The 144,179-nt window shown below is 39.2% G+C and overlaps 5 protein-coding genes and 1 long non-coding RNA gene across 8 annotated transcripts in view; 4 read left to right on the forward strand and 2 right to left on the reverse strand.

The window, feature by feature from the left end:
• The window catches only part of tjp1a (tight junction protein 1a), a 297,836-nt gene extending 281,054 nt beyond the window's left edge, over positions 1–16,782 (reverse strand). Inside the window, exon 1 of the mRNA XM_051920451.1 lies at positions 16,673–16,782. Within this exon, the coding sequence (XP_051776411.1) occupies positions 16,673–16,767 (95 nt within the window). The 5' untranslated portion in view covers positions 16,768–16,782. The remainder of the gene's footprint in view (positions 1–16,672) is intronic.
• A 33,041-nt stretch (positions 16,783–49,823) lies between these two features.
• Positions 49,824–54,123, forward strand: LOC127526129 (uncharacterized). The gene is made up of 3 exons (XR_007933748.1): positions 49,824–49,898; positions 52,674–52,755; positions 53,847–54,123. It is a non-coding gene; the product is annotated as an uncharacterized LOC127526129 (long non-coding RNA).
• A 1,719-nt stretch (positions 54,124–55,842) lies between these two features.
• On the forward strand, positions 55,843–60,417 carry terb2 (telomere repeat binding bouquet formation protein 2). Its single transcript, XM_051920471.1, has 4 exons — positions 55,843–55,944; positions 56,581–56,669; positions 57,922–57,998; positions 59,948–60,417. Exons 1-4 carry the CDS (start codon positions 55,862–55,864, stop codon positions 59,984–59,986), a joined length of 288 nt encoding a protein of 95 aa, XP_051776431.1. The 5' UTR covers positions 55,843–55,861; the 3' UTR covers positions 59,987–60,417.
• A 506-nt stretch (positions 60,418–60,923) lies between these two features.
• On the reverse strand, positions 60,924–103,560 carry si:dkey-1h4.4 (leucine-rich repeat protein SHOC-2). Of its 3 annotated transcripts, none has more exons than XM_051920470.1 (6): positions 103,450–103,560; positions 93,570–93,759; positions 88,003–88,423; positions 80,956–81,095; positions 65,016–65,096; positions 60,924–62,375 (listed from the first exon to the last, which is right to left on the reverse strand). In XM_051920470.1, exons 1-5 carry the CDS (start codon positions 103,539–103,541, stop codon positions 65,028–65,030), a joined length of 912 nt encoding a protein of 303 aa, XP_051776430.1. In that variant the 5' UTR covers positions 103,542–103,560; the 3' UTR covers positions 60,924–62,375; positions 65,016–65,027. The 3 variants fall into 3 exon arrangements, with proteins under 3 accessions (XP_051776430.1, XP_051776429.1, XP_028679520.1); XM_051920469.1 differs by having other exon boundaries at positions 60,924–62,379; XM_028823687.2 differs by lacking the exon at positions 60,924–62,375 and having other exon boundaries at positions 64,699–65,096; positions 103,443–103,533.
• Positions 103,561–104,950: 1,390 nt separating this feature from the next.
• On the forward strand, positions 104,951–117,800 carry LOC114668066 (zinc finger protein 716-like). The gene is made up of 2 exons (XM_028823683.2): positions 104,951–105,392; positions 112,484–117,800. Exons 1-2 carry the CDS (start codon positions 105,269–105,271, stop codon positions 113,587–113,589), a joined length of 1,230 nt encoding a protein of 409 aa, XP_028679516.2. The 5' UTR covers positions 104,951–105,268; the 3' UTR covers positions 113,590–117,800.
• A 14,716-nt stretch (positions 117,801–132,516) lies between these two features.
• LOC114668065 (uncharacterized) overlaps positions 132,517–144,179 on the forward strand; it is a 24,131-nt gene continuing 12,468 nt past the window's right edge. The window contains exons 1-2 of the mRNA XM_028823682.2: positions 132,517–132,823; positions 141,994–144,179. The exon at positions 141,994–144,179 is cut by the window's right edge and continues 12,468 nt beyond it. Coding sequence (XP_028679515.2) covers positions 132,523–132,823; positions 141,994–144,179 — 2,487 coding nt within the window. The 5' untranslated portion in view covers positions 132,517–132,522. The remainder of the gene's footprint in view (positions 132,824–141,993) is intronic.

Below are 144,179 nucleotides of genomic sequence, written 5' to 3' on the forward strand. Positions count from 1 at the left end.
AACGTCTGGAGGCATTCAGTGCCCTACTTCTACTAGAAAGAGAACAAATAAGCAAATAATCTCTGTTACATTTATTGTTTTATTTTAACTTCAGTTTTCCAAACCTTATCATTTTATTATTAACATATATACAGAGTATGCCTGGTTGACCAGAGGCTGCTAAGGAAGAAAGAGGTACCAGAACAGCACAGAATAAGGGTATCATAGCCTTAAAAGAATAAGGAAAAACAATGGATAACAGGAATTCATATCTACAGTCTACAGACCAGTACAGAAATAAGGACATTATTAGAGATTATAAGCCATGTAACTCTAGTGGATGTCCCAGAAGTAATTTAATTGGGTACAGCAGAGAAAATGAGGGATGGACCATGACAGCTAGGCAAGAAGCCAGCAAACCTACATGAAAAAGGGTAACAAAACTCATGTGCATGTAGAATTTCCGGCCAAGCAGGATTACATGTGAAAGTGATAAATAAATCAGGCCTTCCGAATTTACGTACTATGGCCATGGCATCCTGATAGTTTTGTTGCATGTATCTTGGACTTCCTGGAAATGTGGACGGTAATATGATCATTTTGCCTACACGTACGTTGTTATTTTCAGTGTTTGCTTGCTGAAGCCTGAAGTCTGAAGTCTGATAGTCCTTTGTATTGTTCCACGCGCAGATCTTGTTGATGTAATCTGACATAGTTGAGACGTGCGCCCTCTGTTTTAACATACGCATCTACAACGTACTGTTGGAATAGTTTGCCACTTGAGTGCAAAATACTAAATGTATTCCTCGTTGAGTAAGTCTTATTCGCTTGGCGGTTCTTTTATCTGGAACATGTTGTAAATCTTTGTGCCAGCCAATGTCTCCGTAAGGGAATAAAAGTGGGTAAACCATAGGATCGCAATTCATTTTGAGCGTGGAAATCTGTTTACAGGAGTTGCCTGTGGGATAGATGCAAATGTCCCTTTCAGCAGGCGGTTCACCATCTTCTCCGACGAAAATCGCTGTAACATCGGTGTGACATGTCGGGGCATTATATCGTCATAAATCCTGCCTAGGGTTTTCCTTGAAAACCATTTGTACAGATGCTGTTGGATTGGACTGAGCGATTACATGCATGTGTTTGTATGATTTAGCGAAGGGGTTGATGGTTCTGAGCATGGAGTCTAGCTGGAGAAGTAAATTTTCACTGCATGCAGTTTGCTTTATTTTGTAAGCGTACTTCAGTAGCTTGCGCTGTGTCAAAAACATACAACTGTCCATATCCTGAAGAGGTAGAAGTGTTAGCGTATAGTGGAGAGATTTGGTGATAAATTTGCCCGTGTATTTTAAAACAGTATGGTCCGTGGCCAGGAGGTTGAGTTATCTGTGCACCCATGGAAGCAAACGCTAGAGAAGAGTTGTATTCTCGAATGTGTTCACGATAATTTTTAGCTTCTGATGTTTGCTGTGTAACAAGCTGTTGTAAAGACACAGGTGGCTCCCGCAAAGGTGGTAAAGCTACTTTACCGTTGTGGCAGCACCTCAAGTACTTGTTGGATGTATTACGCTCAGCAGGCCAGTATAGTGCATGATATGGAAGAGGACGAATAGGAATCGAGAAATGCCGTGTCGGCTGTGTGTGGGCGGGACCGGTTTTGAAGTGGAAGCAGGACGAACCAGAAGAGAAATATATATAAGAGATAATAATTTGAGATTTTTCCATGCATATTTGGGTATTGCTTATTGTTGTTTAATGTTGGACCCTATTGAAGTCCATTACATGAGGACTTTTGTTATCTCTGTTCATGAAAACAAACGGATAAAAATTTTTCTAGGCCACTACTACAAACAAAACCAAGTAAGTAGTACCTTTAAGGTTTTGTATAGCACTGAACCTATGTTGAAGAATCTAAATTTTAGTTGGGAGTGGATGCATCTAGTGGTGGTGTAGCTGCAGTTTTGTCATAATGCTCACGAGATACATACAGGGAAATTACATCCCTGCACATATACAGTCTCTAAAAAACACTTTCAGGCAGAACAAAAATATCCATCCATCCATCCATTTTCCAACCCGCTGAATCCGAACACAGGGTCACCGGGGTCTGCTGGAGCCAATCCCAGCTAACACAGGGCACAAGGCAGGAACCAATCCTGGGCAGGGTGCCAACCCACCGCAGGACACACACAAACACACCCACACACCAAGCACACACTAGGGCCAATTTAGAATCACCAATCCACCTAACCTGCATGTCTTTGGACTGTGGGAGGAAACCCACGCAGACACGGGGAGAGCATGCAAACTCCATGCAGGGAGGACCCGGGAAGCGAACCCAGGTCTCCCAACTGCGAGGCAGCAGCGCTACCCACTGCGCCACCGTGCCGCCGAACAAAAATATGATGAAGGTAATTACTGGGTTTTAGCCATCAAAGTGGCCTTGGAAGAGTGGAATTATTGGTTATATTGTGGCACATGTGAACATTCTATACATGTTTGGACACAGCCAAATTCACAAAAGACGGTTCACCTAAGCAGATTATGTGCATAGACAAAGCAGTGACCAGAATTCAGTTAGAAAGATGAAAATGTTTAAGAACTAAATCTTTCTCAAAGGATTTCCTTTATTTTTCAACAAAGTTCAGAGTCTTTTCTGTTCATGTGGCATGAAGGAGTTGGGGTAGTGACACCGTAAGCGACGAGCAGGGCCTACCATGGCAAAGTTGAGTCACACACGGCTTTAGCTGGAAGAAATTCTATTAATATGTTTTCACTTTACAAAGCCACCAGAGGGCAGTATATTATAACGTCACAAGGGAACCGGGGGAAACACAGTTTGGCCCTCAGCAGTAGAAATCTATGGTGAGCAGTATGCGCAAAGGCCAGTGCTGCTACCTGGTGCCCCAGAGGTATTTTGTTGGGATGACTAGAAGTAAATTTTCACTGTGATTTAAAAGGTCTACATCCCCTTTGTCAGGAGAGCTGGAAAATGGAAGGCAGCTGGTGCCCTTTCCCGTCAGTTGGAGGTTACTGAATCAGAGTGTGAGTTTGAACCAGTCCCTGTTGAAAGAAATAGCAGTAGAGTATGTTTTAGAATCAGTTGTTATTAAAGATTTGGTGTTAAAAGCTTTTGAAAAAATCTTTTTCCCAAAGGGGATTCATTAAAGTTTATTTGTTATTTGTCCCTGATGCTGTATGTTGATTTGGAGCAACGATTCATTACTTTCAGACCATCTGGGAAGTTTTGTAATCACATAAATTTATTTTGATGTACTTTTGGTGGTCCTCAATTCACCTAGATTTAGAAAATTATGTTAAGCAATATGAAATATGCATTAGAGTGAAGTCTTTGAATTGTAGTCAACTGGGATGTATACCACCTCTACCACCTTCGAACTGCCCATGGCAACACATTACCATGGAATTTATACAGGATCTATTATCCTCTCAACATTTTACTACAATTTTGATGATGGTACAGGTTAGGTAAGCTTAAAAAGGCAGTTAATTGTATCCATTTGAAAAACCTTTCCTCTGCTCAAGAATTAGAAAGAATATGTTTAATACTGTTGTTTTCCATTTGCATGGTCATTCTATATCCATAGGTTCTCTTCTGATAATTGCCTCTAATTTATTTCTTACTTCTAGTGAAGCGTTTGTTCAAAACTAGGAATTAAATCTAGTTTGACATCCAGTTACCATCCTGAGGCTAATGGACATACTGAAGAGTGTTAATGGGGAAGTAGAGCAAGATTCACAGTGTGGGGGATCATGTGAAGCTTCATGATGTTGGTTGCTTTAGTCTCTGTAATCCTGCACCTACTAAAACACTCTTACTAATCCCACATCTATTCCTTGCAAAGAACAATCGATTTACTTTGGAAACAATATCAATGCAACCATATAAACTAACTTAACTGAGCTGAAGCCACCAGCATCAAGGAATAACAGTCCCATGGACTCTCATGTTTTTCACCATGACTTGGGCATAAATGCCCCCCTGTTGAAATCGGGCACCCACAAAATGAAAAAAATGACAAAGAAGACCAAATGCAAATCTCAAAAGTTTCAGGTTTACCAGAATATGTGACTAGCTGTGCAAGATATTCAATTAAGAGTTTATCCTGAAGATTAGCATCTAAGTAAATTGGTCCCTGTAAAATAATTAGTCCATTTGGACTTATTTACAAAGATAAAATCTTAAAATCTGTCTGACTTTAAAATTTAAATTTTGGACACTAAGGACTTCATTTCAGTCCTCAGAATGCAACTTGTTTGTTTGTTCTCTAATCACACACACACACACACAAAAAAAAAATTTTCATGAAATTTAGCATTTAGGTTGCAGTTAGTTCAGTTTAAAATACAGGCTATATGGCATTTCAAAAATGTAAGGGGTTGTAATGTGGGGGCAACCTAAAAACTATGTATTATTCCAAAACATCATTAAGATCAGTCAATCTTAATGAAATTGTGTATGTATAATAAAACTGATTTGAGGTTAAAATCTAGGCTACATGGCATTTCAAAAACTTCATCAGAAATAGTTGTAGTAATGGCAGGGACAAAAAATGCATCATTCCAAAATGGCTACGTCAAAGACTATGAAATTTAGCATGGATATTATTTTAAGGCTGTTCAAAAAGTTTGAGAAACATGGTTACACTGGGGTGTTGCAAAAATCAAAAACATGCCAAAAAGGTTCAGCCGGTGGTATGAATTTGGCATATTGTTTAGATCTGGCACTACTTATAGTGAAGGCAGCATTCCACTTCTGTGATTCAATGGAAATGATGCTGTGGGGTTGTGTTATAATGGGGGCCAAGAGAAAAACTGCATATCACTCAAAAAAGTCTATGTCTACTTTCATCAAATTACATATTTGCATTATTGTTCATCCATCCATCCATTATCCAACCCGCTGAATCCGAACACAGGGTCACGGGGGTCTGCTGGAGCCAATCCCAGCCAACACAGGGCACAAGGCAGGAACCAATCCCAGGCAGGGTGCCAACCCACCGCAGCATTATTGTTCACACAATTTAAAATATAAGGTGTCATAAAGCAAAGGACAAAACCACAAAAAACATGTATTACTCCAAAACAGCTGAGTGGACGTTCATTACATTTTGCGCATATATTACAGTTAACCCAGGTTAACATATAAAGCTTATGGAGTTTCAAAAATTTCGTTATGAATACGGGGTCAACAGAGAAAAGAAAAAAGAAAAAACTTAGTTTTGACCAGCTTACATGTCACATCAATTATTTCATTATGTAACAAACCTTCTAGTTTATTAATGTAGGATTAAACATATATTTGTGAAACCACAGAAAACCAAGAAATACAAAGAAGTAGGATTCCAGGTTCTAACCAAGCAAGGAGTTCCTGCAATCACAGATTCCAATCATATGCAAAAAAGCAAATTCATGATTCATGCAGAGGTTAGACTCAGAGTGATTGTTGATGTTAGGGTGAGTTTTGAATTTTGGTCTGTGATTTACATAGTTTTGTGATTCTGGCACCACAAAATAACAAAAACAGGTGAGGCCTTAAACAGACCCTCAAAAAACAGGCCGGAAACCTCACTGGCCAGCCACAATGTAGGCTACACCCAGGCAAGCATGACTCTAAGCGACTTTGAGGCTATAAACCAAAATAGGCCCCAAAATGATGAACAAGCCTCGAAGTTCAAAAATCACAAAAGAGTCTCAAAATTCTCAAAATACAGTATGGCTAACAAGAAGAAGAACAGTAAAAACTCTGACTTGTAAAGGGACAAGTCTCCAAGAATCTTTATAAATGAGGATATTTATTCAAAAGGGAAAGAATACAAAAAAAAGGTCAAAAGAGCAAAAGAGTTGGTTGAAAGGTGATCCTAACGTTAATAAGTCTTCAAAATTCAAACTACGCGCAATCCAATAAACACTAGCAAAACATTCATGAAACCAGTAAATCCAGAGAACATAAAGAGCAAAAAACATGAAACCACCTTCACCAAAGCACATTTGAGTGATTCACAAGCAAATGTGATTCCCAGCATGCCTTTATGGGCTGGGGGAAGTAGTTTAGTGGTGAGGTAAGGGTGTGCCCTGGGGAACATCTCACAAATACAAAAAACATTAAAGAATATAACTGCACACATAGAAATTAAATTAACATACAATACATAATTAAACGAATAATAGAGATAAATAACAATAATAAGATAAAGTATAGAACTATAAATGAAAAAAGATGTAAAAAAAGAAATTTACACATAAGCCAGGGAAGGAAAAATGGATTAAATATAACATATAGGATTTCACTTTCAGCTCTGACACATTGTCACTATTGAATTATTTGTATAAAAACAGCCTGTATTAAAGCTACAGTACATTAAATGAAGAAAGATTAAGTGATAATCAGGGCCTTTTACCAGGGTACAGATCCCTGAATCTTATGTCCAACAAATACAATAACGGAAATTAATATACTCCTATACATGGTTTAATAAAAACATTTGATTGCTGCAAGATGAACATGGCTGGATACATTAGATGCCAATTAAAATACACTGAAACATTTTACTGCTTTTTAAAACCACCTGAATAGAAAACATAATATGAAAGAATGGGAAAATAGCAAATTGAAGGCCCCCACTATCAAGTATAACCTTGATTACATGAAAGCTGCTATGCCTAACAGCTTCCTCTAGCACAAAACTTGTTTCTAAATATAGTAAACATAATGCCTGTCAGCTTCACTCTCATCTACCAAATTGGAACTCAGGGAAAAAGCATTACATTTTGACTAAACTTGCAAATATTCCGATTTATTTATATATAAAAAATACTAAGTAAAAAGAGAAGCTTTATTATAAAATACATACAGCTCCTCAAAAATGTTTAGAATATACTTTACAGGAAGTCTAAAAATTAGTCACACTTTATTACATAAATAAATAGCTAGAATGTTGAAAGTAGCTTTTAATAAGATTCACACAATCTAAATAATGTGCTTATACAAAACATACACATGTAACATTAAGAAAATAATTAAACAAAATTCTACATTGGCATTATACCAAAGACCAGATCAAAGTCACCAAACTTAACAAAAAGTGCAATTAAGTTCAGCATTGTGACTCTTCTAAATAAACTAATCTAAGCAATGTCACAGGGTTAAACATCTTGCATTAGCTAAGATAGTACCTGGATATACAGTATATTGCAACAATTAAAAAATAACACTTATGGATTTCTTAAACATAACGCGGTACTAAGTACTAAGTAATACTAAGTAATAAATCCTAATATCAAATGACCTGAACTGTATAACTTCTTTAAATTCAAATTGCTCAACTCCATCACCAATAACTGTCTTGTTTCAGAAAGAGTCCCCTTCCGTTTATATTTCTATTCCTTCTCTTTTTCATTCATTTTTCAGTTTGAATCATTTATTATGATTATTTCTGTCAATACTGTTCTGTTTATTTATTATTTAGTTGTTATGTTTCATGTATTTTTATTTTTATTATGTTTACAATTGTTTATGTACTCTTACTTTAAATGTCTTTATATTCCCTGTGTTTTGGAGGTGGACCACCAAGAGGCAGGACCACCCTTTGCATCACTACTAGGCTACTAGGGACTGTCCCCAGCCCCTTAAAACGAAAGCTGGGAGATGGAATCCATTGAGGTTCATTAAATGTGCTTTGGTGGAGTTAGGATTACTGTTTGTGAGTATTAATATTTTCTTTTGATTTTCTGCTTTTCTTTATTAATTTTGCTTCTATTTTACAATTATGATTTAGAGTATTATTTTGGGACTTGTTTGTTTCTGGAGTGGCTATCTGGCAACTCCTTTTGTGTCTTTTTTGCTCTTTTGAGCATTTTATTATATTGTATTTTATTCCTCCTTTTATAAAGATTCTTTACTTGCTTATCTCTTTAGAAGCTCGAAGTTTAAAGTAATCCCCTCTGTTGTGTGACATTTTGTTTATATTTTGGAACTTTACATATATATTTTAGAATTTTTGAAGCCTAAGCCCATTTGGCCCTGTACAGGCCAGTCAAGTAGCCATTCAGACATCTGGGAATTAACCTTTTCTGGATAGGCTAGTTTGGATTCTGGCAATATTTTGGAAGCCTCACACCACTTTAGCCATTTCATGTGCTGCACACATAACAATAACAGAATGGGGAGACAGCTGGAAGAAAAGAATGCTAAAAATTAGTTTAACCCACAAACATGGAAAGCGGACAGAATCTTGAAATAATTTGGGAAAGCAAGTGTAAACGAAAATAGTCTAACTTTCTTGATAATTATATATGGGTTGCTGTACCTTTAAGTCAAGGCTTTAGGTTAAAACCCAAAAGCAGTTGTCCTGTTTATATTGTATGGGCTTACAGTATACATATACTGCACATACTGTATATATTTCTGTAAATACACTACTGGTCAAAATCTTCACAACATTCCCATTTTTCAGGTTTTTATTGAAAGGTAAGCAGTTCAGCGAATAACATGAAATGCTGCAAAAGTAAATGTTAAACTACCAGATATAAAAAGAAAGTTTAGGTTAACAAAAACTGAAAAATAACACAATGTATATAAACAGACCTTTTTCATGGTACAACTGATGGGTTAACAACTTACAGCTTTTCTGCAGCAATGAAAGTTAATTAATCCTTGAAAGTTGATGCAAACAAGTTCTAGAGATGTCCAAACTTTTGTTGATTACTTCCAAATCTTCAGTCTGTATAAATATATGTTTGTGTCTTGCTTTTGTCTTTACTTTTTTACATTTTGTTATGTTACAGCTTAATGCTAAAGTCATTTTAACTCATTGGTCCCCACATCAATATCCTAAATGAGAAAGCAAAACTTTCACTTTTGGATTTTATGAATTTTTCTGAATTTATTAACAATAAAACATTGAACTATCACATTGAGACAAGTATTCAAACCCTTTGCTATGACACTTGAAATTTTGCTCTTGTACATCCCATTCTATTTTATCATTGTAGAGAGGTTTCTACACCTTGTTTAAAACCCAGCTGTGGTCAATTCAATTGATTAGACTGATTAGCAAAGGCACACATATGTCTATATAAGGTCCCACAGTTGACTATGTGTCTCAAGCAAAAACCAAGCCAATGAGGTTGAAGGAATATGCTCTTGAGTTTAAAGAAAGGACTGTGTCAAGGCACAGATCTGGGTAAGGCCCCAAAAATGCCTGCAGCATTAGTGGTTTCCAAAGACACAGTGGCCTTCATAATTCTTACATGGAACAAATTTGGAACAATCACAACTCTTCTTAGAGTCGGCTGCCTGACCAAACTGAGTAATTGGAGGAGAAGGCCCATGGTAATACAGGTGACCAGGGACTCAATGGTCACTCAGGCTGAGCTTCATGAAACCACCTCTGCAACATTGAATTAGTATGGACTTTAAGGCAGAGTGGCCACATTATACATGAAAGCCCTCTTGCAGTTTGCAAAAAGACACCTAAACAACTCTCAGATGATGATAAACAAGATTCTCTGGTCAGATGAAACCAAGACTGAACCGTTTGGACAAAGTTCATAGAGTCACATCTGGAGGAAACCCAACATCACTCATCATCCATGCAATACCATTCCAGAAATGAAACACGGTAGTGACAGCATCATGCTGTGGGGTTGTTTTTCAGCAGCAGTGACTGGGAGACTAGATAGAAAGCCAAACACAGCAAAATACTGTCATATCCTTAATAAAAGTCTGGACCTCAGACTTGGCCAAAGAGTCACCTGCAAACAGGACAACGACCCTAAGCACAAAATAAAAGCAACACAGTAGTGGCTTAGGGTTAACTGTGAATATTCTTGAATGGCCCAGCCAGAATCCAAACTTGAACCCAATTGAACATCTCAGGAGAGTCCTGAAAATAGCTGTGCACTGGCAATTTCTGTCCAACCTGACTGAGATTGAGAGCATCTGCAGAGAAGACAATCCCATCCCATTGGCACATAATCCCCAAATCCAGGTGTGTGAAGCTTATCTCATCATACTCAAGACATCACTGCCAAGGGAGCTTCAAGAAAGTACTGAGTAAAAGGTCTGAATACTTATGTAAATGTGATATTTTAGTTTTTTATTTTGTATATTTTATTCTGGGGTACTGAGTGTTGCTTAATAAGGGTAAAATTTAAAGATAATTTATAATAAAATGAAACAATAAATTGGGTTTTGCTTTGCAAGTTACTAAGCATTTTTGATTCTGCTTCTGCACTCCAAACTGTATAGTATAATTAATTAAAACAGTCTACAATATCATATGCTGGGATTCCAGCTTGCAAAATAAGTTTTTGTATCAGTGGGTGAATATCAGAGACTGAATTTGAATTAAAGTATTCACTGAGACCTTAATCCGAAAAAATATGGAACACTTCACTGCTATTTATTCAGCCTTTATATGTACAAAGTGCTTACAGGAAAACAATTATACTCAGCTCAGTTCTTCTGTTTTTGCACATATTAAAATATGAGAAATGGACAGTTAATGAAAACTTATAACCTCCAGGAACCATGTAATCTCTGTCACAAATCATTCTGTAAATCTGACCTAGAGCAAGACATTGTCACACAACATCAAAACACTGATGCTTACACCAGTAGATTACACAAATAGAAATTATGTTTGTCTTTTTCAAATGGGAAAGATAAAGAATAATTTTACAGTCAGCCAAGACTAAAATGTACCATGTATTTTACAAGAGAACATCCATCTTCCACAACTCTATAAACATATTTAAGAAATACCTAGGTGAGCCATGTCGAGTTAGAATCAGAAATTTTAAGGAACATATACAGTACTTGGTGGATCAATTAAAATACATTCCTATGGCACCAAGTAACTTGACTTGAGATGATGCAAAAGCACATAATGCCACATTTTATTCTGAGCATGTTTGAGCACATACAGTGGTGTGAAAAACTATTTGCCCCCTTCCTGATTTCTTATTCTTTTGCATGTTTGTCACACAAAATGTTTCTGATCATCAAACACATTTAACCATTAGTCAAATATAACACAAGTAAACACAAAATGCAGTTTCTAAATGGTGGTTTTTATTATTTAAGGATAAAAAAAAATCCAAACCTACATGGCCCTGTGTGAAAAAGTAATTGCCCCCTGAACCTAATAACTGGTTGGGCCACCCTTAGCAGCAATAACTGCAATCAAGCGTTTGCGATAACTTGCAATGAGTCTTTTACAGCGCTCTGGAGGAATTTTGGCCCACTCATCTTTGCAAAATTGTTGTAATTCAGCTTTATTTGAGGGTTTTCTAGCATGAACCGCCTTTGTAAGGTCATGCCATAGCATCTCAATTGGATTCAGGTCAGGACTTTGACTAGGCCACTCCAAAGTCTTCATTTTGTTTTTCTTCAGCCATTCAGAGGTGGATTTGCTGGTGTGTTTTGGGTCATTGTCCTGTTGCAGCACCCAAGATCGCTTCAGCTTGAGTTGACGAACAGATGGACGGACATTCTCCTTCAGGATTTTTTGGTAGACAGTAGAATTCATGGTTCCATCTATCACAGCAAGCCTTCCAGGTCCTGAAGCAGCAAAACAACCCCAGACCATCACACTACCACCACCATATTTTACTGTTGGTATGATGTTCTTTTTCTGAAATGCTGTGTTCCTTTTACGCCAGATGTAACGGGACATTTGCCTTCCAAAAAGTTCAACTTTTGACTCATCAGTCCACAAGGTATTTTCCCAAAAGTCTTGGCAATCATTGAGATGTTTCTTAGCAAAATTGAGACGAGCCCTAATGTTCTTTTTGCTTAACAGTGGTTTGCGTCTTGGAAATCTGCCATGCAGGCCGTTTTTGCCCAGTCTCTTTCTTATGGTGGAGTCGTGAACACTGACCTTAATTGAGGCAAGTGAGGCCTGCAGTTCTTTAGACGTTGTCCTGGGGTCTTTTGTGATCTCTCGGATGAGTCGTCTCTGCGCTCTTGGGGTAATTTTGGTCGGCCGGCCATTCCTGGGAAGGTTCACCACTGTTCCATGTTTTTGACATTTGTGGATAATGGCTCTCACTGTGGTTCACTGGAGTCCCAAAGCTTTAGAAATGGCTTTATAACCTTTACCAGACTGATAGATCTCAATTACTTCTGTTCTCATTTGTTCCTGAATTTCTTTGGATCTTGGCATGATGTCTAGCTTTTGAGGTGCTTTTGGTCTACTTCTCTGTGTCAGGCAGCTCCTATTTAAGTGATTTCTTGATTGAAACAGGTGTGGCAGTAATCAGGCCTGGGGGTGGCTACGGAAATTGAACTCAGGTGTGATACACCACAGTTAGGTTATTTTTTAACAAGGGGGAAATTACTTTTTCACACAGGGCCATGTAGATTTGGATTTTTTTTCTCCCTAAATAATAAACACCATCATTTAAAAACTGCATTTTGTGTTTACTTGTGTTATATTTGACTAATGGTTAAATGTGTTTGATGATCAGAAACATTTTGTGTGACAAACATGCAAAAGAATAAGAAATCAGGAAGGGGGCAAATAGTTTTTCACACCACTGTATACTTTACGGCAAGAAAAAGGGACCTGAGTTGCCTCGAAAGCTTCCATATTGTAATCTTTTTAGTTAGCCAATAAAAGGTGTCATTTTGTTGACTTCTCACTACATTCATACTGGCTAACAAGGTACAACACCCTAGTACTACAGAAATGTAGATAAAACTTTTATTTTCTTTTGTCACAGGAGGCTGGGGGACAGACCCAGCCGGGAAGCCTGAAAGGACCGGAAGGTGGCTTATACGTCCCCCAGGCCACAAGGGGGCAACCGCCCTGGATTTTGAGGAGACCATGGGAAAGGAGCAAGGAGGCTGAAGGCCATTGGGGCCCATGGCCACCGCCAGGGGGCGCCCTGAGACTCATGGAGTCTGGGAAACAGGCACTTCCGCCACACCTGGGAAGGTGGAGGAAGATCCTTCCAGGGACGCCCTGAGTACAAGGGCAGCACTTCCGCCACACCGGGAAGTGCTGCCAGAAGACTATCATCAGGCACCTGGAGCACATCCGGGTGAGAATAAAAGGGGCCGCCTCCCTACAATCAGGAAGCTAGAGTCGGGAGTGGGAGCAGGACAAAGCTCCCGTGAAGAGAGGAAAGGCGGCCCACAGACTGAGAGAGAAAGGCCCATATTAGGGGTGTTTGGTGCAGGAGCACTGTGTGCTGTGTGGGAGTTTGAGAAAATAAACGTGTGCTTTTATAAAGACGTGGTCTTTGTCTGATGGTGCTCGGACCGGTTCTCACACTTTATATTAATTTTAACCTCTCTACTTGAATTGCTTGATCACACAGATATCAAACGGTGTATCAGGTATTCCAATGTTATAATGTCACAGCTGTACACTCTCATAACTTTAAAAGAAAATAATATTTTATAGTGTTTTGGGATTATTTAGAACAACAAATGCATTAGCTACATAGTCAAATTTCTTGAACTGTCTGGCATTTTATTTCTTTACAATTTAATGCACCTACAGTATGTGCGTTGTTCATTAATGTGTTATTTGGATGTTACAGGGCCTGGCCCTATCTGTCCCATCATACAATGTGGACTTGCTCTTTCTGAATGTTATAAATGAGAGTGAAGATAGTTAGGGCTCAACCTAACATACAATGCCTCCCATATATTAACAGCTTTGGGCAACTTTTACCATTAGCGATTAGCTTGTGAACAGAGGTATTTGTTAGTTATACAATCAGTGGAGCTGTAGATTTATAGTTTTGAGCTTCATTCTTTGTTCAAACATTAAGTCAATTGTGTCTTACCAGTGTAGCCTAAGTCTCTGCTGGGAGGGTCTCAGATCTTGCAAATGTCTTCATATTTTGTACTACTGTATTGTGATTTGAATCTGCATCTATTTTCCATTTATGTCCCTGTCTACTAATTTTACCTCTTAATATTTAGTTCTAAATTTGATTTTCAGCCATGATTCTGCCCTCATCTTGACATTTTTATTTAAAGCTTATTCCTCCTTACAGAGTAGGTTATTTACTGTACCTCTTCTTCTTCTTCTTTTGGCTGCTCCCATTAGGGGTCACCACAGCAGATCATCTATTTCCATATCTTCCTGTCCTCTGCACCTAGCTCCATTACACCCACCACCTTCATGTCCTCTCTCACCAAATCCATAAACCTTCCATTAGCTCTTCCTCTCTTCCTCTTACCTGGCAGCTCCATCCCTAACATCCTCTGCTAACTCTCCCCCCTTACCAGTCATACTGCCAACATTCAAAGTTCCTTCTCTCATTTCCACTCTCTGATTTTTTTTTTAATTTTGGACTTTGGTAGCCTATGTAAAATATTACATAAAAGTACAGGGATTTGTAATGAAACCTTTTTTAACAACCATGCTTAACTTTGCGCTGGTGCTCATGAATTATTCCTGTCTTGTGCCCAAAACCTCCTGGGATAGGCTTCAGATTCCCTGAGACCTTGCTATATGCATGGCTAACTCTTTAAAAACATGTAAACACACAGGTAAAACATGCATGAAGAAAGGCATTTAGTATTATAACTCACAAAAATGTGGTGCAAAAGGTCATTGTTGATATTTATATGATAGGATCAGGCACTGTCACTTAGAAATGAGAATTCATCATTAACACTGACAGCCAGTGATCTAAAAACTACATCTGGTGTTCTTCAATACTTTCTCATGGCTATAGTTGCAGTGATGTCACTTTGTATCACCATTTGAAACTATAATGACAAACCAACTTACAGAAAGTTAATGACTTTACTGTGCAAGTTTGTCAGGAGCCTTGGGTAACCAGCGAATGTTGCATGTAGCTACAAAGTCCAGCATCCCTCAAGAGTGCTGTCAACACCAGCATAATGATGCCTCCCAGGTTTTTATATGACATGGCCCATACACTGCACAGTGAAATGGGTTTAATATACATTTCAAAAATGGATTTTAATTTGTATATTCCTGTCAGCTTTTACAATTTCTGTCACAGATTTTTCCCTCAGTATGCTAAGCTGTGTCCTATCAACTAAGAAACAGTTTAAATGATAAGTATTGTATGATTAATGGTAGACATTTATTTCCTAGGAGTTGTAAATGTAAACAACACAGCCAACTGCATAGTTTCTTACTTTTGAACAGTTATACTCCAGTTTTTTCATTTAAAATTGTATTACACTATAAACTTTTTTCATCCTCGAATTTATACTGCATGCTTATCTCTCCTACAATGTTAAATAAAAGGTGCTGCAACTGTTCAGCATTACATAATATCATATAACTTTTGCAAACCATTTTAATAAAATTCATAGAATCTGGGGGACTTGATCTACATCGCCATCCTGATTTATTAATTCAGGATTCTCAGGTTTATTTTTGTGGTGCTCTTTGCTTTACATTCACAATTACAAGCTTCTCTTTCAATTGAAGGGGCATTTGCTGAATATGATATATTGGATGTAGTTTTTTCTTTCCAGTTAAAAATACATGTTTAATATTCATTGCTTTTATGGTTGTTTTTACTTACTAGGGTATTGTTTTTAGGTGGTTTCAAGAGAAAGAAGAAAGCAGAATATATCACATACATTAAGGGCAAAGGGTGGCAGTGTGTAGAAGATGACTAAAAAATGAACAGTTTAGTAGGTACCAGTGCTAAAGTTTTACAAGGGAGACAGTGTTCATTCACATATGACATTGACAGAAGGAGCTGAAGAAGTGACATTGAGAGGGAAGAGGAACTCGAACACCTCGAATGCCTGTAGCATACATACATCCACCTGAACATATAAACTTCGTACAGAAGACACATCAACCATAAATCAAACCAAGGTTCAAGAGTTGTGAAGTGGCAATGCTAACAGCTATATTTTTATCTACTTTGTGATATATCCATCAGAAGAAGGGAAGAAAAAAGTAAAGTTAAAAAAAGAAAGAAGAAAACTTGGAATTGCAGAATGAGATATTTCTTCTTGCTGTTATTTAATGAGTCAGATAATTGAAGCATCCCTTTCTGTTTGCTAAGGTGTCTCTCCTTCTTACTTCCACACAGCAAGAAAACATTCTGTCACAATTAATACATTTAGGTCACCAATGGTACTATGCTGCCATCTTGCAACTCCTGCTAATATTACAGATTGTTCTTAAGAAGTAAAAAAAAAATATATATTTTGCTTATTTTCTGAACCTTTGTTACCAGATGCAAACACCATCTTGTTTCATGTCTATTAAGATTTCTATGCTGAAGGGAATATTCCTACCTTTCTCCAGCAATATAAGGTAGTGGTTTCATAGCTTTTCAAGAATCTCATCCAGTTCTTCTTAAATGTACTTCTGTTTTGAAAATAGCAGAGGCTCTGACAAACATAACCTGACATGGTACTGGTCCTGCATATCTAACATCTTTTGTACCTTCCTCTAAGCTCAAGAATGATATAGTGAATTCCAGCTTGTTCACAACATAGATTTCAGGTAATATAAAGCAAAAAAAAACTTATTAGTATACACTATAGAGCATTATTTCCAAGTAATTATAATAAGTACCCAGAAAAGGTAGTTAAGCTAAAACATGTTCCTTACTTAAACTGAAAACTATAGCTGAAAAGTGAGTGTTGTGTTTTGTAGGCCTCTTTAACACATTTGAATCAGCATGCCTAGTTTTTAATGAATATTACCTGTCACTGGTGCAAAACTCTGTCAGTGATGTAAGAAGAGGCTGAACCTCATTTTGATCCTTCAATGGTATATCAGGTTTGTTATGAGGAACCATCTGCACTTCAGTCTTGCTATTTTTAATGGATGTTTTTTTTCATCCTGGTAGGTTGATCTGGACCCCGTAACCAAAATAAAAGAAAAAAAAAAGTTACTTACATATATTGCAGAAACACTAATCTAATTACTGCAAAACATTGATTCATGATCTTATGTGCGTTTAACAATGGACTTTTCAAACTTCAAACATCTGCCGCAAATTTTCACACAAACTAAGATCCTAAAGCACCATAATCTTAGTATACTGCACATTTTAATTATGCATCACATATTTACATTCTCTGGAATGCAGGGTGATGTGATTTATTGAGGTAAACTGGGATAAATGCAGAAAACAGCAAGATACTTGCATAAAGAAGTGTGATTTATTACTCTTGAATTACTTGTAACATAAAAAGATAAGAACTTTGACATACGAGAGAAGATTATTCAATCCATCAAGATTGTTTGTTTAGCCAATATCTAACTTGTCTTAAAATCTCACCCAGAGCCTTTTTAAAAGATTTCAAGGTTTCTGCCTCAACTATATGACTTGGTAGTTTGTTCAAGATTCCCACAACTGTGGGTAAAGAAGTATGTACATGTTGGCTTCAGTCATAAATGTACATGCAATAAATTTCCATCAATGTTCTTTACTATGTTTTTCACTGTCTATCTTTGTGGTGTCATTAATCACTGATGGTATCATCCCCTTTTTCTTCCACAGCCCTGAGAAATCTCCCACTGAGGGCAAATGACTCTGAACTTCCACTATTAAACCAAGGTGCTCCCCGCATGTGTTGACTCATTCTGGAGAAAGCATACTGAGGAATGGAGTTCCCACCCGAGTACTGACCTGTATAAGAGAATGTGAATCCTCTCGTTTATTCCTTATTTAGAAATGTGTTTTTGTTTGACATTATTTGACACTGACTGCTTGTTTATTTTGGGCATTTTAAATATTAAAAGGGTTGAGCCGGTTGGAGCCCCAACATTTCCTCTGTGATCAATGTGTTCCCTTGGTCAACAACACTAGATTTTGAAGATATGCATTACTTCCCCACACAGCCCTCACGATGACCGGAAATCAAATCATGTGATCTCAGCAATCCAACCCTACTTAAGATGGAATTGCACCTATGTGTACTTGTACTTTTAAGGTGATTAGTTTTCAACTATGATTTTTGGATAACGTTTTGGGCTTTGTTTTAACCTTGTGGGGTTTCACCTCAGCTTATTTTTGGCTTTCAATTTTCTTTTCATCTCCTGGTCCATCATTTTGACCTTTTGCCTGCCATTTTTCTATCCAGGCAGAACACTGGACAGTTTCTAACATACAACCTAACCATGTATTGACCTTTTCAATTGCTTCTACACATTAACTAAAACAATAAGAATAAGAATCAATGTAAATCAACCGATCTGGTATTTTTTAATTAAGATTAATTTTGTCTGCAACGTAACACATTTCCTGTATTATATTGCATTTTTTCCAAACATTTGCCAAACTTTGAAAATTGTCCAAGTCTATTAAATAGACTTTCCTTCCTCCTCAGTAACAGCTATCTCTCCAATTTTAGTATCATCTGAAAATTTCACAGGTTTACTAATTACATTATGATCAGTGCCATGAATTTAAGTGTAAAAATGTCTGTTCAAAAAAGTCAAACAAATTGCTTTTGGCAGAAGACCCATGTCATCTCTTATTTAATATATTATTTTTATATAAATTGTTTTACAATTTATGATTATATTTTGCATAATTGTGCATGGGATAGAAGTATGGCATATTGGACTGTAATTACTAGGATGCAATTTGTCTATCTTCTTGTGGATTGGAATCCCAGTTTACAAAGTTTTACTATATCAAGTAATTCTCCCATTTGAAGTTACTGTCAGAATATGATCAATAAAGGTTTATATATGCTGTACATCATCTCTAATTTCTGTCAACATTACTGACACAATTAATATCATTAGGTCTGCAGGTTTTATTAGTCTTCATTTAAAGCCATCTATGTAAATAAGATGATATTCACTTGCCAGAGAAACAGCAAGTTTCTTGTAATGCAATAGACATAATATTTCACTTATCTGTACCTTCTATCAAACATATTTGATGGATATGTTATTTTAAATACACTATTGGCTTCTATACGGGCATACAGATTTTGCACAAATAGTTTGAGTCATTATGAACTAAATAACTGATTAAACTATAAAGATGCTCCATGTAAGGATCCTTGCCAAGTTGTGATGTTCGTCTCATGGGGAATCAATTACTAATATGAATGCAGATGTGAATGTACACTTGATAACTCAATTCCCCCACCAAATAACACCATTTCACCAAGGGCCCATCCAAAATGGCACAAATTCTTGCCATCCCTTGTCCTTCTGCATACAGCTTAGCAAGTGGAGTCCTGACAGGAAGTGGAGTTACTGAGGATTGCGCACCCTCACTATCACTAATATCAATAACTCCTTTGCACAGGCTCTTGCTTCCATCCATGTACCTCATCCTTTTTCCTATATCAAGGTCCTACACTAAGGAGCTGCAGATCTTCACTAACCAGAATCTCCACATGGTAGCCAGGGTCATGGTCTATCATGTGGTGTGTATATTAACTATCTTGTATTGAAGTGAGTCCTAGACTCCCTTCCATAAGCATTTCTGCTTCCTAGAAGTGTTCTACATCCACTGCTCCAGAAGATCCTGGACATCACTAGGGAAGACAGGATCCCACATACTGAAATTAAGAAATGCTGCTCATCGACCAACATTGAGGCCACGCTGCTCAGCCAGGTCTTCTGCTGGAACAGGCACCTTATCCACAAGGCTCAGCTTCCCCGGATGGGTCAAAGAAATACTAGAAGGACCACTTAAAGTGTTCTCTCGGGGCCTGTTCCATTACACATAAGCAGCCTTAGACACTGGGGGGTCATAAGCTTTGGAGACGGACCATCATAGGAGTTCGTCACTTTGAACAACAACGGACCTATCAACAAGACATCTCTATCAAAGCCAATCCACTGTGCCTGGTGGGAACATCCCCTGCCCAATGTGCCCCGGATCTGCTGTTCACGAATTGGGCTGCTCTCCCACCTGCATACACACAGGAAGGGGAGTGTCAGAGATGGACACAAATAATGGACAGTGTCATCATTGTATCAACAGACATCCATGAATGACTGCCTGTACCTCTAATTATACATTCAAGTGAAGGACAATTTCAAAGTTGTATTTACAGAACTAATATATGTCATGAATTTCTATATGCCATACTTTAAATTATATCCCCCCCCCATTTTTCTTTCACATTTAAGACTTTCACATCTTAAGACATTAAATGTGGCAATTTTACTTGTGAGCAAACAATAACATTAAAATTGCATCATTCTGGCTCAGTACTTTTTGAACTATGTCTTGTAGAGACAGTAAGAGGTTATGCTGGATAAATCTCTTTAAAGATGTGCACATAATGACATGTGCAGTATTTGTCAATCTGTAGTTACAATATTACTCTAGCTATATCAGGTTAGTTAAGGAATGGTGAAAGGCAACAATTTTAAAGCACTGTCTCAGATTTATGGTGGAATTAAGGTTAGGAGTACAGTATCTCAAAGACATCTACATTCTTCCTTATAGTCATTTCATAGTTGCTCTTCCAGTGTTCTTTGCATAACTGTACTGTTGACAGACCAGCTTTTACCTCTCATTTCATTGATCTGCCTCAGAAACAAATGTTTTATCTAGTGTTTACTATTGTTGCTTTCCATTTAGTTTGACAAAAACTTCCAGTGGCTGCTGCAAAAAAGCATCAAAACCCTCATTTTTTATTGTATGACAGAACGACTAGACTGATGCATTACATTCACATTAAAGTTTCAGTGTAGTTTATCAAACATTCCACAACATACCTGAAAGATCCTCCAAGTGACATTTTTTAAACTTTTTATGGTAAGGATATCATTTTTTTCAGCTTGAGTTCCTTAATGTCTCTCTACTATAAAAACATCACTGACACCTTTATCTTATTTAGAGTTACAAATGGTATTGCATTAAACTTCTAAAAGATGTTTCTTTGCTCTTCAAATAAATACTTTTAGAGGAAAAGTGACCAATTCTTCTTAAGCATAACCATATCTAAAGGCTTCTTTTATAACCAGTTATTTAATTAAAATTCTTGTGATTACAGGAACCATGCATTCAATTATATTTACTGCTTCAATGTTCACATTATCATTCTGCTATGTCAAAAATCCCTCCCAGTATACAGTGCATCCAGAAAGTATTCACAGCGCATAACTTTTTCCACATTTTGTTATGTTACAGCCTTATTCCAAAATGGGTTAAATTCATTTTTTTCCTCAGAATTCTACACATAACACCCCATAATGACAACGTGAAAAAAGTTTACTTGAGATTTTTGCAAATTTGTTAAAAATAAAAAAACTGAGAAAGCACATGTACATAAGTATTCACAGCCTTTGCCATGAAGCTCAAAATTGAGCTCAGGTGCATCCTGTTTCCCCTGATCATCCTTGAGATGTTTCTGCAGCTTAATTGGAGTCCACCTGTGGTAAATTCAGTTGACTGGACATGAGTTGTAAAGGCACACACCTGTCTATATAAGGTCCCACAGTTGACAGTTCATATCAGAGCACAAACCAAGCATGAAGTCAAAAGAATTGTCTGTAGACCTCAGAGACAGGATTGTCTCGAGGCACAAATCTGGGGAAGGTTACAGAAAAATTTCTGCTGCTTTGAAGGTCCCAATGAGCACAGTGGCCTCCATCATCCGTAAGTGGAAGAAGTTCGAAACCACCAGGACTCTTCCTAGAGCTGGCCGGCCATCTAAACTGAGCGATCGGGGGAGAAGGGCCTTAGTCAGGGAGGTGACCAAGAACCCGATGGTCACTCTGTCAGAGCTCCAGAAGTCCTCTGTGGAGAGAGGAGAACCTTCCAGAAGGACAACCATCTCTGCAGCAATCCACCAATCAGGCCTGTATGGTAGAGTGGCCAGACGGAAGCCACTCCTTAGTAAAAGGCACATGGCAGCCCGCCTGGAGTTTGCAAAAGGCACCTGAAGGACTCTCAGACTATGAGAAAGAAAATTCTCTGGTCTGATGAGACAAAGATTGAACTCTTTGGTGTGAATGCCAGGCGTCACGTTTGGAGGAAACCAGGCACCGCTCATCACCAGGCCAATACCATCCCTACAGTGAAACATGGTGGTGGCAGTATCACGCTGTGGGGATGTTTTTTAGCGGCAGGAACTGGGAGACTAGTCAGGATAAAGGGAAAGATGACTGCAGCAATGTACAGAGACATCTTGGATGAAAACCTGCTCCAGAGCGCTCTTGACCTCAGATTGGGGCGACGGTTCATCTCTCAGCAGGACAACGACCCTAAGCACACAGCCAAGATATCAAAGGAGTGGCTTCAGGACAACTCTGTGAATGTCCTTGAGTGGCCCAGCTAGAGTCCAGACTTGAATCCGATTGAACATCTCTGGAGAGATCTTAAAATGGCTGTGCACCGACGCTTCCCATCCAACCTGATGGAGCTTGAGAGGTGCTGCAAACAGGAATGGGCGAAACTGGCCAAGGATAGGTGTGCCAAACTTGTGGCATCATATTCAAAAAGACTTGAGGCTGTAATTGCTGCCAAAGGTGCATCGACAAAGTATTGAGCAAAGGCTGTGAATACTTATGTTCATGTGATTTCTCAGTTTTTTTTATTTTTAATAAATTTGCAAAAACCTCAAGTAAACTTTTTTTACGTTGTCATTATGGGGTGTTGTGTGTAGAATTCTGAGGATAAAAATGAATTTAATCCATTTTGGAAAAAAGCTGTAACATAACAAAATGTGGAAAAAGTGATGCGCTGTGAATACTTTCCAGATGCACTGTATATGTATCTTTTCTGAGAAAATCAAGAACACTTTTTGTAAACCGGGGAAAAATGGAAATCATTAATCCCATAATATAATTTCTTCTTTTTTTTTCTAAATAGTTTAATAGAGGAAGTATTTAATGGTAAAATACACCAATACGAAGTCAGCTGTTTACTGGATAGTGCCTGCCTACTTTGTTATTTATGCTTTATTGTTATTGTTGACAGATTAAAAAAGAAACAATTTGGAATTCTTCAAGAAATACTTAAAATTAAGAGAGAAAAGACCTGATACTATTACAATAGCTAACATTCTGCAGTGCTGCTGACAACACAGAAGGGAATTACCAAGTTAGCTAACAGACATAACTATACATAGTAGTCAAACTGAGCAAACTGTGACTCTTACAAATGAGGCATTTCAAAATAAAAATTATATAATGCAATACATTTATACTCAATAATTGTGGTAATTCACTAAATACATTATGGACATTGTTTTTTAATTCTAAAGCCTACAAAAAAAAATCAACCCTAATTTAAATGAAAGTTTAACTGTTTTATTGACCTAATCTATGCATAATAATCTGCATTAGCTAAAATCCCTTTGCCTTTTCAGATACTGAAGCAGGTCAAATACTGTTAATGTCTGTTTAGCACAATGTTTGGCACAAGGACAATAAATATAATTTTTTTAGATCTGATTTATTGATTTCTTTATTCCTGTCCTTCCAATATATAGTATACATTGTCTACAATCAACTAAAAAGTACTGTACATGTACAGTAAGTTGTTCAGCAGAAATAGGAAAAACACTAAAAATTCTGATTGTACTGTCAAAAAATTAATCTCTATTTAAAGAGAAGACACTAGACTGTATTCAGCACACCCAGATATTTTCAAATACTAAACAGAAATGTTTTTCAAATTCATCATTTTAAAAAGAACAATAAATATAAATTAATATTTTCAAATTGATCCCAAAGAAATAAGAATAAAACATTTTTCTGGTTGCCAGCATAGTTAATAAATTGCCTAATCAGTCACATGATGCTTTACAAAGCATATAAAACTACAATTTAAAATTAGATATCTAGGGATTAAAGCAAGAAAAAACCTATGAGCCTGGAAACATTACATTAGGGGTTATTGCAAAAAGAAAAGAACTGCAACAAAGACTTTTGATTGAATCAAGAATAATAAAATGAAGTAATGGAAGTGACTGCAAAATAAATTATTTTGGATTATAAATAAAATCCTGCAGCAATTCATAGGCAGTCTTTTTCAAAGTATTATCTCTTTTCTGAAGAGAAAGTATATTTCACTCCTCCGACAGCTTTTTACACTATTTACTGAGTAGCTGAGTTATGGTTAGTGACAGGTCATTAACTGAGTCAATAAATACTTTTTGGTTGCATACCTGGTCTGCAACAGATGCAGTGGCAGCTGTTGTGGCTGTTACTCTTGTCAGTGATGATGTACATTGGAAAATACAAATAGCTGTCCTATGCATTTCATCCGTATCATTCCATTAACAGTACCTTTTTCCCAGTTTTGCCATACTATAGATTCTTACAACACATAGTGCAGAAACCTTAGATATACAACAGACGCAAGCAGGAGGTTTGTTTATTTTGTAACACCAACTGCCAAGACATTGTCCTCCACTCCTTCATCCCTTCCCATAACCAAGCTCACCAGTATTTTTTAACATTCTGTTATACGATACAGTACTTGCATCTTCCCCACATTGAAAGATAAGTTTAGTATTTTTGAAGTTGAAATGATTTTTTCACATGGTAGATCCTGTTTTAAACTAGAAGAACAGATGCTGCATTTTTTTAATTTATAAAATATGCTTCATATAAGATAGCAATTTCCCTTGGCAAATTAATGAATAATATAATTGTAAAAAAAATCATTTTGACTTGAGAAAACAGAACTTTGCCTTTAACCAACTTCAATTACGACTGGAGATGAGAATTTAGATCATGCTTTAACCAGAGCCAGGATGAAGACCAACAGAACCTCTACAAGAAAAATACAGAGTCAATAACCAAAATGAAAAATGAGATCCTGAATGCCACTGAGGAAGATAAAAATCCAATACCTGTAGGCCACAATACAAAAATTAAATGGTAAGACAGCATGTGTCATAGAACTTATAACACAAGGCAATGGTCTAGCAATGCCCTGTCCTATTGTTGATCTTTTTTATTTACTCAATAACCCACTCCTTAAGCTGACTGAACTGTAACTGACATTAACAAGCACACTTGAAAAGGAGATGGACCTGACATCTTGTAATCTTCTGACCAATACCTCAGCCACATCAGCAGTGTTTCATACAATATTATATTAATGTACTGACAATTTTTTTATCCTTACTTTATCATTATCAACATGATGAGGTAATTGTAGCAACACTGAGCTGAGTTGTCCAGACCATGATATCTTCACTAATTTCTTCCATGAGGGAATCCCAAACATTACTAGATCAGCTAAGGCACTGTCTGGAAGAGGCAAGCTTAGGGTAACCTAACTATATTCCTAAACCACCTCAACAAGCTCCTTCTCATCTATACAGGTTACAGATGTTTTACTGCTCAGCTTCACAACCTATCAAGGACAGTGAGCATAGAAACACCATGATTAGGAGCTCTACTTCTGCCACTTGTACTCATGGTCTCATTTTTTCAGTCACTACTCTAAGCATGTAACCATAGATGAAAATGTAGAAATACATGTAGAGCTACTGCTGAATCAACAACTTTGTCTGAAGACTTTGTTTCTGCTTCACCTTCATAGTCCAACATTAATTCTGTGAAACCTCTGAAGTTGCAACATGTTGCAGGTCCACCTCACACTTCCAACTTCCCTCATTTGTGAATAAGAACACAAAGTACTTGCACTCTTCCATCTGAGGAAACTGTTCACTCTTTATCTAAAGTTAACAAGCCAGTTTTTACTGTGGAAGAGATCACTAACCTCAAATTTAAAGGTGTTGATTCTCATCCTAGCCATGCCACTCTCAGCTGTTTCAGTGTGCACCAAAGGTCACAATCTGAAGAGATAATATTATCCACAAACAGCAGGAATGCAATCCCTAGATTCCCAACTAGTTACTTTTCAATTCTTGACTGTGCAATGATATCCCATACCATCTTTAATATCCATGAAAATCATAAACAGGAAAAGTGACAAGATGTACATTTGACAGAGTTCAGAGCCCATTCTGAACAGTAAGTATGCAAACACAACATTCACTCCACAAATACAAACACCGAATGGGATATAGCAGCAACCATACTCTTGAAGCACTTTATACAAGATCCTATGGAGTACACAATCATAAGCTTTTTCCAAATCTGCAAAACACACATAGACAGGATTTTCAAATTCCCATAAGTTCTCAAAAATCTCAGCATGGATAAAGAGTTGGTCAACTGTTACCTGGCCAGGACTGAACCAACACTGTTCCATATGTATCTAATGTTCAGATGGAGCCTCTGTTCCAGCATCCCAGCACATACTTTCCCAGAGAGTATGAGAAGCCTGAGCCCTTAATAAATAGAATATAAACACTTGTTCTGCTTTTTAAAAACAGGGACTACAACTCAACTTCCCACTTCCCATACCATTTTGAAGAGACATATTGTCCAAAAAAGCCTTCATAAAATCTAGTACTTTAACATCTCATCCACAATTACAGCCTTTGAACTATGGAGCTTTTCAATCACTGCAGCACCCTCACCAACAGAGATGACAGCAATGTCACACGATGTTTCTGGTACTGCCTCTACCAAAAAAGGGTGAATCAACAAGCTTTAGTAGTTCTTCAAAGTTAACCCAGCCATGGAGGGATGCATAGACTAGTGTAATTTTCTGTGCCAGTCCCAAGCCCGGATAAATGGGGAGGGTTACGTCAGGAAGGGCATCCAGCATAAATTCTGCCAGATCAATATGCAGAAAACAACAAAGATTTCCATACCAGATTGGTTGAGGCCGGGATTAACAAACGCCGCAACAAGTACTGTTAGCCAACATGGTGCTGGTGGAAATTGGTGTATTGTTGGCCAAAGAAGGAGACAAAGAGGGGGGAGACATGTCCGGAGGCAGGAGTAGAGGAGGAAGGTAAAGAGAGTGGAAGTGAGGGTAGGAACTTTGAATGTTGAAGTATGACTGGTAAAGGGAAAGAGTTAGTGGATATGATGGGGAGAAGGAAGGTTGATATATTGTACGTGCAAGAGACCAGATGGAATTGGAGTAACGCCAGGTGTATTGAGAGGTGAGTGCAAATTATACTACCAAGGTGTGGATGGGAGGATATATGGGGGTGAAAAAGTATGTCAAGAGTGCTTTGGAGATGAAAAGAGTGTCAGACAGAGTGATGATTATGTAAATTGAAGGTATGATGATGAATGTTGTTAGTGCATACTCCCCACAAGTTGGGTGTGCAATGGATGAGAAAGAAGATTTCTGGAGTGAGTTGAAGTGGTGGAGAGTGTACCCAAGGGGGAGAGAGTGGTGATTGGAGCAGATTTCAATGAACATGTTGGGGATGGGAACAGAGGGGATCAGGAGGTGATGGGTAGGTATGTTGTCAAGGAGAGAAATTCAGAAGGACGGATGATAGTGGATTTTGAGAAAATAATGAACATGGCTGTGGCAAATATGTATTTTAAGAAGAGGGAGAAACAGAGGTAAACGTACAAGAGTGGTGGAAGATGCACACAGGTGGATTACATCCTATGCGGTAGAGTCAGTCTGAAGGGGACTGGAGACTGCAAAGTGGTGGCAGGGAAAAGCCTATTTAGGCAGCATAGGATGGTAGTCTGTAGGATGACATTGGAGATCAAGAAGAGGAAGACTATAAGGTGGAGTTCAAGGAGGAGATCAGACAGGCACTGGGTGGAAGTGAAGAGTTACTAGACAGCTGGGCAGCTACAACAGAAGTGGTAAGGAAAACAGCTAAAAGGGTGCTTGGTGTGACATCTGGACAAAGGATGGAGAATAAGGAACCTGTTGGTAGAATGTGGAAGTACAGGAGATATACAGAGGAAGAGACTGGTGAAGAAGAAGTGGGATAATCAGAGAGATGAAGAAAGTAGACAAGAGTACAATGAGATGAGGCATATACTGAAGTGAGAGGTGGTGAAGGCTAAAGTTAAGGTGTATGATGAGGTGTGTGAGACGGTGATCACTAAAGAGGGAGAAAAGGATCTGTACTGATTGTCTAGGCAGAGGGGTCAAGCTGGGAAAAATGAGCAGCAAGTTATGATGCTAAATGATGGAAACATACTCACAAGCGAGGAGAGTGTGTTGAATAGATGGAAAGAGTACTTTGAGAAGTTAATGAATGAAGAGAATGACAGAGACAGAAGGTTAGATGATATGAAGATATGCTGGGAAAGAGCACTACAGTACCGATGTTTACACTGAGGGTGTTGATGGAAAAGTATAGAAAAGGCCAGGAGTTACATTGTGTCTTTGAGGACTTGGAGAAAGCATATAAAAGGATACCTATTGAGGAATTTTGGTATTGTATGAGGAAGTTGGGAGTGGCAGAGAAATATGTAAGAATGGTACAGGATATGTACGAGGGAAGCGTGACAGTGGTGGTCTGTAGTAGGAGTGACAGATGCATTCAAGGTGGAGGTGGGATTACACCAGGGATCAGCTCTGAGCCCTTTCATATTTGCTATGGTGATATACAGGTTGACAGACAAGATTAGACAGGAGTCCCCTTGGACTATGATGTTTGCTGATAACACTGTGATCTGTAATGAGAGTAGGGAGCAGGTTGAGGAGACCCTGGAGAGGTGGAGATATGCCTTAGTGAGGAGAGGAATGAAGATCAGTAGGACCAAAACAGAATGCATGTGTGTGAATGAGATGGAGGTCATAGGAATGGTGAGGATGCAGGGAGTGAAGCTGGCAAAGGTGGCTGAGTTTAAATACTTGGGATCAACAGTATAGAGTAACAGGAAGTGTGGTAAGAGGTGAAGAAGAGAGTGCAGGCAGGGTGAAGTGGAGTAGAGAAAAGTGCCAGAAGTGATTTGTGACAGACGGGTACCAGCAAGAGTGAAAGGGAAGGTTTACAAGACGGTAGTAAGACCAGCCATGTTATATGGGTTGGAGGCGGTAGCACTAACAAAAAAACAGGAGACAGAGCTGGAGGTGGCAGAGTTAAAGATGGTAAGATTTGCATTGGGTGTGATGAGGATGGACAGGATTAGAAATGAGTACATTAGAAGGTCAGCTCAGGTTGGACAGTTCAGAGACAAAGCCAAAGAGGGAAGATTGCATTGTTTTGGACATGTGCAAAGGAGAGATGCTGGATATATTGGGAGAAGGATGCTAAGGATAGATCTGCTAGGCATGAGGTAGGCCTAAGAGGAGAGTAATGGATGTGGCGAGAGAAAACATGCAGGTGGTGGGTGTGACATAGCAAGATGCAGAGTACCAGAAAATATGGAAACAGATGATCTGCTGTGGCGACACCTAATGGGAGCAGCCAAAAGATGAAGAAGTAGAAGTAGTTCCTCAAAGTTCTCCTAATTCCTGTGAACAATTCCCCACCCTTGCGAAGAAAAGCCTGAGTAATGCCCCATTCTGCCCTTCCAGAGTCATTCAGTGCTTTGAAAGGGCCGCTTTTGGGCTGTCTGAAAGTTATTCTACATGGTCACTATAAACTCTGAATTCCATTGCCAAATGTAATTTCTGCAATTTATGCTCTTCTCACTTTTAAATCAGAAAGAGGCTATTTGTCCACATTTCTTAAAAAAGGCATTCATTAAATTGTCAAACACAAATAATTTGTGGGCATGCTTAAAACACAAAAATTCTGATGGTTTGCTCCATGGATTCCCTTTACTTCTTTGTTGTCAGATTCACTATGAGCACCCATGCACATTTTTTTAATGTCCAATTGTACTTTTGTTATTTATTGTTTAGTAGTAAAAACTTGTAGCATTTTACTTATTAATAGGCAGCCTTTTGCCTTTTGAATTAAAAAAATTACACCTTTACTAATGCAAACAAAGTACTTTATACTTATACTGTGTTATATAGTGAGGAAATACAATGTTTAAATAAAAAGTGTGCTCTTTGTTTCAATACAAAAATTACACTTTTGCAAATTAAACTGGATTTAGACCATTTGTTTAAACAAAAAAAATCAAATGAAGCAGGCCCTTCACTTACAACAATCGAATTGTTAAAACAATTTTATAAAAAGGCAATAACAGCAATTCCCTTTTAGTCACCTTCAAAATACTTGCCTTGAGATGCAATAAACCTGTCCCAACACTTCTTATATTCCTGGAAACATTTCCTGTGCTCATCTTTTTTCACTGTGTCTGGAGCCTCCTGCATTTTTTTCTTGGATTTCTAACACAGTAGCAAATTGCCTTCCCTTGCATTTCAACTTTAATTTCAGGAACAATAAGCATGTCACAGTGAATAAGATCCGATGAATACAGAAGATGTGAAGCAACAACCATATTATTTTTGATCAAAAAATTTTTGTGCTGGCTTGGTTAAGCATTGTATGCAGATGAAGTGTCACATTGCGTGAGCCTCTGCTCCAGACATTTTCATCCTGATGTTAACCCACAGACGCCTCAGCAGTTCAGTATGATGTTGCTGATTAACACTCTGTTCATACAGACACTCTTTATTAACAAGTCTATTAATATAAAAAAAATGCGATCATCACTGTTTTGATGTTCAATGACCAGATGTTTTTTTCAACTTTTAGAAAAAAAAAATTGACGAAGTCATCGCACAATTGTAGCATAAACATCAGAAATATGCGTCTCGATCAGCTTAGAATACTCCCAAGTATATATAAGCACGAGTGGCAGAAAAAAGGCTCAGAAAGAAACAGAAAAGACAGCTAAAGCTTCATCCAAGCTTAAACAAGCCTCAAGTTCAAGTTCAAGGTACGGCCTTTCAGAGACTGACCTGAAACAGTCAGGCGAAAGTACAAATCTCCCATGACCTGACACTGCAGCATCAAACTCCAGCTGAGAGCGAAAGTGCGAGTGGGTTGGGTCAGGAGAACTTGTCGATTCCAGAAGGCTCATTGAAACTGAAAATAGCCTTACTTTCCATGCTGACTACCCACCGTAAGTCAGCAGCACCAACTCCAACTGGGCTTGCTACTTCATCCGATGAGCACAGAGAAGACTCAAGTGAACAGTCTGAGCTGAAGGTAACGATCGTTGCAATTACCATTGTTATTGCAATAACTACCACACTCGGAGGGGACATAAATTAGGTAAGGAGCAATATAAAGAAATTTACAAAGGATATAAGGAAAGATACACAGGACATAAAACTGGCAAATGAGAAGCAAATTCAGGATATTAAAGACTTGGAGAAACGTTTAAGTAAACACTTTGAGGAAACCTTTAAAGGTATGCTAGAAAAATTGATGAAAAAATACAGGAAAATGAAAGTACGTTTGAAAATAAATTTAGAGCACTTGGTGCTCAGCTTGAAGACGTTAAGCAAATGTTCACAACTCGTATTGAAATAGTTGAAAGACTGGCCTCCGCCACTGACATAAAAGCAACAGCTACAAAATCCGAATTCAAAGTGCTTAGAGACAGACTAGTTGCACTGGAAGATGAATATAGAAGAAATAATATCAGAATTGAAGGTGTCCCTGAAATTCGTGAAAGCCCAAACCCAATGAAATTCCTCGCTGAATCTATTCTCTCAAATAATTGGAGACTACTTTAAATCAGACACTGGGATATCAGCGACTTACCAAATACATGGATCAAATGCCTCAAAACCTAGAGGCTTCCTTATACATTCAACGAATTACAATCTAAACTAAATCTGATGTCGCTTCTCAGACTGAAACGATATTATATTTGAAAATAACCGCATTCGCATTTTCCCTGATTTTTCACCTTCAACAGCTGCTAAACATGCCGCATTTTACAGAATTAAACTGCTTGTGAGCAGCCAAAATCAGATACAGCTTCTTGTATCCTGTTAAACTGAGAGTGGATATTCAATGCAAGTTATACATTTTTAGTTCCCCAGATAAACCAGAGAAAAAGGTAAAAAATTAGATCCCGAGACCTTTTAAAATATGATCATGAGTCACATCTTGTCCTGGCAAAGCAAAGAAGATTTCACCTGCAATTTGGCCTATCTGCAACGAATCTTTTGCCATAATTATACATTCTATTTCCTTCCCTTCTACTTTAACATTGTAATTACAATTATAATTATACTTATATGTGTATGTGTGTATGTATATATATGCATACCTTTTCTTTACTTCCCCCCAAATGGGCCTGTTTAAAATCACACCTTTTGTTTATTGTATACTGCTCAAAAAAATGAAAAGAACACTTTTTATCAGAGTATAGCATCAAGTGAATGAAAATTCTGGGATGTTGATCTGATCAGTTAAATAGCAGAGGGGGTTGTTAATCAGTTTCAGCTCCTTTGGTGTTAATGAAATTAACAACAGGTGCACTAGAGGGGCAACAATGAGATGACCCCCAAAACAGAAATGGTTTAACAGGTGGAGGCCACTGACATTTTTCCCTCCTCATCTTTTCTGACTGTTTTTTCACTAGTTTTGCACAACCTACAGAGGTTGCAAAGGTAGTCCAACTTCTCAGAGCAGGTCCACCCTGAGCACATGTGACAGACGTGAAAGAGTCTAGAGAAGCAATGGAGAACATTATGCTGCCTGTAACATCATTCAGCATGACCGGTTTGGTGGTGGGTCAGTGATGGTCTGGGGAGGCATATCCATGGAGGGATGCACAGAGCTCTACAGGCTAGACAACGGCACCTTGACTGCCATTAGGTATCGGGATGAAATCCTTGGACACACTGTCAGACCCTACACTGGTGCAGTGGGTCCTAGGTTCCTCCTGGTGCAGGACAATGCCTGGCCTCATGTGGCGAGAGTATGCAGGCAGTTCTTGGAGGATGAAGGAATTGATACCATTGACTGGCCCCCAAACTCACCTGACCTAAATCCAATAGAACACCTCTGGGACATCCAACGCCACCAGGTTGCACCTCAGACTGTCCAGGAGCTCAGTGATGCCCTGGTCCAGATCTGGGAGTAGATCCCCAGGACACTATCTGTAGTCTCATTAGGAGCATGCCCCGACATTGTCAGGCATGCATACAAGCAGGTGTGGGCCATACAAACTACTGAGTACGATTTTGAGTTGCTACAACGAAATTTCGGTAAAATTGACTAGCCTGCTGCATCATTTTTTCACTTTGATTTTCAGAGTGTCTTTGAATTCAGCCCTCTGTAGGCTGATCATTTTAATTTCCATCAAACAATGTGGCATCCTTTTGTTCCTAACACATTACCCAGTCCATATCAATATAGATATCAAGCATGATTTTTTCCCATTGAGATCTGATGTGTTTTCAAAGTGTTCCTTATATTTTTTTCAGCAGTTTATTAGAATTGAACTATCATAATCATATGTTATCTGCTTCTCCATGGGTACTGTTTAACATCATTAGAACATTAGAATACTCTAGACGAGAACAGGCCATTCAGCCCAACAAAGCTTGCTAGTTCTATCCATTTATTTCTTCCAAAAAAACATTAAGTTGAGTACCCTGGGTTTGTTCTTTCAGGACTGTTCAAAATTATATTCTATGTTTATAGTATTTGGACTGTATTGCCAATAGATATCTCTACTTTCCTCCTTCTACACCGCTGCTTGAGGGCTTGTTTTGTTCTGGACATGCTCTGTTTCTAGACATGTCAGAGAACTGGGACTTCATGAAGTGTGGTCTAGCCTCACTTGGGGAGGCAAAATGGGGTGTGTGGGGCGTCTGGGGGAGAAGAGAAAGAGAGCAAGCTATTTATGATCTGTTTTTTTTATCCCCACAATTTTAAGTGCCAACACAACAATAGGCTTCATAGCCATAACTCCTGGCAATATTGGAACTTATTACTGGAACAATATTGGAAAAGGTTAAAGCTATCATATGTAATAATGTACTACCTTAATTTAAGACTATAAAATGACAACAAACATTCAGAAGCAATCTCGCTATAAACAAACTGTGAACTTTGTGATTTGTAATTTCAAAGGTCTCAATCATGAATTAAAGAGGAAGAAAGCATTGTCTCACTTAATAGGTCTAAACACCAAGACAGTATTTTTACAGGAGACTCACTTAATCAGCAAGGATCAGTTTTGGTTGCAAAGAGATTGGACTGGCCAAATATTCTATTTCAGCTACACAAAGAACACTAGAGGTGTGGGAATCTTAATTCATAGAACAATTTCATTTGCAGTACCAAATGTTGTATCTGATCCTGAAAGGTGATATGTGATGGTGATGGGTCATTTATTTAATCATAAAATGATTTTGATAAGTATCAACTCACCCAATGTGGATGATAGTGACTTCATCCAAAACATATTTGCATCCATTCCTATCCTGAACACTCATACAATTATAATGGCTTTAATTGTGTTTTAAATTCAGACTTGGATAGGTCTTCAACTACAGGGGTGATAACATGCAATACTGCAGAAATCACACAGTTTTTAACAGATCATAACTTATTAGAACCATGGAGATTTCTAAATCAGTACTTAAGAGTATATTCCTTTTTCTCACCAATACATCGTTACTCAAGAATTGATTATTTCTTTATAGATAACAATTTCTTGCCCACAATCAAATCTTGCAAGTACAACGCTATTGTAATCTCCGACTATGCTCCTCTGATCATGAAGCTCAAATCACTATGTCCCACATACTCATCTCGCAGCTGGCGTCTTAACCCCCTTTTATTACGAGAACTGTTTTGGGCATGTACCAAATTAATATTCTGGACAAAAATTTTTAAATGCCTATCAGACAGCCTTCGTGTCACAATCACCCCTAATCCATTAAAAGCTGTGTTTGGTATACTCCCAGATGGGCTTAAACTGGAGAAAGACAAACAAACTATAATTAACTATAATTGACTTATCTTGCTCAGCTGGAAGAGCCCTAGCCCACCTTTTTTAAGTCAGTGGGTAACTGATGTAATACAGTATACTATTTGAAATTGGAAAAAATCTAATTCTCACATAGAGGACCCGTTAAAACTTTTTTAAAACCTGTCAGGATCTAATCAATAACATTTTAGACTAAACATTTATATTGGGGAGAAGGACTTCTTTCCCTCTTTATTATTCTCAAGGTTTTACTCTGGCTGTTGGCCTTCCTCTCTTTCTCATGGAAGGGGGTTGAATTGAATTTAGTTTTGTTAAGTTTGACTTGATTGTATGGAACATTACATTTTTTAACAAAATCTAATAAAAGACAAAAAAAGGAACATTGCCACTTGGCAAACTGACTAATAAGACTGTAGGCATACTATACTTAGCAGCACAGTTCACAACTACACCCTACTAGAGGGTATTGACTGATCTGGTATTTATAAGGGCTGTATTTTTTGTATTACTTGCATTTTTGTGTTATACAGGTGCTGGTCATAAAATTAGAATATCATGACAAAGTTGATTTATTTCAGTAATTCCATTCAAAAAGTGAAACTTGTATATTAGATTAATTCATTACATACAGACTGATGTATTTCAACTGTTTATTTCTTTTAATGTTGATGATTATAACTGACAACTAATGAAAGTCCCAAATTCAGTATCTCGGAAAATTAGAATATTGTGAAAAGGTTCAATATTGAAGACACCTGGTGCCACACTCTAATTAGCTAATTAACTCAAAACACCTGCAAAAGCCTTTAAATGGTCTCTCAGGGTTCTGTAGGCTACACAATCATGTATCAGTATGCTGCTGCTGAAGAATGTGAATTTCCCATTGGGATTAATAAAGTATCTATCTATCTATCTATCTATCTATCTATCTATCTATCTATCTATCTATCTATCTATCTATCTATCTATCTATCTATCTATCTATCTAAGACTGCTGATCTGACAGTTGTCCAAAAGACGACCATTGACACCTTGCACAAGGAAGGCAAGACACAAAAGGCCATTGCTAAAGAGGCTGGCTGTTCACAGATGTAATGTCCAAGCACATTAATAGAGAGGCGAAGGGAAGGACAAGATGTGGTAGAAAAAAGTGTACAAGCAATAGGGATAACCACACCCTGGAGAGGATTGTGAAACAAAACCCATTGAAAAATGTGGGGGAGATTCACAAAGAGTGGACTGCAGCTGGAGTCAGTGCTTCAAGAACCACCACGCACAGACGTATGCAAGACATGAGTTTCAGCTGTCGCATTCCTTGTGTCAAGCCACTCTTGAACAAGAGACAGCGTCAGAAGCGTCTCACCTGCTGAGTGGTCCAAAGTTATGTTCTCTTATGAAAGTAAATTTTGCATTTCCTTTGGAAATCAAGGTCCCAGAGTCTGGAGGAAGAGAAGAGAGGCACAGAATCCACATTGCTTGAGGTCCAGTGTAAAGTTTCCACAGTCAGTGATGGTTTGGGGTGCCATGTCATCTGCTGGTGTTGGTCCATTGTGTTTTCTGGGGTCCAAGGTCAACGCAGCCGTCTACCAGGACGTTTAAAGCACTTCATGATTCCTGCTGCTGACGAACTTTATGGAGATGCAGATTTCATTTTCCAACAGGACCTGGCACCTACACACAGTGCCAAAGCTACCAGTACCTGGTTTAAGGACCATGGTATCCCTGTTCTTGATTGGCCAGCAAACTCGCCTGACCTTAACCCCATAGAAAATCTATGGGGTATTGTGAAGAGGAAGATGCAATACGCCAGACCCAACAATTCAGAAGAGCTGAAGGCCACTATCAGAGCAACATGGGCTCTCATAACACCTGAGCAGTGCCACAGACTGATCAACTCCATGCCACGCCGCATTGCTGCAGTAATCCAGGCCAAAGGAGCCCCAACTAAATATTGAGTGCTGTACGTGCTCATACTTTTCATGTTCATACCTTTCAGTTGGCCAACATTTCTAAAAATCCTTTTTTTGCATTGGTCTTAATTGATATTCTAATTTTCTGAGATACTGAATTTGGGACTTTCATTAGTTGTCAGTTATAATCATCAACATTAAAAGAAATAAACATTTGAAATACATCAGTCTGTGTGTAATGAATTAATCTAATATACAAGTTTCACTTTTTGAATGGAATTACTGAAATAAATCAACTTTGTCATCCATCCATCCATCCATTTTCCAACCCGCTGAATCCGAACACAGGGTCACGGGGGTCTGCTGGAGCCAATCCCAGCCAACACAGGGCACAAGGCAGGAAACAATCCTGGGCAGGGTGCCAACCCACTGCAGGACACACACAAACACACCCACACACCAGGGCCAATTTAGAATCGCCAATCCACCTAACCTGCATGTCTTTGGACTGTGGGAGGAAACCGGAGTGCCCGGAGGAAACCCACGCAGACACGGGGAGAACATGCAAACTCCACGCAGGGAGGACCCCGGAATCGAACCCAGGTCCCCAGGTGTCCCCAACTGCGAGGCAGCAGCGCTACTCACTGCGCCACCGTGCCGCCCACTTTGTCATGATATTCTAATTTTATGACCAGCACCTGTATATGTGCATATTGATTTATTCTTATTTACTACTTTCATTTACTTACTGCGGCAGTGACATTTATGTCCTATGAAGTCAGTAGATAGATTGGGAGAGCATGGGGGGTCATGAAGTTGCTGGAAAGAGATGTGGCGCTCCCGCTATTTGCAAAAGGACGAAGGTCCAAGTCTTTAGAATTCTGGCGCTACCTGTCTTGCTATATGGTTGCGAGACATGGGCGCTATCCAGTGACCTGAGACAAAGACTGGACTCCTTCGGTACTATGTCTCTTTGAAGAATCCTTGGGTACCTCTCGTTTTACTTTGTGTCGAATGAGTGGTTGCTCAATGAGTCCCAAATGAGGCACATTACCTGCATTGTGAGGAAGCATCCCTTACAGTATTATGGCCATGTGGTGCAATTCCTCGAGGGTGATCCAGCTTGCAGGAACTACATTGCTGAGGACCTGAGTGGGTGGACCAGGCCAAGGGGATGCCCACGTAACACCTGGCTGCGGAAGATAGGGGGTCATTTTTGGAGGGTGGGACTGAACCACGTGTCTACCTGGGGGATTGCCAACTAGGATCCCAAGCTGTTTCATCATGTGGTGGGTGCGGCAACACGCTGTACCAGTGCATGCTCCCCAACCTGACCTGACTATTTTCACTATGTCATTTACTCATTCCTATTTTTATATATTTCTAATTTGTTTTGCTCTTTTCTTGCAACTTTTTCTTTAACATCTTGTAAAGCACTTTGATTTGCATTCTTTGTATAAAAATGTGCTATATAAATAAATGTTGTTGTTGTTGTTGGAGAGCAGGAACAGCTTGTTGTTTCCACAAACAGAACGGAACACATACTGACAGATGTGTGTTCCTTCCAAAGTTCCCCTGTTTGGAGTCTCCAGCATTCTATACTCAGTTCAGAAGCATTTATATACCTCTGGGCAAATCAGTATGAAATTAAGTATGGCCAGAGATTCTTAACTGCTGCCTGCTTCTTTTAACCTTTTGGCACCTTACCACGGTGTACACCTTACCCTGTAGCAACAGTGGGTTGTACTGGGCCCAGGTTCCCCTAGGTCTGAGGCCAATAACACAGTTATAAACTAAGAGAGTACAATGGGGTTCTGCTAGTTAAGGATAACACTGAAAGTAAAGTAGAATATAGTACATAAATGCTACTTCTGGAGCCTTTTATATACTAGAACTGGTACTGCACTGCAGTCAGTAAGTATTTTTGCATATTTATTTTAACAAAGTGATTTAAACATTGAGAAATAACACCCACTTTTGAGGTAATAAAGGCCATACAACCTGCTGGGAATAAGTTAAGAAATACAGAAGTTTTCGATTTAAGGTAATACTCACTGACCATGGCACTGTAGTGTGGCAACATGTTACATGTTGATCAGCATATACCAGTAAGAATCTCATTGTACTCTGTACATGTGAAAATACTGACCCTATAATTTATGGCATTTCTAAAGTGACAGGGACATGGCATTTGCATACCTGTTTACTTATTTCATGCAATAACTGTGCAATGATATGATACTTAAATGATATTTAAAAATAGTGTCACAATTCTGATAATTACCCACTCTAATCTGAGCTAAAATCAAGCATATACAGAAAGAAATTGGGCCTATTTAAAGTACTTTTCTGCCCTCAGAGGAATCAGACTATTCCAGCATCAAACTACACGACTTTGAATCGGAAAGCTTGTCACACTTAACAACGTAGTCGCTGGATCCCATTGCCTTGAGGATTTCAGATTACATAATTAAGAATTGCAGGGGAATTAAACAAATTATATACCTCCCTCAGGATTTTTCAGTACAGTATCAAATTTCAAAAGTATTGTGGGCTCGCCACACTTTGACAGCCAATTAACACGCTGCCTGACATTACAATTTGCTTTATGAATGTTTGCCAGGTATGGTGAGTTCAGCCACAGTCTTCATCCACCTTTTTCCATTTTGTCAAGATACCACAAGCACACCTTTCTACTGTTTGCAACACTTAAAAACTTCTTTTTTCTTCTTGCACTCACACTGTATGAATATATTTTCATTTAGGGACTCTTTAGTTGTGAACTCTTGAATGCTTAACAGCCCACATCTATGATTTAAAACAAAATTAACTCTATATCTCTGTCAGTGTCACACTACTGTATATGACTGCCCATCACAGGCTGCAGTTGTTCACAACTTACTAAGATTATGTAAGCGAAGGCTACAATTGTAAGCCTCTGAAAAGTAGTGTGGATCCAGTCCCCGACCTTAGTTGCACTTACAACTACAACTTCAAAGAGTAAAGCTATAAAGCTCAGCACAAACATAAATATTAATAGTTTTTGTAAATTTTATGTCTAATTTAATCTGCAGGCTGCTTGACATCAAACAACTGATATTTTAAGACAGTGCTGTATCTTAATAAAATATTCATTTCACAATAAAGGTTTCAATGTAAAGAAAAAAGTATATTGAAAGAATCAAAATGTGTAACCGTACAATAAACATAATGAAATGATGAAAGTGGTGTAGTTTGCTTTATGCATTTGAAATTGTGATTAGCCAAGGTTAGCAAATTGTGATTAACTGAAAGGTAGCTAATGTATTTCATTTTACATTAGAAATGTAAATGTATTTTTACATTTACAAAAATTAGAAATAACATGTTTCATTTTACATTAGCTGCTATTCTTGCCATACACTTTATTTGGTGTATGCAGGCATAACTAAGACAAGATAACCAAATACAGCAACATCAGTAAACACCTAGATAAGGTACTCTGAGTACAGTACTTTTGCAATTCTTGTAACCTTAATAAACTTTATCCATGGTTATATAAACATTCAATTCACCTTTATACTCTTATGAATACTTCTTGTGAGTTGTATTATATAGTTTGCCTTGAAAAATCTTTGCTACAAAAAACATAAATTGCATCAAACTACTAAAATTTATGTAAATGGCCTTTGTATTAAATATATGAATGTTTTCCCACAAGCTAAATCATCAACTTTTTTACAACTTTTACACTTATTTTATAAAACGGAGAAATATGACTAAGTAAAAATTACATTGCTTCAAACAAAGTACAAAAATCTGTGTTTTCACATTGTGAAATATAAGCCATACATAGATGAATAATAAGAAACTGTTACCCAAATCACACTGGATTGTTTGGTTGTTACAACAAAATACTTAAAACTTCTGTACAGTTACACTTTCTTTATATATACTGAAATTATTTTTTTTCTAGTATCAGTACTGTTACGGAAACCTATTGATAGAGATTAGACCTATATTTTTTTAAAATACCAGAGACAAAAACAATTAATACAACATGGTTTTTATGTTTATATTAAATAAAATAGAGCAGATATTTTGAAAGGATTTACTAACATACCATCTGATTCCAGAAGAAAGCAGGTGAGCAAATGAGGACAGACCTCTTCTAAAACAAAGCAAAATGAACAAAACGCACTTGGGCCCTTTGAAGAGAGCTTATCCAGAAAGCTTTCAGCTCTTTTCTTGTTGTCATCTTGCGATAAAATCTCCTTGTATTCCCCTAAGGAAAACACCTTGTCATAAACAAGATATGAAAGTACTTGATTAACATCCACTTCACTCACTATCCTCTCTCTGTGCTGCTTCAGAATTTAGCTGCCCATTTTTTTCTTTTACCAGCTAGCTTCTTCTCTGTCTTCTGCATTTTTCTAAACCATGTTTTAGTCGCACCACCAAACATTTTGATATTTGCAAAAAATGCAAATATTCAACCTAGTATTTTTTCAAAGTAAAGTCAATAAAGAAAAGTTCATATTTGGAAAATCTAATGCCCGAATGAATTATAATGCAGACAAAATTTATCATAAGGACTCTCAGACAATCTGGAGAGGACAGAAAGTTAGCTTTGTGCTTACAGCCTGTAAGAGGATTACAAGACTCTAATTAGACTCTAATTAGCCCAGTACAGGCTGTTAACTGCTCAAAGACCTACACTGCATTGCTATTACTTCAAATGGAAAAACAATCTCACTGCCACTTTAAGAGTTACATTTTTATTATAGTTTCAGACATTTCATACCGAGATAAGGCAGTTTTGTCCTTTATAAGACACACTATAATCATAACATAGTGAAATGAGCTTTCAGAATACAAAAAAGGTTTCCATTTTGTACTGTTTTTCCTGGATATATCTTTGTACTGTAATTTGACCATTAATAAATTACATCTTCTACAATCCCAACATAAAAAATGTCATGTAATTTTTGTGTATTGCCTTGACATGATATAATAATGTAACAAAATATGAATGTTATAAACATTCTAGTTTGTAAGTAATAAAATAAAATCAACACTTCTAAAAATAACACTTCTACATTTTTGCTGTAGTAAAATATAAGAACATATCTTAATCAAACAAAAAAGAAACAAAAACTACAAATGTAGGCAATCCACAGTGCACATTTCTGCTTGATATTTTATACGCAGCAAATTTTACTCACTTTATCTTTTAAGCTGAAAAGCAGATGGTTTTAAATTTCAAGTTGCCTTTTGAAAAACTAGGGCAACTTTATGTCTCAAAAACCTTATTATCAATTTAAGTCAAACTATAAAACACACATAAACATCATCTGGTTATTCTTATATACATGATTGTACATTATCCAATCATCCATATATTACACAATTTATTCTATTTATTTACAACATATGAATTTTGAACAAAAGAAAATCTATCACTAAAGGATAGAGAAACAATAGGATTAACTACATTATGGCTGATCCTATTCAAAGCTCTAGCTCTTGGATTTATGACATATAATCCAAGCGTTAACATGTGCTGGGCAATCAAAACCCATAATGACAAGAACAGTTTAGGCAATTGTTCCTTGGGAGACATATGGCTTCCATTAATTTAATAGGTAAACCTTTGCTGATTCTGTTTTTAACCGAGATAACAACAAATCTGGAGCACTTACTTACTGCTTCAGAATCTAGGATTTCCTAACTAAAACCCAAACAAAACTTTTTTTCATTTAGAAAAATGTACATTCTGTTATTCACACCTAACTGAAATCTATTCATAACTGCAGCAAAACACTGTAAGAAAAGCGTAACATCATTTAATGTGGCAATAATCAAGTTTTATTTTTTTCTTGTAGTAAATCTCAGACAGTGCTGAATTATATGAGAAGTGGTGGGGAACAGTCATGGGTCCAGAACACCCAGGACAGAAAGAACAGGATCCTCTTGGCATCTGACTTAAGGTGTCACTTAAAGGAGTTTCTGGGTATCTAACACTTTAAATAGGATTCTTGACTGACAATGTAGGGATAGCTGGGATTTTCAAGAGGCAGCACTATAAGGCAGTGAGGTTCTTGAGTCTCGAGTGTGAGATTATTTTGAGTGAAGACTCATTGGTTTGCAATATCAGATGTTATACATGATGTGGAACAGAGTGAATGAATGACTACAATAATCAATTATATTAAATATACATACATATATTACCAAAAGGGTTACACTTGGCGATAAGTGCTTTAAAGGTGTTTTACAGACCAAATAACTATTGGTCTGCTCACTTTTGCTACATTAAGACAATGTCACATTGTATGACTTCAAGTCCTTAGGTATGTCTGATATCCAGACTGCTGTTGCTGATCTTGTCACCAGATCACGCAAGTTTACAAGACTGAAAATCGCTGGGCATGTCACATTTAGTGACAGCATGCTAGCCTTCCAGCACAGTCGTGCTCAGCCCATTATGTGGTAGCCAGTAACATGCTGCCAAAAGAAGTGAGTGCTGCATGAAGAGTTAACAGGTACCACAAGTTTAGCCCAATTTTGTCCCTTCATTTTTTTTTCCACTTTGTCATGGTACGTAAAACAAGGGGCATCAGACAGACAAGCTTCTCATCTGTTTGAGAAGTCGCAAAAATCCAAGTTCTTTATTCCTTGTCTCTGCATTATATGTACTGTACGTCCAGGAGAGTATTCATCTTGGTTGTCACCACTCATGAACACAGAGCCCACCTCTACGACTAATGACAAAGTTTGTAGGAGCGATGGATTAGTTGGAATTAGTCGCTGGACATGTCACATTACATGACTGCCCATCTCCGACTGGCTAAGATTATGTAAGTGAAGCCTAAGACTGAAAATTGCTAGCAAAACTATCTAATGTTACATTGCCTTTAGAATGGTAATCATGACACTGCAGCAGGCGCACCCTTTTTATAGGATTCCTTGCAACTGGCACTGCAACTTATCCTTTGAATAAGGGAATGCAGCCTGTTGCTGACTCATTTTTGCTTGTGCCTTTCCCGGCTGATGCAACATTCCGTGCCATCACAATAAATTATTACATGGTCTTTATTCCCAAGAAACTACAAAAATAACAAAATATAAAGTATTATTTTTCATGAGAATAATAATATTGCTTTGCATCAGTTGTGAAGAAAAAAGCAGGTATAAAAAGTGTTGTGTTATTTTTGGATCGATTTTTCAAGGTGGAGTTAATGTCTGGATAACACAGAAGTACAGTAACTACATGTTCCTGGCGTGTTTCATCTTTTCTTGAGCATTTTTAGATTCACCCAACAGTACAGATTAGCCTGATTTATAAAGCCCCTAGCACAAACACCTGGTCTGCCTTAAAACTTTCATTCGGTGGCTATATGTACACGTTTTGTAAAATGGTTGATTTCAAAATGTTCTTAATTTCCAATTACTTTGACTGTTACCGTTGCCAAATAATTGCAATGTTCAATAAGATTAGGCTGCAAGCCCAGTAGCACTCACACTGGAAAGTCATTTGCTTGCCATGTGGGCTATTAGGGCTCTCCCAACTCTATAAAACCAACTTGTGCTTAATCCAGTTCACGGTCTTGAGAGCCTCGGAGCGTGTCCCGGTGTACTGATAGTCTTTTTATGTTTCAGCAATGTGGTTTACAGAAAACAGGACACAAGCTAGCAAGCCTGAATCGAGAATATAAGCAAACGTTTTTTTAAATGACATAACGATGTTTATTTAAGGTAAAGCCTGTCCCGAATGTTAAAAAAAAAAGTCATTGTCAAGAAGATCATACAGAACACATATAAAGAGATCGTTTTTTACAGATATAACGAACGTCTTATAAACTCAAGGTTTTCATTAACAAGACCACTTGATAACTACTATAAAATACGTTTACTCACAAGAGATGGGTGCTGGCAGAGATGAACTTGCAAGTGCAATTATAAAATATAAGGTCGGCTTTGTTAAATTATTTACATAAAAAGTAAGGCTTTCTAATACTGTATAGCTTTCCACAAACTGCTTCGTCCAGGCGCCAGCCACATAGTACGAACGTGATTGAAGTACGCGGGAAAGGCCATGTGACGTGCAGTGGGCGCGCTTTGGCTTGCTCGACTTTAAATACCGTGAACCGCCTAGTAGTCGCGCATCTGAGTCCGGCATTTTGGACACGTACTTCGTGAAGTAAGTTAAGCCAATATATTATCTATCTATCTATCTATCTATCTATCTATCTATCTATCTATCTATCTATCTATCTATCTATAACGTATCTAAGAAAAGCAAAGAACTGGGCAAACAAGCAGATGTTACAATTACATTCTCTTATTGTATTGTATTTCACTTATACATCGGTAAAGACGCTCATCATGTTGGAAAACGTATGTGTTCACACTGATTTCCATACCTGCCGTTTTTATTTGTTGTGAAAGAGAAATCGATTTGCACGAAAGAGTAATTTTCGTTTCTACCTTGTCGCGACTTAAAGTTGTGAGGAACAGCAGAATCCTACAGTGTCGTGCAACTTCTCTTTTATAATTTGTTAGGTACTCTTCCTCGATTTTAATATTACTAAAAACTTTATTTATTAATCTGTTTATTTATTAATTACTTATTTGAATCTTCGTTTGACTACCATTGCTTCGATTAACACTATAAAATATATCTGGGTTTCCTGTGTTCACGCTCGCAGGGCCGGAGCTACCATCTGGGTGACTTTGGAACGAACCTTGGCTGCCTGTTCACAAAGGGGTCTTAGTGTGTGTATGCCAGAGAAAAATGCTTAAGTACATAAAAGAAATCCAAATTTTTACCGACTGCCACTCACAGCAACCCGCTATCCATCACCAATCCCTACCCTACTTCGTTCCCCACAATTTTAAACCTGTCTAATAAAACGTTTTAAAAGAAAACTATGAGTGGGTAGGGAACGATGAGAGCACGTGTCTAAAATATCACTTTTATTCGATGTGTTACAGTGAGAAAGTGGATGGTCATTCCTCGAGGCCCAAATTGTGCAACGAAAGGAGAATTTTAAAAAGATAGACCCAAAATACGATGTTTTGTCTAAAGATATACCTGACATGTGCAGCCTAAAACACAAACACATACATATACAGTAAATATAATTCGAGCGAGCCTTACATACCGCAGTTGAGACCAATGAGACTTGCAGTCCGATTATGCGAAGCCTCGTAACATAAACATGAAAAACAATGTCAAACATAGAGACCACTGCAGGAGATAAGACTATAGCATTGATTCCTTCCTTATACGGTCTTCTATTTTATTTGGTGCAAATAATTCGAACCCAAAACGCACAGTTACGTTACCTTCATGTTACAAAATGGCAAACCCATTTAAAAAATTTTTGAAGTTGATTTCCCATAGGTGCGACGTTGCGCTCTTCAGTTCGTTTGTTGCATTCACTGTAACAATGAGTAAAAACAGTAAGGTGAAGTTTATGTTTTGGAATATTTTTTCTACTTAAACGCCTGTACTCGATTTACAGTATTAGGGACAAATGTGCTGTTCATAATGCAAGTGTAGGTGTAGTATGCCTGGTGGGGGTGGTGAGCTGAGAGAGATGCCTTTTGAATTTCAACACCCTGGGGGGATCTTAATATGATCTGTATGCTTGTTGTTAAGCATGTATTACAGTAGTCAACATATTTACATTGAAATGTCCACATACAGTATGGGACATAGTAAAAGGTGGTCAGCCCTGCTATTTCATCGATCCAGTGTCCAGGATTCTAACCCCGTGTTCCTGCCATGTCTTTATATAATTTTCATATTATCTTTATATTTTTGTGCATTTTCTTTTTGATAATTTTGTGTTCCTACCACATCCCAGAAGGAATGCAGGTCTGGTTGACTGGTGGTTTCATATTGACTATGTGAGTTTGCCTGGTGTTGGACTGTCACCCTTGTGGCCACTGCTCCCAGTATACATTTATGCCTTCTGCAACCCAGCATTGGATTATGAGAAAATCTGAGAATGTTATGTTACATTTTAGGACAAAGTCCTTTTCATGTTAGTGGAAAGAAAATAGAACCAGCAACCTGTTATGTTATTGTCAGGCCTTGGCCACTCTGACACATGCCGCCTATTAAATGAACCCACCTAGCATATACTTAAGCAACAAGTTCATTACTGTTTGAGACAGTAAATTCCTCCAACATGTTTCAAATCTGACATTGACGTGTCTCAGAACAGAAACTTACCTTTGTTCAAGTGGCCTCCAATTCTTAAGAATCTGTGCAGAGGAGGGAGCCTACTCATAGACTATTAATACATTCACATGGCAAACTTTTTTATTAGGCTGTTAATATCCATTTAAGAGAGTAAATTGTGCTGATTTCAATTAACATGTTTACCTCCCTTTCAGCTTCCATACATTGAGTTACTTATGTTGTTTATTCTGTGTTTAGCAAATTAAAACATTCTAGAAAGATTACAGATAAATTTTGACTAGTCAAAAGCCATATTACAGATATATTCAGTTACATTTTGACCAGTGTAACTTTACTTTTGACATTAATTAGTATGAAGAATCAATAATTTGAAGTAAATAATTTTCTGTAAAAGTTTATCGGATACTTTGTGTTGGAGGAATTTATGTTCATTCCTCTTCCTGACAACACAGGTTCAGATCATTGATATTTGAAGGTATCCATTTATGCATGACTCTCTTAAATTCCTACAGTAGTATTTCAATGACAATTTTTGACAATACTAAACTTTGAATCTTTCCTTTTTCAGTCACTCATATTTGCCATTGTGCCTTGGGACACTGTACTGTTGTATCGTCCAATTTCAGATAAGGTTTTCCTGAAAAATACTCTGGTAGAAAGAGGAGCTCACAGTTGACTCGGTAATTCTGAGATGTAAAGTCTACCGGAAAAAAACAAATGTCTTGTGGCCCCTACAGTTTTGACATACTGCCATGTTCTTTTTAGAGCAAAAAGGCTTAGTCATGGATACCTTTTCATGAATCCAGATTTGTTTTTTTTTTTTTTTTTTTTTTCTTTTCTGAGAGTTAAGTCATGAATTGTATGATTTACTATGTTAATATGAGCCTGTAGATCCCTGGATGTAGCTATGGAGCTGAGTTCTTTCAAGTTCTCAGAGCAGCATACTTTCCTATGTTTGTGTGAACATCAAACCACTGAGCATTTCTGTGTAATTAGTTTTTTAATGACAAGAGAAAAACATAAAATATGTTCAATACAGTTGTGACTGTTCTCTTACAGAAGTTGTAAATGTAATAAAAATGAGAACAGATACAATTATAATGCTACATATAACCCCATATAACGTAACCCCACCCAAAAAGCACATCGAAAACTAAAAAAGTGAGAGAGATAAACGGAGGTCACAAATACATCTCAGCTACACCAAATAAGCAGCAACAACAATATGTCAAAACAGAAATCTAAAACAACTTACATAGCCCTGCATCCAATGTCTTGAAATTGTAAGTAATGCGCCCTACTATAGAATGACAGGCATTTGAGTAGCAGCACCTTACTCTCCCTTTTTTACTGATAAGGAAGCACTTAGAAGTGTTACCTATGGCATCTGCATGTTGACCTTTTGTGGAAAAAATAATTATGTATTTTTTTATATTTTTTGTCACATGAGGTTAGATGTATCTACTTCTGAAACATAGTTTTTGGACTAGATAATTCTTAGGTACGTTTGGCTATTGACAAGATGAGGTATTCATTTTCACATCACAATATAGATATATCTAATTTTACTCATATGGCAAGTCATTTTAAAATTTATAGCTTTACTATAACTTATCTTAACAAGTCATACCTACATTTAAAATACCTAACATGAAATTGTAACTAGTCACAATTATAATGTAATATATGTACAGAATAGCTCCCTAGTCAAAATAGTTATTGCATACAGTATATCCATAATTACATTTTGAGTTGTCAAAACTGAAGAATTTCAATTTAACTTTGACTAATGAGAATTCAGATTTAAGGTATCAGCATCATATTTTTGACTAGTCAGAAATAGGATTAAAAATATCTTTTAACTAATTTTAACTACTCAGAATTCAAATAATAAGTAATTACACTTCAATTTTTAAGAATGCCTATATCAAACATATTAACTATAGCCAAAGACATTAAGTGGTAAAATTAATTGTCATAGGATTTTTTTCCATTGATAAGCTTAGAGATAACTTGTAATAAAATTTTGACAAGTCATTGGCTGTATTGTGGATATTTTCCATTCTGTTTTGACTAGTTAAAACTGTAAATATCTAACATCTAATGTAATTTTAACTCAACGGAATGTAATTTTAACAAATTAAATTGTGTGCTATGCATTTAGAATATCCGCTACAGACCAATAGATTGCAAAACTGGTATCATATATCTTTGAATGCAGTACTAATTCTTGATGAATTTCTGAACTTTAGAAAACTGTTCATGTAACTCAAGTGTTTTTGAATTAAAGACTTGGACTGTTGAGGGTTTTTTTTGTACAACGAGTCACATTAACTGCAAGAATGCCTTTCTGGTAAGTGCATTTTGAACTATTTTGAAACCCTTGACAAGAGCAGCTACAAGAACCTATTACAGTTTTGCTTTGCACAATTATTTTAACCATTTTATCATAGTAATATCTAATAGCCAATATTTTTGGTAGTTCCAGGGATCACATTTGCATGTATTGTGATTAAACACATGCAAAATTCATAAGGGGTGTATAGTCATTTTTTGTTTCATTTTTCTTAAATTTTTAATTATTTTCCCTACATTTATCTTTTATCATATATTGTTCGAGGCGGCACGGTGGCGCAGTGGTAGCGCTGCTGCCTCGCAGTTAGGAGACCCGGGTTCGCTTCCCGGGTCCACCCTGCATGGAGTTTGCATGTTCTCCCCGTGTCTGTGTGGGTTTCCTCCGGGCGCTCCGGTTTCCTCCCACAGTCCAAAGACATGCAGGTTAGGTGGATTGGTGATTCTAAATTGGCCCTAGTGTGTGCTTGGTGTGTGGGTGTGTTTGTGTGTGTCCTGCGGTGGGTTGGCACCCTGCCCGGGATTGGTTCCCTGCCTTGTGCCCTGTGTTGGCTGGGATTGGCTCCAGCAGACCCCCGTGACCCTGTGTTCGGATTCAGCGGGTTGGAAAATGGATGGATATATTGTTCGAAACATTTTGTCAGTGTGTGGTGATATAAAATGATTCATTGAAAAAAAATCAAGAGATATTGTCTGGAATTTTAGAATTGAATGTTTTCACAATGTTTTTTTTATATTTTTTTTTAACAGAATTTCACAAAATGTTCGTTAACAAAACAGCTTGGTTTTCTGAGAGTGTAAGGAGACACCTGTGTGAATGGTGGGGTGAGTATTTTATTTCCATTACTATCTAGTTGCTAAACTTACATATAAACACCAGACCACTGCATGAATCCTAGGCATTCCCAGACCAACCAATAGATATATTCCCTCCAATGTATCCTGAATCTACCACTGAACCTGGAGAACAAAGTATCAACCTACCTATAATAGGAACTAACACTGGACAGGATACCAGTTTAAAACACCTCAAAGGTTCTTCTGTATCACTGTGCTTTTCAAGTTTTCACAAAGAGTGGGCCCAACAACCCAATAATGGAACCTCATATCAACCTCTTGCACTTGCAGTCTCATTATTTCCATCCTAACTCAGAGCTCATTACCATATTTGAGTGTGACGATGTAAATTGACTGTTAAACTGAATGCCTTGTTTGAGGATGTAGTTCCCACTTTACTACCACTGTCCGATACAAGGTTCATAATATTGCCATTACTAAACCAGTCATTTGTTATCCTTGTAATCATCCTTACTTTTACTTAATAATAAAATCCCAGCGTACTTAAAATCCTCCATCTGAAGAACTTGTTACCCTGTGTCATTCAAACAGAATGACACTCATTTTCATAAAGAGGATCATAAACTTAAATTTGGAGGTGTTGATTCTCATTTTAGCTGCATCACACTCAGCTGTACACTGGTGGTCACTTTCTGACATAGCCAACTGAACACAATCACAAATAGAACAGGAGACAAGACCCTCTAAGCTGATGTCACTCTTCAAATGTTGGTGTAAGACAAAGTATTGTCCTTTACAAAGACTTGTTTCAAAACACAGATAAATGTGTTCCCTTGTATCAATAATTTAATCGTTGATGAAATTAATTATACGGCAGTGTGTCCTCTTGATATTTAATCATATATGTAAGTGTTTCCCTCAATCCAATAAACACTAATTAATGAATGATAAAACCTGTGTATTTACTACTTTACAGTAAAACATTACCATATAAATATAATGATTAGGGAGTTTTGTTCATGGAAGTTATGATCTTTTTTTAACATTTTTTTGTGTGTACACCATTTTTACCTTTCAAGAATAAGCAAAATTTTAGTATGAAATCTAAACAAGGTTTTATACATGAGGCTCCTGCTGTATAAGATTTTAGATTCACTAATAAAAGACCCTAATGGTGCTAGTTAGCAAATCAGTTAAACCTTGCTTTAGTTTTGATTTTTGGTTTACGTCTTGGGTCTTGGTGCGTTGTTATTTCTGATCTCTCTGACAGTTTTTTGACTACACTTCTGTCTCCTGGTCCTGCCCTGATACAGCCTTTTTAAGAGCTACAAAGAAAAAAACATGTTTAGATTATATTTTACATTTATCTAACCTCCTGTTTTTTTATATGACGGAAAACCATCTGGAGATATTAAAATGTAGATTGGAATACTATGTATAATTCTGATAAATGTACTTAAAGTGTCCATTCAGAGGGTGGCACAATGTGGCAAAACTATATTGACAAAAGTGGATATAGGAGAAGCCTGCCATGGATTGGCATCATCTCCAGAGCTAGTTTCTACGTTGTTCGCTATATGGGCACGATGGCTGTTACATCCTGCAACCCTGAAGTGGAATAAAATGGTTGGAAACTGGGTGCATGAATATTCAGATAAAATGTGAAAATACGAAGAAGAAGTGATTTTTCTTATTTTCTGATGTGCTAGAAAGTGTTAATTGTAAATGGTTGGATTCAGTTCCCTCCCTCCATTAATACAAGAATTAATGCCTTATAATTTGATCAATGTCTATTCTCAACATGTCTTGGGGATAAAGTCTATGATTTTCTTTTAAAACATGGTTTTAATTCACCATATAACCACAGTGTTGCCTTGCTGACATATTATCTTTCCAAAACAACTAGGAAGTCTGAACTCCAAGTGAATTTTTGTGACCTTTGGAAAATTAATGATGAAATTGATAAAAATAAATACAGCTGATATCTTCAGTTAAAAAAAAAAGAAAAACATTTTCCTTGCTTGTACTTTTGTGATTGCTTCCACTTTCCCATTTCTGGTATTTTTTTTTATACTTTTAAAAATGAAAGTGCTACACTTTGCAGAGTGATTTTGGGATAGTTTTAAAATTAATATCAGTGGGTGTTAAAGCATTTCTCCAAAAAAAAAAATCTGACTAAATGCAAGACGCTCCTTCATAGAAGCAAACCCAGCCAAGCTGACTTGTATATACTTCACTGATACTATGTTGCCAGACTTACAGTTTTTCATCTTGTGAGAATTTTGTAGCGAATGATATTCCAAAAGTGCAACAACATCAGTTTTGGTTGCTATGTTCACATTAGTGAAATCACATTAAAAGCAGTAATGTTGTGAGATTAATTATATTATCTTAAACTGTGTAGATGATTGCTGTAAAAGTTTTCCCAAATAGTTGTGTAGCATAGTCATTATTTACTTCACAATGTATCAAAAATAATGGCCCCAAATCATACATATGAGACCAGTGCTGTAAAACTGAAACCTAATGCTTATTTTTATGGTTGTCTGATGTGCTTCTTTACCCTCTTGTGAGCTGTGTCTGATTATGGCAATCTCTTATTCACATTTCCTCATACTTCAAGAATCTAGTCTAAATTACATGCAACTTTATTGTTGATAGGCGGTACTAGTAGATCCCATGCATTATATTATTAATTGTTTGTACCTAAAATAAGTCTTACATTATAAAAAGAATAATTTTTTGTAAATGAAAGAATTATATAAATATGTAATAAGCATCATAACACATTTTGTGTTTTAGTGACAGAAGGTGGGATTATTACAGATTGGAAAAAAGCAGATTATCTTTTTAGTGAAGATGCTTCCCATTCTGACACTTTGAGGTAATTACTTACAAAAATATCTGTGAATGCTAATAGTTTTAGCCAAGCTAATATAAGTATCACGGAATGTACATATTTCATTAAAATAATAATTGGCTAGTAACTTTCCAAAGAATAATGTCACAGTGTGGTTTGTATAGTGTAGTGATCTGCAGTGCAAAACAAAGGAGAAGAACCTGTCCAAGCTAAGAATACTGTAGAGTTTGTTAAAAAAGAAACATACAGAGATAAACATTGGCATATTTATTATTACAGATGGATAGGCTAGAATCCACTCTACATTTGTTTGTTCTGGTGAGGATCATGGTTGCCACTTGTTGAGTTGTACAGATTCGGCTCATCCCTGTACTCATCAACACTCTCCATATAATCCTGAGGAATTTCCAAGAGCTTCCAGACATGTTGAGAAATATAGTCTTGGATCTTCTCCTACTGATTGCAAAACTGATGACATTGCATCAGTTCATTGGTCAGTCATAAAATGATCTCTACCCACACAAACTCTACAGTATATTTGAACTGAACTACTTAATTTAGATATTCCACTATTATACAAAGAGTAAGTCAAGTTTGCTCTGAAAGAGGGCAATGTTCTCAGATTGAAGGGGTTAATTTTTATCCTAATTGAAACACATTCAGCTGTGAACATAAATCTAGTTGATCCTCACCCAGACAGCAATACCAGAACCATCTGCTGCAACCAGGCCTGGTGGTCTTGTCTCCAGTGATACCCTAGTGGCTGGGTGACCCCACATAGTCCGTTTGAGCTCAGCTATAAGGCAGAAGTTGAAGTTCAGTTGAAGTGCTGTGTCATGCATGAGGAACAGATGCTGACAGTAAAGACCTTCCATAAAATCCTATATATTTTCTCCTGTTTAATTTATTTTTTACTTTAATACAAATGCCATTTGAATATTAGTTACATGTAATGTTTGCTCTGAAAATATTGTGTAAACTAGACAGTGATTGATTAATAAGAAAAATTGAACCTTTCTCTAAAAATGTGGATAGCTACATACAATATGGTTTACATCACTGTGTTTTATGTTAAATTTACTATAGCTAAAGATTGCATGTTCATTGTTTTACAGGTTACATGAGAGCAGGGATTATGCAGAAGATAGAATCACCATTTTTCATTCTTCTTACCTGACCGCATGTAAAGAAACCAGAGCAAAGAATCCAGTTGGCAATTGGTCACTTTATTTTTCCTCCCAAAATAATTCAGAATGGTAGGTCAGCAATATATATTTGTACCTTAATGCTAATGATAATTTTGCAGACTCTGGTATATACACTTCTGTAGCTTCCTTACCATGAGACTCCTAAGATATTGTACTAGCTTTGTTGCATTTAGTGTTTTTACTTGGTTATTCATTGCTATAATCTATCCCAGGCTTCACCCTTACCGAGTTCATAAGTAGGATTTCTCATATCCAAATGAACCTCCATACTTTTCATTTAGACTGGTCAAAGGACCGGGCCTTGACCAAAAAAAAAAAAACATCTTTAGCTGTAATAAAAAGCAAATAGAAATAAAGTTTACTGATCATTAGTGTCCCAGACAATTCACTGTCTGTGTATGGCTTTCATATTGCCCATTTATCCACATTATTATTATTATTATTTTAAGATTCTCAGCTTTATACTTGCATCCCAAGATTTAGCATTTTCAGACACTTGGGTTTTTCACATTGTCTTGATAGGAATAAATGGGGAGTAATGTGTTTGTGTGTGTGTGTGAACTCTGATGGACAGACAGTGCCAACGAGGGGTTGTTACTGCCGTATGCCTAATGTTGTTGTAATAGGTTCCAACATTCTGCACACCTCTATGGGAAAAAGTCTATTCACAAAGTGGAAGGACAGATGATTGTTGCAGGTATCTTCCATTTTGCATGTATTTGTTCAACTAAAAACAATGCATATTATAACATGTATTGTCACTGGTTTTATAAAACACAGGTTAATGTTAACTTAGCACCAGGACTCGTTGCTTTCATCTTTATTTTTAGTATTAGCTGTGCTACCCATCTAAGACAGATTGATATCTAAGCAATCATGTAGTCCTCAGCACTAACGTTTGCTGTGTATCATGTATTGCATATGTCTCTATTATATGCCTTTTGGTATAGGATTCTTAAAAGCAGCATTAATGTTTGTGACGTGCCATCTATGGGAATAAAAAATGCAATGCATTGTATTGTTAAAAATGTTTGTGATGCACCATCTTTTTGAATGACAGAGACATAACAACTAGACAGACAGACCAACACTTTTTTTAAGGTGGATTCTTCCTGCAATCCCAAAATTACTTTGTTGTAAAATTGTTATATTCTGACCAGTACATTGGAGGGAATGCAACATTATTGGCTTCATCTTTGTAATTAGATTTTTTACAGGTGAGTGCTGTTAGTATTTTTGATTCAGGCCTTAACTCCCTATTATAAGTAAGAATATTGTGAAATTCTCTTGTGCAAACTCAAAAACTTTTCAGTAAGTAACCTTTGCTCTTTTTCTATTAGATATGAGTTGACGCAATGCTGTATGCCATTTTTATATGCTGATTTTACTCAGTTTTTATCATGGATTATTGTTCCTTCCAGAGTCTACCGATACTGTAAGAAGCTGGGACCGTTATGTTTTCAGAACTTTAGTACTGAATTAGCACAGACTATATCTGTTTATTTTGATTTACCTATTTAAAAGTGAAGTTGATAAGTGGTGCTCTTAATGCAAAAAATGGCCATTTTTATTTAGAATTAGTGTGTAGTTGGTATATATATTTAGGTTTTATTAGTAAAATAAAAACATCACTTTATAGCTTACGAATTTCCTTTCAGAAATAAGAAAAAAGTTTGGAAAGTTTATTTGGGAGAAACAAGAACATGTATTTATGAGAAGGTAAAATTTTGATATTTCCAATATATGTAAGAAAAACTTGGATCTATACAACATGGTGATACATAATCATTTTTGTATAGAATGTTAGTAGTTTTGCTAACTTTAATGATTTTAATTTTGATGAAGTTCCTAAAACTGACCAAAGAAAATGTATATATTTATTTATATTCCACATAGCAAAATCAAAAGAAAAGCATTTGGTAATGAAAGCACAGAATAAGAAACCATCATTCAGCTTAGAAAATGACCATGAAAAAGGATCAGAAAAGAAAGGGTCTGAAAACGGGTATTCAAGTTTGATACTTGTTTATATAGAAATTGTATCAGCATTTATTAATAATGTTCCTTTAAACATAAATTCTTATTCAGTTAGTTATTCAAACAGTAATGCTGAATTAAAAATATTGACACTAAAATAGTTTTACTTTTTTTTTTCAAGTTCCCCGTGTTTGTGTGGTTTTCCTCCGGGTGCACCAGTTTCCTTCCACAGTACAAGAAATGCAGGTTAGGTCGATAGGAGACGCTATACTTGGTGCTAGTGTGTGGTTTGGGTGTGAATGAGATGGCCTGGCGCCCTGTCCACGGACTTGTTCATGTCTTGTGCCTTATGCTTAGTGGGATAGGCGCCAGCACCACGCAAAATGGTATGGGTTATTATTTTATCACTACTTATGATCTTGTGTTTGTGCATAGATATTTAAAGGTTTGTAATACAGAAAAAACTGCATCAAATATTTGGCAACTCTTTGCACATTTTATGATATTACTCTTACGACTTTATTTTTTGTGACATATTTAGGGTGGCTTCTGAAAAAGTGTATCGTTTCATATTGTAGATTTGAAAGCATCTAATTAAAACTAAATATTATCAGAATAACAAAAGTGCAATAATAAATTAAATATTGTGCTCTTTTTCTTTGAGACAAGAAAGACATAAACTTAAGAACTTCAAAGCAAGAATGCCACCAAGTTGTCATCCGTACCAGTATCCAGTGAACAATATGATTTCAGGTAATAGTTCAGCTTTAAAAGCACATACTGTACATTTAATATTTTTCTGTGTATTTGCTAGCAATACTATTATTTTTGACTGTATTTGGCATATGTGGCACTAAACAGTCAAATAAAATACAGCAATTCAGTAAGATATTCTGATACTGTTTTCCATGTAAACCTCTTGCCTGATATAATATAACTAGCTTCAATAATATCCAGTTAGTTGTTACTGTATATTTTTGATATTGAAATAACACAAATATTTTGAAGCCATATTTAGCATAATTATTTTAAATTCATTTTAGTTACAAATTTATACACAATGTTACTTTATAAATATCATAGCACTCTGTATCATTCAGGCTCGTATTAAGTAGTAAAACATAAAATTATGTTAACAATGAATAGCATCACATTTCAGTATTTAACATAAATATTCTCATTTTAGTACTGTTTTCATTTGTAGATTATTACTGACAAACTAGATAGATAGATAGATAGATAGATAGATAGATAGATAGATAGATAGATAGATAGATAGATAGATAGATAGATAGATAGATAGATAGATAGATAGATACTTTATTAATCCCAAGGGGAAATTCACATACTCCAGCAGCACCTTACTGATACATAAAACAATATTAAATTAAAGAGTAATAAAAATGCAGGTAAAAACAGACAATAATTTTGAATAATGTTAACGTTTACCCCCCCCCCCCCCAGTGGAACTGAAGAGTCGCATAGTGTGGGAGAGGAACGATCTTCTCAGTCTGTCAGTGGAGCAGGACAGTGACAGCACTCTGTCGCTGAAGCTGCTCCTCTGTCTGGAGATGATACTATTTAGTGGATGCAGTGGATTCTCCATTATTGACAGGAGTCTGCTCAGTGCCCGTCGCTGTGCCACGGATGTCAAACTGTCCAGCTCCATGCCTACAATAGAGCCTGCCTTCCTCAGTTTATCCAGGCGTGAGGCGTCCTTCTTTATGCTGCCTCCCCAGCACACCACCGCGTAGAAGAGGGCGCTCTCCACAACCGTCTGAATAGAACATCTGCAGCATCTTATTGCAGATGTTGAAGGACGCCAGCCTTCTAAGGAAGTATAGCCGGCTCTGTCCTCTCTTGCACAGAGAATCAGTATTGGCAGACCAGTCCTAGTATGTCTATATAATATGGTTACATATGTGTCTTTGAAATGTAGGAAGTAAGAAAGCAATTGTTCTGACAAAAATATGCTTTAATCATATGTAAATGATATTTTTCACAGATTATGTCCATATTGAGCAACTGAAAACGTATTCAGGACAACTGAATGATTTCAAACCTGGACATGCGGGATACTCTGTATGTATATCCCAGTAACAAGGGGTTCATTACTATTAAAACAAATAGCTTTTAAAATGAATCCAAACAGAAATAATAAATTGTCCTATAAAAAATGTTTTCACCTAAAATAGTAAATTTTTGATATTTGTGCTCTTCAAATTTTGTTAATTGCTGTAGTTATTTTCTGTTAAAACTTTTTAAATGTATGTTGTAATCCTTATTTTTTATTCATGTTGCAAATCAATCATTCTAGAATATATCTTCTTCTGCTGTACCATTTTTTACTAGGGTTTACTTTTTAAACTACTAGGTGGCTTTGTCCCAGGATTTCCTTTTATAATAGAGAGATAATTTCAAATTCAGATAATATGGTGAAATGGTAATGTCACTGTTGCCACACAGATCAAGCATCCTGGGTTCAAATCATGTGTCTATGTGTGTGTGTGCATGGGTTTAAGTTGGCTCTTTGATTGCTCTTGCTTGTGCCTGGTTCTGTCAGGATGAGCTCCGGCACCCTGTGATCTAGGGTTGAATACAGTTTGAAAATTTTAAGTATTCTATATAATTAAATGTATATCTCAAGGACTTCTTTTAAAGTGGAAAAACCTATTCAGTTTAAAAGAATTCCTCTAGATGTACATACAGTATGTTTATGCACACATGTTTATAAGTATCATCTATATTTATGTTTTTCGTGTTGATGTGAGTGATTCATTTAAATGCCATTGTACCCAATTTACTTAATAAGCCTTGCACTACTCACGAGTCATTTGTAATAATAAATGTCTGGATACTTCTCTTAGCATTATTACAAAATTTGCTGAGGTTATTTTCAAGTAGTTGTATTGATGTGTTTTATAATGAATGATGCCCTTTTCCAGTCTTCAGGCAGTCAAATTTTAGTATAATATTTCTGAGATTTCTTTTTTAGAAATTCCCCTATAGCAATATTATGCTCATTAAATTCCATGACCTTTCTGTTGGCTTTTGTGATATCAGTGTAAATTCTGTTTTCTCTAACTTGAGTGACTTATGAGTTACAAAGTTTAAAAACAAAACAGACAGAAACTGAGTGACTTTTAGTTTTCTTTATTAAACTGTAAAATCTACCTGGGTTTGCCAAGAATATAGATATTGGTAGAAATCTATTTGACCCAAGAGGTAAATTTGACTTGTTACAGAAGCTCTTTAGATAGATAGATAGATAGATAGATAGATAGATAGATAGATAGATAGATAGATAGATAGATAGATAGATAGATAGATAGATAGATAGATAGATAGATAGTATGAACACACAGGCATTATGCAGACATATTGCTGTTGGTATAAAGAGCTTGTAATATTGCAACTGAAAATGTAGGGACAATTTTTGCCATTCATGTTCCTTGTAAATATTGAATTCTGAAGTAAACAGACAAATGTACATTTAGAATTTAAGAGGGAGCACGTGCATAATTCATTTTTTGTTGGTTATTATAAGGAATAACTAGAACAATGAGATGCTGTTGCTTATAGTTCTTTTGACATTTCTGCAATGAGAAGTAAGTTGTATGTTAATCCAATATAAATGTCATGTAGTATAAAGGAATTCATACACTTCTAATGCTGGAATCTTGCTTGTTACTAATTATTGTATTTAAAAAGAAAGTCATGGAGTAAGATATTCCTCCGTCTGCAGGCAACCCCAATAGGCAAGCAATAGTTATGTGTACTGTGCCCGAGTTCAGGTAAAGGCTTTTCAGCAATATCAGCTTTACTCTTCACTTAAATGTGTACCTATATGATGTGCTGCTGGTGTGTTCTCAGCCATTATAGATTTCCTTGGATCTTTGCTTTTTAACGTGGCTTATATTCTTGTCTGTACATAACAAGATTCCCTACTTCTGATCTTAACTAGTTATATGTTACTGGATAAAGGAAGAAATTGTTCCACAAGCATTACTAATTGTTAATTTTCTTGTTAGGTGAAGAGGAGTGAATTCATTCACCAAGTGAATTTATGAAGATGTTTAATTCAGAAACTGGTGCCTAATGTCATGTTAAGGTACATTTAAAAATCCCCTTGCTCTTCATTAGCATGAATATGCAGCAGATCTGCTGTTAGCCTTTCAGATAGATCCGTTGTAAATCATCAACCTTTTTAAACACTTAAAGGCAAACATATGATTTATAATTTTTGAGTCTAAAATTTGTCTAAGACTGTATAAAGATTTTTCAATTTGTTTTTATCCTGGCATAGTAAATTCTAGCAGACTGTGAACAAATAGCTAATTTGGAAAACATCGTTTCAGTTTGTAATTTCCTAGTAACTAAATATCAGCAAAATGTAATGGACTACTTTTAAGCAGGGCATTAGATGACTTCCACAGTTTTCATGTAAAATGACTGCAGTTCTAATAGAGAAGCTACTTTTTAAATATGTTGTCATCCTTAAATAGAAAGACTGGTTATTCTAAAGTATTGTTTGTTCTTTCTGTTCAGTATTGTCTTATCCTGTGCAGCTCAGTTTTTGTGGTTTGAATTTTTATACAGTATAGTGCTTACCTTGCAGAATCTGGCTGCTATTTTCGATCATACAGCTTAACTAAATGAAGTCAGAAAAAAGTAAAGAAAGTTTTCAGAAGGGTGCTGGATAAATAAAAATATACAAGACTCATCATCATCTTCTTCTCTTATTTACTGTTTGATTTAAACTAAGTGTATAATGTGTGTATATCCTTAGATATGATCAACGTGTTGTTAAATGTGTGCAGCTGAACATCTGGATATTCAAACAAATTTTCAGTATATAAAGCGTATTATATATCGCTGTACAAAAAAACTGTTAAAAATAAAAGTACAAAATATTTATATAAATAAAAATGTACAAACAAATGTAATCATATTTTAATAAATTTAAATCTGCCCTACAATAAAGTAATGTTAACACAGATCGCAAGGTTTGATGTTCATAGTTTGATTTATTTTATTACAGAGTTCCATACAGAATTCTTATGGCAGTAGATGCAAGTAGTGTAGACAAGATTAAGCAAATCATTTTTATTTGCTAATAAATAATAAATAACAAAATATACATTTTACAATAAAATATTTTTTCCATAATTCTGTTTCTAGAAAGCACAGTTTTATGCTGTATCCGTAGCTTCCATAATCACAAAGATTTAGGGCTGTGGGCCACATACGAGTTACCCGAGTTCCATGTATGTGATCTCATTGGAATCGGACAGACTTTTTACATTTTGAAACACTTTGCTGATTAAACCCGCCACCTTTTCTCAAGTGTAAAGATTCTAAAAAGAAATTCACATTTTTGAGGTGGCCCCCGGGGTTTGTATTTGTTCAATGGAGTAAGCAGGGTATACAAAGGAAATAAAAGTATCTTTTCTAATTAACAGCCCTTCAAAAAATGTACACATCATTGATTTCCTCTTAATCTTGAATAATATGTCTTTTGTTAGTTGCTTTATGTAGAATTGTGAGATGATATCTACTTGCCAGCAACCAAAAAAACAACTAGCAGTCAGCTACCCATCAACCCCTTTGCTAAACCCCTACATCCCAATTCAATCCCCAAGCTTTGTATTGACATTGAGGGGGAGTGTGCTGGGTGTGTAAACAACTCACATCTGCACAGGATGGTCGCCTTTATGTGCGCGCCCCTTATTGACGGATACTGGAGCAGTCGGTGTGAGTTTTCTGGTGCCCAGCTGCTGGTTCAGTGCATGCATCTCAACAGTACGCCTCAATTTGGCAGGAGGCTTGCTTGATCCATTTACAGCCATCTCATAGTCCCAACTGTAATTCAATTGTGAAAATAATGAAAATGCATCACTGTGTATCCAAAAGGAACTGAGATTAGCTGTAGACCACTGGATGAAATCAGAGTACATCAGCGTGTCTAAGCATTTGAACTGATGAGAAAATTTGAAAAAGAAAAGAGTGTCTTCTATTATGGGGCTTAAATTCTAAATAGTCAAATAGGCCACGCTGATATGAAACCTGCAAAACTGTAAACATATTTATACTGCACAATAAGTATACAACCAAAATTGGATGTATGTATGTGTAATAAAAACTACAATATAGTTATTTTTTAATATTAGATAGTATTGTACCTATAGTTTATCACACTGACCCAACGAAAATATGCATTTGTTTCATTAACATTAGGCATACACCATAGTAGACTCCATCAGCATGAAATTGTAACGTCATTTACCAATTATGAACAGCGCTGTAAGAGTAGCGAGGCATTCAGCGTCCTTTCTTCACATTTTATATTTGGTTTTTGTCTTTAGAGGATGTTAAAATGGTTCACAATACACTTCAGATTGATCAAGTATAGTGTAGTCTTTATATTTTTCTAGATATTCCCTTTCTCCTCTGAGTTGTCTTCCTTCCCAGTCAAAAGTAGGAAAAGAAAAACAAAGGAAGAAAAAGTGAGTGAGTGAAAAATAAAGGTATGTTGCACTATTCCTGAGGAATCCATAAGAGTCTGCAATACTTTGAAAATTAGCAATAGAATGTGATCTTTTCCATTCTACAATAATACAACCAACACACTTTTGATGGTTACTTATATGTCAACTTCCCTGATTACTTTAGATAAACGGTTCACAATCTCAGCTTGCATAAATACACAACTGTACAGAAAATGAGTAGGAAAAAAAAAGTATGAGGTTTGTGAAGGGGAAGTTATAGCAGTAATTTTCATATTGTGAATGTATACTCCTGCCAGGCTGTGGAGGCCATCGTGAAACAAGAACACACAAGAGAATCAGAAAGTATTCAGACCCCTTCACTTTCTTTACACTTTATCATGTTTTACATTTAATTTGAAATGGGTGCATTTACCATTTTTTGTCCATCAATCTACACTAAATAATCCACAATAACAAAGTGAAAGTATGTTTTCAGAAAGTTTTTACCAACTTATTAAAAATCAAAAACTGAAACGTCCACATTCATATAAACATTCAGACCCTCAATCCCAGGTTTAAGGCTCTTTTGTAAGTCCTTATAAGCTTTGCACACCTAGATTTGGGCAGTTTAATTCCATATCCCTCCTGGCAGATCCTCCCAAGCTCCATTAGACTGGATGAGCAGTGTCTGCAAACCGTCATCTTCAGGTCTCTCCATGGATGTTCTATTGGATTTTGGCTGGGTCACTCGAGGACAGTCAGTGACTTGTCCCGAGCCGCACCAGTATTGTCTTTGCTGTATGCTTTGGGCCACTGTCATGCTGAAAGGTTGAACTGCCAACCAGTCTAAAGTTGTGTGCATTCTGGAGCAGGTTTTCTTCAAGGACCTTCCTGTATTTGGCTGCATTCACCCTTCATTCAGCTGTGACCAGTCTTCTGCCACTTATGCCGGTGATGAATAGTGCCCGTTCTTCACCAGACAGAGTGCTTGAACTTCTTCCCAAAGACTGCAGTTTTTACCTCGTCAGCCCAGATATTTTTCCTTGTGTTGTGAATCATTTAAAATGTCATTTGGCAAACTCCAAGCAGGTTAGCCACTCCTCCATAAATGCCTGGTTGATGGAGTGCTGCTGAGATGGTCGGTCTACTAACAGGTTGTCCCATCTCATCAGAGAATTCCTGAAACCCTTTCAGAGTGACCACTGGGTTTCCTGGTCACCTCCCTGACCAACACCTTTCTTGCCTGGTCACTCAGTTGGCTGGGTGGCCAATTCTAGGAAGAGTCCTGATGGCTCCAAATTTCTTCCATTTCACAATTCCTGAGGCCACTGTGTTCCTGGGAACCCTCAAAGCTTTAGAATGGCTTTATTCCCTTGTCCTGATCTATGTCTCGACACACTGTGATCGTGGAGATCTACAGAGAGCGTGCTTTGACCTCCTTCGTCCTGACATGCACTGTGTATCTAAAGACTTTCTAAACGACACCCAATCAATTCAGTTTGCCACGGGTGGACTCCGGTCAAGTTGTAGACTCATCTCAGTGAGAATTAAGGCAAACAGGAGATAGCTGAGCACAACTGTTGTTCTGTTCTGTGTGTCGTGTTGTATTGACCCCATTTCTTTTTGACACCCACTGCACGTCCAACCTACCTGGAAAGCGGTCTATTTTTGAAATGCCTATCCTAAGGTTTCTTCCATTTTTTGCCCTAAAAGGGTTTTTTTTTGGGAGTTATTCGTTGTCTTCTTAGAGAGTCGAGGCTGGGGGGCTGTCAAGAGGCAGGGCCTGTTACATTTACATTTACATCATTTAGCAGACGCTCTTATCCAGAGCGACTTACAACAGTGTTTGTTAGTTTTTTTCACATACCCCTTGGGGTCAGAGCGCAGGGTCAGTCATTGTACAGCGCCCCCTGGAGCAATTACAGGTTAAGGGCCTTGCTCAAGGGCCCAGCAGAGTAGGATCTCTTTTGGCAGTGACGGGGATTCGAACCGGCAACCTTCGGGATACCAGCACAGATCCTTAGCCTCAGAGCCACCACTCCGCCCTGTTAAAGCCCATTGCGGCACTTCTTGTGTGATTTTGGGCTACACAAAAATAAATTGTATTGTATTGTAACTGGGAGGGCCACAGCAGAGGGTTGGGATACTTAAAGGAATGATAAAATTTTGATTTTTTGATTTTTAATAAATTTGCAAACCTTTCTAAAAACGTGTTCTCACTGTGTCATTATGGATTATTGAGTGTAAATTGATGAGCACCCAAATGGCAGATTTTCCCACTTAAAATTAAATCTGCAGGATAACAAAGTGTGCAGAAAGTGAAGGTGGGGGTCCAACTATTTTCTGAATCCACTGTAAATTACTACACAGACAAATCAACTGATTGTCTTGTTTATCTTTTACAAATGGAGGCCATTTTTAATGTTATTACCTTTTCAGGAATAACTGAGATTGCTGCATGGTAATGGACAGGCGCGTTTACAGTAAAACAATCACATCATGGCAATAAATAAAAATTTCACAATCCTCCCTAAGAGTTCTCAAAAGTGTGTGAATAAAACAGTAATGTAGCTGTTTAATTCAGTGTGTATGTTTATTGTGAACTTATCACCTCATCATAAAATTATCTTCTAGGTGTATCACCACAAATCACCGGATCCAAAGTTTCTCCCAGTAATATGAACTCCAGGCCCTAGAAGGCAAAAAGATAAGACATTATGAGATCATAAAACATTACTGTATCCTGATATATTTGAGAGAATATAGTTTTAAAAAGTTATCTTTCATTTTATCGGCATTATATTTTATTCTTAGCAGGGATGACCGGCTGTCACTCGGGTTGGAAATAAGTGAAACAATATCCATTTATTATTTGGCAATTAATTTATTACTCAGATATTCTTCAAAAGTCAAACTGCCGTTGTTAACGAATAACGGATTATAGTGGCTACAAATCACTTAAAGTGCCTTATGATACACAGCGTTTTTCGTTTCGCCATTAGGAGCAAAAACGTGTACAGTACATTCCGTCTTGATCCTACTCCTACTCACCGTAACGAGTGGGCTCTTTGAGGTAAACTCCAGTAACTTGAAGGGATTGTCCTTGTGCTTCATTTATGGACATCGCAAATGCAAGACGTACTGGAAATTGAAGTCGTTTGAATTTGAAAGGGACTTCACTCAAAATCATCGGGAATGAGAAAGGCCTCCCCCTTTCCGATTCCAGTTAGAAGAGCAGCCTCGATTACGTGTGGATGACGTGACAGTGTTGCCACATTTGTCACAACCTTAATATGTAATTTGTTTCCAGATTAATTTAGGATTTTCCTTAATTTTTTGAATCATGTTCATGCATTTAAAATTTTTTTATTAATCGCTGAACTGTAGCTTTTGGGTACTTGCTCTTCCTCTCACTTGGTGACTGCGTTATGATGAACATCGGGACAGACACATGTTCTTGCTTATTGTACCGAGCATCGAGATGGAAAGACCGAGACACCTACCGAATGGAAGTTAAGCCCAATAACAGGCACGTTTATTCCACAACAGATCATTTACAGCAGAGTCTTTTAGCAGAATCAAACTCACGAACGCTCTGTAAAAACAACACTTCACTAGGCAGGTTATTCCACTCTCGAGGAGTTCCCGATCGTGGACCAGCGAGAGTCTTGTCTCGTGTCCCTTTCCCCCGTTATCATCTGTAAGTCTGTTTTTATAATGCCATGGGAGTCTCCGCCTGCCTTCTCAGACTTCAAAGGTGTAACAAGAAAGTTCCAGAGGTTTGTAGAACGCAGCGCTCCGCACACCTGTGAATAACCTGCTGTCAATCACCTGCCCAGACCCCGCCCATCTCTAGAGTGACCACGCTGGCCTTTACATTATTTATTAGATGCAAGAGCGGCGTTTGGGGATGGCAAGTGGGGCGACCGCCCTAAGCCCCTCTTTTGAGGTCCGTGTGTCCCCGTTCGAGCGGATTTGTCAAGTTATATTCTCCAGTATAGATCAGCCATGTCTCAGGACAGGCTTGGCGGTCTGGCAATCCTATCTGTAGTAAAAGGACATTTGCAGATCCAGATTAGACTACGAAGATGTCATCAACTTTTCCAATTGGAAGGCAGGAAAAGTGCATTTTCATCCCTGAACCTGGAAACTGGTAAAGAGATTTCATGATGATACCTCTACGTTAATTTCACACTTCCTTTTGAAACACTGAAACTCACATTTTATTTGTAGGCCATAAACATGTCTGAATATCAATGCCCAAAAACATGTCTCGCTAATGATATGACATCAACGTGAGTTATGACTATGACATCCTGCATATTGAGACTCAGAGTATACTTGTAATTTGGGTACGTTTTCTAGAAGAGGCCCTGCTAATTTCCGCATAACACCGCATCGCATTTCGCACTGTCCTGGTATGTTGTGAATTATGAATTGCACTTTTTTAATAGATTATATCATTATATTTTGATAAAGTCCACGTGTTATCTTGCAAAAATTTAGCTGATCAGCGTAATGAGAAAATCTGGTGTATAGTTATCCTTATTTTTATTAAATTTGCACGTAAGTTTATACAGTCCACACATACCAGTAACAGCGCTTGACGTGACCGGCCCCACGTGGTGTTGGCCAGCCCGAGGCCCCGCACACCCCCTATGGCCGCCTCTGCTTTGATGACACTGCTAAAGAAATGCATCAACTAATTGACTGAAGCCTCAGTTCAAGCAGGAGTTGGAATGAAGCTGTCGTGATGTAGCAAAGTCTGAAGGAGTTTTGCATCAGGATCTACGCATCCTTTCACCATCTGAGACGTACACATGAGAGTCGGGTCCCATTCGGGATAAATAAAACAAGAAATGTCAAAAGAAAACTAGTTTTGGCTGCAGACACAACATAAAAGGTGTCGCTTCTAATCTTATATCACAGCTCCAGTTGATTCAAAATTCTGCTGCAAGAGTCCTTACACGAACCAGCAACAACGAGCATGTAACTCCATCCTGCTTCGCCTCCACTGAATCCCTGTAAAATTCTATTAATAACCTACAAAGCTTTAAATGGCCATGTGCTGGACTACATCATGACCTTCTCCATCACTCTGCTCCTGTTTGCCCACTAAGGTCCTCTGATTTTGGCAGTCTTGCTGTGCCCCACACTAACCTGCACTCTGTGGGTGACAGGGCCTTCAGCTGTATAGCGCCCAGACTTTGGAATGACCTCCCTGTGTTATAGCGGGTCCGCGGCTCGAAATGGATGGCCAGTTTTTTTTAAACAAACAATCGCCACACTCGCGGCTTAAGGAGGGGGCGTGGGTGTTTCTGCACTGAAGGGCACAGGTGCGTGATCGCCCGTGTCTGTAACACACTCCCCCATTATAACTAGGAAAAGCGAGAGTGCGTAGGGAAGAGAGAAAGACGGAGGGTAAGGGAAAAAGAAGGCTACCGGACCAGTGTTGGAGGACCGGGCATTTAAAGGGAAGTTTCCAGTCTGTTGTTTTTAACCTCGTCATAATTGGATTTATTTATTTTTAATGATGGGAAAGTGAAGCCTCGTGAAGCTTAGAGGCTTTCTGTCTTTTTGTGCCGAAAAAGGTTCGAAGCTTTGAAGCCTCAGTATGGACAGCGACATCTAGTAGTTAACTGGGCCCAAGGCAAGCTCTCAAGAGCGCAAGTGAAGCAACATTCATTGTTTCAGTCTCATCCATCCATCCATTGTCTCCCTCTTATCCGAGGTCGGGTCGCGGGGGCAGCAGCTTGAGCAGAGATGCCCAGACTTCCCTCTCCCCGGCCACTTCTTCTAGCTCTTCCGGGAGAATCCCAAGGCGTTCCCAGGCCAGTCGAGAGACATAGTCCCTCCAGCGTGTCCTGGGTCTTCCCCGGGGCCTCCTCCCGGTTGGACGTGCCCGGAACACCTCACCAGGGAGGCGTCCAGGAGGCATCCTGATCAGATGCCCGAGCCACCTCATCTGGCTCCTCTCGATGCGGAGGAGCAGCGGCTCTACTCTGAGCCCCTCCCGGATGACTGAGCTTCTCACCCTATCTTTAAGGGAGAGCCCAGACACCCTGCGGAGGAAACTCATTTCAGCCGCTTGTATTCGCAATCTCGTTCTTTTGGTCACTACCCATAGCTCATGACCATAGGTGAGGGTAGGAACATAGATCGACTGGTAAATTGAGAGCTTCGCCTTGCGGCTCAGCTCCTTTTTCACCACGACAGACCGATGCAATGCCCGCATTACTGCGGATGCCGCACCGATCCGCCTGTCGATCTCACGCTCCATTCTTCCCTCACTCGTGAACAAGACCCCTGAGATACTTGAACTCCTCCACTTGGGGCAGGATCTCGCTACCAACCCTGAGAGGGCACTCCACCCTTTTCCGGCTGAGACCATGGTCTCGGATTTGGAGGTGCTGATTCTCATCCCAACCGCTTTACACTCGGCTGCGAACCGATCCAGAGAGAGCTGAAGATCACGGCCTGATGAAGCAAACAGGACAACATCATCTGCAAAAAGCAGTGACCCAATCCTGAGCCCACCAAACCGGACCCCCTCAACGCCCTGGCTGCGCCTAGAAATTCTGTCCATAAAAGTTATGAACAGAATCGGTGACAAAGGGCAGCCCTGGCGGAGTCCAACTCCTCTTTCAGTTTATCTCTCTGCCCAGATGGTCAGTATAATTTGTGTGTGTATGTTATATTACAAATGATGTTATTTGCTAGGCTTTCTTTTAGTATTGAATGTAGTGACTGATTTATTGCCTTGTATTCTATTTAATGCCTTTGTATATCCTGTGTCTATCTGTTTTAATGCTCTATTCAGGAAGTATCTGTTTCTAATGTTACATATACCTGCTGATTCTTTTTGAGACTCTGTGAAGCACCATGAGCATGGGAAAGTCGCAATATAAATGTATTATTATTATTATAGGAATCAAACTTAGAAGCTGGTCTCTTATGCTGTCATTTCACAGCAGCGTATCGAGGACAGCACTAACCAGGCCGAGTAAGAAGCTAATCCACTCACTGTACATGATAACTTAATCAGGTTTAATCTGGCGATGTTAAGCAGCTACCTTGGAAACAGCCTTTAAATTCATCATATATTAAACAAATTGTTTTAAAGTTCCAGGCCACGGTCACTATGCAGGGGGTACTTGAGGGTCCACATCAGTGACAGGTGGGACTGGTCTCGTTGCACAAGAGAGGGCAGAGCAGGCTCTTTTTTTTTCCTTACAGACTGTTCTTTTAATTTGGGTAGTGACGTCCTCCATGGCTTCTACACAGGGCCGTCTTAACGTAGGGGCACTGGCCGGGGGCCCACAATATTTCTGATGTACTGGCTATGATGTTGGTAAGATGGCCCTACGAGTTCTACAACTCTGTGATGGTTGGTGTGATTTTTCTACACTATGGTGTGCTGGGTTGGTAACATCACTTCATGAGAGGCCCACTGAATCCACAAGCTAATTTAAGTCTTTCAGGGCTGATGTTGACTTTTGTCAAAATTCAGGAGTAGAGGACAGTAATCAGCTATAAACTGCAACAAACTCACCCTTACATTTTAGTTCGACTCTCTTTGCTAGAAGGAAAGTTACCTAGGTTTGTTGATTGAACCTCGATTCCTTATCTGTGCATGAGTAGCAAAGAGTATGCAACCTCTAAAATGGCACCGACATCTGGCGAGAGACCAAAGCGAATGTGCAAAGCAAAATACTCCACGGACGTTTTACGTAATTTTGCTGAATAGGACTCTGACCTGTCGGACTCCGAGTTTGATGCAAGTGACCTGGAGGTGGATTTCAAAAACCAAAGTGAGGTACCAGCATCATCTCGATCGGTCCCCAGCTGATCGTGGTGCTGAACACTTTCGTGTAGCTGATGCACCTACAGCAGCGTTTGCCTGGGAGGACCACCACTTACGATGACAAGAGGTACAAACCATATTGCGCCACACTGCAACCGTCGCCACCACCCACTTGCTGTGCTGTGCAAGCTCAATATGGGACACACTGTGGACTCCCTGGTGGAAGCGAAGGAGAGAATTAAAACAAAACAGTGCCATTATGAACAACGCTGCACATCCTCTCTCTGACACACCAACACAGGACTTTCAGACGATGAATATATTCAGCAGGAGGGGCTCCTTTATATCAACACAGCAATATGTCTGTATACACTAATCCCTCTTCCATCGCGGGGGTTGCGTTCCAGAGCCACCCGCGAAATAAGAAAATCCGTGAAGTAGAAACCATATGTTTATATGGTTATTTTTATATTGTCACGCTTGGGTCACAGATTTGCGCAGAAACACAGGAGGTTGTAGAGAGACAGGAACGTTATTCAAACACTGCAAACAAACATTTGTCTCTTTTTCAAAAGTTTAAACTGTGCTCCATGACAAGACAGAGATGACAGTTCTGTCTCACAATTAAAAGAAGGCAAACATATCTTCCTCTTCAAAGGAGTGCGTCAGGAGCAGAGCATGTCAGAGAGATAGAGAAAAGCAAACAAACCAATAGGGCTGTTTGGCTTTTAAGTATGCGAAGCACCGCGGCACAAAGCTGTTGAAGGCGGCAGCTCACACCCCCTCCGTCAGGAGCAGGGAGAGAGAGAGAGAGAAAAACAAACAAGCAAAAATCAATACGTGCCCTTCGAGCTTTTAAGTATGCGAAGCACTGTGCAGCATGTCGTTTCAGGAAGCAGCTGCACAAAAGATAGCAACGTGAAGATAATCTTTCAGCATTTTTAGACGAGCGTCCGTATCGTCTAGGTGTGCGAACAGCCCCCCTGCTCAATCCCCCTACGTCAGGATCAGAGAAACTCAGCGCAAGAGAAAAGTAAGCCGGGTAGCTTCTCAGCCATCTGCCAATAGCGTCCCTTGTATGAAATCAACTCGGCAAACCAACTGAGGAAGCATGTACCAGAAATTAAAAGACCCATTGTCCGCAGAAATCCGCGAACCAGCAAAAAATCTGCGATATATATTTAAATATGCTTACATATAAAATCCGCGATGGAGTGAAGCCGCGAAAGGCGAAGCGCGATATAGCGAGGGATCACTGTATTATCTTACTCCTTATCCACAACCTCGCCCCTCCATATCTGTCTGACCTCCTCCATGTTGCCATTCCCTCCCACATCCTTAGATCCTCTTCCTCCATCCACTTGACTGTCCCCTTCGCCCGTCTTACCACGATCCACAAGCTCTGGAACTCACTACCATCTAAGCTTAGAAATATCGAATCATTCTCACTTTACAAATCTAAACTTCAAACTCATTTGTTTAAGACTGCTCTTTTTCTTTGACTGCCTGATTTTAAATTTTGTATTTCAGTTTTGTTTATAATGTGTGTTCTTCTATTGTTCGGTGTCCTCGAGTGTTTAGAAAGGCGCCTACAAATAAATAAAATGCATTATTATTATGATAATTTGTATAGCTTTAATATTTCATTCTTTGAAAATCTCCTTGAGACAATTAACTGCAATGAGCACTGTTGGTTCATATGTATGGACCAGAAAGTTCTGCGTATCTCACTGGGACAGCAGTCAGAGTCACATAATTCCCAGGATTCCTCTGGGAGTGGCACAGCAGAGCCAAAAAAGTGACACTGGAATGGCCAGCTAGAAAAAAACCTACAGCTGGGTGCCAAAAGCAGCAGCACACCTCGCATGGTGGATCCAAATCAAGTGCTGCTGCCTACACCGCTTCATACTAAGCTTGGTTTGATCAAGCAGTTTGTCAAAGTCCTATCAAAAGATGGAGCCCGTCTTATGGATTTAGGCCAAAAGTTTCTGGGTTTGTCTGAGGCTAAATTGAAAGATGGCATCTTTACCAGTCCTGAGATTAGAAAACTGATTTCTGGTGCAGCATCTAAGGATGCATTGAACAACCTGGAACATGAAGCTTGGATATCGTATCTGAGTTTTTAGGCAACAATAAACAATATAAAATATATTAGTTAAGGCTTTGGAATTCAAACCCTGATATCGTGGGTTCAAATCCCACTACTGACACTGTGTGGCCCTGAGCAAGTTACTTCACCCACCTGGGCTCCAATTAGAAAACCAAAAGAAATGGAAACAATTGTATCATAAATGTTGTAGGTCGCCTTGGATAAAGACGTCAGCCAAATAAATAAATGCAAATGTAGTTAAGGTTGGGGAGCTGGGATGCAACGTGAGTCTTAAAGTTCACTCTTTGAATTTGCGTTTGGAATGTCTCATTGAAAATCTTGGAGCAGTGAGTGAAGAGCAGGGTGAAGGACTGCATCGGAATATTGAGGACATGGAAAGAAGGTACCAGGGACATATGGAAGTCAGGACACACCAGACGAAGGGCCGCAAAAAAAACTAAGAAGTGACAAAAAATATGTAAGTCCATGAATATGTGTTGCTGTTCTCTTCACATACACATTTGGAAATTGTAGATGGACTAAATATTACATTGTTAGACTGATTTAGAATCTACTCTCTCTATATAAAATCCTAAGCCTGCAAGTGCAGCGATTTTATGTGACATTTTTATGTCACGCTTTAAATCGGGCTTATTTTAAAGCCTACATATATATGTTTGGTATGATTCCTTTCAGAATTTATTTAATGTGATGTTGTTAGATTTTCAGATTCTTATTCCGTTTTAAATTATAAACTAAAATATCAAGAAAGTCGTGGTTTTTATTTCTGATCAAGTAAACTTTCTTTCACAGGAACAAACTATTAAAAAAAATGATCTACTCATAACACCAATGTCTGTATTTAGGTGATTTAGTTAGCTGAAGGTCGAGTTACGATGACCCACTGCATACCACTTTAGTTTTCACCTGATTTTTCCTGTTATTTAATTGAGTCATTTTTTAAAAAAAGTTTTTTTTTTCTATAAGAATGTCAGTTAAAACAAATGGATGGTTTATTTAGTCTCTTATAAATACTCATCGAGCATGGTGGACCTCAGTTTAACGGGAATACTCCAATCGGTAAGAGAGTAAATATTTTATTCTCATTTCATGATTTTTACTCCGTTAAATAATAATTATTTTTTTCTTTTACATATTTATAGAATTTTGTGATTTTGAACTCCAATAAATAGTTTTTCTTTTTGTACATTTACATATTTTACTAATATTCCGGCCGCAACTGGGGGATGGGCGCCGAAGGTGGCAGGGGGGGCTTGCCCCCCTAAGTAATGCATACATGAATAAATGATGTAGTTTTATAAAATTTTAATTACATTTCTTATCAATTTTGTACTTAAAATGTGACCTGATGGAAACATTCTAATTGTATTCTTATTGTTTTCATGAATGCAAATAAAAATAAATATTCACAAGTAAACCTATTTTTTATGAGTTTAATCCTGCAGACTTGTATGACAATAAATGTCCACTAGATGGCAACAGTGAGCTTGTAAACTACTACGACGCTGAATTCTCCACTCGTCTAACTCGACAGACTTCGCGGAGTTCACGGAGATTCGCTAAAGAAACCGCACCGCTTACTGTTTTAGTAATAGTGCTGAATGAAAAACATTATAAGCAAAATATGACAGATTTGGCTAAATTTTAAAAAAGGTTTTAAATGTTTCAGTGTGTTGAAAGGCTTAGAATCCTGTCCACTATTTTTTTTTTAAACAAATACCCATGTAAAAAATAAATGATACCAATAGATTCAACTCAGATTCAACAATGTCAGTTTAGCTATGATATTGATGAGTGTTTGTGTAAGAGCCATTTGCTGGTTAGTAACGTTATGTTAAATTGACAGAAGTATTGTCTTAGTTGCGTTAAACTGTTCACCAGTGCACAGTCTATGGGAGATTCTATTATAAATCCCACAAGCTACACTGAAATGGAATATTCTAATTATTTCTTGTTCCTCTGAGTACACATTAGCCCCAGTGTATGAAGACTCAGGCTGATCCTGCCTTGCCAACTCAGTAGCAACTCGATTTTAGGAAACTGGAGAAGACGCAGCTACAGTTGGAAGTATTTGATCCTGCATATTTCCCCCTTGACATAAACTACTAGACTGAAGACGCATTTGTATTCTCTCGCTTTCTGTGGCCTTCAGTGATACGGATGGTTAGTCATTTGTTTGTTTTCAATTTACTACTGGTTGTATTGTGTTTTATTGTATTTTATTCTCTGTTTATTGTATGCTTTAATGTAAAGCACTTTGGCTACAGCATTACTGATGCCCTGTAAATATATTGATATTGACGTGAAGTAAAGTGAAGTGAAAGCTGCTTCATGTGCCGCCAATGCATCCTTCATTCATGGAAGCTACATGGGAGCCCCAATTGAACCCTTAAAATCATTAAGTACCTGGCTAATGCCTTTATGGATGGTGACATACAGTATCTGGATACTTTGCAGTTCTTTGCATAGACTTTGAAGAATTGGAGCACCAGGCATGTTGAGCAGTTGGCTCCGAGGCTCACAATGAAAAATGAACCAGCAGCCTTGTAGCTTGAAGCGCTCTGCCTTGGCCTGTTCAATGTGACTTACAGTACCTGGCCAGCTAACTGCTGGGTTTTTCTTTTTTTTTTTGTGCTACAATCTTTTTTCTCGATTCTGACTTGTTCTAATACATCAGCTGTACTCACAAGCTTACAACACCCTCAGTTTCTTAGGGGATTTGAAAGAAACGCGGATGTCTCCATCTATGTTAACTGACTTCGACAGATGCACAGTAGAGTCCATCCTTGCTGGCTGCATAACATTCTGGTTTAGCACCCATTTGGCTTCTGTAGATTGTGGTGCGGCTCGATCAGAATATTACCAGTACAGAGCTTCCATTTGACCAGGGCATCCTGCAGGATCCTCACAAATTACACCACTAGGTGCAGGCAGGACCGTCTTAACAAACGGGTACAATGGGCACTGGCCAGGGGGGCCAGCAGTGTTTCTGATGCCATGTACAGTTTGTTTCAGTTTTGAAATCAAAACAGGAGCCCCACCACACCACTTTGCCCCGGGGCCTATGATGCTGTTAAGTCGGCCCTGGGTGCAGGCCCAATTTTTATCTCCAAATCATATGAGTGTACAGTATATCATCTCAGGTTGTATTTAACACACAGTGTCGTATTTACTGTCTTCTTCTACAATACGCTACCGAGGCTGTCCGTTTGTCTGTCCAGGATTTTAAATCACCTGTAGCTCACAAACCGTTTGACCTGAAATTTGGTACACATACTGTATACTATGTGACGTCTACTGTACACTTTCGGGGTGATGATTGAACTCCAAGGTTATTCCTCTTTTTATTTTTATTTTATTTTATTGTAGAAGCAACTCTCGGCAGCGGCCAGCAGGGTTGCTGTGTGGCGCATGCGTACGGGCGCCCTTCTCATCCCTACCACCTTTGCCGTCACTTTCCCTACCTCTTCATATCTTAAATCATTCTTGATGCAGATTGAAGACAAAGTGCCAGCTTAAGTGAAAAATTAAGAAAAACGTACTAAGTAACAGCAACACAAACACTGACTTAACCAGTTTTAACGCGAAAAGATGCCGACGGAAGAAGAGAAGAAGCGGGCCACTAGGGCGGAGAAAAGAAGAGCTGCTCAGGAAGCAGCAAGCACATCAACCTCTGAGCAGACCAATGATAAACGTACAGAGAAAGAGGATGAAAACTACAAGTCAAGTGTAGATAGATAGATAGATAGATAGATAGATAGATAGATAGATAGATAGATAGATAGATAGATAGATAGATACTTTATTAATCCCAGGGGGAAATTCACATACTCCAGCAGCAAAAAATATTAAATTAAAGAGTAATAAAAAATGCAGGTAAAAAACAGACAATAACTTGAATAATGTAAGTGTATTCGTGCAGTGCGCCATTACTGGTCTGTTAAATTGTTGTGTGCAGACCCTGTTCACTCTATGGTTCTTGTTTTGATTTTTCCCATGGGGTTGTGAACAATGTGTGATGTACACAAAGGAAAAAAGTCATCTATTCATTTTGCCACCCTGATTTTGTGTCCACTCCATCAAGATCATACAGATGACAACTTTAAAACACCAAAGTTGATTCTAACCAATGTTAAGCTGTTCAGATTGTAAAAGTCTTGCTTGCTCCTTTTTGGCTCTTAACATTTTTCCACCTGCCAGAACTGTCTGTCGTCTGGCTTCTTGTCGCACAGGTTTACGTTCATATTAGTTAACAATTTCTGATTTCTACCTTATCTGATGAGCAGACATTCCAAATAAAGATATGAATGGAGACTGGGCTGTGGGGTAACGAAGGGGTTAGAACTGCTGCTTCACAGATTTGAGGAGAAAGATTTAATTCTGGTCAGGTCACTGCTTATGTAGCACTTCCACAATTCCTGTGCCCATGGGGCTTTTTCTTCTAGTATGTCAGTTTCCATACACATTTTGAAGACATGCAGGCTAGATTAATTGGCACCTTTGTGTATGTGAGTGTGGCCGGCGATATACTGGTGGCTCATCTTGGGCTAATTTCTGTCTTGCACCCTTTTGCTGCCTGGAAAATGTGTGTGTTGAAAATTAATGAGCTTTGTTTTTACATTTACATGTATTTGTTTAGCAGGTGTTTTTATCCAAAGCAACTTATAAAAGAGGTGAACATAATCGAGTAGACTTCGGTCTGGGGGACTGTTTGGGAATACGTGTCACAGGACAAGGTAACAAAACTGATCACCACAACTGAAGAGCTCCAAACAAAATACAAGTGAGTAACAATTCCTCAGTCAGAATTTTTGAATGGAGGTGGGCAGCTCATTTCACCAGCTAGGAACTACACATAAAAAGTGTATGGATTGAGATTTGATGCCAAGTAGAAGTGGCATCACCAGATGTGGTTCATCAGCATCAAGGATCTGAACTTAATACATGTGTTACAGGGAGCCAATACAGTGATCTGAACAGAGGACTGACATGTGTCTGCCTAATAAATAATTATTAAATTTATTTATTTATTAATTTATTTTATTATTGATCGCCAAACTATGCGACTCTTCAATTCCACCAGAGGGGGTAAATGTTGAACATTATTCAAGTTATTGTCTGTTTTTTTTTTTTACCTGCATTTTTTATTACTCTTTAATTTAATATTTTTGCTGCTGGAATATGTGAATTTCCCACTGGGATTAATAAAGTATCTATCTATCTATCTATCTATCTATCTATCTATCTATCTATCTATCTATCTATCTAAGCTGGCAGAAAAGAGAAGCTTCAAGGAAATGATGTTTTGAATTGAAGACTCACCTCTGCTCCCCATTTCACTGGTCAGGTGTCCTGTCTTCAATTCAGAAAGTCATTTCCATGAGGCTATACATTTCCTGTTTATGATGTGCTCTGATAATTCCAGTAGTGACTATTATGGACCCCAGGGGCACTTACAGCTGACACAAGCGGGCAGAGACACTAGTTTGCCACACGGGCACATGTTTATTCACGTGAAGGATTGCTTTTTCTCTGCTCCCCACAGCACCGTACACAAAGCACCAAATGCACAATCCAACACAAAAGCTGTTCCTCCACCTTCTTCTTCCTCCGCCTCCTCTCCTCTCCCGGCAAGCTTCGTCTGCCTCTTCCCGACTCTGGCTCCCTGAATAGAGTGAGGCATCCCCTTTTATGTTGCTCATTGGCGTGTTCCAGGTGGCTCATTAGCGTTACCTGGAATCACTCCCAGGTGTGATGGAATTTCAAGGTAAGTTCTCCCTGGCAGCCCCAATTGCACCAAACTCCAACTCCCAGTGTGCCTTGTGAGAATCTGTGGTGTCACAGCCGCCCAGGAGGGCTGCCCTCTAGTGTCCCAGGGGAGGTAGTGCCTTGCAGATGCTCTCTCTGCCAGTCTTTCCATCCAGCTGGCATCCCGGCTGGGTAATGGCCATGGCCACCCATCACACTATAGCAATATTTTAGCAAACAAAGCATGTGTTTTGTGTGCTTTGTGCATGCAAATGGATACTGATATGTGGAATACATAGTTATTCCTGCTGTTCCCTCCAGAGGACAGTACGGTATTGGCTACAGTCTCTGATATCTCAAATTAGATGAAGGACCACCATCTACAGCTCAACCTGGCAAAAACCAAACTTCTTGTGATCACGGCCAGCCAGTCTGCTCATCCTTCCATCTCTGTACAGCTTGGCTCACTGTTGCCAACACCTGCAGTACAGTACACAACCTTGGTGTGGTAATTGATGGGCAGCTTTTTCTGACAACGTTTTTACTGTTTCTCATTCATGCAGGTTCACGCAGTACAACATCCGCAAGATCAGACCTTATCTGACAGAGTATGCAGCACAACGTCTGGTTGAGGCTTTGGTCTTGTCGCAATTCGCTCTTGGTAGGAGTACCCGCATGTGCTATCAAGATGCTGCAGATGATCTGGAATGCAATGGCCCACCTTATATTTAACCAGCCGAGGCGGGCACATGTCACCCTTAGGTCCTTAGGTCGCTACATTGGCTCCCTGTAGCAGCACAAATTAAGTTCAAATCCCTGATGCTTGCCTACAGAGTAGTCAATGGGTCAGCACCTGAGTATATGGAGACACTGGAGAGGTGCTATACACCTGCTCACTCACTCAGGTCTGCCAGGGAACAGCATCTGGTGATGCCACCTCTGCATGGTATCAGGTCTCAATCCAAACTATTTGTCATATGTAGTTCCTAGTTGGTGGAACAGGCTACTCACCTCCATCCGTACTGCTGACTCCCTCAATGTATTTAAGGAGTGACTGAAGACCCAACTGTTCTGTGAATATCGGTCAAATTGTTGGAAAAAAAGACAAACTTTGCTCTGCGATATTTTATATCCATCCATCCATCCATTTTCCAACCCGCTGAATCCGAACACAGGGTCGCGGGGGTCTGCTGGAGCCAATCCCAGCCAACACAGGGCACAAGGCAGGGAACCAATCCCGGGCAGGGTGCCAACCCACCGCAGGACACACACAAACACACCCACACACCAAGCACACACTAGGGCCAATTTAGAATTGCCAATCCACCTAACCTGCATATCTTTGGACTGTGGGAGGAAACTGGAGCACCCTGAGGAAACCCACGCAGACACGGGGAGAACATGCAAACTCCACGCAGGGAGGACCCGGGAAGCGAACCCGGGTCTCCTAACTGTGAGGCAGCAGCGCTACCACTGCGCCACCGTGCCGCCCCGATATTTTATACTCTTGGTTAATTTATTTTATTGATTGTAATCTATGATTGTAAATGTATGAGTTATTACATCTTTTCACTTGTGGCAATCAACTTTTGTTACCTGTCCTTTTACACTTGCTGAACAAACAGGCCCCTGCCTAATGTTACTCAATCGCTCTTCTGTAAGTCACTTTGGACAAAAGCGTCTGCTAAGCAAATAAATGTAAATGTAAATAATTGTGCGACATGAGTAATCTGAGATTTTTTGTTTCAAATTTCCTGTGGACATTTTCCGCATTGTTTGCTGTCACTGTTGGCTTCTATTATATTGATTTTAATTTCACCATGAAATGATAAGATTAAAATTTTTTTCTCAGCTATCACTACAAACTACATGTGGTAAATAACTTATAGAAAATACAGTTGTCCCTTGAAATTTGCAGGAGTTAGGGGCACAGAGCCCCCGAAAATCTGCAAATACATTTTGGGCCTATGATTACTGTGTATTCTAAATTTATTGCACTAAATTGGATGCAAAAAGTTGTGAAAAACACACGATAGAACGATCACTGTGCAAGCAAATCACTTGTGTGAGACCGGCTGCTGAGACAAACATGTGTGGCGTCCCCCAGACAAACTGCGTAGTTCCATAGTTCTTTAATGAACTGTAACTAATAAATGTGTGTATATATGTATGGTAGTAATGACAAAATGAGTAATATCACAGATACAAAAGAAACCCAACAAAATACCAAGCACTGAACAATAAGCGATAAACACAACACAGTCCAGTTTTGCAGATGCAAATAATGGTGGTGTAGTTATGACATATGAACAGCCTCCTAAAAAGTTACGTAAAGTTATGTCTTACCTTGATCCCGATGTTGGGAGCACTCCCCAGACAAAATCACAACAACAAGTGAGCACAGAAAAAGAATATAAATCCAGAACAAAACTAAAATCTGATGGCTGTAATTGTAATCCAGTTGTGCAGTGAAGTAAGGACACCACCAATGGTGATCTTGCTGGCTTCTATGGCTCACTTTTAAAACTAGCACCTCAACTTGTGTCAAGTAGAAGCTCTCATGGCAGCCACCGAAGCTGCCCAATGATGCAGTACTCAAAGGGCTGCTGGGATTTGCAGTCCATTTAAGTAGCAGTGCTACAGGATTGCCTGCAATTTTCAGCAATAGGTCACAAAACTTGCAGAATAATTTCCATTTAATTATTGATGACAATCCCACAAAATTTCCGGATCTGTGAACCATAAAGCCATGAATCTCAAGAGCTGACCTGTATATCATTTATAGTATTCACAACTACACAAAGACCAACATGAAGGAAACTCTAAAAGTACAAGCAAATAACACCAAATTAAAAGATGCCTATGGAATAAACATTCATTAATGCCTACCTTCCAGTGATCAGGTCTGACGGTTAAAGGGTTTCTTCTTAGATCTAATTTAGTCAGGCCTGTTAAACCGATGATTCTGTCATCTGGCAGTGAACGAATTAAATTGTACTGCATGCTGAGCACCAGAAGACTTTCCATATCTGAAAATAAGGCAAAGAAGTTACAAAGGTATGGAATCGGCTTGCACATGTGGGAAGCTCACTTTAAATGGACTGAGTAGTTGTGAGCTGCTAGACATGCAAGATGTATCTGTTTTCTACAAGTTTATATTCCCTGATGATTTCTGTAAAATAATAAATATATATAATATCTCCAAAATCAGAAAATTGAGACTTTGTAAAACTGCAATTATTCTGCCTAGTGGTGACCAGAATACACAATAAGAGTGGTCTCCTGCAGCTAAGTCACAGACAGAAAAGGTGAAGCTGACAACATTGTGTCATACAAAGTAAATAAAGAACTAAATCAGATTTCTTTAAACAGGTAAAGACAAAAAGGTATATTCATAGTTGGCACAGATTCAGAAGGTGCTCAGTTTCAAGCTGAAACAACTCCAGGAAATGATTAGGAAGCAAATTGTATGGCTAAATTCCTAGAATTCAAGAAGCGATTTCTTTAGAAGAAAACAAAAACTCCTGGCACTTTATGCAAGGTGGGCGACCTGCTCAGTCTTACTGGGATAAACTATACACTCATGGGCACGATAAAGTATATGGTAGTCATGAATGAATGTTGTAACATTACACTTGGTGATTATGTTCCATTTAAATTTTTTTATATTATATTTGCAATTATCGAATAGCACACCCAGCTCCTATGTGGAAGTGTGCTTAATGAGAACAAACTTAACTGAATTGATTGTTTAGAAAAAAAACGAATAATGCAGGGGTGGGCAAAAGCAATTTACAGCTGTGAGTATGTGAGGCTGCCAATTTGAGCACTTACTGTATGAGATTGTACCAGGGTGCACTGTGCCAGTGTGACATTCTTTTGAGTTAATAAAGCTACTGTGTTAATAAAACTATTATAATAATCATAATCAACCCCCTGCTCGCTTCACTCGCCAACCCCCAGCCCAACGCTGCACGCATGCCTCTTTGTGGTTCTGTCGCTCGCGTATGGGGATGCGGTTGTACAATTTAAACAGATCTTTATTTTCATGGGAATTGTTACATATGCATAATAGAACTATTTTACATTACAGCGAGTAATTAACCATATTGAAAAAGAATAAAACGTAATAATTTGAAAGTAAATTATGTTTCATGTTGCGTTGAGGTATTCCTTGCGTAATATGATTTTGTTCTGTTTGGCTTTGAAATTAACACACAAATACTTTTTAAACTTACACTTTTACTGTAAAACTTCAGTAAAAACAATTTCTTTTAATTCAGTTTTCGTCAATATCGCATTGAATTTTTATCCTGTGTTTGGACTTTCATCGTGACAGTGCAACATATTAACTGATTGAATTTCGTTTCTTTCCCTCTATTTAATAAAATGTTTTTCGAATGTTTGTCTCTGTGATTTGTTAATTGTCTTTTCAAAAGCTCTTCTAGCGGGAAACTGTTAATGTTTTAATACGAATGGCATATCAAGATCTCCTTTGGTATCTAATGTTATACATCCTTCTTTCAACAGTAATTAGTGCGGTGGAAGACCGGACGGTGTTAACGGTTGTATATATTCTTCGGGATATTGTAAGTTGATGTTTTCATTTTCCACACCATCACCACCAACTGTTCAGTATACTCTATCGATACGCATTTAACCATTTTGCAGTGTAACCGATCGACATTTTTGCCATCAACTTCCTTGTTTCTCGGTGCTAGGATTGCCCGTGTACTCATTTCTTCTGTTGATAACCCTTCGTGATGAAATTCTTCAATAAGATTTGGACATAATACATCTTCTTTAATTGGGAACTTAAAGTGAGGAAAAAGTTAAAATTTATAAGAGATGAGAGAGCAGAAACTGTGTCTGTCTAAAGCATTCACACGATTGAGAGGTGAGAGGACCGTGGGCATGGTTGAATATGGTTGAGAGGTGGGTGTGACTTGAAAAAATCTCATGTCAAAAGTCTCGTCTCGCGGGACTTGAAAAAATCTTCCAAAAAGTCTCAGGATTTTTTTTATATAATAGAGAGATGTGTCTTTTTCCATACAAACAACTGTAAACCTACTTCTTCCCACCCCTGTATAGTAACTAAGTGGTTAAACAATTCAGACCTTTTTTCCATCTAAGAAACATACAATTTGACTTGGATTTTCTGAACCTTCTTTTTTACAGGGATGCCAAAGTCAATCCCAAAATCATAACAGAAATCAAATCTGGATGGGATGTCGGTCCTTTGCTGGCCCACATGCACTCACTCAGACTTTGTCCAGACTGCTACACACTCATTTAGAACTGGCAACGTTTAAACCAAAATGATCTACACCCATACTAACATTTTCACAATATCTCTGTCCATGCTAAAACAACCAAAAACGCATATGACGTAGACGCACACCTACATTGGGCTTTGTACATATTGGTGGAAAAATCCTTGAAGGGGTGGTAACATTATCGCCAAACTACGGAGACCGGTAAATTATTTGCCTTTTGGGCATGTATGCAGCATTCAGATTGTTCAAAACGCAATTTATATGCATGCAGGTAAGCAACACAACAAGCATCATGGAAAGCAACCTTTCTGTGTCCGCTATGTTGGAATGTTTTTCTTTTGTGAAAGGTGACCAATCAAGGAATGTGACATTGTAAAGAGCAGGATCCAATAAAAGAAGGACATGAACAAATCGGAGTGCAATAAGAGTCTGCATTTTCAAAAAATACTTTTCACCAGTCAACACCATAATGCTGAGGCTGTGTTTTCAGAAGGATATGACTCAATTTTTGTGCTTTTGTAATTGAAAATTTAGTAGTGCGGACAAGGCCTCGGTTTTCTGTTGCCAACTAAAGTAACATGCAGGTTTGTAGGATGTGCAAGGAAGCCTAGAGAAAAGCCATGCAGGCATACGCTAACCACAAAGACTCCACAGACTGACTTGGCTGAGAGCAGAACCCATGTTCCCAGAACCGTCTGACACAAGTGTTTAAAACTATGGAATCAATCCACCACAACAATAGCATCACCACTTAAACACAAAATAAGAGAATATTGTTGCATTCGTACCTATCAACAGCATGGCTCCTTAGTAGTCAATACTCCTGTCTTATAAGTTCAGGAAACCTGGTTCAGATTCAAGCCCAGTCACCGGCTCTGTGTACTTTGCATGTACCCCACATGTCCAAGTGTTATTTACACCTCATACTTCAAATTACGTCTGATATTCCAAAGACATAAGGTTATTTTTACAAGTAGAAATCACCACAAATGACTCGTCATTTCATTTTCTTGCTTATTTAGAACATTAGAACACTCTAGACTAGAACAGGCCATTTCAGCCCAACAAAGCTCGCCAGTCCTATCTACGTATTTCTTCCAAAAAAACATCAAGTCGAGTTTTGAAAGTCCCCAACATCTTACTGTCTACCACAATACTTGGTAGCTTATTCCAAGTGTCTATCATTCTTTGTGTAAAGAAAAACTTCCTAATGTTTGTGCGAAATTTACCCTTAACAAGTTTCCAACTGTGTCCCCGTGTTCTTGGTGAATTCATTTTAAAATAACAGTCTCAATCCACTGGACTAATTCCCTTCATAATTTTAAACACTTCAATCGTGTCACGTCTTAATCTTCTTTTGCTTAAACTGTAAAGGCTCAGCTCTTTTAATGTTTCCTCATAATTCAACCCCTGTAGCCCTGGAATCAGCCTCGTCGCTCTTCTCTGGATCTTTTCTAGTGCTGCTATGTCCTTTTTGTAGCCTGGAGACCAAAACTGCACACAGAACTCCAGATGAGGCCTCACCAGTGCATTATAAAGGTTGAGCAGAACCTCCTTGGACTTGTACTCCACACATTGCGCTATATAACCTGACAATCTGTTAGCCTTCTTAATGGCTTCTGAACACTGTTGGGAAGTCGATAGCTTAGAGTCCACTATGACTCCTAAATCCTTCTCATAAGGTGTATTCTCGATTTTCCGACCGTCCCATTGTGTATTCAAACCTAACATTTTTACTTCCTATGTGTAATACTTTACATGTAGTGACATTAAATTTCATCTGTCACAAATCTGCCCAAGCCTGTATGCTATCCAAGTCCTTCTGTAATAATATAATGGATTCCAAATTATCTGCTAATCCACCTATCTTGGTATCATCTGCAAACTTAACCAGCTTGTTACTTATATTACTATCTAAATCATTTATATATATTAAAAATAGCAGCGGCCCTAGCACTGACCCCTGTGGAACACCACTCTTAACATCGGCCAGTTCTGATGAGGTTCCTTGCACCATCATCCTCTGCTTCCTGTGCCTGAGCCAATTCTGCACCCATCTACAAACATCACCCTGAACTCCCACTTCTTTTAATTTGATGCCCATCCTCTCATGTGGCACCTTATCAAATGCTTTCTGAAAGTCCAGATAAATAACATCATCTGCTCCACTTTGATCATATCCTTCTTTTGCCTCCTCATAGAATTCCAGCATGTTAGTAAAACACGACCTCCCTCTTCTGAACCCATGCTGACTGTTCCTAATCACTCCTGTCCTTGTCATGTGTTGCTCAATCTTATCTTATCCTTAATAATTCCTTCCAGTAATTTTCCTGTGATGCATGTTAAGCTTACTGGCCTATAGTTGCTTGGATCTGCCCTGTCACCCTTTTTATATAATGGAATGATATTTGCCATTTTCCAGTCCTTTGGAATCTCTCCAGTGCACAGTGACTTCCTAAAAATATGTGTGAAGGGTTTATACAGTGGTGTGAAAAACTATTTGCCCCCTTCCTGATTTCTTATTCTTTTGCATGTTTGTCATACAAAATGTTTCTGATCATCAAACACATTTAAACCATTAGTCAAATATAACACAAGTAAACACAAAATGCAGTTTTTAAATGATGGTTTTTATTATTTAGGGAGAAAAAAAATCCAAAACCTACATGGCCCTGTGTGAAAAAGTAATTGCCCCCTTGTTAAAAAATAACCTAACTGTGGTGTATCACACCTGAGTTCAATTTCCGTAGCCACCCCCCAGGCCTGATTACTGCCACACCTGTTTCAATCAAGAAATCACTTAAATAGGAGCTGCCTGACACAGAGAAGTAGACCAAAAGCACCTCAAAAGCTAGACATCATGCCAAGATCCAAAGAAATTCAGGAACAAATGAGAACAAAAGTAATTGAGATCTATCAGTCTGGTAAAGGTTATAAAGCCATTTCTAAAGCTTTGGGACTCCAGCGAACCACAGTGAGAGCCATTATCCACAAATGGCAAAAACATGGAACAGTGGTGAACCTTCCCAGGAGTGGCCGGCCGACCAAAATTACCCCAAGAGCGCAGAGACGACTCATCCGAGAGGTCACAAAAGACCCCCAGGACAACGTCTAAAGAACTGCAGGCCTCACTTGCCTCAATTAAGGTCAGTGTTCACGACTCCACCATAAGAAAGAGACTGGGCAAAAATGGCCTGCATGGCAGATTTCCAAGATGCAAACCACTGTTAAGCAAAAAGAACATTAGGGCTCGTCTCAATTTTGCTAAGAAACATCTCAATGATTGCCAAGACTTTTGGGAAAATACCTTGTGGACTGATGAGACAAAAGTTGAACTTTTTGGAAGGCAAATGTCCCGTTACATCTGGCGTAAAAGGAACACAGCATTTCAGAAAAAGAACATCATACCAACAGTAAAATATGGTGGTGGTAGTGTGATGGTCTGGGGTTGTTTTGCTGCTTCAGGACCTGGAAGGCTTGCTGTGATAGATGGAACCATGAATTCTACTGTCTACCAAAAAATCCTGAAGGAGAATGTCCGTCCATCTGTTCGTCAACTCAAGCTGAAGCGATCTTGGGTGCTGCAACAGGACAATGACCCAAAACACACCAGAAAATCCACCTCTGAATGGCTGAAGAAAAACAAAATGAAGACTTTGGAGTGGCCTAGTCAAAGTCCTGACCTGAATCCAATTGAGATGCTATGGCATGACCATAAAAAGGCGGTTCATGCTAGAAAACCCTCAAATAAAAGCTGAATTACAACAATTTTGCAAAGATGAGTGGGCCAAAATTCCTCCAGAGCGCTGTAAAAGACTCATTGCAAGTTATCGCAAACGCTTGATTGCAGTTATTGCTGCTAAGGGTGGCCCAACCAGTTATTAGGTTCAGGGGGCAATTACTTTTTCACACAGGGCCATGTAGGTTTGGATTTTTTTTTCTCCCTAAATAATAAAAACCACCATTTACAAACTGCATTTTGTGTTTACTTGTGTTATATTTGACTAATGGTTAAATGTGTTTGATGATCAGAAACATTTTGTGTGACAAACATGCAAAAGAATAAGAAATCAGGAAGAGGGCAAATAGTTTTTCACACCACTGTATCTGTACTCGCTAGCCTCCTTAAGAACTCGAGGGTAACTATTATCTGGTCCTGGTGATTTGTGTGATTTCAGCTTATTTAATCTGAGCAGCACTTCTCCCTCTACAATTTCTAAATCCCTCAGCACCTCCTTAGTAGTCCCTGTTACCTCTGGGAGGTTATCCACTTACTCACTTGTAAACACCTCAGAAAAATGTAAGTTTAGGGCTCCGCTATTTCACTGTCTGTATCTTTTAATTCCCCTTTGAATCATCAAAGTGTGGTTCTTTCTGTTCACTGGCAATCCCAAAGTGCAGTGCCGTTCAAATTATTTTTCTTTATTGGAACCTGGTGTTTATGCTATGAATACATGACAATTGTTTCCTATTTATTTTAAGTCATCCAAATAATATTTCCTGCAGTATAAAAATGTAATCATTGCTGGCCACTCACAATAAGATGAGATCCATATCTTATTTGCACTTTATCACAGTATTTGTTATCTATGCTCCCTGAGACCATGACGTTGTCAAACAACTTCTCCAGAATTTACTGTGTCTCTCTTACCAGACTAACCTGATATGGATGCTGGAACTTGTTCAAATTTGTTTCCATCCAGGTTGATGTATGCCAAAGCGTGGAGTTTCAGGAATTCATCTGGGAGTTCCCGCAGTTCATTATCAGCCAGATTTAACCACTGCAGCTGCGAAAGGTGCACACATTCACTTGGCAGTTTAGCAATCCGGTTTTTACGCACCCCAAGCTTCTGGAGCTTTTGCAGATTGCAGATTGACGAGGGTAATGAGATGAGATGGCAGTTAACAGCCCACAGCTCTCGCAGTTCCCCTAACTCTCCAATTTCTTCTGGAAGAACACAAAGAGGATTATGGCTGACGCTCAAATACGTTAGGCGACTGAGACAGCCAATGCCACTAGGCAACAAAGTCAGCTGGTTCTGATCGAGAATTAGCTCTTCCAGGTTTTTCAGGGACAACACCTATGAACAACAACAAATAATTGTGCACGCAAAAGTTATAAAAGAGTTTTTTCTAAATGCTTACACAGCTCAGCTATTTTTCCAATATCTATGCACAATCCCCAAAAAACACTACATAACATGAAAAATGTCAGAATCTTTTATAAAAGCACACACTTTATTGAAAACAGTATGAACTCTCCCAATAATTGTATTTTTGCAATGACTTTACACAGAAATCATCAAATAAATACAGTGCCCTCAATAATGTTTGGGATAAAGATAAATTCTTCCTTAATTTCCCCCAAAGAAGCTATCATGAGGCTGAAAACCAAGAATTAAACCATTCAAGACTTTGCTAAAACCTTAGGATGACAGACCAGCTGTCTGGAATATCTCCTATTATATAAAAAAAACTTGGGACCAGTTCTAAATTGGCCCTTGTGTGTGCTTGGTGTGTGTGCCCTACGGTGGGCTGGCGCCCTGCCCGGGGGTTTGTTTCCTGCCTTGCGGGTTGGATAATGGATGGAACTTGAGACGAGACTTTTTTCCTGCGACGAGACATGAAGAGAGACAGAGAGACACTTTCACATCCTGCGAGACGGTCAAGTCACATCATACTTACAACCTTTGGAAGCAAGTCCCATGATACACATGCAGAGCAGGTTAGAGATAATAGAAATACGAAAATTCGAAAGTCTCAAAAAAAATGAGAGTAAAGATCACATTAGTGCAAACAAACAGAAATTATTACTCGGTTGAAATAACGGAACAGTGAATAGAGATCGAATAGTGTTTGAGGATGTCTGGGGGAGAAGAGAGACAAAGCAGAGACTTTAAAATGTTCGATGCGCCGCACGAAATGCAGATCATGCGGCAATCCAGCAGCTGATCGAGCAAAGAGGAGGTAAAAAAAACAACTGTTATGTGATTCCCATTGTATCACCATTAAAGAGGGGTTTCGGAGGAGCGACCACGTCTCTTTGAGGTGCGTTCAGCCCCCCTCTTCACAACGGCGTGTAGCGCTGGCAGGAGAGGGGCGTGGGTGGGATGAAGTGGTAGGCGAGTGAAGTGCAGATCATGCGGCACAGCAGCAGCAGCAAGCCAGCAACTGATCGAGCAAAGAGGAGGTTAAAAAAAGGAATTTGTTTCCCATTGTACCACCGTTTAAGAGGGGTTTCAGAGGAGCATCCGTGTCTCCTTGGGGTGCGTTCAGCCCCCTCTTCACAATGTCACATAACGCTTAGCGGGGGGGGGGGGGGGGGGATTAGGTGAGCAAAGCGAGTCAGTAAGAAGAAAGAACACACTGGTGAGCTCAATAATCACAAAGGGACTGGCAGGCCAAGGAAGACCTCCCCTGCTGATGGCAGAAGAATCCTCACTATGGTAAAGAAAAAGCCCCCAAACGCCTGTCTGACAGATCAGAAATAGTCTTCAGGAGGCAGATGTGGACATGTCAGAGACGACTATCTGTAGAAGGCTTCATGAACAGAAATACAGAGGCCATGCTGCAAGATACAAACTAGCTACTCTCAAAAACAGGGTGGCCAGATTACAGTTTGCAATAAAAAATGACTTAAAAGAGCTTGCAGAATTCTGGGAAAAGGTCTTGTGGACAGATGACACAAAGATGAACCTGTAAGAGAGTGATGGCAGAGTAAAGTGTGGAGAAGAAAAGGAATTGCCCAAGATCCAAAGCATGCCACCTCATCTATTAAATATGGCAGTGGGGGTGTTACGGCTTGGGCGTGTATGGCTGCCACACTTCTCTTCGTGGATGCTGGGACTGCTGACGACAGCTGCACAATGAATTCTGAAGTTTACAGAAACATCTTATCTGCTCGAGTTCCAGTAAATGCCTCCAAACTCATCGGACAGCGCTTCATCCTACAACAAGATAATGATCCCAAACATAGTGCTGAGGCAACGCAAGAGTTTTTCAAAGCTAAAAAACAGAAGCTACTTGAATGGCCAAGCCAGTCACCCGATTTAAATCCACTTGAGCGGGACATCCATACTGTATGCTGAAGAGACAACTTTAGGAGACAAGTCCCCGAAACACGCAGTAGATGAGAGGCTTGGCAGAGCATCACAAGAGAAGATCCTCGGCACTTGCTGATGTCTGTGAATCACAGACTTCAAGTGGTCATTGCATGCAAGGGATATGTGACAAAGAACTAAATACGACAGCTTTAATAGACCTGCCATTGCTGTGTCCAAAACATTATGGTGACCTGAAATGGGGGGGCTGTGTAGAAAAAGTGTTGCCATTTCTACATGCTGTGTATGCACAGCCCCTTAAAGGAAAGTCTGCAATGTGCACTTTAATCACATCTCAGTTGTTTCATTTGTAATTTTAAACTGTTGAGCTGAGCAGAGGGGGAAATCAATGACAAATGTGTCTTAATCCCAAACATTATAGAGGAAGCTCATCCTAACCAGCAGCTACACACTGATGAAACAAATATAAAATTCGGCGATCCCTTTTGCATTTTCAGTGTACCGTGCACTACCACACCATTCCACATCACCAATGTTACATCATCTTTTTTTTTGCACAGAATGCATTTCATCTGTCAGTAGACATGGCTGACTATGTGTTTTCAGAACACTGGCATGCATCCTGGGATGGTGCAGTGGCACAGTGCTTAGTGCTGCCTTCTTGCACCTCCTGGCACTTGCATTAATCTCTTTGCCCTACCGCAGTCTATCTGGACTTTCTGCGTTCTGCCTGTGTCCACTGTGTTTCTCTGAAGTTCCAATGGCATGCGTGTTAAACTAAATTGGCCTGGTTCATATACAGTATGCCTCTGGGTGTGCCCTGGAGGACTGGCATCCCATCCAAAGATGATTGTTGTCTTATACCTGATGTTACCAGCATTATTTCTGCCTCTCAATAGCACCGTAATTTAAAAAGTGGGGGATTAATAGCAAATCAGTTTAAATACCTAGGGGTGAATATCACAAGTAAACATAAAGCTCTTTATCAACAAAATTTTGCCATCTGTATGGAAAAAATTAAGCAAGACTTGCATAGATGGTCAACCCTTCATCTCACTCTAGCCGGAAGAATTAACGTTGTTAAGATGAATATCCTTCCTAAACTTTCTCTTTTTATTTCAAAACATTCCAATATATATCAATAAATCATTTTTAAGCAATTAGATTCAACAATAACCTCATTCATTTGGAACTCAAAACATTCACATATCTGAAGAGCGACCCTACAAAGACCTCAGGCAGAAGGTGGCATGGCTCTACCTAATTTTCAGTTTTATTACTGGGCAGCAAACATACAAGCCATAAAAACCTGGACACAAAAAAATGAACATACACAGGCTTGGTCTGCAATAGAAGTAAAATCCTGCAGTACTTCTTTATATTCCCTGCTCTGCGCTCCAATAAATGCAAGTTATCACAAATATACTAATAACCCAATTGTGCTTCACTCACTCAGAACATGGAACCAACTTAGAAAGCATTTTAAGATGGAAAATCTTTTATCTGTGGCACCTCTGCAGGAGAACCACCTCTTTCAACCCTCGCAAACATATCTAGTTTTTAATATCTGGAAAAGATCTGGGATTAAATTGCTCAGAGATCTTTATATAGACAATATCTTTGCTTCCTTTGAACAATTACATTCCAAATTTAACCTCCCAGCTACACATTTCTTTCACTATCTTCAAATTAGAAACTTTGTTAAACAGAACCTGCCCGATTTTCCTCATCTCGTACCCTCCACCATGCTGGAAAAAATACTGCTCAATTTCGAGGACTTAGACACCTTTTCTGCAATATATAAAGTTTTATTAGAGTCCCTTCCTTTCAAAGATCCAAGAGGACATTGGGAAAAAGATCTCTTAATTAATATATCAGAAAAGGAGTGGAAGGTAGCAATGCAGAGAATTCACTCGAGCTCCATATGCGCAAAGCATAGAATTATTCAACTAAAAATTATATATCGAGCTCATCTGTCTCGCTTAAAACTGTCCAATATGTTTCCAGGGCAAGATCCAACCTGCGAACGCTGCAACTAAGCTCCTGCCTCACTGGGTCACATGTTCTGGGCCTGCACCAAACTAACATCTGCCTTTCTGACAGCCTTGGGGTCACAAGCCCTCCTAACCCATTAACAGCTGTGTTCGGTGTTCTTCCAGACGGACTTGAAGTGGAGAAGGACAAGCAAACGGTGATTGCATTCACTACACTTTTGGCACGCAGACTTATTTTGTTAAATTGGAAGAATCCTAACTCTCCTCTGATAAGTCAGTGGGAATCCGATGTTTTATATTATTTGAAATTGGAAAAAATCAAATTCTCAGTTAGAGGATCTGTACAGAATTTTTTCAAAACCTGGCAGGATCTAATCAATAATATTTTAGAATAAGAAGAAATAATTATTTCCGCATTTCTTTTCATTCTCCATTTATTTATTTATTTATATATATTTTTTTTTTATTGTTTATTTTTGCCCTATTACAAAGCCCTAAGCAATTCTCCTTTGGCCATGCTCTCCTTCTCAAGGGTGGGGTTTGATTTGTCTTCGATTCTTTTTTGTATTAATTGATCTATTTGTATGGAATGACTACAATAAAATTAATAAATAAAATTTAAAAAAAAAAGTGGGGTATTAAAATAGACGGACCAAATGTATCCCAGCAGGCCAGTGCTACAAAATACAAAAGCATATAAAAATATATGGCAGCAGGGCCGTGTTTAAGGATGATGAAATCACAGAGGGTTAATTCCGTGCGTTAGTTATTTTAGACATGAATGAGGAAATATTTTGAAAACCAAACACAAAAATTGCATGATGTAATAAGGCCAATTGAAATTAGAAAAAAAGAGATTTATAATGGACTCCTTGAAGAGAGTAATAGTATGAGTGAGACTAATGACAGTCGTTTTCTATTAGGATTGTTTCCAACAAAAGTCAAAATTTACAAGTCTAATATTAGAATGTCAAATAATTTGAAGTAAATATATAAAGAGGAGCAGGAATGAGGGGACCAGTGGCAACAGACTCAACTGGACAATAACTTCAGTGGGGCTTAAAAGAACATTGCAAAGCCCGCCATTCATGGAATTACCAGTATCACCAATTCTAGATAAAAACAAAAGACTTCAAGGAAGAACAACAATTTTAAAATGTTATATTCCATACCTCTGTAGGCGGTAAAACAAGTTGATTGTCATTCACATATAATCTTCTCAAGTCGATCATTTGAGAGATAAATGGAGGTAGAACCAGCAGCTGGCGATGACTGAGATTTAGTGACTCGGACTGTTTATAAAGAGCTTCCAGCAGGAAGGTCTCAACCTCTTTTATGGCCATGGTGATCTTCTCTGACTTGCTGTAGACAAAAATGACTTGCATTAGTTGGACTTGCATTTCACAGCAGTACTTTACAAAGCTGGCTCAGAGGTCGATGGAGGTCTGCCTGTCAGTGTTCTGGAGTTTGACCCCCGGACACAGACAGATGGACTCAGAATGTCACCAAAACACACACTGTTTATTTTTACTTTTCTGCGCACGCAACACCAACACAAATCTCCTCAATACCTCAGTCCTTATCTTTCTTTTCTTCACCGCCTCCACTCCTCTCCTGCAAGCTCCGTCCTCTTCCACCCGACTCCGGCTCCCTGAATGGAGTGAGGCGGCCCCTTTTATACCTCACCCAGAAGTACTCCTGGTGTTCCTCAATTAAGTCCTGGCAGCACACCCTGGTGTGGCGGAAGTGCTGCAGACCATGGCTCTGGAATTATCCCAGTGGCCCCTGGTGGTGGTCACATAACCCAACAGGCTTGAGCGTTATAGCTCCATGCTCGTGGCCACGATGTAACCCAGGGTGACTGTCCTTTCCTGTCCCGGGGAACGGCTTGCCCTTTTCTTGGTCCCCTGCTCTCCCAGACTTCCCGACAGGGCATGATCCCCGGCCATCCATCACAGTGTGTGGAGTTTACATGTTGTCTCAATGTCTAATGGCTCTGCTTTCCTCCTATTCCAAACCGATTTTAGATTAACTTGGTCGCTCTGGCGCAGTTGTAGCGCTGCTGCCTCGCAGTAAGGAGACACGGGTTCGCTTCCCAGGTCCTCCCTGTGTGGAGTTTGCATGTTCTCCCCGTGTCTGCGTGGCGCTCCAGTTTCCCCCCACAGTCCAAAGACATGCAGGTTAGGTGGATTGGCGATCCTAAAATTGTGCTTGTTGTGTGGGTGGGTGTGCCCTGCGGTGGGCTGGCACCCTGCCCGGGGTTTCTTCCTGCCTTGCGCCCTGTGCTGGCTGGGATTGGCTTCAGCAGACCCCCGTGACCCTGTGTTAGGATATAGCGGGTTGGATAATGACTGACTGACTCTAACTTGTCCTCAAAGTGAAGCAGTAATTAACACCGCTGTGTGAGTTGAAACCTCATGCCTAGTAGTTTTCTGTGTGGAGTTTGCATTTTCTCTCTGTGTCTTAAGTAGATTTCACCCAAGGAGCTCCAATTTTCCTCCAACATTCCCAAAGACAAGTGTGTTACATTAATGATTTGCATTGGTTACCAGTTTCTTCAAGAATCAAGAATAAAATTATTCTTCTCACCTTTAAAGCCCTTCATTGTTTAGCCCCTCATTATCCTTGCACTCTTGCCTGTGCATTAAGATCATCGGATGCTAATTTACTCAACTTACCTAAATACAGGTTAGTAACTATGGGTGGCAGAGCTTTCAGTGTGATAGCCCCTAAAAGTTGGAATGCTCTTCCTCTCAGCCTTCGCGGGAAAAAATCTATTATTATATCTCAAACTCCTGTTAAAAACACATCTTTTCAATGAGTATTATTCATTTTCTTGTATGTAATTTCTACTGTCTTGTTAATGTGTTTATTGAATTGTAAACTGTCCTTTAGTGTATGAAAGGCGCTACATAAATATAACTTATTATTATTATAATTCAAATGGCTGCTCAAACGGCTGGTCTGGTATAACAGCTGTCCGCCATGTCTGAGCTGGAGCTCCGTCACCAGTTTTTGGTGTTTTTCTCTTAATGTTTCTTCTGTTTGTTAATAGTTGATGCCCATCCCTTGTTTTTAAGACACACAAGAGGACAGGACCACAAATTAGCACCACCTACTTGGGTGCACTGCTGATTATGGCAGCCATCTGAGGCCTAATGCAGATATGTGTCCATGGTCCTCTCTTCTTAATTCTTGCATTGCTTGTAAAGGAGAAACATTTTACAATAAAACCGAAGTGCCGACTCTTCAGTACAAAGGTCATACTCTAGAATTCAGTAAGATTAGCAGAATTATTTACCCAGGACAGACCGAACTAACAAAAGAAGCACCCTTAACTAACAGCTATAAGCTAATTAACTCGAGTGCCATAGAGAATTATTAATACTCACACATCCAATACTGTCTCAGTTCAGCCTGAAACCTGCTTAAGGTGACTGCGCTGGGCTCCCTTGGTACCTCCGTTTGACTTTGCTCTTGTTTATGACTTTGAATGTTTGATTGCACATTGGTGCTGACAGAAGGTCTGTCTCCCAGTTTGGACCTTGGCTTCTGTTCTTTAGCTTCCGAATCTCCGGGTCATTCTCATTTTACTTTTACTGTCTCTTGTGAGTCAGTTCGGTGAGGTTAAAAGTGGTGTCTGTCAGGTTTCAGTGCTGGGGCTGCTGCTCTTTTTAAAATACGTGAATGATCTTAATAAGAATATATAGTGGTGCTGGACAGTTAGTGAACATTTCAGAATTTTCCATATTCCTTCACAAATGAGACCTAGAACATCATCAGATCAGATTTACACACTTGTCCTAAATGAATTATGTGTGAATTTCCCCTTGGGATTAATAAAGTATCTATCTATCTATCTATCTATCTATCTATCTATCTATCTATCTAAACGCAGGTGAAGAAACACAACTGAACAAATGAGACAATACTATTACACTTGGTCACTTACTTATTGAGGAAAATGATCACAAATCTGTGAGTGGTAAATGTATGTGAACCGTTGCTTTTAGTATTTGGGTGTGGCCCCCTTTTGCAGCCATAAATACAACTAAATGTTTCTGGTAGGTCTTGATCAGTCCTGCACATCGGCTTGGTGGACTTTTAGCCCATATCTCCTTACAGAATTGCCTCAGCTCTGGGATGTTGCTGGGTTTTGTCAAATGAACGTCACGTGTCAGGTCCTTCCACAACATTTCTGTTGGGTTAAGGTCAGGACTTTGACTTGGCCATTCCAGAACCTCTTCTACAACCACTCTTTGGTAGAACGACTTGTGTGCTTGAGGTTGTTATCTTGATTCATGATCCATTTTCTCTTGAGATGTAGTCCACGGACAGATGTCCTGACATTTTCCTTTATAATCCGCTGCCATAATTCCGAATTTAGCTGGGATCTCCATATTTACTTTTAAGGCTTGTGTGAAATCTGATGATGTTTTAAGTCATATTTATGCAGGAATATGGAAAATTGTGAAGGGTTCAGTAACTTCCACGCATCACTGTAAATAACAAGCTGGTTAAGTAGGAACACAACACCAAACTATGTGGAATAATGCAGAAACGAGCGAATCATTACAAGGGACCTGGGCAGAATAGAGATGTGAAGAAATTTCTGGCAGATTAAATTTAATGTAAATAAATATTACACTGGTGTGTGGGTGTGTGTGTGCGCCCTGCCCGGGGTTTGTTTCCTGCCTTGCGCCCTGTGTTGGCTGGGATTGGCTCCAGCAGACCCCCGTGACCCAGTAGTTAGGATATAGTGGGTTGGATAATGGATGGATGGATAAATATTACATGTAGGAAGTAATAATGTTAGAATACACAATGGAAGGTTTGAAACATAAAAGCGCACCTTATAATTAGGACCTGGTCTTCACAGTGGACAGGAACAATTAAAAAGGTTTATAGGATATTGAGATGTATGGAATACAAGTCAAGGGAGCTTATGATTATGTTAAAGAATGCTCCAGCGAGACCTCACTCGGAGTGCTCTGGACAGTTTTGATTTCAGTGTTACAAAAAGGACAGTAAAGTGTTAGAAGTATAGAGATGAGCGATGAGTGACTTCAGGTTATGAGGAGTTGAACCCTCACTCTTAAAAATACTAGTTCTCTAATTGCACTTTATTATTCTTTACTGGGTGGTGTGGTTCCTTGTAGAACCATTGCTCGACAAAGCACCATTTCATTCTGGGATGAGTTCTTTGCATGTGAAGTTGTTTTTTGTGCTTGAGAAACTTCCGTATATGCAGGAAAAAACTGAAATCGCTAATGTATGGCAGACTACCTACCAGGATACTAATAATAATAATTCTTTGCATTTATATAGCGCTTTTCTCACTACTCAAAGCGCTCAGCAATTTCAGGTTAAGGACCTTGCGCAAGGGCCCAACAGAGCAGAGTCCCATTTGGCATTTACAGGATTCAAACTGGCAACCTCCCGATTGCCAGTGCAGATCCCTACCTCAGAGCCACCACTCTGCCACTAGCAGATGATCAACATCCATACATCCATCCATCCATTTTCCAACCCGCTGAATCCAAACACAGGGTCACGGGGGTTTGCTGGAGCCAATCCCAGCCAACACAGGGCACTTGGCAGGAAACAATCCCGGGCAGGGTGCCAACCCACCGCAGCAGATGATGAACACCTGGACTTAACCTGTGGTATTCTATGCAGCAAGAGACCTTTGAAAATCGACATCCATTGGTTTTTTCACAAACCTGTTACCATCTGTTCATGGCTAAGGATCTCAATAAATAAAAAATCTCTGGAACCATCATGTGGATGGGTCTTTTGGAAACCCCTTATGGCATTGCTCCGAAGAAACACTCTGGCACCTTTATTTCTGAGAGAGTTTTTTCTATTAATGATTGAATTGTAGTACTAGGGTGTTGTACCGTGTTAGCCATTATGAATATAGAGAAAAGCCAAGCAAAATGACACCTTTCATTGGCTAACTAGAAAGATTACAATATGCAAGCTTTCGAGGCAACTCAGGCCCCTTCTTCAGGCAAGATGGAATGATTGAATTGTTTAAAACAGGGGTGGGCAGATTCAGTCCTGGAGGGCCGCAGTGGTTGCAGGTTTTTGTTCCAACCCAGTTGCTTAATTAAAAACCAATCCTTGTCAATTATTTAATAGCATGGCATGCTAGCGCTTTAACTCTGCCATGTCAGGTCATTCTCATATCCTAGATTTATTTTCCTTTCTAAGGATATCATCCAAATGATTTGAAGTCTAAAAGAGATGAGTAATTCTCAGTGCTTCACTTTTTTTCTCTTCACTGTCCTTTAAAGTATTTAATTAAACCCAATAGTGCCTAATAAATACACAGAGGTGTAAATGAAAACAAGCTAAATGGAGAAATGCTGGTCTCTTTTGTCATTTGCATGTTATTGCTAATTAGGAGCAATTAAAAACCAAGAATACAGCTGTTTAAGACTAAAATAAGCAATAAGGGTTCAAAATCTTAACGAACGAGACAACTAAAGTGAAGCAGAAGTGTTACTTGAGCAATAAATGCTTCTTATTAAGCAACTGGGTTGGAACAAAAATATGCAGCCACTGCGGCCCTCCAGGACTGAATCTGCCCACCCCTTGTTTAAAACAATAGTTCCCAAACTCAGTCCTGGCGACCCCCTGTGGCTGCAGGTTTTTGTTCCAACCAACTTCCATTCTTCATCGGACTTCTAGCCTGATTAATTGAGTCATTACTGTATTTCCCAGTTTCTGTGTTCTGGGGTCAATGTAGAATTTAAAAACCTAAGTATTGGTACATTTTTATTAAAATGTACCAAGCAGTTATATGAGGAATTTTATGTTTTGTTTAACTGGTTAACAGTATTTTCATCCAGATTTGCATTCTGCTGGTTATTTAATTGATTAATTACTAATTAGCGGGTCTGACTCTGAAGTAGTTGCAGCTTCCATCATCCTGGGTGTCTGCTCTGCTTGTTGCTAGTTGTCACTATTAGCATTAAATACAGGGAGCTACACAGGAGAAGGGAAAAATAAAGGAAAACAACCAAAGAGAGTTAAGCATGTATAGTTTTAGAAAAAAACAGAAATATTTGTAAATGCAGAAAAAGAGAAAAGAAAAAAAGACCAGCTAATTAAATGAGATCAGTTGTTCTCGATTATCATCACGGACTGTGAATCTGGTTGGAAAAAAACCTGCAGCCACAGGAAGTCCCCGGGGAAGTTGGGGAACCACTGATTTAAAATTATGATGGGAATTAGAAAGGTGGATCCTAAAAATTACACTATAAAACACAGATGGGGAAGTGTTAAAAGTAGATTTAGCTGAGAGTACTATAGACGTGGCTCTCCCTTAAAGATAGGGTGAGAAGCTCAGTCATCCGGGAGGGGCTCAGAGTAGAGCCGCTGCTCCTCCGTATCGAGAGGACTCAGATGAGGTGGCTCGGGCATCTGATCAGGATGCCTCCTGGACGCCTCCCTGGTGAGGTGTTCCGGGCACGTCCAACCGGGATGAGGCCCCGGGGAAGACCCAGGACACGCTGGAGGGACTATGTCTCCCAGCTGGCCTGGGAACGCCTTGGGATTCTCCCGGAAGAGCTAGAAGAAGTGGCCGGGGAGAGGAAAGTCTGGGCATCTCTGCTCAAGCTGCTGCCCCCGCGACCCGACCTCGGATAAACGGAAGAGAATGGATGGATGGATGGTACTATAGATGTATGGAATAAGTTACACTGCACAACGAAGTTCTTGCTTCTTGAACACTGTTGGGTGTTTCTTATGGATTTTTGAGTGCTGATCACGAATATCACATCAAAATGTACTCATTGTGTACCATTTCAGAGAAATCTTCAGTTTTGTCATGATTTTTTCTTATATTTGTATCCAAACATTTTCGCTCCCATAAGTGACTTATCAACAACAGTTTGTGCAGCCTGGGCATGTCCAGGCCTGGAATCAGGCCAGTCTGGAAGCTGTTCGTGGAAGCTGACATCCTGGGCAGGTCTGAACAAGCCTGACGCTGTCTCAGCGTGCTATAGAGGTGGCTGGCATACATCGATCCTGCTCATTTGGTTAATCTAGAGAGTCAGTGTGTATGTATAGTATCAGTATAGTGTAGTATCTGTAGCAATATAACAGTAAGTAAGCTTGATGCTATAGACGTTTTGGTGTCGGGCGAGATGTCTCGTCAATGTCGTAACAGCTGCAATAAATTCTGCTATATCTGTGGTGAATACACACTTGCGCCTCAGAGACGTTGGATGACTGCTCTTGTGAAGAAAGCTTATCATCTGTATTTCAGCTGCAAAATCGGTGATCAAGACAAGGAATGGGTGCCTCACATTTGCTGTGCGACATGTGCTGTCAGTCTGAGAGCCTGGCTCAGAGGCACTCGAAAGACGATGCCGTTTGCTGTTCCGATGATATGGCGAGAACAGAAAGACCATGTGATGGACTGTTACTTCTGTTTGACTAATGTGTCTGGTTTCTCTGCCAAAAACAAGAAGTCAATTGAATATCCTAATCTGCCTTCAGCAATGAGACCTGTACCACATGACGACAGTCTTCCAATTCCGAAACCACCAGAGGATTGGACCTTAGACGAACCAGATGAAGAAACTGCAATGCAGGGTACTGACAGTGACATTGACCCGGATATTAAACCGTGCTCCTCAGGTGATCCACATCTGATATCACAGTCCGAATTGAACGATTTGGTCAGAGATTTGGGTCTGTCAAAAGCAAAAGCCGAGCTGCTGGGTTTGAGACTGCAGGAATGGTGTTTGCTGTCACCAGGTACGAAAATTTCTGTGTTTCGTGCCCGACATCATGATATAACCAAATTTTTTGCACAAGTTGACAGTCTCTGTTTCTGTTGTGACATTGAAGGATTGTTCTTGGCCTTGGGTTGTGATCATAACCCGGAAGAGTGGCGTCTCTTCATTGATTCGTCAATGTTAAGCCTGAAAGCTGTTCTGCTACACAATGGCAACGTTTATCCTTCAGTACCTGTTGGCTATGCAGCACACATGAAAGAAACGTATGAGAATATGGAACTGTTGCTGAAGCACGTCCAGTATAGCAGGTACAACTGGAATATCTGTGGAGATCTTAAAGTCGTTGCTCTGTTACTAGGATTGCAGCTCGGCTATACAAAGTACTGTTGTTTCATCTGTGAATGGGACAGCCGTGCCAAAGAGTCACACTATTTTCGACAGAACTGGCCACTCCGTAAAAAGTTAGTTCCAGGCCAGAAAAATGTGGCACATGAATCGCTTGTCGACCCGGCAAAGATATTTTTGCCTCCTCTTCACATAAAACTGGGACTCATGAAGAATTTTGTGAAAGCACTGAACAAGGAAGGCGAAGGTTTTCGTTATTTAAGACAGATGTTCCCAAGAATAACTGACGCCAAGATCAAAGAGGGCATTTTTGTTGGCCCCCAGATCAGACACGTTATGAGTGACAAGCGGTTTGAAGATCTGTTAGTTGGGCCGGAAAAAATTGCCTGGAAAGCCTTCAAAAAATGTTGTTGACAATTTTCTGGGCAATTACAGAGCCCCAAACTCCATTCAGCTGGTAGACAAACTTCTCAAAGCATACAACACAATGAAGTGCAACATGTCACTCGAGATTCATTTCCTCCACTCACACTTGGACTTCTTCCCCGCAAATCTCGGTGCTGTCAGTGACGAACACTGTGAAAGGTTTCACCAGGACATTGCTACGATGGAGAAACGATACCAGGGCAACTGGAATCCGTCAATGCTTGCTGACTACTGTTGGACACTGCAACGTGATGCACCAGAGATTGAATACAAAAGAAAATCAGGTGCAAAACACTTTTAATTCTGTTGAATTTAATAGTTTATGCGAAACATAAACGTGACTAAATACGTTATTGTCAGTAAACATATAAATGTCTATTTCTCAGAGTTCCTACGTGATGCAGTAAAACCAAAACTACATTTGTGCATACCCAGTAGGTACCTGTCACAATCAGCAAAAACTGTTCAGGAAGCAAGGCTTTCAAAAAAAATGTCAGTAAGTAGTATGTTTGATAGTAGTTCATAAAGGACCTTCAGAAAACTTCATTAGCATGTAACTGATTTACACTGTCATGGTTTATAAGCACTTGTCATAGAAAAAAGGAACTCCGCTACATACTCCTGTAAAAATAAATCTACAATTTACACAACAAAATCAGAGCGCGATTGCCATGCTGATTCAATTATTCTCTCTCCGCAGGCACATAAAATCGAAAACCCACTAACTCCTGTCTCACTAATGTACAGTATATGTTTGCTACAAATTTTAGCAGCATCATAAAATCAGAGGAGTTTTAAAGCACGACACGAGCAAAAAGCAGCGTGCAGTCCACCACATGAAATGACTCTGATGGGCTCGGCGCGGTACCTCCGTTTAACTCTTTAAGGTTGGGACTAAAATGCCTTTAACCATCCTGCTATTGAGACTTAACGTTATTTGTGTCCAGAGTAGAATTCTTACATATTGCGTCCAATGCTCCCGGAGTAGGGACTCCGATTTATGAATAGATCTCGGCATATATATTCTGTCTTTTTTTTTTTTTTGCACGATTAGTGAAAAAATCCTTGTCATGATTGGGTTCCCTCTACCCCTTACCAACAGCAGTCGTCAGTATTTTAAAGTTACCTTGTAATAATTTGTAATCGTCTTTATAGACTACCGAACACACGCTTCTAATGCGACGGCCTCTAATGAAGAACTCGCCTCTTCCGGCGCTTAGAAAATGATTGAACACGTGAGCCAGCTACTGTTAAAAGTTCAGTGACGTCACCACTCCGCTCTAAGTGGTGATTTTAAGTCAGTAAACGGTCTGTGTTCCGTGAGTGTGAGTGCCGTGACCCCCTGGTGGTCGTAGGCTCGGGTCCATCAGACACAGACGACGAGTTGGGAAGGAAGGTGCGCAAACCTGTTAAATGAATAATAAAACTGCTTCATTTGTTTGTTTTCTTTCAGAGACAGACACACATTCAGCACGACCACGACATATCTCTACATCTACACATTCACATATGAAAACTTACCACTTACTCCGTATGTGCAGTCAAATTCTTCGTTTTCCTTAGAGGCGTCTTTGTGCAACCATGGAAACGGCCGCTTCCGCTAAGCCAAAACGATGGCATCCGGGACTGCGGGTACGGAGACGCGGACGCTGCTTCAGTTCGCCCAGTAGGGGGACACGCGTGTTTTCATATTCCACTGTCGTTATTGTGAGACGGTGTACAGCCATCCATCCATCCATTTTCCAACCCGCTGAATCCGAACACAGGGTCACGGGGGGTCTGCTGGAGCCAACTCCCAGCCAACACAGGGCACAAGGCAGGAACCAATCCCGGGCAGGGTGCCAACCCACCGCAGCACACCAGAAAATCCCGTTGCAATAAAGCAAACTGGGTGTGTCATTTGGTGAAATGTTTACAAGTGCCATGTTCAAGGGGCTGTAAATAAGAAATCCCATGGTAAAATGTCCTGTAATTCAGCACGTTGTTAGCGAAACACGGGAATTTTCTTATTCCAGTGCCATCATTGTGAGATTGTGTACAGCACAATAGAAAGTCCTTTGCAATATAGCAGAATGTGATATGATATTTGGCCAAATGTTAACAGGTACCATATTCAAAGGGACAAATATAACAAAATCCACATTAAAATTTCTTTAGATTCAGCTTATTTGTAGTGGAAGACGTGTATTTTTATATAACAGTGCCATAACTGTCAGACGGTTTACAAAAGTAAAGTTGCTTGTAATATTACACAATCTGGTGTGTCATTTGGTCCAATGATAAAACATTCCATGTTCACGTGGCGACAAAGAAAAAAATCCACAGTAAGATTCCCTGTAATACAGCAGTTGTGCAGTGGAACACATGAATTTTCATATTCCAGTGTCAGTATTTAGAAGACGGAGTACACAAGAATAGACGATTCCCTTCCAATATACCAGAATGTAGTGTGTCATTTGGCCAAATGCTCACCTGTGCCATGTTAGAGGGCAAAAAGTATTAAAAAGTTCGCAGTAACATTTCTTATAATTCAGCATAAGTGAAGCGGAACACATTTTCATTTTCTACTGTCTATCAATGGCGTAGGAAACAGTGGACCTGGATGGGCCCAGCCAGTCAGTTCACTGTATATGAAATTTTCCGTTAAATTTTGCAATTGATTGAGTATTTGTCATTTTATCTTACCTTCGGTTTTGATGTGGTATGTCAAATCCCTTTGCTTTACTAAATTTTCAATAAATAAATAAATGTGCATGTGTTAAGGTGTACGTACCACAGTATGAATAGATGTATTTTTTGGAAAAGTGCCCATATATAGCCTACTAAAAACCAGAAGACCCATTTTTACACACCCTAAAATCTATTGCTGGATAAGCCCCTGGTCATTATTACGAGACGGTGTACAAATGAAAAGATAAGATAATTGCACAAAGTGATGCACAAGTACGAATTTGCCTTTTGTAAAAACTGCGCTTTGAAAAACAGGATTGTAGCGACATCTACTGGTTAAATTGCGCAGAACAGCAGATTTAAAGGTGGAACAGAAAATCTGAATAAGTAGCTGGCAAATGAGTAACCAGATTGAGCCTCGTTAATAAAAACCCATTATAAATTCTAAAGAACCGTTAACGTAAAAATTACGTGCACGGGATGCAAACTGCACACGTTACCACAAAGACGCCGTTGTACTGAGCGACTAGCGTACAGCACTGGAAATAATATGGGGCCTCGAGTCAATGAAGCGGCGCTCTTTGTTGGCTCTGCCGCGGGGAGTCGCTGCGCTCTTCTCAGTACTCCAGGCCGCCGATTTCGCATGAAGTCTGCACTGATTGGAAGACAGGCCGAGCATGGCGGCTTCGTTTACCTTGGCCGGTTCTGCAGTGTGTTTGATGAAAGAGGCCGAAAACACAGACCAGACGGGTCGTGAATTACGTTCGCTGAACCGAATATGCAAAAGCGGCGATGAAGAGGGTAGGTAGCCGGGCTTTGTCGTGTGGGTGACCGTTCAGCTGCGAAAGCGCGGCGCTATGAGACGAGGGAGTCAGGGGGGGTCGCGCGCACAGCAGGCCTGCACGCCGCTCGGCTGTCGGTGTGTATAGCGCCTTTCATAAAACCCCCGAGAGGAGCGCCAGGTCAGTGGGCTCGTTTCATTGCCTCAGATTTCAACTTCAGTTAATGCCAACCATAAATGCCTAAGGAGAAAAAGTGCAGTTGTGAAAGCGCACAAAGCCGACAACGAGTCGTATTTAAAAGCAGCAGCCCTGGCCGAATTCCGATCCCAGTGCTGCCGTTAACCCCGCACGCATGAAACCAGCATTACGACGCTTCGTGGCGCACACGTTTGAGGCTTAAGAGGTTGGGGACACCCGAATTTGGAACATTTGGAGCCTCTTAACCCCCTTTCATGGGTATGCGCGTTTTAGCTTGGAGAAGAAAGAATTCGAGTTAACTGACACACCAGCAACCTCCGACTTTACAAACTTTAGTTTGTTTTAGCAAATTCTACTTTTTTTGGATATATAAATATGCTTATCCAAACCAGAAAGTAGTTTGTAAATGGTGCTCCTCCTTTGAAACGTCATCAATTTTCTAAATCTGTTGTATCTGTCAGTCAGTTAGTGTTGCCAGTTACTTGGTTTGGACATCGATGGGATTAGAGAGAGAAAATGGTTTACCTGGAGAGAATGAATACACACTCCTCCGATAAAGAGCCCCGAGCCCACCAGCTGTAAGACTGGAGCATTTGCTGATGTGTTACTTATTTGGCTGACGTCCTTAGCCAACATTTAAAGGATCCGGTTGGTTACTTTTTTATATTCCTTTCCAGTTGGTAAATTGACTTGCTCGTGGTCACACCGTGACAGTGTAGCAGGATTCGAAGCCACATCCACGGGGTTTCCAATCCAAAGCCTAACAACACTGTGGTACACTCCCTGTTACCCCCACTTAGCCAGGCCCCCGGGGCAAAGTAGTGTGCTGGGACCCCTGTTTTGATCGCAAAACAGAAACATACGTAGGCATCAGAAACATTGCGGGCCCCTATGCACCTGGGACCCCCGGCCAGTGCCCATACGTTAAGACAGCCCTCCACTTATCTTCTGAAAATGAAGTTCAAGCTGCTGTCACATTGTGCAGCTTTTTGTCGTAGGGTTTGTCAGACTTGCCGACTACAGTCACTCATCTCCTTGCTGTACCGTGTCAGATTACACCAACACAAATTGCAGTTGACGGCACATTTACTGCCTTAGCGACATGCTCACCCCTTTTTCTGAAGGAGCCGGCACTGTACAAAGTGTCAACACCAAGGCAAGTTTAGCAGTAATCTTGGCCCCTTATTTCGTTTTCCATTCTGTTGTGGAATGTAAAACATGAGACATCAAACCAATGAGCTTAGCTTTTCGGTTTATAAGGCCCAATCCTCCATGCTAATAATAATAAATTTTATTTATATAGCGCCTTTCCCATGCTCATGGTGGAGCCGGCACTTAACGAAACATAAATAGTTGCAGTGAGTTCAACACCATTTTTTCTTTTTTCCATTCTGTTTCAGTGCATAAAACACAAAGACTTCAGACAGGTGAACTCCTCTTTTGTTTGTGAGGTTCAAAACACCCTTGTTCTGCATTCCTCGTCGCTGTTTTCTTTGCATTGTACTTCTGGATGAGCATTCATTGATTATCAGTTCTCATGCACACAGAGCTCTACCCAAGAGTAACGAAAAAAGCAAATCTGTTTGTTTTTACTAGAGGCTAGTTGGCCTGCGTCACTGGTCGTGTCACATTAGGCGATTGGATTCACGGGAGAGCAACTCGTACTGGTGAAGATTATGTAGATGAAGGCTGCAACTGAAAATCTCCAGAAAAGTTGTGACATAGGCTTTGCACGTTTTAGGAAGTTGTTATGCCTATACATGAATGTGTCCAACACCTCGGCTGCGTGTGCCTGTTTCTTCAGTGGTGGTAAACATTCAAAATGTGCCATGCAGAGTCCACTACCTCTCAGAGCTGTGCAGCAGAAGCCATACTGAGGAGACAGAGGGTTTGATTTTGTTGGGTCTTGGATTATTTTCCTCATTCTAATATCAGAAGCAAGGACTTCATTGCTGCTCAGGCCAGAAGATGACACAAAGAAAAATGGCGTTCTGATGAGAGAGTTGTATGTGTACAGTCTGCTGTAATCTCAAACAGCATTTGCTTTTTTGTTTAGTAAGATTTTTAAGACTCTTCCAAACTGAGGTGCGATTCCTGGTGTAAAACTACAATTCTAGCATTGAGTTTAGACTTGGAATTCATAAGCACACTGTCCATTTAATATTTGCATTATTCATGTGTTTCTATAAACTGTCTATAGTACTAGGGCGTTGTACCGTGTTAGCCATTATGAATGTAGAGAAAAGCCAAGCAAAATGACACCTTTTATTGGATAACTAAAAAGATTACAATATGCAAGCTTTCGAGACAACTCAGGCCCCTTCTTCAGGCAAGATGTAATCAAGTTTTTGATGTTTTTCCATTCACTCATTTTTTTCTAAACTTGTCAAAAACTTCAGAAGGCTTTGTTGGACAGTTATCAAAAGAACTTGACTATACATTGTTCTCCTGTCTTGATAAATGAATCTTAACCTGAAGAGGTTTATTATTTTTTTACATCTAAGCTGTCTCACTTAAAGGTTTTCCAATTGTATTTGTCCTGGTGTCTATAAAGACGGGGAACTCCAGTTTCTGTATTCCATCTTGCCTGAAGAAGGGGCCTGAGTTGCCTCGAAAAGCTTGCATATTGTAATCTTTTTAGTTAGCCAATAAAAGGTGTCATTTTGCTTGGCTTTTCTCTATAAACTGTCTACAGTTTCTTTCGGATATTTGTAAAATGAAGTAATGGACCAATCCCCGTTTGCTAATTGTGTTATATGGGATATTTTCTGTGGATGGCAGTTTAATAGAAACCAGAGATTTGCATTGTTTTTCTCTAGACTAGGGGGCTCTGCCCCCTGCTCGCTTCGTTTGCCAACCCCCGGGTGGGCGCTACACACTAGTCACTTCACGGCTCTGCCACTCACGTATGGGAAAGTGGATGTATAAATTAATAGATTGTTATTTTCATGGGAATTGTTACATATGTATAATAGAACGAACTATCTTACATTACCGCGAGTAATTAACCATAGTAAAAAACAGTAAAACGTAATAAAGTGAAGATAATTATGTTTCATGTTGCGTTATATACGTTTTCATTCTGTTTGGCTTTGAAATTAACACGCAAATACTTTTTAAACTTACACTTTTACTGTAAAACTTCAGTAAAAACAATACTTGGAATTAACTTTTCATCAATATCTCATTGAACTTTGATTCCGTGTTTGGACTTGCATCATGAAAACGCAACATATAACTGCCAGTGAGTGAATATCGTTTCTTTCTCTCTAATAAATAACTTTTTCGAATGTTTGTCCCTGTGATTTGTTAATTGTCATAGCAAAAGCGATTCTAACGGGAAACTGTAAACGTTTTAATACGAATGACAGATCAAGATCTCCTTTGGTGTTTAATGTTATCCGCGGAAGATGTACTACATTACCTTTCTTGTCGCCTGTTAAAATTTTACATGTCAGAATTGTTTGACCAAATTTGAATACAACTAATCTTGTCCTATTGCATAGCCCATCACTTATACATAAACTAGACAAAGAGCCCGTTTTGACAACGTAAGATGAAACGGGCACGAGTGCAATAGTAGTAAGTATGAGCACCACAAACCTGATATAGGTGAATTGAATGAATGTGTAATTAGGCCTGGAGCTGTAGTCGAAATCGCCTTTCAGGCCTCTAGAGCTTTAATCGAAGTCACCTTTCTCTTTGAATTTTTGTGGCCGTAAATCCGCCGCCTGCCACGATGTCAGTCTCGTAAGGTTTTTCAGGCAGCTGCGCAGAAGGTGACTGCACTTTCGGCTTCGGACAGACGTGAGTGAGTGAGTGAGTAGACTGGCGAATTATATATAAGATTATGCAATAACATTACGACACATCTTTCTTTCAACAGTAATTCGGCCGGTGGTGAAGACCAATGGTGTTAACAGTTGTAGATATTCTACAGGATATTATAAGTTAATGTTTTCATCTTCCGTAACATCACCACCAACTGTTTCAGCATAGTCTATTGATTAACATTTAACCAATTTGCCATGTAACCGATCGACAATTTTCACATGAATTCGTTTGACTTCATCGTTTCTCGGTGCTAGGATTGCCCATGTACTCATTTTTTTCTGTTAATAACCCTTCAGGATGAAATTCTTCAATAAGATTTGGACATAATAAGTCTTCTTTTATTGGGAATTTAAATACGAAGCAGTGTGCTAAATGTAGGACATATTTCTATACTACTTCAAAAAATCTCGCTAGCATACCTGAATACTGTGTGACAAAGTGGATCTTGTGCAGTGATTAAATTGGCCGGATGAGGTAAAATTTGGTACATGAAAAAACAAAACCATTCCGAATACTTCAAATCTGTAGTAGTTCATTTTGGGTGTAAGTAATTTTGAATGTGAACAAACAAAAATGACAGAAATAACGAAAACAGGCCGATAAGGTATAGCCTGCTGGTTTTTGGTGGTACTGTCATTGGCAAAATTCTAAAAAGTAACAGAACATTCTCAAAGAACTTAATCCAATTCAAGGTCATTGAGGTGCAAAGGCTTATTTAAGCAGCACTGGGGACAAGGTAGGAACTAAAAGAGGACACCTATGCGTTTTAGAGTTCTTGTACACAAACCCTAACATGGAGTCAACTGGGAATTGTCAATTAACCTGAGATGCCTGTCTTTGGAGATGTGGGAGGAAGACGCACACAGACATTGGGACAACGTTCAAGCTCCAGACAGACGGTAACCTGGCCTGGGATCGAAGCCCAGGACACAGCTTGGAGTTAAGTGACTTTGTGAGGGTCGTCTTATAAGTTAGAGGTGGGAACTGGCCTGGTGACCTACTGGTTTAAAAATGTATTGCCCAAGCATTAACTTAAAGGGCTTACTAATGCCTACCCACACTGGCACCGTTATGACTGTGGTCACCAGTGTAGAATTCTCCTAATAACTTCAGGGTCTCCTCCTCTCAGTTTTCATTCCCATCCTACCACTGTCAGACTGTCACAGTACACGTTATTAATAAAATGGAGACATAAGGTGGTGTACTTGATTCTAGTATTTTGCTAATAGAGATTTGCAGAACACGTGTTTCTGTCACGCAGGTTGTCAGAAGTTGTAAGTTTTTTAAATGTTTCGTATCTGTGCTTCAATATCCTGAATTATTTATTCTGGTTTAACAAAAAAAAAAAGCTACCAGTATCAGAAATGATTTTTTAAGGTTCAAAGAATCATAATGTACAGCACCATTTTTTTCCTCAAAAACCATACCTGTATATTGCATAAGAAAAAATGTGCGATAAGTAAACGATAAAATCTACAAAACACTGTACCTTTAATTCTGAAATTGTACAAATACACAATGAAATTGGTGACCAGTGATGAAGGAATATAATGACTCAACGAAAAAAAAATCAGCTTGCAAGTGCATATTAACATTAATTTTAAAAAGAATGTAGTGAGAAGTCAAGCAATATGACACCTTTTATTGGCTAACTAAAAAGATTACGATATGCAAGCTTTCGAGGCATCTCGGGGCCCCTTCTTCGGGCAAGATGGAATTCATACTGTGATTACATCTTTCCTGAAGAAGGAGAGGGCGGCACGGTGGCACAGTGGGTAGTGCTGCTGCCTCGCAGTTGGGAGACCTGGGGACCTGGGTTCGCTTCCCGGGTCCTCCCTGCGTGGAGTTTGCATGTTCTCCCCATGTCCTGCGTGGGTTTCCTCCCACAGTCCAAAGACATGCATGTTAGGTGGATTGGCGATTCTAAATTGGCCCTAGTGTGTGCTTGGTGTGTGGGTGGGTTTGTGTGTGTCCTGCGGTGGGTTGGCACCCTGCCTGGGATTGTTTCCTGCCTTGTGCCCTGTGTTGGCTGGGATTGGCTCCAGCAGACCCCTGTGACCCTGTGTTCGGATTCAGCGGGTTGGAAAAATGGATGGATGGATGGATGAAGAAGGAGCCTGAATTGCCTTGAAAGCTTGCATATCATAATCTTTTTAGTTAGCCAATAAAAGGTGTCATATTGCTTGACTTCTCACTACATCCATAATGGCTAACAGGGTACAACACCCTAGTACTTTAAAAAGAATGAAATATTCTGAGTAGAAGTCTGAAGATGTGCGCTGGAAGAAGACAGTCCAACCAGTTAACTCTCCATAAGCAGAGAGCGTACTTTGTGATGGACGGATTTGGCTGGCGTGTAGCTTCTGGATTTCAGTAACTGAGACAATTGCCGGGCTTCACTTCTTTTGCACCGGTATAATTTACTGACCCACCGAATCTACCTGCACTTCCGTGGATGTGACACGTTCACCATTACTGATGTTTATTTGTGGACACAGGTATTTGAGCAGTGTTCTGAGTTAGGTTTTAGCTTGATGATTTGTTTTTTCTGTGTTGAGGACACATTGTGCACCCCGTTGTCAGCAAAATACTGAAATACTCTGATTGGTCATATATATATATATATATATATATATATATATATATATATATATATGACCAATATTTTGTAGAATGAGCAAACATTTATCGATTTTTCTGCCTGTTGATGAATTTATTCCTTAAGGACTAGTGCTGAACTCATCCCTCACCTCAGTGCTGGTCTGATGTATATGGAAAAAGTTTTTGGATTTATTAAAGTTTAATGATAGAAGAGGATATTCTGGTCAATTGATTAATATCCCAATCTCTTTTGTAATCCTGTGCAGGCATAGGGTGAGTATGAAGTGCAAAAATAATGAGAGTCAGGTTTTACAGGTTCATTGAGCTGGAGGTGATCTTCATACCGTTTTTTAAAATTTTTAAGAAACGTTTAAAGCCTGTTTGTGAAAGAGATGTCTGTTTTCGGTTTGTTCAGATGGTGTATGCTGTCCATTTTAATATACAAAAGAACAAATGGCAACTTATTTTCTTTTGCAGATTCTTCTCCAGTTGAATCTCCATACCATCTTCCTCGAAAAAAACTATCAGTCTCCTGCTCTGAAGATAATGTAGCCAAAACGGAGCAGAAAGATGAAGAAGATAATAAAAGTGAAGGAGACACCTCCTCCGAGGATGAAGAAGATGAAGATGCTACATGGAGAATTGGCTCCGAAGATGATTTTAACCTGAGTCAACAAAAGCGCCGACGTAAAAATTGCCCCATCTGTGGAAAGCGTTTCTACAAAAGAAACAATTATCGCCAACATTTAAAGTCTCACAATAAAAAGAGAGCACGGGCGATTGAAAAGGCAGATAATGTTGAGGAGATTCCTGCCAGCCCATCGCCTTTGGAACACCACTCTTGGTCGGGTAACAAAGGGACGTATGGCTTAAAGCAGCTGACATTGCAGAAAGACAGTCTAGGTAAGTTCACCTTGTCTGTCATCTCCAGGCCTAGTGAGACATTAGAGGTTCAACCAGGAGACAAGCACTGCAGCAAGGATGATCAGAACTGCATGTCAGCAGAACCCAACAAGAGCTCTCCCAGCAGTTCAGATGTCCACAGCTACGCTTGTGAAAAAGCCTTATGCACAGAAGACGAGGACCTGCACTGCAAACCCACGCTGCTCCAATGTGTACAGTGTAAAGAAAGCCTTTCTTTTGCACAGATTCCAAACAATCATAGGTTACATCAGCAGACATCTAGCAAATGCTTCAGATGTGAAAACAAAAGTGCATTCCACAATGGGAAAAATGTTTTTCCTTGTTCGGTGTGCTTTGGTAGTTTCCAGACAGAAACAGAATTGCACGATCATTTGAGCAGGCACACAAAGTATAAACCATTTTGCTGTGATGTATGCCAGCAGACGTTTTCACAATATAAAGCTCTGGCTATCCATTTTGAGAGTCATTCCATGGAGAGCCGTCCAGAAGTCAAGGAAAGCAGCTCAAAGCTGAGCCACAAGGATGCAGTGGGGTCCCCGAAATTTCAGCAAAGCAAAGAATCTGGCATCCAGATGAAGTGCTTTGATTGTGGTGGTCTTTTCAATTGTGAGGTCACGCTTCACCAGCATTACATGCTTCATGCTAGCGGTGAACTTTAAATGTGAGTTTGGATACAGAATGGTAGCACACTATGATCTAAGTGATAAAATCACTGGTGCACAGGAATGACCTCATTATCATCCCCTGAAGTTGATGAGATGATGCCTGGTCTCTGGGCTTTGAGTTATCGGCAAAGGGGTGCCACACTCTCCTGAAGGCCTTTATACTGTTGTATGTTTAGCTACCTCCTGAACTGTGGTGGGAAATCCTGAGCCTGGCTGGCCAAACTGTTCTGTTTCAACATTTGCTTTTTATCACTGAAAGCTATCTCTTCATCTGTGATAATGCCTGGCGTGGTTGACTTTTAAGCAGGGCTTTGGTTTCAGTATCTTGGAAGTTTGCTCAGGTAAGTCATTTTCCGGTCCTGTAAAACATTTACATTGAACTTGAACCATGAGTATTGTCATAACAATTCTGATTTTCAATTGATTGAAGAAAAACGGTTCCGACAAAGATGTCCCAATGGGAGATGAATAAAAGTGGAGTTGGGAGATGAGAACATTTTTGCACAGTTTTAAAATTCTCTGCTCCTTCATAAAATATGTCTGCTCCAATGCCCTGCTTGCATTTATTTAACAATTTGAACGGACACAGTGGTTGGTACAGTAAGATGTACAGAGACAGTGGAGCAGCACTGCAGGAGATCTCCAAGGGGAGTGCAGATAGAGAGCTTCAATACCAGCACACGGCATAAGCAGCAGAGGCGATCACCGGATATTAACTCGTTTCTCAGTTTATGCTGAGTGCTTGTGGAACTCTGCAAGTGGAGACTGTTAGAAATGAATCAATGTTCAGACATTAGAAGTTAAGTAGCAGATCTGGTTAATCTGCCCCTGTCCTCAACTGCTGGAATATTTTTAAACACAAAGCTTATTTTATATATGAATCACTCATTGTTGGAGAAATCCACCTCAAAACATCCTTGCACCGTTTTCCAAAGTCTATTCAGAGTTGAATCTCCCTGAACACGACTGAATCTCCCAAGACAGAGGAGAAAATGAGACGGGCTGCTTCTACTGAGGATTTAATGGGGCTCTAAATCCACTGAGACTTGAAGTATGGTGCTTAAAATGATTTTAAGGAGAATTTTGTTTTCACTACAGAGGCCCACTGCACTATGATGTATACATGTTGTGTTTCACTTTCTTTTATCTGTTTTAATGAATTATTTTTCTTTAATCATGTTCTGATCTTTGTGAAGCTAAGTATGTGTGTGAGATGATTTTTTTTTGTATTTTTATTGTCATAAATGCCCCCACTGCTGCTATTGCCCGTTGAATATGTTATATCTAGTCTAAGAACAATCAAATAGGTGTCAATGGTTTGATGTACATTTATGAGTTTGAGAGATGAACAGAAGACGATATGCGCCAGTCTGGATGTTTTAAAGCTCAGTTTTATTTTTCCCTCCTACAAAATCGGCGAATTCATATATGACTCAGACGCCGCCGCAAGTGGCAGCCTTTCCTGCAGCTCCGTGTACGACTTTATCTTTCTACCTTTTTATCTATTTCACTGATCACTCCTACCACTTTCTTTTATGTGGATTTGTTCCCTGGACACTTTTTACTACTATGTGAATTTCCCCTTGGGATTAATAAAGTATCTATCTATCTATCTATCTATCTATTCGAATCCAGGTGCCAAATGTGAGCAGTTGTGTGGACAATTTTTAAATTGTGCCAGTCAGTCTTCAAAATATTTTGCAAATATTCAGTATTGAGGCAATAATACACTAGCTGTAAGTATTGTCGGTAGTTTTATACGTACAGGTTTGGAAGAATATATTGGAAGCATACATAACTCCAGAATTTGTGATTTGTTTGTAACCAAAAGGGCTATTTCTCTACTTCAGCAAATTCCATAAGACTGGAGACCCGTTAACAACTTGGGTCAGAGTCCAAACCTGTAAGATCGTTTGTAAGCTGATCCTCAGTTTTAAGATGTGCCTTAGAAATTAAACGGCGTATTTATGTAACCTGCATTAATTCCAACTGTAAAATGCAGGAGAACGTCTATTAACAGCTCATACTAAACTCTCTAGAAGCTGGATAGTCCACAGGCAGGGCTCAGCACACATCCCTGTCACTTTCTGGCCCAGCAGAGCCCCTCAGTTGTGGTCCTGGAGGGCCATGGTGGCCGCAGGTTTTCACATCAACCAGTGTCTTAAGTAGAGCCGGTATATTTCCAGCTTGTTTTGGGTTTAATTTTTGTTAACCCACTTGAAATGATTCAGAACCGTTCATTTTTTATCTTTGATGAGTTGTAATTTAGGTTTTGTTTCCTATTTTCTTCCTCCACCACCAGTTAATAAGGAACCACCAGCTTTCCATGTAACCTGATCCCATTTAAAGCTGCGTATATGTATCATGTCACATCTGTGTTAATAAAATGTTTAAAAAAAAATGACAAAGAAAAGGGAAGGACTGAGAACTTTGTATTTGTTACGGTCCATAAAGTACATGAATAATCCATCCATTTTCCAACCCGCTGAATCCAAACACAGGGTCACGGGGGTCTGCTGGAGCCAATCCCAGCCAACACAGGAACTAATCTCGGGCAGGGTGCCAACCCACCGCAGGACACAAGCACACACCAAGCACATACTAGGGCCAATTTAGAATCGCCAATCCACCTAACCTGCATGTCTTTGGACTGTGGGAGGAAACCGGAGCACCCGGAGGAAACCCACACTGACACAGGGAGAACATGCAAACTCCACGCAGGGAGGCCGGGAAGCGAACCCGTGCCGCCCATACATGAATAATATACTCCAAAAAAATGAAAATGTACAAAGTAATAAAGGTTTGACTTGGAAGAATTGAACCACTAACATGCCATACCATTAAATGCCAAGTCTCATTATCACCAAGGAATGGCTTCTAATTAGGAAACTGGTTGGAATGAAAATCTGCAGGAACTGTGGCCTTACCTCCAGAACCATAGTTGATGATGACAACCCAAAACCTTCCTTTGAGTAAATCCTTGGCCAGAAGCTAGGGGTCTTCCTTCCTCACAGTACATTGCTGAACATGTTGGAAGACTACTGGCTCATTTGGCCTGCTGCAGACATGGGTGTGATGTCCACAGGACACCGGCCAGCTGGTGGTGGTGGTGTTAGAAATGTTTTTTTTTAGTAACATCAGTGATCCTGAGCGCATGGACCAGTTTCCATTCAAAATTGTCTTTGTGGTAGCAGTGGGACTTTGGAGGTGTTGTCTTAACATTCGCTCTGTTAAGGGAAATGACAGACATACAGCTTGTTTGCCCTGCCAAGTTGAGGTAAGAGTGACACTGGTGTCAAAGTCTTGCTAATAATAGACTTGATATCAGGCCAGTTGACGGTGGTCCTGGAGAAAATGAATCTCTGTTAGTTTCAACAGGAGGAGTCACCTTCAAGTGAGTCCACCTCCTGAACAGTCGGTAATTTAAAAAGCACACACGGAAGTCCAAAATGGTATGAACTGAATTAAAATGAGTCGGTCTGCTGTCGTCTCCTTGTCTGTTGAATTGTAAGGGGACATTTTCTTCAGATCACAATAGGACAGTACTATGCAATCATTTGGAGTACAGTACATGTTTGACACAATCGGCCAAAATAATAAAAAAAACCTCCAGTGAGTGTATTTCAGTTTTTTTGTTTAAATTTCCAGTTCATTGACTGGTGCGTTCCTAATAGGTGCTCACCTGTCCTCACTTAAGTCTGTACATTAGCTGGTACGTTATGGTCTTTATCACTAGGAGGGTACAGCAGTTAGTGGACCAGGTCCCTTCACGTGTACCTCTGCACTGCCATCGTGTCGCCGAATGACTGATGTACTGTATACCGCTACCAACTGCAACAATTAGAGAATGTTGTGTAAGCATTTAGTGTAGGAAATCTGCTCATTTGTGTGTATGTATGTTTTAATAATTAAATAACAAATGTCGGTAACAGCAGGAAGTGTCCATTATGTATTAATTATTGATTGTTCTGTATCACTTTATTTAAAAAGGTGCTTACTAATTATACAAAGAAAACCACACAGAGTACCCTCAAGAACTGTGGACACGATTTCACAATTACACTGGTAAATGTTTAAGACCGTAAGGTGCATCTGAATAATAACTATAATTTGTTTAACTTTTTAAGATTTTTATGAAAATGTTTTATATTAAAATAAAGATACTTTGAGATTTTAACTGTTGTACTTTTATATGGTAAATAAAAGGCTGTGCTTTTGTTACGTTCTTATTTATCAATGACGCTGTAATGCCTGTAACCCACGCGTCCATGGATAGACACTTGTAGTGATTTTTAATGTAATTCTTTCTCATTTGCTGTTTAGGAATTTCTATCCCCGTCCTGTTTGCTTTACACATTGGTAGAATTGTGAACGTGAACTGCCTCATTTCAGGTTCTGCCACAACATCTCGATTAGGTTCAAGTCACGACTTTGAGTAGGCCTCATCTGATCTTTCATTTTGTTTCTACTGTAGGCTTGCTTTTGTGTTTTGGGCCATAGTCAGTTATGGTTCAACTTCAGGTCAAACATGGATGACTGGATATTCTTCTTAAGAATATTATGGTAAAATGCAGAGTTCGTGGTTCTTAAATAATGGAAAGTCTTCCAGGTCCTGTGGAAGCAAAGCATCCCTACACCATCACACTACCATCCCAGTGTTTTATTGTAGGCTTAATATCTTCACTAGTAAATGTTGTATTAGAATTACTCCAGAGTCTGTGGGGTCTGTGCCATTTAAAGCATTCTACTTTTGACTCAACTGTCCATTTTTCCAAAAGGCTTGGGTATCATCCAGGTGTTTCTTTACAAAGGCAAGATGAGTACTGTTGGATTACAGAGGTTTCCAATCTCCCATGAATCCCATTTTTACTCGGCCTTGTTCTTTTTGTGGAATCATCAATACTGAACTTAGCTGATGCTAGAGTGCCATGCAGTCCTATGGATGTTCTTCAGGGACCCTCTTGTTACTTCTTGAATGAGTTATCGCTATGCCCTTGGGGTCATTTTGGGTGGAAAGATTCACCACTCTTCCAGTCATTCTCCATTTGAAGATAATGGCTGCCACTGTGGTGTGGTGGAGACCAAGAGCCTTAGAAATGGCTTTGTAACCTTTCCCTGATCGGTAAGTTTCAACAACATTGTTCATCATCACTTCTGCAATGATCGAGGCACAGCGTGAAGACTTCAGGTTCATGGTGACGGTCAGGATATGGTGAGTTTTAGAGTCGACTGGGCTGGAGGAGTCATCAGTTAACTTTGCCTTGATGTTGAGCGGGGCAGTCACTTTTCCACACAGACAATATAAGTGTTAGAGGAATTTATTACTTAAATATAGTAAATAGCAATTTAGAAATGGTGTTTACTTAGTTTGCCTTTTATCTAATCCTAGCTGTATTTGCCCAGAGGAGTGAAGACTTGTACGTTACATTTGACACAGAAGCATTTCTGACACTTGTGTCCTCCCAATCACGGCAGAAAGACATGCATTGTTTTAGTATTATTTAGAGTCTAGTGCAGGGCTTCCCTTTTTCATCCCAGTTACGCTGTGGCAACTTTTAGAAAGTAAATCCCCCACCACCTGTTTTGTTCAGTAATTTGAGTTTATACTTCTACCATAATAAAGCGATTGACAAACGGAAATGTTTAAGATGCCGTTTTTTAACCTTTCTATTTTAACTGCTTAGGGGCTAGGCACTGACATAAAATACATTGTCAAGGAGAAATGTAGCAATGAAGGTTAGCTCTACGTGGAAACCTTTCTACATCTTTACTAAATAAACATTTGTTAAGAAGACACGAAGCAGCGCAGATGTCTGCTGCAGACGAATAAAGAGGAGAATGGCTGGCAAGTGTTCCGTCCTTTTGATGTTTTCTTTCTACTTTGTCATTCATTTCTTAAAAGACGTATTCTCTGAATTAGACTACTATATTGGCAACATGATAGTTAAGAAGTGTAAAATACAGATCGCTAAGTCCAAAACGGTACAAGAACACAAAGGAGTATTTTTTCACAAAATAGGCCTACTTCAAGTTTTCATCCCAACTTCCGATTTTTTAACCCCCTGAGCAGTTAAAAACCCTTGATCTAGTGCTTCTGGGCTAATTGTGAAAATCAGTGAAATATCACAATTATTAGTATTGTGACATATTACCATTATTATTGAAATTAAGTGTAAGATTTAGATAAATCGAATTTTGCAGCAAAGAACAGTAACAATAAAGATCTCAATAGTTCAGTAGTAACACTGAAATGTAATAGAATGTTTAGAATGCACCACAGAGGTTGTACCATACAACTCGGTCAATGAGAGACAAATGAGGGCCGAGCAGCACACGTCCTCCTCCCAGAGCTGCACTCCTGGCAGATCTCCGTCAGGTGACCACCTCCTGTAACTCCCACCATCTCAACAGACTTTTATTATTCCAGCTATAAGGAGTGAGACTGACTTCACTTGTCCATTCCATGCAAAGCAAGTTAATGCAGGTAAGGGGTGTAGGACCTCTGTGGCATTTTCCAGCCAGGATGGCAGAAATATGAAGAGATCAGTACAATTTATGAACAAGGTTCATACATCAGTGAAAGTCTACATTAACACTTTCTCTGTTTTGGTTCAAAGCATTGCCAAAGACTTACTTTCACAAATAACCCAGGCATACTTGCTGAAATAAATAAAATAATACTATTTATTTATAACATAAGGATAGCAGAAGATGTATACTGCATATGTAAATGTATAAAGATATACACATAGACAAAAGACAATAACAACACAAAACATCAAATTACAAATGCTAAGTTTAACGTTTCCTCTCCCAAAGGAAAAGGTATGTAGTTTATCAATTCTACCTCTTGGATTAGAAAAATTTTCTACAAACAGTAGCTTATGAATTCTGAGTTTTTAAATTCATGATTTCAAGAGGATAAATTATTTTTGGCTGGTTTGGGAATTGAACTGTCATGGATTGCAAGACACTGCAGAGGATAATGAGGACAGCAAAGACGATCATCAAAATCTCTCTTTCCTCCATGATGGTTATGTACACTACACGCTGCATCCGCAAAACCACCAGAATTGTGCAGAACCCGATGCACTCCTGACATAAACTATTCACTCTCCTGCCTTCTGGAAAAACGGTACCAAAGCATTCAGGCCTTCACTACCAGAACACAGTTTCTTCTCTCAAGCTATAAGACTCCTAAACACTCAGGGACTTGACTGTAGTACTAGGCTGTTGTACCGTGTTAGCCATTATGAATGTAGTGAGAAGTCAACAAAATTAAACCTTTTATTGGCTAACTAAAAAGATTACAATATGCAAGCTTTCGAGGCAACTCAGGCCCCTTCTTCAGGCAAGATGGAATTCATACTGTGATTACATCGTTCCTGAAGAAGGGGCCTGAATTGCCTCGAAAGCTTGCATATTGTAATCTTTTTAGTTAGCCAATAAAAGGTTTAATTTTGCTTGACTTCTCACTACTGCGTACTGTACTAACTTTATGTGGTTGAAATGACAATAAAAAGCTACTACTACTGTACTACTAAGTGGCGTTTATTTGCTCACCACGGCTAAGCCTCTGCTCTGGCTTATCACCAACCAATCATAGACCTTGGGTCTCCTACCGTGTGTGTGTGTGTGTGTGTGTGTGTGTGTGTGTGTGTGTGTGAATCACGACTGGATCAACCATTAACTAAAAGAAGCATATTTAGGGCATCAAGGGAACCACAGAAATGCCCCATTGCCAGATTTACCATGAACCACATGATGCAAAACTGCAAATGGTGCAGTTTCCACAAAAAGGGGCTCCCACATTAAATGAAAAAAATTGCATACATATAAAAAAAAATAATAATAAAATAGTAATAATAGAGGTTAATAATGTATATTAATCTTGGGAATACAACAAAATGTCAGTCTGGTAACTACCACACAGTCCACCGAGGATCACGTGATCATCCTCGTCTTGGTCATGTCAGCTGTCCCATTCAGTTGTCCACTTATAGTGAATGCAGCTCATATATGTGGGGGCACCAAAATCTTTTTCAAGTGCTTCTAAAGGTCTTAATCCAGCCCTGGTGTGAAATGCTACTGGACGTCCTGACTGGGTTTGGGAAGAAACTTCCAACACTGTGCTAGAACATATCCTTCACAAGGTTATTATCTTCTACTTACATTAACACCAGTAGTGTAATACATTAGCTGGCTTTGTCCTATCCATTAAATTTCAATGAATAGTTCTTGGAATCAAAATGATTTATACTTATGGCCTGAGATAAGCGATGCTTTGTTCCTTTCCTGGTCAGCTTTCTCCAGACACATTTTCTTTTCTCTGTTCAGGGGTCTCTTCTTCGCCTTTGGTCACACCTTCTGGCTGTGAGTAGTACTGCAGTTTCTCTTCAAGGGTTTTATACAGAGTGTCCTAGGATGCTAGTAAAGTTACACCTGCTAGGTCAGCTGGGGGTCAATCAGTGAAAGTCATTAGCAAGGTGAATGAGTGGTCTGCGTATGCTCCTTACTTGTGTCCTTGCTGTTCCTCAGCCAGGTTGGACTAATGGAAACCTTGTCCAAACTGCAAAACAGAGTATTCCACCATTCTAGTCCAGCACAGTTGCCTCGTTGGAGTAAAGGGATTGCTTTGACCTTGCAGCCACATCCTATCAACTATGGGTTCCAGCTATAGGCAGCCAACTTATGACAGGTGAAGCTGTGCTGTGGCGAGAGAAAAGCATTTAGCTAGGGTGTTACAGAAGTCTTTATAGGGAGGGATAGAGATCTTCTAATTGGCTTCCTGGGTGTACATAGACCCACCGTCTTGGTTGACCACTGGTGTAAAGTTCTGCCCATTACTATTACTCATCCTTGATTTATGTTCCTTTGTTCAGAACTCGAGACCAATTTTGCACCTTCAAGAGAGATGTCCCTGGCTGTTACGTGGTCTGGTAGCGATCATCTCATCAGTTAAGGCTGCAGATGCTGCATTCCAAAGAGAGGCCTATTCAGGCAAACTGAGACTTTTTAACCTGGCAATAAGAGTGTCTGGCAGCAGTTCGCTAAGGCAGGATTTGGGTTCCAGTCTGGCAAAATGGATAACACCAGTCTGTCCTGCACACCTGAAGAATGGATCTTGTAACACATGGGTCATTTTCTTGCTTATTATTTGCCCTAGATAAAAACTAAATATGACCTTTTTTGTTCAGCAAAAAATGAGTGCTCAGAAACAGGGGGATGGACTTTCCGATATGATCAGCCATTAAAGAGTCATTCAGCAGCAAATGTTAAAACCTTATTTGTTTTCAACACACTTAAGTTTTTTAAATTCTCAGTAATTATTGTGGTTAACATAAACACCCAAAATTGCTGTTGTTTTGTTACACAATCATTTCCAGTTTTTTTGGAGTAAAAATCATGTTGCTATCATGTCATGTTCTGGAGATGTGATATGCTTTATCACTGGACATCGAGAAATAATACTATTACTAACTAGAGCGGTTTGTTTTGTGGTATACGTTAGTTATAAAAAGAGAGCACTTACCTGCAGGGAAGGTGAGAAGACTTCAGGAGCAAACGGCTGTGGCGGTGGTACTGAGGCACGCCATGGGTGGAAACGTTGTTGGCAGTTCTGATGTGGGTGAGGAGGCCCGTCATTTACGTTAATACACGAGTACTGGCACGCCGACATCATGGTGTTACTTCGCACCATACTGGAGAAGGACGTTTGTGTGGCTGCATGAGTCGTGGCAGAGTAACCAGCTGAATATGCTGTAAGTCAGGCGTGCAGAGTAGCCGTAAAATCCAAATTTCCAAAGAAAGAGGAAAAACGATGAAAGCAACTTCAGGAAGTTGGCAGCATGTGTGCGTATGTGCTGGCAGCCACACAAGTACGTGCATGCAAACGAGACGCCCTAGATATACAGAAGCTTCCACCTAGATCGAGGCTATGGAGTTAAAGGTCACATGCGGTGACACTGACTGGTTGGTGTTAGGCCGGAGTTAATGATTGGCCAGGTAGTTCGGCTCGACAGATAAAACTGAGAAGCACCCAGCAGGGGTCATCATTTGACTGTCTGGTGTAGAAGAGAGAAGGTAGCTGAGCGATTTTTGATAGAGCGATCCTTTTTGAACATTCCTGTACATAGAACTATTTAGTTTTTAACTGTTTTTCTTGTATTTTGTGCTTATGCTATTTTTTTTTCACTTTTTGATAACTGTTTTTATTGTCCTCTTGATTTTTGTCCTGGGAGGAGGAGGAAGAAGAGGAGTTGTCTAATCGTGTGTTTTTGTTATATTTTGTCAACTTTTATTATTATTCTTCTTCCCGCTGCTTCTGTTAGGGGTTGCCACAGCGGATCATCTTCTTCCATAATTAACCTTTATTATTGAGCCATGTAAATACTGTATCCACTGTCACTTATTTGTATGTATTGTTCAGTGTCATTGCAGAGGAATACATCTAATTTAAGGTGCATGACACTAGAAATGTTTTCTTGTTGGCATTTCAATAAAGACTTATTTTCTTTTGAATATTTTAAATACACCCCTGATCTGTTCAGTTACATTACAGACGCCCAGAACCTGAATGTGTGCAGCGGTGCCAGTGCACGGGGTGTCACAAGGAACAAAGGTCCAGCAAAAATCTTAATGTTTAGTGTGGTTCTCTTCATTTTTATTTCTTTTCTAGAAAATTTACATGTACAAAATTTAAAATTTTATTAGCCTTTATTGAAAGGAGACCCTGGAGAGGTGGAGAGGAGAGAGAGGAGAGGAATGAAGGTCAGTAGGAACAAGACAGAATACATGTGTGTGAATGAGAGGGAGGTCAGTGGAATAGTGAGGATGCAGGGAGTAGAGTTGGCGAAGGTGGAGGAGTTTAATTACTTGGGATCAACAATACAGATTAATGGGGATTGTGGAAGAGACGTGAACAAGAGAGTGCAGGCAGGGTGGAGAAGAGTGTCAGGAGTAATGGAGGGGATCAGCAAGAGTGAAAGGGAAGGTCTACAGGACGGTAGTGAGACCAGCTATGTTATATGGGTTGGAGACGGTGGCACTGACCAGAAAGCAGGAGACAGAGCTGGAGGTGGCAGAGGTAAAGATGCTAAGATTGGCATTGGGTGTGACGAGGATGGACAGGATTAGAAATGAGTACATTAGAGGGTCCGCTCAGGTGGGACGGTTGGGAGACAAAGTCAGAGAGGCGAGATTACATTGGTTTGGACATGTGCAGTGGAGAGATGCTGAGTATATTGGGAGAAGGATGCTAAGGATAGAGCTGCCAGGGAAGAGGAAAAGAGGAAGGCCTAAGAGAAGGTTTATGGATATGGTGAGAGAGGACATGCAGGTGATGGGTGTAACAGAACAAGATGCAGAGGACAGAAAGATATGGAAGAAGATGATCCGCTGTGGCAACCCTTAATGGGAACAGCCGAAAGAAGAAGAAGATTAGCCTTTATTGAAAGGTAGAGGAGGAGGAGGTTAGGAGCATGCAGTGATACAGCGCACAACAAACCAACTCAGGATCCCAGATTAGGACCCGAGTGCAGCCATGTGCTACCACAGCACCACACTAATTCAGAAGGAGTTGAACAGTGTGAGGTTTTTTATGGTGGCTGGAGTACCAATTCTGCCACCAATCCCCCAAGTTTTTCCCTGCACGTTGGAGGGCCCACATGCAGGGATGGATGCAGATTAACGTCATACCCAGGACGGAGTAATTGCAGGTTAAGGGTCATGCTCAAGAGCCCAACAAAGTAGAGTCCCTTTTGGCATTTACAGGATTCGAACCACCAACCTTCCAATTGCCAGTGCAGATCCCTAGCCTCAGAGCCACCACTCCACCATAAGGCAGGCTCTACCAGAAATAACTTTTGTAGAAACTGGTGTGTTGATTTTCAACTGATGTTTAAACTGACAAAATGAATTTCAATTTATACATATACTAGCTGTACCCTGTGGCTGTGCCCACATAGTAATGAAACAGGACAAACTTTAAAAATCAATAGACGTTGGCACTGTATCTGATCGTGTTCAGCTCTGACGGGAAAGCGTCCTCCGCGTGGGGAGAAGAGCACATGGCTGTGATATCTCTGGCAATCAGCAGCTACTCTCTAAAACACATGGAGCACTGATCTCTCTCTCTCAAAAACATCAAACGTTACTCCTTAACAATCTGCAGATGATAATGTCTATTGAACAAACAGGTATCGCTAGCTACGTGGAGGCAAAGTGCACTCCAACACGTGGCGAAACGTAGACTAACATGAACAGAGGCTGGCGAGTGAATGAGGGAGGCCACTCTCTTGGATTCGTGCTAATACATCAGTACCGCAAGTAAACGATGGTACTTAGTGTGATGAGAGAAGTCACAAAATCAACTGGAAAGTTCAAGAAAATTATAGAAAACATCCATCCATCCATCCATTTTCCAACCCGCTGAATCCGAACACAGGGTCACGGGGGTCTGCTGGAGCCAATCCCAGCCAACACAGGGCACAAGGCAGGAACCAATCCCGGGCAGGGTGCCAACCCACCACAGTTATAGAAAACAACCAGATCTAAATCTGTTAAGTAATTCTCTTGTGAAAAGCGGACAGAGATACAGACAGAATGCGCTTGGACCACAAAATTTTTAAAACTGTTTCTTAGCAAGCACATATGGGCCAAGGGTAACCTACATTCCAAACGTCAAGTCCCAAGTCCTCATGGTTTGGTAGATTTAATGATGAGTGAGTCAGTGGTGTTTAGCTTTTATATATTCATGTAGATCAAAAAAGAGAAATTAATAAGATAGACAGTTTCTATATAATCAAAGAGCCATTCCTTCTGAGCAGTTGCAATAAGGCGCAAGATTGACCTGTTGCAGCCATCTAGATACTTAGTACTATTAATTTAGTATTATTACTATATAAGCTTTAAAATTAGTATGTACATAATTAAATTTGACATAAAACTAGCCCAATTGTAATCAATGTTGCTTCAAACCTCTGGAGTGAAATGTGCCGCCTTCAGCTTTGTCTGTCCGAGTTTTTGCCATGCCTGTCTGATTCTCTCACTTTGTGTGCATCTGCACACTGCGATGGACTGGTGTCCCATTCAGGATTGATTCCACTTTTCCTTTTAATGCTACTGGTAATGCTGTTGGCATAAATGGGTTACCATAAATAAAAAAAAATGCAAAACTTAAGCTCAACGGCTTAAATTTATTTTCTATCCGGCTTTGTCCTGAACAGGGTCATGGGGGATGCTGGAGTCTATCCCAGCTGGCATAGGGCTCACGACAGGAACATACCCTGGACAGGGCACCAGTCCATTGCAGGGTGAAAACACACACACACACACCGACCACACACTACTGCCAACTTAGGATGGCCAATCCACCTAACTTTAATGTCACTGGACTGTGGGAGGAAACCCACACAGACGTGGGGAGAACATGCTAACTCCACACAGGGAGGCCCCAGGATGTAAACCCTGGTCTCCTTACTGTGAGCCAGCAGTGCTAACACTGCACCACCGTGCCTTAAAGTTTGTTTTCTTTAATTATTTTTTCAATGAGTACTTATATTTTTTTTCTTTTTGCAGATGGGTGTCACCAAAATACTTCTCCAAATCTTAAAAAATACTGTGTTTCTCACAGGCTAGAGTAGATGAATTCTCATGATTTTTCTTGAAATCATTCCAAATATCTTTTATAAGAAAAACACAGCAGCACAATGGAGGCCCTGCTGCCACACATGCCTTTAGTCTGGCGCCTAACTTGGTCTGTGCCTATGTGGAGATGCCGCACTCTCCCCATTTTTGCAACAATTGTCCTCGAGTTTGTCCATATCTCAAAGGCATGTAAGTTTGCCAGACTGGCAACTCTATAATTGGCACTCAGCAGCTCTTTATTGAAACAAGTGAGTTAAAAGGTTGAATTACATTCTGCTCTTTCTTGTTGGTACTTGCATATTGAAAAGAAATACTTCAAAATAAAACAGTACAACTGAGGAAAGAACGTTCACTTTCAATGAACTAAATTCAACTAATTTAACATAAAGATAGAGAGAGAGAGAGACGGATTCGCTGGAAATGAATGGTCTGTCAAGTGGTTAACCTTTGTGTTTTTAAAATGAATTCAAGTGCCGTAGTGTAGATTCCTTATAAAAAAATTAATAAGCTTTTCAATGGAACTGTCAAGGATTTTCTTAAGTGTGTTTCTGCATTCTTTCTTGACGAGTGTATTCTGAATGAAGGCTGCTGTTAAATATGTAATAATGATAATTTCGTTAGGGGCTGCTTCGGAGTGTGTCTGCAATATATGATATACAGTATATACTGTAACCTTTACAATGACATGATAATTGATATAAATCACTACAGTGAAGTGCTACATATTATTAGCTATTCAAGCATTCATAAATCAATTGAAAAAATCAGTTTATAAGTCAGTTCCACTATACACGGCCATCAGAGTAGCGTTTACTTGTTCAAATGGCTACACTTCTAAACTATCTCACATGCTTTGGTTATGCGCCTTTCCGATTCCTAAAACGTTGTAGCTTTCAATGTCTTTGTTCCTTTGGCCTTTTCCTGTTACTATTGTTCACTGCCCCAATTCCTTTCCAGGTTTTGCCAGGTCAGCCCCTTCTTTTATTTTGGGGGTGATTTTTCTTGGGGTACAAAACTAAATAAAGGAATATTTCTTAAACATAAGGGGGGGTTTACAGCATTTATGTGAATTACCTTCCTACAGAAATACCTTTCATGTCCTCCCCATACTGAAATGCTTTAAGAAGGCATCATCCAGCAATAACCAACGTACGGTACGGTATACTGAAAGAGCCACCTGTCATGGCTCCACCTACTCATCTTGAAGCTCATCTTTGATTGGTTAGATGTTGGGAGTACTTAGCGATTGATAGGCCCTTTGACCATGGCATGCTTGTCCCACCCTAGCCTGGTTAATTTATTCAAACGTTATTAACAAAATTCAGAGTTCCAGCTAAGCATGACAGCAAATCTAGGGCTGGTATTAGCTTGTAGAGTTCTGTGAAGTTTTGATATTAGCTTTACAAGATTATTTTGTATAGCAATTATCATTGGTAATGTGGCTACAATTGCATTAAGCTACAGGCAGTGTTTCAGAATCAGTGTTTTTGGGTATTGCGTTAGTTATTTAAACAGGCTGTGCTACCCATCTAAAACACCTTAAAATCTAAGTAATGAACGTAGGCCTCATGTTCTTTCTTTCTATGATTATATGAACCCAATCCCTTTCCCTCACGGTGGCCTTTTCCTCCGCACGTATTTGCCGCTTCCTCTTGGCATCTCTCATCAAACTGATCACTCTTATAGCTAAAGTGTTTTGCTGGGAAGTTGCTGTGGTGGTCACTACTGCATTGGCCTGGTTTAAAGTATAAATTTAGTATTTTTCAAATCAAGTTATTCCTTCACAAATATTGTATATATGCATTTACCATGCAAAATTGTGTTCTAAAGTTAAGTGCTTTTTATAGATTTAAAAAAATATCTTGCCTACACTGAGCTTTACAATGGAGGGTATGGGGCATGGAAGAAAAGCTTAAAAACTTACCAAATTTGTCCAATTTTACAGCCAAGACAGTTGTCGAGTATTGATCCGCACCTTCCATGTTTCTAACGCAAGTCTGTAACTAAAAGAGATCTGGAAATAATCATTTTTCTATTTGCCTGAGCGAGTTCTCACATAAATACAGAAATAAAACAAAACAAAACCAACTGCATGGTGCAAAAAGTTTACTGTGATTTGGTCTTTCGAGAGGACACCACATCCCAGGGGGCTGAAAAATTGTTGCATGTGAAAACTACACGGTAAGCTATTACGCATGGCTGGACTTGTTTTAAAATGGCTGAACGTCATAATATTGGTGTTTTGTTTTATTCAAAAATAACACAAATAAACTATTTTACAATGTGTGTGATTGCAAGATGCAGATCAATACTCAACAACTGTCTTGGTTTGAAAAACTGACATATTTGGTAAGTTTTTAAGCTTTTCTTCCATGCCCCATTGCTTGCAATGTAAAGTACCAGTGCAGATTATGATGTTTTTGTAAATTTATAGAAAGTGCTTAACTTTACATCACAATTTTGAGTGGCAAATGCAAAACATAAGATGTTTGTGAAAAAATAACTTTGAATTACAAAATATTGAAGTTATCCTTTAATTGTTTCAATCAGATGTGGTCCCTTATGACAGTTAATAACTATTTTTGTGTTGGAATTTAAAGATACCACAACGCCATTTTGTATTTATTTGAACATTTGGTACCTTGTTACTAGGCAGTGCCCAAGGTTGTCATGCCCCCCGTGTCTATTCCGCAGTTGTATAAATAGCATCTGGGTGAAACTTTTGCCAATCCGACTTTATGGATACATTTCAAAATCTTTGAGCAAAAAGCTCTGCTGTTTATTTTCTGGTTGTGACCCTGCTTTGTTTTCTTTTATGAATTGCCAGTTTTGCCTTTCCCTTTGGTTTAGTAGCCAAATCTCAGGTCTTCCTGGTTTCGATTCTTGCCTGTTTATTGACTTCTCTTCCTGGTTAGCCCCTTAACCTGTCTGCTCATTTTCTTCCGATGGCAGAGCAGACACTTGTCCTTTCATTAAGGTGGATAATTACTTTTGTTTTTGTACAATTTTTGACTTGTAAGTGAAACTGTGATTGCATATTATAGTTTGGGACAAGCACTGTCTTGAGTTGTTCATATCAGAGCACCGATCACTGCACTGGGTTCGAATCCCCGTCACTGCCAAAAGAGATCCTACTCTGATGGACCCTTAAACAAGACCCTTAACCTGAAATTGCTCCAGGGGCGCTGTACAATGGCTGACCCTGCGCTCTAACCCCAAGGGGTATCCGAAAACTACCAAATTTCTAATACGAGAAATCATATAAGACGAAATAAAGAACAAAAAAAAATAAAAAAAATTTACATGTTTACAATGGAGTTTCCTATGAGAGATTTATATGCAGTAAATATATTAAACACTTCTACTGAGTTTTTACATAAGCATAATTGTTTATCAAGTTAAATTCTTGAATGAAAAGCAGCCATGCATAGAACACACAATCGTTCCATAGAGCAAAGCATTTAATCATTCAACATAAAATATTTTATCAAGCAAATTTATCTCATTTAAAATTGTCCAAAATGTTTCCAGGGCAAGCTATAACCTGTGAACATTGCAGTCGAGCTTCAGCCTCACTGGGCCACACATTTCGGGTGCGCATTAAATTAACGTAATTTTGGACCAAAATCTTTGCATGCCAATCAAACAGCCTTGGTGTCACAATCACTCCTGATCCATTAAGAGCTGTGTCTGGTGTACTTCAGGGCCATCTTACCAGCATTATAGACTCCCCGAGAAAAGCAGTGTGCTGGGGTCCCTGTTTTGATAGCAAAACAGAAGCATACATAGGCATCAGAAACATTGTGGGCCCCCGGGCAGTGTCTATTGTGCCCATATGTGGCACCGCTGTACTCCCAGATAGGCTTAAAGTGGAGAAGGACAAACAAACTGTAATTGCCTTTACCTCACTATTGGCATGTAGACTTATCTTGTTCAGCTGCAAGAATCCCACCCAACCACGCTCAAGTTAGTGGGCAACTGATGTTCTATACTTTTTGAAATTGGAAAAAATCTAATTCCCATTTACAGGACCTGTTCAAAACTTAAAAAAAAAAAAATATGGCAGGATGTAATCAATAACATTTTAAAATAAGCTTCTATATTGGGGAAAAGCATACTCTTCCTTCTTTGTTGCTTTTAAAGTTGTTGGCCCTCCTCTCTTTCTCTTTGATGGGTGCTGAACTTTATTATGTTTGACTTAATTACATGCAATGTTACTTGCTTCAAATTAAAATCAAAAATATAAAAAAAGAAACACTTTAACTTGTTTTGGAAAACAAAAGGAGCCCAAAACATGCCATTGTTTTACAGATGGTACGGAATCCACATTAAAAGACAAAGGATTTTTCATTAGAATAATTTAAAATATTTTAGTTCAATCGTAGCCTTACCTCAGGCTATCTAATTTACTTGTACAAGTGACAAGCCCTTTCTTAGAAACATGTTTCCTTTTTAAGGAACTGTGCTTATTAAGCATGTAAACCACTTCACAACAATCAAGACATGTAGTTGCTTTTTTTGTAATGGGGGTAAATTTTCAAAATGACTTGCTTAATGGGGGGCTTAGACTGTAGTACCTAGCAGACTTGTTCCTTTCTCCTGCCCCCCTTTTTCGATTTCTTTCGTTCTCCTTTTGTGGGACGCCTCTCAGAAAACACTGTCAGCCCTGAATGCACCCCGACTTTGTCTTTCTTTTTAGGGCTTCATCAAGCTGGAATCCCAGTTCTGCCTCATCATCACGGTTTCCTTTATTTCCCTTTTCATGTTGCACCTCTCCGATAGCCCAGTCCACTTTTCACCCCCAAACCCCTTTTCATTTCTCTTAACGGTGTTAGTTTTTGGGTCTCTCATTGCAATTTCCTGTCTTCGAACACGACATGTCTCCAGTGTCTCAGTCCTGCTGCTGCATTTCTCTCCGTTAGCCCGTTTTCTACGACACCTCTCTGTCGCCCCACTTCTTTGACTTCACTCAATGACGACCCTTTCTCTTTTTCCAGTAGTCCGTCGTTTATTTTTCTATAACTATGCTCCGTATTTTTTTTTCAACCCTGATTCTTCCTTCTCACAGTCTTTTGGTTTCCCCATTCTCCTGCCTCTGACCTGCCACCCCGTTTTGCTCCTACACCTTCGTTCACCCAGTATTTCTTCTCCATCGCCCCGGTTAGTGCCAGCTTCCTCTTCCCAATCTGATCGCGCGGCCTCGGGGGGAGCGGGGGTCGCCGCGAGGAGCCGTGACATCACGGGTCGCTCTGAGGCTGTGCGCGAGCCAGCCAGCTCAACATGGCGGCGGTCTGCACACCTGGCGGCGGGGGGCCGCTGCTCAGCGAGTCGGTGCCTAAGGAGGTACCTACGGGCCTCGGCATGTGCAACGGGGGCCCAAACAAGGCAGGAGAGCCGGGCCTCGAACTGGTGCTGGTGACAGGGCCTGTAGGCTGTTTACTATCGCCCGCTTCCTCGAATCGGGCCGCCGAGGAGCAGGACTCCGGCGAACCCACTGTCCAAGTCATGATAGACGGAATCGCAGCAGACGGGGACGCAGGGCCCAGGAGAGGCTGTCCGCCGAACGAACAGGAAAGCAACGGTGGGTCCGGGATTCACAGGGGCCGTCGTGCTGGGGTTTCGTATCTCGGGGCGTCTTAAAGTGACGCGCGTGTCCGGCGCAGGTTGGCATCATGCTGGCGCAGCGAGTCTCGGCCAGTGCGCGGTCTTTGTGTTTAGCCGCGCCCGGTTGTTCCGAGTGACCATCTTCCCAGCAGGACAACCGTCGCCGAGGTCTAATGACCGGGGCTTATCAACGTGACATCTGCAAGAATAAACAGCGTTCTTGGGAATCGTACTCAGTCTGTCCCCATTTGAACCCGCGACCTAGACGACGGGGTGCTTACACCTGCAAGGGGGCTGGATGGGGTGCTAAACATCCTGGAACCGCTTTGTTTTGAACGGCTGACGTTTCAGGATTTGACGGCCGTGTCCCGATCGCAGACGTGACACCTTCAATTGAGCAGTTGATAATGACAGCATCACTTCGCTCGTCTAATTAAGCGCACTTACCAGAAAAGCTGTTCCGAGTGTGGTTTAACAAATTACTTAACACATATCTAACCTTTTCAGACGATGACTTAAATTCTTAGTGCAACACAAATTACCATTAATTTGTTTCTTTATTTAGAAACGGTGCGAGGCAGAGGCCCTAAGAGAGAAGCCACATTACAAAAAGTAAAAGTGGGACTTCCAAAAAAGTTGATTTACTGCGCAAGACCTTCGCTTTAATTAAATTCTGCATATTTCTGAAATACTCTGATTTTGGAATTTGAAGAACGGCAGGCTCGTATTTCATACCTTAAAGCGGCGAAATATTGCACTTTTCACTACGCCTATTGTTGGCCGGTGTTGCTGCCCTCCCGGACCCCGCAAGCGGCCACACTCGGCGTCAGGGCCCTTTGCGACTGCTGCTTCCTTACAATTAATTTTTTTATTCGGCTGTTAATTGTTTCCCATTGCCTGGTGATTGTAAACTGACGTGGTTAAAGAGCGGTTAATAATCTTAACAATACGTGCATTTTTATTAAAAAGCAAAAAAAAAAAAAAAAGTAAATACGTTGAGAGCAGTGGGGTAATTTGCATAAATGTGTGTTACATTTGGTTTATTTATTGTGTAGGATACTGTTGCCAGTTAATCAAATCATTCATATAAGAAGAGCATTTATCAAGAAAACTTTATTAAAAGTAGCCCCCAATTACTTGCCATCCTGGATTGTTTTACTTTTTTTTTAATTACAGTGTTTATATTTCTTGTTTTTGTGTTATTAATGGATAGTCTTTTAGATTTCATGGCCCTGTAACCCTAAATTGGATTAAGCAGGTTTGAAAATGGATGCATGTAAATATAGTACAGTATTTGGCTCTAGTCTTTGCAGGTCTCATTTTTTTGTCAAAGCCTACAATTGTGCAATTTTTGATTTAAGGATTCAGTGCTGATTGTTGTTGCGATCTTTTGCTTTTGTCACCTTTTCAGTGAAGGTTCATTCTGGGGTGATTTTATTTAATTACTAGCCAAAGTACCCATCGTTACTCGGGTATATTTGTAGATTAGGTTAAGGAAAGAAAGAAAGATTTTGTGTTTTTTAAACGGTGACCCCGTTGCTAATGCTAGCTGTCCCATCCGTCATTGACTATCAATTTCTCTGTGCTTGCAAGTCAAGAGTTTGTTCTTTTTGGCTCCAATTGGATTGGATTCCAGAATGGTGCTAACTCCTTGATGGGTTGTAACCATAAATGCTGTCATATCTGACGTGTCCTTTTAGTTCAAGGTGAACAGTTCACTTAAGGTGTGCCCAAGTGGACAAGAGCTCAGCTCTTGTAATTCTGTGCTTTGTGACTTCCCGATGTGCTCCATGTTCCCATCATTTACATAAAATATTTTTTTTAATGTTTACATAAATAAAGTTTATTACACACACTTAGTTAAACTTTGTAAAAGTAGTGTAGTTAACATTATACATATCTGTTTTTTGACTGGCCGATGTGTAAAATAAAAAAGTGAGCCAAAAACATTAGAAGTATTAAAATTTGGGGAAAATAAATATCAATTAGTATCACCAAATAAATAAATAAACGAAGCTGGTTCAGGTACAGTGAGTGTGGATACTGACATTGAAGTTATGAGATAAAAGAAACAGAAGCGAGGCACTGGGGACAGAGATGCTTCAAATAAGGTTGAAGAGAACACAAACTCCAATTTGAGTGTGCGGCTGTTGTGATTATACTCTAATGATAGCTGTGTGTACGCTGCCATTTAGTTGATTGTTGCTTGTCGCACCATTTTGGTTGCCGGATGTCTAGACAGCAGCTGGTTGCCGGGTGAAGTGCCTACGCGCATGTTGACGCTATTGGCACAACATGTTAAACGCTGGGACAACGCTCATCTCGTTACCCATGGTTGGATAAACTAAGAAACAATCTTTGATTTGTATCACACTTCTTAATTCTGTTTTTCTGGTAATGAATTTTCTGGTGCGTCCTTTTGACTTCAAGTTTATTTTGCGTTTTGGCTTAATCACTTTTGATCTCTATGTCTTCATTTTGTTTTCCGACCTGATGTCATTTTTTGGTTTCAATATCTGTCTTCTTACTAGTGTGGCTCCACCATAACAGCTGCACAAAGTGTACACACCGGAACAATTTAAGATGGCTAGATACCCAAGTGAAATACTACTTTATGGGGGTGAGTGTATGTGTAATCAGTTCATTAGACAGATAATGTAATTTAACATTAGTAGATTTGCACTCCAGCGCATTACACCCCTGGGCTGTCATTATGAGCTTCAGCACCTCAGGATTTACAAATTAAGCACTGATATACAGGTGCATTATTATTATTATTTTTACATTGTAGGTCCATAGCAAACAAATGTTTGATTTTATGTTTTGTTAGACAATGTTCTGGATGATCCTGGAGAATCAGACTGGCTGCAGGTTTTCATTCTAGCCACTTTCATAATTAGTAGCCAATTACTCCTGCTAACAGAACATCCTTCTTTTGCCTTAATTCTAATTGACATGTATTATAAAGTTCAGAACCCGTAATGGCTTCTTTTTTCCTTAACAAGCAGCCAGACAAACAAATGAATGTGAAAATGTTTGGTTGCAAGAATCTGACTGGTAAATCTAGATATTGCACATTAAAGCAATGGTGAATCAATTTTTGACAGACTGACTAATTTAAAAGATTTGTCAAACCATTTTCATGTCCAGCTCTTGTACATAACCATATGCTTAAATAAGAACCATCTACCATCACCAACCCACATTCTCCACAGTCCCCTCTTCAGTGTCAAACCCCATCTTATAACCACAACTCATAAGTTGTTGTGACTGCAGCAATTATTTTAAAGCAAATGGCACAAAGTCACATTGTCACTGCTATTGCTTGATTCAAGTATAATGGTTCAGTTTCAGTTTATTTTAAAATTGGCTTTACAATTCTTCATTTACTCGTCATTGTGTGTTTTCATGAAAGGCTCTGTCCCTCTCTCATGAATTTTCATAAGTTATGAAAGAGTGGCAAAACTTATAGAAATATTCATGGTTCTTTTCAAGCATGATGTTGTTTTATCCACTAGATTGTAGATCAATACTGCCCTGAGTGTTATTCTGGCTTAACACTATACACCAGAACGTAACAACTTAACCTGAGAGACACTTGGGGTTAACCGTTATTACCTATAATTCCAAGCCTGAGAGAGACTCTGGGTTAAACCAAGGAGGTTAAGTGCTCTTCAGGTCATGAAATGATCAGATTAAATTGTCTGGATAATGATGGTTATATTCAGTGGTGAAGTCCTTACTGTATGGATCCTATAGTAATCACAAAACTCTTTATATCCTTCTTTTTGTTATAGAACTCTAGTGACTTTAATTGGCATTGAGCTGTAGTCACAACAGTTTGGACTCCTAATCCTTGCCAATTTTTTTTCTTTGTTCCATTTTCCTTTCCTTTCATCCTTAAGAGTTGGAAACTATATTTATAATAACTGGCTGATTTATAGTGCTTGTTATAATTACCTGGCTGTTTCATAAATTTCCAGGTTAAAAAGCAAGTTTCAAAACAATTCCCCATTCCATTTCTTTTATAATGAATACATTTCTATTTCATTCAGAAAAAAATGTAAAACATAAAAAAGTAATTACATATTTATAAGAAATTAATATTAAACACAGGCAGTATGACGGAACTACATGTTAGCAAACTTCAATTTTTTGCGCTAAAATTGGCAAAAAGAAATATGGATATGGTAAGAAAGGTAAGAATCCTCACATTTATATGAAGGTGGAGCTGAAATATAATATTTCAGATATAAATATTTATATCTCATCCAGTGACTAAAATCATACAGAGTTAATCATGTATTGGTGTGGTGTATGCTGGGAAATTGAGTTCTGACCTTTGTATTACAAAAATGGACAATTTACAACTGTAGTCATTCAAGTCAGGCTTTTGTTTAATAATTAATGAATGTCCTTTATTAGTACATAGCCGGCTCAGTCATTATTGCAGAACACTTGAGTCAATATTTACTTTTGTTTTAATCATTGTCTTTTTAAACAGATTGGTCACAGCACTACATGACATGGTGTGTGCGCTAGATAACTGAGTTTTTCACCTTTGCTGTCAGTTTTTAGTTTAGCATCATTCTCTAATCTTAAAATCAAAAACACCACAAGCTTCATAAAGATTTATTAAGATTAAAGATCAAAGTAAAATGATAAAGTAGAATAGAGGTTCAAATGCAAAAAAAAACAAATACTTCTGAAAGGGTTGTATTATTATTCGAAAACCTTTAAAATAAACCCAGCATATAAAAGAATTTCTGTAACCAAACTTGCCTAAACCCCTTTTGCAGTAGCAGTTACACTAAGACTGTCAGGTCCCATTCTCTTAATCTGTTTATGTTAACCACATTAAATAGTTTGTTAAGGAAACACCGCTGACTCCAGCAGATGCCTAAGTGCTTTCCTTTTGTAAATGCAAAATTGCTTTCCCTTTCATTTTAACTAGTTAGATTTCCTTTCTCAGCTTATCTGGGCACCCTCGATAAGCACATTTTAAATATATGTTTTAATTGCGTATTAATGATCAGAAGGCAGCTGAGCACAATTCAGTATATGGCATAGCAAACAATGCTTTTTTAGTAGAAGACAAAAACCTAATGTTACACTGAAAGTCTAGATTGCTGAATTATTATTATTATTTTGGAATTTTCAGGTTGAAGCCTTCCATCTTGATATTTTCTGGTGTAATTAAAATTTGCAAATACAGGTACGTGCTGCTTAAAGTCCAGAATACATTCTGTGAAATAGGCCATTTTGCGATTTGGACATTGTGCGAATGTCATATTATATAAACTACTTGGCAAAGCTATGTGGGATCCCATAGTGTAGCTGTTTTGACTAAATACAGAGAGATAATGCTACAACACTCCAGAGACGCGTAATACACAAGAGTGGATGTTGCTGCCTACGAGTCAAAGCAAACACTGTTACTTGGTACACTTTGTATTTGTAATTAGGGAAAGTTCAAATTAAAATAATGATAGAAAGCATAGTATAGAACTGGCAGTGTAATCACATGAGATACACGTGGTGCATGCTGTAAGCTGTTGCGTTTGCTACGTCCCGTTCTCTGATCAGGATTTCTGAACTCTGTTATAACGTTATGGGACCACAGACATTTGTGCGGTCAGGCATTGCCTGTTATCTGGTGCATAGCTGTAATTGTATTAGCGCTCACTCAATGCTGACTCAAATCTATAATAGTAACATGGAGTAGGGTAATCATTTTCGTGCCGGATGAATACCTTGCAGTTCTCTTAATCAAGCAAAGCTTCTTTAAAATTCATAATGGCTTACAGAAAAAAGAACAAGTAGGTGAGATGGGTTTCATGAGGTTAAAACTTTTTATTCCTCTCCATTTGCCATCTCGCTCATAAACAAAATATTCGCAACCTTTCTGCTTTGTATAAAGGAATCAGGCAAGGTCACCCTCTCCCCTTTACTTTTTAAACAAATTCTCTCTGTCATAATCAGGGTTTTTGTTTTAGATTTTTTTATAAATTCTCCTTTACCTATAAAGAAAAGCCAAGCAAAATGACACCTTTTATTAGCTAACTGAAAAGATTACAATATGCAAGCTTTCGAGGCAACTCAGGCCCCTTCTTCAGGCAAGATGTAATGGCTAACACGGTACAACACCCTAGTACTACCTTTACCTATAAAAAATTATTTTGACCTTGTTTTAGGGTTTTTAAGAGGTCAAGCATGGAAAAACCAGCAAAAATACATAAGCATTTACTGCATGTATTTTATTGATGGAAATGTGTATGTAGTCAGAGTTGTGGGGGATGGACATAATGACAGCATTGGGTATAAGATGAAGGATTCACACACCTTCACTTTTTTCACAATTGTGTGTGTTTAGGCCTTATGCTAAAATCATTTAAATTAATTTTCCCAACATCAGGTAACATCCAATACCCCGGAATGAAAAAGCAAAAAACAGAATTTTAGAAATGTTTAAAAATGTGTTAAACATTAAAGATTGAAATATCACACTGACACAAGTATTCAGATCCTTTACTAAGTACTTAGTTGCAGCCCCTTTGGCCGCAATTACAGCCTGAGGTCTCCTTGGGTCTGATGCAACAAGACTGGGTTCAAGTCTGGGCTGTGCCTGAGCCACTCAAGGATATTCACAGATTTGTCACTAAGCCACACCTGTGTTGACTTTGCTTTATGCTTATGGTCTTTGCACAGTCTGAGGTTCAGATTTTCATTAAGGATATCTCTGTACTTTGCTCCGTTTCATCTAACCAGAGGATCTAACGGTCTGAGAGTTCTTTAGATGATTTTTTGAAACACCAAGTGGGCTTCCGTCTACCCTTTATCGAGGAGAGGTTTCTATTTGGCATTCTGATGTACAGCCCAGATTGGTGGAGGACTGCAGTGATGGTTGTCTTTCTGGAAGTTTCTCCCAGCTCCACACTGGTTCTCTGCAACTCAGTCAGAGTGACCATTAGGTTTGTTGTCATGTCTCTTCCCAAGGCCCTTCTCCCACCATTGTTCTGTTTGGCTGGATGGCTGGCATTAGGAAGAGTAATGATTGTTCCAAATTTCTTCCTTTTAAGAATTATGTAGGCATTTTTTTGTATCTTTCTCAAGATCTGTACCTCGACACAATCCTGTCTTTAAGTACTGCAGACGCCCATTGTCAACTGTGGGACCTTCTATAGACAGGTCAGTTCCTTTCTTAGTCACGTCCAATCAATTGAATTGACAACAGGCGAACTCCAAACACTGTGTAGAAACAGCAGGTTTCACTCCTTCTGCCCAAAGATACCTCAGTATTGTTCAACAACGGTGCAATCCTGCAGCACAGCCTCCATGTCCATTTGACTTTGGCTTCAAGTAGACTAATGGCAGAGCATTGCACTATGCGTGTTCAAATTACCCACTGCTACTACTTCAAATTTGCATATGAAAATGCCTTGTATACATTTGAGTTTGTAATTTATTAATGTAAAAAAAAAGAAATAGGGGTCCTAACTGCTACTAAAGAGCCTTTTTCAAACTTGCTATTATCAACAAACAATTGTTTTTTCACACAAATCCAAAAGTTTGGATACCAGGAGCTGCATGCCACCATCTTATATAGGAAAGCCATGGGGACAGCAAACTGACACCATTACCATAAACCACAGGTGTGAGACTCCGGTCCACGAGGGCCGCAGTGGTTGCATGTTTTCATTCTAACCATCTTCTTCATTAGTGAGCGGTTTTTACTGCTAATTAATTTCTTTTGCTTTAGTTTTAATTAACTTGACTCAGGCCCCTTAATTGTCTCTTTTTCCTTAATTAGTAGCCAAACAATAATGACACATCAAACAAGCCACCATATGACCAGCTCACCTGTGCCCATCACACAATATCTGAAAATAAAGAAAGGTGAAGGTCTCAGTAAGGTTGATCTCTCAGGTCACCAAAACATTTTGGCAATGTTCTTTGAAAAAACAGAAAAATCAACAAATTTGGAAATACAGTATCTGCTGTGGCAGAATGAGAGCAGCAACAAGCCATTGAATTAAATAACGGGATTAATTAACAGCAAGAACCAGCTTCTCATTAAGAGAGTGTTTGGAGTGAAATTGGTTTGAAATCCCAGTTTAGCTGGTCATCTGTTGGCTCATTTCAAGTCTCATTTCTGTTTGGCTCCCATTTAATGAAGAAACAAATCAATTCAGAGGACTGAATCCTTAAAAGCAGAGCTATTGAAATGAAGGGAAAAGGAGTTAATTAGCAGTGAAAACTGGTCACTGATTAGGAAAAGGGTTAGAATGAAAACCTGTAGCCACTGCTGCCGTCCAGGCCCGGAGTTCAACACCCCTGCCATAAACACTGTGGCAATTAGAGAGGAAAAAGGCAGTGACCACGAGAAAGAAACAAGTCAAAAAATGGTGTCAAAATAATATAAAAAATAATAACATTAAAATGACAAAAATATTCTACATTTAATAAAATACATTAAACAGGAAGAAATCAGAAATTCCAAAAGTAAGTTTAGAGCAGTAGTATTTTCAAATCAACCCTAATAACATTAACATTTACCTTAAATAAAATAAGCAGGTCACTCCCATTATTTTTAAATAAAAGACATTCTTATTATTTGTAGCAATTCTTTGTATTAACAATAATTAAAATAATTCTGAACTCTAGGGACCCATCACCTGCTGGCTACTATTCATCTCACATGTCATTTAATTTGTGACATTACAACTTTTTTCATGATACACTGCACCCTACATACACCAGTAGACTAAGATCATGACAAGGATGCCACATCCAGTCACATACCCACTAAATTTGACCAGAATGTCAAACAACTACAACAACAGTACCTATACATGTATTTTAATTGTGAAATGGTTTTAATCTTGTCCCTTTAACAATATCCCTATGACTGGTTCAGATCAAGACACCAGTCTATCATTTATCTGAACCTAAGATACATGTCTGAGATGTAACAATAAAATTGGGCATGGAGAGACTTATGCAAACTGCTCACACACTAGTGGACCAGGATTTATGATCAGTCTTTTCCACTTGTGATATATCACATGTGTAATAAATGTTATATATATATATATATATATATTTTTTTTTTATTAAGTCAGTTTTTTTTTTTATTTTCACCTCTAGGTCCCCAGCAGTTCTACACCATGCTTCCTGACTTTACCTCAATCGAAATCCCCATTGAAGATGATGAGGGGAGGGTCTCATTACTAAAGGATGAATTTTGCAAAATTGTGGTGTCCAGCTCAGGGCATGTGGCAGAGAAAAATGATCTACAGGGTATCACAAAGAAGAAGAGACTGCAGTGTAAAGAATGTGGAAAAAAATTCATTGACATAGAGTCTTATGAACTACACCGACACTTCCATGTTCATGGGAATATGGACACTTCTCTAAGTTGCCAGGATTGTGGCCTCAGCTTTGAACACAGGAGTAGTTTGATTAAACACAAACGTGAGCACCAGGTTGCCAGTGTTAATGATATACGGCAGAGATGCAAAACCTGTGGCCGGACTTTCCCAAGCATGGAGAAACTCAAGAGTCATTTATGCATGCATTCCTTAGAGAAGCCTTACCGCTGTCCACTGTGCAGAAAAGAGTTCAAGTTCAGAATTTCTGTTAGCACTCACATGCGGACACACTCCATAGAAAATCTGTTTCAGTGCAAAGAATGTGGTAAGGGCTTTACTTGCAGTGTTGATCTTCATACTCATCAGCGCTCTCATGTTGTAAAGCCATATGAGTGCCCAGATTGTGGCATGTCTTTTCGGCACAGATCTGTAATGGAGGCTCACCGCAGAAAGCACACTGACGAGCGGCCGTATCAATGTAAATTGTGCAAAAAAAAGTTTAAATATGCAAGCTACCTGCATCAACATCAGTTCCTGCATACAGGCAAGAAGCCCTTTAACTGCCCTGACTGTGGAAAATCTTTTGCCTTTTCACAGAATATGAAGGCACACTGGAATATGCACAAAGAGGAGGAGTTCAGATGTCCACACTGCAGAAGAAGTTACAGTGATCATGAGAAGCTACAGGAACACCTCAAATGGCATGTTGAGGCCATTGCCAATATAGACAACATAGCATCTCCACGAGGAACAAACAGGGATCGTAAGCTTTTTGAGTGCCCAGAATGTGGAAAGGGATTTCGTCATAAGTCGGTTATGGAGGGACACAGGCGCAAACATACAGGAGAGAGGCCTTTTCAGTGCAGCCTGTGTGGCAAGAGGTTTAAATACAGCAGCTACCTGCATCAGCACTTGATCCTGCACACAGGCAAAAAACCATTTAAGTGCCCTGACTGTGGGAAAGCATTTGCTTTTTCTCAGAACATGAAATCGCACTGGAAGTTACACCTGGAAAAGCCTTTCCGATGCCCCCAGTGTCGGAAGGGCTACAGTGAAGAAAGTAAGCTGCAAGAGCATATGGCCAGCCATGCAGGAGAAAAACCTCACAAATGTACATTGTGTGACAAAAGTTTCGGCCTAGCTTACCAACTGAGGGACCATCAGAACACACATACTGGGGAGCGGCCCTATAGGTGCCTGGAATGTCATAAAGGCTTCCCATGGCTTGGTAGCCTACTGGTTCATCAAAAAATTCATGTACGAAAACGTCAAAACATGGTATTACAAAAGGATGGAAAACTCATTCGATCCAATGGCAACGACCAAAGTAATGAAACTGAGGTGTTCTGGAGTGAAGATGAAGAAGAGGAAGAGGAGGAAGAGGAAGACGAAGATGCAGTAGCAGCCAGGGTCCAACCATCCTGGATAGAAACTCAGACTTCTGAGCCTGCTCAAGAAAAAGAAGAGCAACTTGCATCTCAACCAAGAAATATTGAAATGCTCTCTCAAAGACCAGTAATACAGCCAAGCTGGACTCAAGAACGAGAACAAAGAAACATGCAACCTGGTCAGGAAAATTTGGTAGCACACCAAAATATTCAGGAAGGGGCAATAAAAAGCCCAATTATCCCTGAAAGAACATCAGGTCTCCAGAACATTCAGGAGAGGGCCATTATTCTCCCAAATATTCAGGACAGCACCTTGTTACAACAAAACATTCAAGAAATAGCAGCTTTACATCATAATGTTCAGGAGAGGACAATGATGCATCAAAACATAAAAGAAAGAACCATAATGCACCAAAATGTTCAAGAAAGAAACTTAATCAAGCAGAGTATTCAGGAAAGGGCAATGATGCAACAGAGTATTCAGGACAGAGTCATGCTACACCACAGCCTGCAAGACAGAGCTATGATGCACCAGAATTTACAAAGCAATGTGAATGTGATAATGAACCAGAAC

The sequence above is a fragment of the Erpetoichthys calabaricus genome, chromosome 17, assembly GCF_900747795.2.
Source record: "Erpetoichthys calabaricus chromosome 17, fErpCal1.3, whole genome shotgun sequence".
Taxonomy (NCBI): domain Eukaryota; kingdom Metazoa; phylum Chordata; class Cladistia; order Polypteriformes; family Polypteridae; genus Erpetoichthys; species Erpetoichthys calabaricus.

Coding starts and splice junctions, on each gene's coding strand:
- terb2 (XM_051920471.1), top strand. CDS start 55,862: ATGAAAGCACAGAATAAGAAACCATCATTCAGCTTAGAAAATGACCAT. Junction 55,945..56,580: donor AAGAAAGGGTCTGAAAACGG/GTATTCAAGTTT, acceptor TTTTTCTTTGAG/ACAAGAAAGACATAAACTTA. Junction 56,670..57,921: donor AGTGAACAATATGATTTCAG/GTAATAGTTCAG, acceptor TATTTTTCACAG/ATTATGTCCATATTGAGCAA.
- LOC114668066 (XM_028823683.2), top strand. CDS start 105,269: ATGGCGGCTTCGTTTACCTTGGCCGGTTCTGCAGTGTGTTTGATGAAA. Junction 105,393..112,483: donor CAAAAGCGGCGATGAAGAGG/GTAGGTAGCCGG, acceptor TTTCTTTTGCAG/ATTCTTCTCCAGTTGAATCT.
- si:dkey-1h4.4 (XM_051920470.1), bottom strand. CDS start 103,541: ATGCCATCGTTTTGGCTTAGCGGAAGCGGCCGTTTCCATGGTTGCACA. Junction 88,424..93,569: donor TTGTTTTACCGCCTACAGAG/GTATGGAATATA, acceptor TGTTGTTCATAG/GTGTTGTCCCTGAAAAACCT. Junction 81,096..88,002: donor AGTTCCAGCATCCATATCAG/GTTAGTCTGGTA, acceptor CCTTATTTTCAG/ATATGGAAAGTCTTCTGGTG.